Raw genomic sequence first — 144,179 nt, forward strand, 5'->3', positions numbered from 1 at the left:
TTGATCAGTTCGAAGTAACTTGATACTCCCGAGTTGCTCAAACTACAAACCATCCGAATGAGATGGCTCCATTCTCACCTGTTCAAGACCACCGCGAATTGGATTTCCTTAGGTGGTTCATGAGTTCTGCCGTAATAAATCGGGCTTTCCAAAGAATAGTGTGCAATCTTAGACGCGATTTTTCGGAGAATCAAGTGCTCATGCTGAGGCTGCATTGTCGCGGCAGCAGCCTTAGCTTTCTTCTGTATTTGTACATGTACTTCTTCTTCAGAGAGATTCTCGGGTAGAGGCTCTAGGATGGACGGCGAGTCTTCGAAGTTGTAGTCGATTTGCTTCTTCGTATAGAAGATACCTGCATCGAAAGCTCGCGCGGCTTCCTCCGGCGTCTTGTACGTGCCCAACCAAATCTTGCGCTTACGGGGCTGCACGGGGCGTATCTCTGAGATATAACGATTCAACTCGGGACGGTATCTAATGCCTTTGTATTTTTCGTGTGGGACGGCACGCGGATTCGCAGGTCGAGAGGACAAGGATCTTTGACAACCCATGCCGCGCCCAACTACACTAGAAGATAAATTTGACTGCACCACCTGCGTATCACAAGCCATTAACCAACCAGTCGCTCCTGCTATCGAACTCAAAATTGTCCAAATCCGCAACCTGAATTACCTCCCCAAATCCTCGCACACTCAGAACTTATACATCAACTTAAATACCGACGACCTCACGAACTCAGCGCGAAGTTTGTCTCCACCTCCTGTAGAACACGCACATAGCGAGCTGGATACGACCACTTGGAAGAAATGACACGGAACAACATATATACAATGTATACAATGTCTACCGACCGCAGTTGCAGACTTATCCGACGAATCAGATGCTTCAGGACCACGTCGACGGAGCCCACCAATATTCACCGAGATGATTGTTCTCTCTCAGTGGGGGAGATGTACAGTCTGAAGAATGCATCTCTGCAATTTCCAGTATTACCGACAAAATATGTGCAGACTTAGTCCACGCGGCTTTCGAGACAATCGAAACTTTCAAGGTTTCCGTCGACCAGAAGATAGATGCACATGGACCACCGCCATGCGCGGCAGTTTCAGGGCTCCGACACTGCCGCAGTTTCAACAGCAGGTCCCTTCCTCGTCACGCCGCGGCGAGTCCCCCGTTCACCTGCAGACCCCAAATTGGATTAGGCTGCTTACTTACAGACACGGACCGCGGTATGAACAGATCCCAGGTCGCCGCGGTTACGGCGCAGAACTCGTGGTGACAGGAAGTTGTCGAGGCGGCGGCGGCGGTGTCGTCGTCGTCGTACAGTCGCCTCGGGGCTCAAACTACTCGGGCATCGCCGCATCATCATCGGACGGGTCCGCATTCTCATCCATGAATGGATGGATGGATGGATGAATGAATGAATGGATGGATGGATGGATGGATGGATGGATGATCCCTATTAATGAGTGCTATGAATTCATAACGTTAAGTGTGAGTCAAGATAGTTGATTGATGAAAAGAAAATAAAAGAACAATAGATGGAACTATTTATATATATATATATATAATTTAATTGCAAATAAAATTTACTTGGTGGTTAGTAAAATTCAAGAGATTTTGGAGAGATTATCATGTGCAACTTGAACATTGAATAGGAATACACATTGTTCAAAATTAGAAAGAATAGTGATATTATTTTATATATTTAGAATGACAATGGTAAGGAATACATTGGCTGTAAAGACATAAGAAAAATTTGTAATAATTGAATACATGTAGAATAAAATAGATATTAGGGTGCAAGTGGAAGATCTCAATACAAACAAATATATATATATATATATATATATATATACATATATTGGATACCAATTACTTTACACACATGTTTTTATGTTTCAAAAATACCAGTAATTCTCTGTAATAAATTTTTCTGATAAGTATATTTCACTAAAAGAAAAACTTCTTGAAGGATTTTAAATCAAATCTGGAAATATATATTGATTAAAAAAAACATCAATTAATAAAAATAAACAAGTAGATTTTGAAACATTAAACCTAGATTTTATTTATTTATTTATTTTTAAAAGGAGGTTTTAATACAATCACCTAACGTGGATTTCTAATCTTCTAATTACAATTCTATGTTTATTATAATAATAAGAATATATATATTCTATAACAAAGAAGGTGATTTTTTTCAATTATACTTATTTAGAGTGGATATTCTCTACTACTTTCACTTCTTAGCTAATTAATTCACTGCCATCTCTCTATTCTTGGTCTAACATTAATTAGTTTATATTTAATTTTTAATTTTTAATTATATATTAGAAGCTAAGCCAATAATTGGTATTATAATAGATTTAATGTTTTGAAACCTTTATTTAGTATTCTCCAAATATTTTTAGAAGGTTAAAACATACTTAATTAGATCATATGGTTGTTTATTCAAAAAATACTTGTTTAGATATTTGATCTAGTAAGAGAGATTTGCTTCAACTACCTCCACTTCAATGTATAATTTTGTAAGTTTGATAAAAATTTATTCTTATTCTTTAATACAACACACCCCCTTTTAAATATAACATATATATATATATATATATATATATATATTATTTGTAGAATTTAATTAATATTCCAACTTCATAATGCAATCATAAACTTGATCATGTTATGTATCATAGTGAGCCACTTGTCTTCCAAATCCTTAACTTGATTGTAATCTTTCAATTAAGTTTCTTCTTTGTTAAAAAATTTCACTTCTATTTATTTACTTATTTATTTTTCTCATTTCTATTTGTAAATTTCTTTATATATATATATATATATATATATATATATAAAATATGTTGTTACTTCATTATGAATATGTGTAATAAAATTATGCTACTTCATTGATTAAGATAAGAATAAATGTCTTTTCTTAACTTCTATGATATTTTAGAACCTTCTTTGATCTCAATCACTAGTTGTGACTCCTACCACATGATAGCTTTTTATATTTTTTTAAATAGTATGGTTGGTTTTGGTTTTGAAGCTAGAGGCTTTCTTATTCTAAAGAACTTGATCATCGACATCCAAATCATCAATTTCTAATTTATTCGCACTTACAATTGGTGGTATAAATTATGGTGAGCTATCATTATAGGTCTCTAATCAAATTTAATACAAGTTTGATATTCTCTACAATAGATTGGATGAATGTCTTAATGATATTTAGGAATTTTATTTAAACACACCACCTCTGTTAAAACTATAAGTTGCATCTTATAATCTTTTGTATTATTGTTCAGTTTGATACTTTTAGGATCTTGACTTCTTTTATCTACTTTTTGATGATATTCTTCTTTTCTTCTTATAAGTTGATTATTAGAACTTAAGTGTCCATTTCTTTAAATTCTAATACCATACTAATTATCTCGTAGGTGATAATCATGGTTGTGTTTCTTGCATATAATAAAATAGTATATCTTAGTTAGGATTTTTTTCTTCCAAATCTCTCCATATTTTCTTATCAAAATCCTTTTACAAAATCTTGCATCGACTTTAAATGCACTAATAAGTTCTCTAATATATAAAATAATTCTAATTAAATGATTTTTCTTTTGCTCTTTGTTTTTCAATTTTTGTAATTTGTAAAAAAAATAAAGATTAAAAATATTTTGAGCTTCATTATCTTGCTCATGTTTCTATAAGAGTCTTTATACTTTTTTTGAGAAGATGTGATATTAATTCCTTCAAATGTTGTGATAAATATTTGGTGATGGTGTAAGACTACCTAATAATGGCTTATACATCTAGACCACTACTTTGAAAAGGCTCTTTTTTTCTTATTTTTGGATAAATTCTTAATTACTTAAAAGCATTAATAAATTAAAATGTTAGTGTTTATGCAACCTCAAATTAATTAAGTAGATCTTGATTTTTAGGTCTTTAATCTTATCTTTTACTTTTAACTTTTATAATGGAGAATGATGTGTTTATTTCAACAACAAATTGCATTGTAATTCTCAAACTAAAATGACAATTGAAGAAACCATTTACAATGGGTAATTCATAACTTAATGTTTTTATCTAGTATAACAATGCAAGAATAAATTTTTCATATGACAATCACTACTTTATTTATTTCTTTATTCATTTTAATACAGAGAACACAACCATTTTATTGCTTTCCACCTACCTATGCAAGGCCACATGCATGTGCTCTTCTTACACATAACATGTGCTTGGAGAAGCTTCTGTTTGTTCCTGCAGCATGTCTTAAATTTCCCAGCTGGGTAGAGTCAATGCAGGTGGATTCAGAACATTCCGTAGAAGTCAAGATCCATGCAGATCATCGTCACCTTCATAGCTGCATACTGGGTCTGGCATTAACAGGAGTTACAGGTGTTACCTGGGCTGAGACATGGGGTCAACAGCCCCATATTCAATTCATGAAAAAATAGTTGTTCAACCTTCGGATTGTTCAGCTAGCGACAAGAGATGGGTTATTGATTTACCTTGATTCCTCGGTCGACTAGTCACAGGGAATCCTGGTATGGTTCGTCACGAAAGAGTAGTAGTAGTAATCGTAGTTGTACACTGTCCGTGCAACGGTGGAGAGTTGCCATGTCCACCTGGTTCACCCCTGCAACTGTGAGAGGATATGGGCTTTGAGAACAAATGCTGTCAGACGGACAGCTGAATCCTAGCAGTCGTTCTTGAACAGAAAACCACTGAGCTTGTGGGTTTGTGCCACTTTTGTACCACTTGTCGAAAAATACTGAAGGGTTGAAGAAAGCTTACGTCCCTTTGGATTAACATGTGTACAAGGATCGCAGGAGCTTCCCTATCAGCAAATTTGAGTCATGCGTCGTAATGATTCTCACTGTATGGTTTAGTGTTCTCTGCAATCACTCGGTGTAGAGCTTTCGACAAGTGAGATGATCCTCAGATTGAATAAGGCACTGTTTCACCACTTCTACAGAGTTGACGATCCACAGCTAATCATCCCTCAGCTTTGTATTGCACTCGAGAAACTTCATGTTTGGTTCTGCAAAGTAATGGTGGTGGTATCAGGTTTGTGATATGTCAGCGCAACTATAATAATCCCTGCTTCGGATAGCAGACTTGTGCTCTCGTCATGAAACATCCCGTGATCCCGTGCATCTAGCCCTATCCCCCCCCCCCCCACCTCGGCCTGTAGGGTAATGTCAACCTAGATCCGCGGATTTCTTCTATCAATGTAAGATCTGTGGCTACGACGACCATAGAACATGAGACTACCACAGAGTTCGTGCCTTGTAATCGATTCCTCTCATTGATTCGTAATGAAACCTTGGAGAAGGGGTTTAATATTGATAGAAGCAATGTACTCTCAAAGTAATCAAAATAAAAACACTGCACAAAATGGGGAGAATACATGTGTGCTTCAACTTCTTATCTAGTAAAATATTTTACTAGATAACATCTCTAAAATAGAACAATGAACTCGGCAAGCATTATTCCATTCTCTAAGAGCTACTGCGATAGAACTGTTTTTCTTACTCCCTAACGGTCAGTAGGGATTGACTAATATATATACACCAGCTCTCAGTAACGTGATTACGTTCATTTTCAATACTAAGGTCACGAAAAAGAATCCAGGATGCATAAAACTGTACACCACTCTTCGCCTGATAAACAACTGCTCTAGACAACCATTGATGCCAAGCATGCATGTGAAACAGAAAAAATAGTGCAGAAACTTGAGTCACACGTTAGAGGAATTTTACAATGGATCAAGTACTGGAAAAATGGGGGAAAAAAATGGGGATTTTTTTTTATGACAAAGATTAACTGGCTAGTGTTACAAGAGATCATAAGCAAAACTTCCTTGCACCTCAAAAGGAGCACAAAGCAAGTTTCTGGGGATAAGAATGTACAGAGGAGCCCGTAACTCGAGGGGCAGAAACGTGCAAATGATTTTCGAACAATACACGTTGGGAAGAAAAAGCCAAGAGCCCACATAAGGTTGTAGGATTCAAACTTCCCGCTTGAATATTCAACACCTGCTGTGATTACAGGCGGCAATGTGCATGTAGATTAATTCAAAGCTACACATACAAAGCGCAGAGAGCCATGGGCTAGAAAGATGAAGCTGGAGTTGCCTCCGTATTGGGAGGACCTGGACCAGAAGTAGTAGAAGACACCGTGCTCCCAGAAGAGATGCCATCACTAGCAGCTGTCGCTGCAGACACAGCAGGTTTTCGAGGAACCGAAGTTTTAGGTGATGACAAAATCACCCCTCCAGACTGGCGTGCCTGTGAGACGTCACATCATAAGATAATCAATTCAAAATATAAATGCATCGCAAAAAGCTACTTGACGAACCAGAGGTCAATATGAAAGTTCAGAAAAACTCGAGCTTTTAGACAACAAATAATCCAGTATTTAGTGAACCCAACGAAAAACGAACCTGCCCATTGTCTATCAACATAGGACTGGATGCAGAATGACTTGAACCAGGTGCTGAGTCTCTCGTGTCTGGTACAAGCAGGCCTTCTCCTTGAGGAGGGACACCTGCTCCTGAAGTCGGCGAGCCACCAGTGGATGCTGAAGAGCCAGGTGCTGTCATTTGTGAGTTTCCCGAAGGTAAAGAAATTACCACTGAACCATTTTGCTGACTACGCTGCCCAGACAAGGTTGGCTGTTGTGCGCCTGAAAGGACCCTCCCATTCACCCCTGGGTTTACGCCAATCTTCTGATTTAGTACTATGTTAGAAAGGCATTGCTTACCAGCAAGATTCTGTGGTACACTCCCTGTGGGTACACCATGAATTCCAGAGGTAGAAAGAGTTGGCACAGCGGCGGTTCCAGCAAAAGTCGGCAACTGCGGACCAGAGATCACCATTGTTGAGACTTGGCTTGACCCTGGACTATTCGCCCTCGTCAAATTGTATAGTCCACCAGTGAGAGGATTATTGGATTGACTAGATTTCCACTGCGTAGAATGTGCTCCAATCGTACTTGAATTAAGTGTAGATGGAAGGGACACAACATGTGAATTAGGGCTGCTCATGCTCATAGGATTTCCAATCATAGCTGTTCCACCCAGTTGATAAGGGTTGTGGTTGACCATCTGCGGAGAAACATCTTGGTTCGTCTGCTGCATTCCTGTCTTTCCCAATTGCCCTGGCATGGGCATAACCAAAGGAGTCGCACTAAGATGTCGACTTTGTAACCTGTATCCATACAACCTACTGTTTAACGGAAGAAAGTATCCTGAGTTGAAATGTTGCGAACGTACAAAATGTAGCTCCATCTAGATCAACAAGGTCATCAAGATTTTCGGTTTGAAAATATTTGAGTCTAGAGAAAAAAGCTTTGTCAGTTTCCTGACTGCACTCTAATCCACTCTGAAAGAACAGTACTGTGCAGGTTGCCTCGGGTATACTGTGACAACAGCTGACAAGAGAACGACGAGCAATTTATTTCTCCATCCTCACATGAAAAGCACTGACCTTCTTTGTGGTTGTTGGGGCTGAGGCATCTGACGTCGCTGCATTTGCTGCGTTTGTTGCGCCGAAGGCGTAGCTAAGGGCTCTTGTGATTGTTCGCTGGAAGTTGGTAACGAGCCTGACTGCGGGAGAGAAACTTGGGTAGCTATCTGAATTGAACTCCCCTGCTGTTGATCAGGAACACCACCCTGCATGATTTGAGGGAATGAATTTATTAGTTAAAAAAAAAATATACAAAATACAAAATACAAAATACAGAAGAAAAAAAAGAAAAAAGAAGAAGACATTACCGATGAGTAAGAAGGAAAGCATGATCTCACACAAGACTTAGAACATGTGCCTTCTAACTTTAATTTTCTGGAAAAAAAAGCCAATGACAAAGAAACTTCAAAACAATATTGATATATCTGGATAAAGGTATATTTGAGCTATCACCTGCTGCGGCTGTGTTTGAGATTGGTGAAGTCCCTTAATTTGAGAGACTCCAGAACATGATGGGGTGCCTCCTTGTGCCAAACTTCCATGAGATTGAGATGAACCAGAGGGATGAGACCCTGAAGATGCCTTCCCAGCCTGCACCTGTCCCAATTGTGGCTGAATTAGCATGTGCCCAGGAGTCTCATTTAATGGCTGATTACTTCCACCACTCAAGTTATTAGGACTTTGTTGTCCAGTCTGTGAAGGGAGATTCTGCATTATGGCTCCTCGCATAGGCCCCTTAGAATTTCTTACAGTATGCTGCTGGTGTTGCTGATGATGCTGCATAATTTGTGAGGTCTGCGTCGGGTACTTCTGTGGCTGCTTTCCTTGTGGAGGTTTGGCTGACCCAGTAGCCTCTCCCGGCTGCACAACAGATTGGTTCTGCTGTGGTAGAGGCATCTGCTGTGCAGAAGAGTTAGACTGCCCTGTTGCAGTTGGTGAAGCTGAGGAAGACTGCAGATTTAATGTACTCAAAGCTGGCTGAGACGACTGGGACGAAAGACCAGACCCCTGATGCTGCTGACCTAAATGGGTGCGTTGCGGTTGTTGGGACAACATATGGGACTTAGAGCCCAACTGCTGAGCAGGAAGGTTTTGCACATGGGGTGACACCAGCATATATTGGGCTTGAGTAGGTGGAAGGGTTCCCATGAGCCGCTGCTTCTGCTGATGCTGCTGCCGATATTGTTGTTCTTTCATACGGACAGCAGCTGCTGCTGAGTAATAAGCCTGGGTAGGGTTTCCTTGCAACTGCATCTGTTGTTGCTCACAAGAGAGACACGCAAACAATAAGTTTGTAACTTCGGGTCCCAACATACATTTACAAATTTACAAGAACAAGCATATAATCAAGAAGGAATGGAGGACAATACTAAATACCCAGATGCAACAGTTTTAATCAATGGAACGGTGGTCAAAGACATGCATGAATAAAACAAGAGAAATATTAGATTGTAATGGGAAAATAGACACACTCAATATAACGCATCATTAGAACGTGAAGCTTGTTAATTAGTACTGCAAAAAGAAATAAGTAAACAAATAAAAAGACATGCATTTAAGTGATTTTACCTGTTGATTTCGTTGCTGATTTTGAACTTGCTGCTGTTGCTGTTGTTGCTGAGCTTGTTGTTGTTGATGATGTTGCTGGTGGTGCTGCTGTTGTTGCTGCTGCTGATCTTGCTGCTGTTGATGCTGTTGCAACTGAATCGAATGATGTTGAGGGGAGAATGACTGCAGCAGAGAAAAAATTGACGTCCATATGAGTCGCGGTGGCACATGAGAACGAATCCATTAGCATTGCTACGATTTATTTCTAAGCATGGCTTTCTAAAATGTTTGAGTACTAATTGCTTCATCTGGACGCAGAGTAACAGTTGGTGGTCCAGCGAATTTTCCTTCGACCTTTGTAGACTTGCAAACCTTTCCAACGTGTGTAATCAGTTACAACAACAGATGGCTAACAGAAGATGCAAATGATGAGTTGACTAATATAGATGTTCTTGGAGATAAAATCAAAAGAATACTGTCAGAAAGGGGACTAAACAACCACCTGGGGCGAGGAAGGTATCATAGTAGCCATGTCGCCGCCCAAATTTGAGAAAGCAGCTGCAGCTTGATTATCACCTTGTTGCGCAAGTAATTGTAATTGTTGTAAGATCAGTACTCGCTGATCTTCTGTGCACCCACCCACCTGAAACAACCGATGCTCTTTTATGCAAAGGTAATATTTGCACCAAACCTCCAGATTCCCAGGCACTCCACAAACGTGGATGACCTACTCAGAAAATTATGATTGTTCCAGAAAATACACACACACACATTCATATATATATATATATATATATATATATTGACAAACCGTCGGCAGTTCATAATGTATTTGATGTTCCGAATAAAAAATTAATGATACGGTAAACCCTAAAGATGAAAAGGAAAGTCATTATATCATACTGAAAGTAGATATTATCAACGTATTAAAAGCTAAGTGATGTAGTTAAGCGTAATCTCCATCAAACTAATTGAAAAAACTTAATACACACCCGCAGCATGTTCAGCAGATTGGCAGTTCTCCTCGACATACTAGGTGAAGAGAGGGTTCCTGGTGGAGGCACCATGCCACCAAGACCAGCTGGAACGATATTAGAAATCACTGGCGATCCCATACTGGACAAACCAGGTCTCGGCATTGACAAGCCACGGCTTAGAGCACCCATCATTGCCCCAGTGCTTGTGGGAAGCATGGGAAGATCATTTGGGTTTGGCAAACCAGTAAGAATAGGTAATCCTGCAGTAACAGAAGCAGCCTGCTGCTGTAAACGGCGCGCGTTGTAGGCTGACATGTTGTTTGCAGCCATTCGCAAACGTGTGGCTTCTCCAGGGGATAACCTCGTGGTGAATCGCTGTGCATCTCTGCACAAAACAACCACATCCATTTTAACTCGCTAATGATAAAAAAGAGGGGAAAGAAATGCGCTTATAATCTTGAGGAGCAGCAAGGATTACAAGATCTACAAGAGGAATCTAATTCTTCTTCAGTACGAAGAGTAAGGTGAAGAAAAAGAAAAAGTTAAGATAGTTCAGTCAAATCGATAAATACAGCATTTGCAATTAACTCAACATACTGTGGCAAAATAGATCAGTTCAATGAAGGCTTTCTTGAACTTCTGATTCCTTAGTCGATGGAATTATGAGCATGGTAAACATCTTCTCATCACTTAATCCTTAGAAGGGTCCAGATGTACTCAGTGTAAGATGTAATTGTGTCAACTATATGAATATCATCACATTACCGTGCAGCTGCAGCACTCATGGCAGCAGAGGAAGAAACTGGAGATTGACCCAAATGTAAACCAGCAGAGCCTGGTAACACAGAAGGTAACCCTGCTGATGGTGGTCTCATCGCAGAGCCAGGCATCAACGAAGGTCCTAACCCACTGCCCTGTACAGGCTGGATGGGGTATGAGTGTGAGTTCGCATCCCCATTATTTGCAACCCGATCACATAACTCCAAAGGACTGGCACCCAGAATTTGCCACCCATAGAAAAAGAACATGTTAATTAGAGTGAAACACGTAAATATGTTTGCATGCACGTAGTGGAAAAGAGAATCACTAAAAGCGAAGTATACATCTACAGGCATAATAAAAATCTACCAGCACTAATATTCAATAAGAAGGATAAGATTAGGGCCAACAAACCTGTGATGTCAAACAAACAACTATTGAAACCCTTCAGAATCCTATAACACACAGTTGCCGAACATCACCATGCACTACGACGGTATAATATTTCCACCCAAACCTTGAATATTTGAAGCAAAAACACTCTCCAAATGACTTACTTGAGGGGGCCACCAGCGCAAAACTGAGAAATAGCGATTCCATGAGATGGATGCTGGGCAGCTGAAGTTTTTTGATCTTCATTTTCACTCTGCTCAATAAAGTATACCCAACTTGCTGTCACCACAAAGAAAATAAGCCAACCAGGCGAACCGCAAACAGACTCTAAGGTGTACTAATGAAGTTCAAAAAGCGGGTTTAATCTTCGAAAGCTGAACCTACGCATCTGAGGGGTATAGCACGCACGAACACTTGGGTGGTGTTTTATTCCTATCCAAAAATTACACGAAATTAATGAGAAGAGAAAAGTCACAGATGATGCCGAAGTTCCTACCGAGCTCTTTCGGGCACGATACTTCAGGACGAGTTGAACAATGCACTCCAGATGTTTTAGACTATCCTCCTCTGGTGTTCCATGAACACGTGTACCTCCATGAACACTCCCCTGTTCCACACATATTCATAAGAAGTAATTTCAGTTTTTACAAAATCGCCTAGGGACTGACGACAAAATACTGTTTCAAGATGCATAACCTCATAAAACTTGTTTAAAAGCGCAAAGATGTTTCCGAAATGCAAAAAAATTGATTTCAAGACAAAAAAAGAAAAGAGGGGGGGGGGGGGGGGGGGGGGGATAACACACGATGCAAACCACTATCTTATTATGCAAACTCCTCGGATCATGATTATTACCACCTCAAAGTCGCTGAAAACTGAGACGATGCATTTTTTACGATTTAAGCACAACTTACTTTCAAACTCTGTAGCTGAGAAGAATTTGAATCCTCTGGACTTTCCATCCCATCTAAATTGGATCTCTCCGTCAAAGATTTGTGTCGCTCCTTACATTGATTGGGTCTTCGGTAAATACCCTGCGCAAAGTTCCATATCAAGATTTTCAAGCTCCGAGAAATTGGATAAGAATTACCCTCAGACTAAGACAATATAGTAGACTTGTAACGAGAGAAGTCTTTGCAGAAACCTGAATATCTCTGAATGTTATCCTGCTGCATTATCAACACCGAAAATGTTATCATCTACAATACCAGTAGTGAAAGATTGTAACATACCTTTATTTGAGAATTTGAGCTCAACACATCACTCACTAATTCCCAATTGGGACCGAGATCATGCACTAGGGCAAGAATTGCCTGCACAAGATTACAGTAGCAATAACATGTGAGATATAGAAAGACGTAGTGTACCAATATAACTCATGTAGGTATCTCGCCAAAAAGAAAAGCTCTTACAAACAAGAGGCTCATGTGCTAAGTTCAAATTGAATCTTGAGAGTTCGAACTCACTTGATCTTCACTAGCTGACCAAGGCGTGCCAACACCAATCGGTGTACTCGGAGGAACCTGCAAAGAACAGGATTTAGAAAGCTATACACGAGACCAGCACAAGAAGAACAATCAAAACACACACCCTGAACAAATGGATCATTAACCACAAAGTTGAAAAAAGACTGACGACTTGATCTGCGTACTCTGCAATTGGAGAGAGAAAGTCATTATGTAAAAAGAAGAGACACAGATGATCATCACAAGGCCCTCACTTTGTTTAACCGAAGCCTTCTATTACGGTCCCGCATACTGCTTTGCTTCGATAATTTGTTCGCACTTGGTAAAGAAGGCGGTTGCTGCAGGGTGGGTGGATTAGGTGCTGGGGCAGGGGTAGCTGTCTCAGCATCGGTCTCACTCTGCTTCGATGACTTTTGTTTCTTCACATTCTGTTGCCCTGAAAGACTTTGTGATCCTGGCGTTTCTGGTGTATCTGTCGGTGTTCCTGCTATGCGTAACAGCTTCAGACAAAATGCTATCCAGTAACATTAAGGAAAATAAAAACAACATACAAAAATGACGAATACTATATGTAATGCACCTTTCTTATACAGCAGCAGTTTAGCGCCCTTAGAAACAGAAAATGTTAACAAGTGGGATCTGATAGAAAAGACTCGTAGAACTTACCTAGGCTCGCATCTGATGAAGTTACAACAAATGACCAATTTGTTTCTCCTTTACGTTTTATCTGTTCCTATTAATAGTCATAAACAACTTCAGCGCATTAATAGTTAATCCAAAAAGTGCTGGAGTCTTAGAACTACCAAACAAAAAACTATTAAAAAATTTGAGAGTTTCAGGTGATTTACATTCCACAAAAGATACACATATGTTTAAACAGATTTCTTTTTACCAACCATTGTAAGAAGAAAATTTTCAAATCATTCTGAAGGTAAAGTAGATAATATTCATTCAATCCATTCGTTTTACAACCCAATCCGTGAAAAAGACGTAGAAAAACTCAATCTTAGATACCTGCTCATGATATAGAAGTTCATGAGAATCTTCATCGGCACTCTGCAAAACCAGGCATAGCCTTACATATTACAGTTGGCAAGATTTCAACTTCATGTCATCCATACAATCCACTATAGCAAAATCAACGGGACATAATATTGTACAAGGAATTCGAGCTCCAGAGCAATGTCACGTCAATACTCAAATGTTGAATACCTTTTCAGGTGGTCCTGCAGGAAATCCCCCTTCAAAAGATCTTGAATTAGACAATTCTGGAAAAGTCTTCGGATTCTGCTTTTTGTTCCACTTGTTTGTAATAAAACCACCCACATCACCAATCCTGTGCGTTTTGCTATTGGAAGTATCATTGGCAGAGTCTGATCTATTGGAACCATCCAACATGCCAAAACTTTCACCTTCTTGCTGATTCTGTGAGCCTGGTCCCGTGCGAGATAACACCCCTGTCGTACCTGAAGAAAATAGTCACGCCAAGGATGTCAAACAACCATTACAAAGATGACTGCCAGAATATCCAACCTAATGCAACTACATCTCAGTAAATGTAAAGTCTATCCAGAAATCATTTGTGGCTATCGCAGGTTGGGAGGCCAACGTACACAGAAAAATGAAACAATCTGTTAACTCAATACAGGTGGACCAGCAAATCCGAAGATGAATAAGAAAAGACTGCTGCCACTTTTTATCACGTCGTCGCATGAAGACGGGTAAAAAAAAACAGTTGAGGTCACAAAAGCGAATGCTATAGCGTTTGTTGTAAGCATAGTAAGGATTTCATTCGGAATTTCATAGAGAAGCCAATATCTTAACATCCAATATCCACGATGACCGGTAACTATACCTGGTGAGATGCTCAAGTGACTGGCACGTGGTCGGAGGTTGATGGCTGATGAACGTTGCCGCTTAACTGGAATGCTTCCAGGAGCATTGTTGGGTCCCGATTCTCCGGGTAATGACCGCTTTCCGGTGACAACATTCCGGTCAGGAGTAGACATATCTGAGGATTGGTAAGCAAGTCCTGCGAACCCCAGAAAATGGCTTATAAGTATAAATCTGCTAATCAACTGTAAGTGATTAATCTAGAGGAGCACCTTGACGTTGACTCAAGAGACTCATGAGCGAGTAATGATATGTACTCACGGCATTGCAATACCATACCTTGTAGTTCAATCCCTTCAATCTTTGATCCGGTATTGCTTTTGAGAATCTTCTTCCGTTTCTTTTTGTAAATGCGCGCATGACCTCCTTCACCCATATAATTTGTCTGAAATTCGTCTTCTTGAGAGCCTCCATCCACAAGAAAGTCCGAAAACCCAAAATCAATTCCCAGGGAAACTTCTCCAGATGCTTCACCAGCGGCCGGCGCCTCTGCTTCAGCAACCGCTACTACACGCTTCGCTTCATACTCCTACAAACGTTGAAAAAAGTCAATACATTTTTCAAACCCCTCTCCTGTCATACATGTTGTCAAGGAGACGCAACTGATTCAATCTCACAAAAGCTCAAAACATGAATATCAGATTTCAGATTACTCATGTTAATCCAACAATACTTGAATACAAGCAGTAACGTCACATTCAGTCATCACAGAAAAAATCTCAATACATACCACTTCAGCCCTTGTTCTCTCCATTTCAATAGAAACTCTACAAGCTTCCGCAGCCCCAGATGGTACATTGTAGTACAACGGCTCCTGCTTAAATTTATGACAGTTATATTAGTCCCGTCCAACAGAATCAACATAAAACAAAGCACAAAAAACTATCAGCAAACGTAATGAACTAAATTTAGGACACAATCCAGTCGACCATTATTACAGCACCCACAATGATGGACCCCCTCAGATGGAATACGGCCAAACCATACCAAGATGCATGACAACCAAATATGCTTCCATATTATATTATCACAAGAATCAAACTTCATAAAAATCAAATGAGGGAGGACCATGACTTCAAGAATGAACAAAGAGGTATACACAAGAGTTAACAAAGGGTACCTTGGAAAATCGTTCCTGATCATTAAAATATAGAATGCCATTGCATTCCCAATATAGCTTGTGAGAAACAGAAGCTACAGCTTGTGCCATTCGACCACAACCGCTGGCTTTCAAATAATCTACGGCATATCTCTCAACACCGTACAGATTCTTTTTCTTCAACTTCTCGGACTTGTCCAGAGCCTAACGAAGGAAAACAGGAATGCTCAAAAATACGATAACGGCCACAAGACCATAGATGTTGAATACAGACACAGCGGAATAAATCCTCAATAAGAACACTACCGCGAGAATACAAGACGTAATGCATACTAACAAGGAAAAGTAATACCTCTCTCAAGGCGGGATCAGGAATGTCAACGTCTATTGGAACAGCTTCGCCCTCGTTTTTGCCATTCCTGCAAAATTCTATTTTCCCACTTTTGTCATGAACCCATCCACCTTTCCTTTTCGTCAACGATGCCTCAGCCATGCGCCAGAATTTATTCACAGCAAGCGCTAAAAAGCTTGCTCGATTACGCTGTCTATTCACGGAGTCCAACGCCAGATACTCATTTTTGTTCCTCTCATAAGCAACACTGTGACAGATGCGAGCAGCATTCGCAATCTTCCACCTTCGTTCCTGGAAACATAACCAGCAGCAGCTTACGCACAGTACTTACAAGTACAAAGTTATCACCTCATAATAGACATTCTGTAAGTATTGAAAACGATTATAAAGCTGAAGTCAAGTAGCTGCAAGCAAGTCATCCGTAAGTTCCCACACAACCAAATCTGCCTTCTAAAAGTATAGAGGCACGATTTCAGGCAGAAAGTCACTTGTTGAACATTTTGTACTTCATCTTAAGTATAGAATGTTCCCCATAATAAGTGTGGAAATCAAGATAGTGTCCCCTTTCAATTCTTCCAAATTTCAAAAAGACGCATGTGTAGATGGAACTTACAACGATGTATCATTAAATGCATATCAAACAAATAATTTGCATGCAAATAAGAATTCTAAAAATAAATCTTTAGGCGAGATCAATACGAACAGATTCAACGACGATAAATAAATAAAATAATTTTGATCGAAATATATATATATATATATGCTCAATTTGATCACATACACAAAATCAATCATCATTTTTAAGATTTTGGAAATATGACATGTATGCATTCCACATGTTTGGAAGATACATGTCCCCCCCCCATCATCAAAAGACAGACACTGCTCCTATGTCCCGACACAAAACTAGCTGATCCATTGTCTTGAGATGAACTATTACTCATATCACACGTATGCAATGACAGCGATTGAAAAGACTTTTGATACCACTTATAATGCTAATAAATAGATCAAAGCACATACCTGGAAAAAGTCCTTTGCCAACCAGCACATTTCCTCCAGCACAAAGTCCCAATGGGTTTTTCGTCTTGCGGGCTCAGAAGACTTTTCCATAGAATGCCAGTCCCCAATGAATTTCTTCTTGACCTGTAAGCAGCATGTATGAGATTAAACTGAATACCACCCCACGGATTCTACAATTCACAACTTGCATCCGCACGTTTTATGAGACAACTATCAAGAAGAAGAATCGCAACATCGAAGAAACGTTCAGCACCTTGAGGTTCTGGGCCTCCGCTAGAATGAAGTCTGCACGCGCCTCGTTAGCTTTTACTTGCACTCCTGTCTTACGTCCCTCCGATCCCATTTGTGATAACGGACCTTGTCCTTTATTCCAAGGGATTCTTACTCCAGGATATATGCAATTTGATGAGGCAGAGACTCCGGATAACCGCGAAAGTGCTCTTGGAACACCACCGACGACAGCACCAGCTTGTCCTTCCGCCCGAAGTTCTTCTTGAGAACTTGGAGCACCACTAGTGTGCTGACAACCTAGTTCCGCATCTGTAGCAAAAGGCCTTGCCCTATTCTCACCGACTCCGTCTTCATATTTGATTCTTACGTGATAAACACCAGCCCTTTTCTCCTCTTGTCCTAACCTATCTCTGGTTGCTGATCTGATATGATTTCCTGCCCTCGAGACAGCATTCTTTTTGACCAACCCGGCACGCATAAGTAAAGTAGCGCCACCGGGAACATCTGTGCTGGTGTTAGCATGCAAAACATTGACTCCGCCAACAGCTCTTGATAGACCATCTAGGTTAGCTCCCACTTTGTACCTGCTGTTATCCTTTTCCATGGAGACAAGCCTTTCTTTATTTTCTATTCGATGAGATTGGTTTCCAGTTATCCCTTCTTCCACCCTAGTTCTGAAGGAATTACCCACAGATGCTTCTATAATTGATACATCCTCTACATTATGCCGAGCAGGTAGAGCATCAGCGTCTCCAAGCTCGCCAATTTTTTGTACATGAGCAATTGAACCTTCAACTTGCTCGACGCGACCTTCACTAGCTACGGATTGCCATATTCGTTCTTCCCCATCACTATCAACATGTGGATCGACCCACAAATTAGTCGACTGTACAGACATATAAGACGAAATTGGATCTTCACAGCTGGCTTCTGCTGCATGCTGGTTCAACGATAATCCACACCTTGCTATGGGTTCATTCTCGTGCTCAAATTCCACACTACTTGTCAAAGCACTCCCAGCTACACATTCACCATCTTTTTCAGATATTGAGCCATTTCTATAGGCGATCCAATTCGGGTCCTGATTGATCTTGTCTTGCAATCAAGTTCGGATTGTCTAAATAATTCCTCAAACCAAGTGGTATTTCACAATCATCTTCATCTGGATCTCCTCCTAGCACAATTAGTTGACTTGAAGCAGAAGCATCCCCATTAGCAGTCAAATTCTGCCTCAAGCCTATCCCACCCTCTCTGTAAGAAATATACAATATCATAGTAAGAATAAGAGAGGAAGGAAAATAGAAGACATTAAAGCACATTGATATGAACTCTTTCGTGCTACTTTTTCTTTCTGATACTACTGAACTGCTTTCTAAAATACAAATGATCAAATAAGGAATAAACACCGGAGAGTATTACCACTTACGGCATAATCAGTTTTACCCCCACACATACATCCAATTCTATTAGTTTTCTAGCGTGATTTCGTCCACTACTTAGATTGAATTACAAAATCGTAAAAAACAGATTTTCTGACCAAGTCACTCATTACATCCACAGAAGCATAAGAAATCACATTTCAATACATCCATGATCGCAACAGAGGTTGCCAGGACAAACGACAAACGATCTTGAGAACATAAATGTATGCCTTCCAAAGGGCAGACAATCAACTCGCTGCAGATTTCTAACAACAGACGAAATTTTTCAAACCAACGAAAAGGAGGAAACAAGCCCCAAAGCATCCCAAAACTCTTAACCCCACCCCAAACACTTCAAGTACTGATCAGCCAGTAATATTGTTAATGAGAAAGATGAAAATTGAGCTGGTGAAGCTTCCCCTAACTTGAAATCCAAAGGCTCTCCGCCCTAGATGCAGAATGGAGAGATAAATTCAGGAGACAGCACACTAACACCCCTTAAAATAGCATTCCCAAAGTAACAAGTAACAGCTGAACCTTCACCAAAGTTCAGAGCAATTAGAACTTTCAAACAATCAAAGAACTGAATAAAAGAAGAATCATTACCTTTTCCAAGACCTCCAGCTCCCTCTTGCGCTCCTCTCGAACAGCAAGATCTCGCCTGAGTTGAAGGTGGTAAAAGAACTTTTTTCATTGATCTACACTTATTCTCGACAGACCGCTTATGAAGGAGGGCACGCATAGTACGCGAAGGCATGGTTGAAAGAATGGACCAGCGTTATGAAAAGAGGTGAAATATCGCACCTCAATTCAGCTTGAGCTATTTCAATTGCGGAGCCACGCGGTGAAGGCTCGTTATTATTTATGGCAGCTGCAGTGCCAGCCACAGCGCCCATGGGATCTGGCTCTGCACTGACCAAGCGCTCAGGACCTTGTTGCCCATCCAGGATCTCCTCAATCCTTTTTTCTCTTATTCAGTCTTTCTTCTTCTAATCTATTCCTATCTTTTGCTACATTAGTCCAGCCCCTATAGTAAACTACCGAACAAATCTCAACCTGCGAACAATAAATCGTGTCGTAAATCCCTTCTCTTGACAAGTTCAGCTTCAAAGACAAATCAATGGGAAGCCTTCCACTAAAACAAACAAGGAGTCTTTAGAGATATATATATATATATATATATATATATATATATATATATATATATGGAACATTTATGCAGGCACGAAACAACGCAGAATTTATATCGACATAAATTTGTTTAGTTGTATTATTCTTTATAAATAACACAAGAATCACTAGCTACAAGAAACCTCAACAAGCAAGTTTGCAACACCCACACCCAACTCCTAAGCTCCTGAGATCCAACAGGTGACGTAGCTGGTTCAGAATAGCAAGATGACGAAACAAATGCCATCTGAGATAGCAAGAGCATAAACTCTTCAACTCGAAGTAAGCTCAAGTAAACAGCTCTTGCAAATACGACAAGATATGTGCAAATCAAATGAAGGAATCACAGAAACTAGATATCGAGGCTGAACAAGAACTATCAAAAGTGCACTTGGATAGTGATCATTCGAGCGAACCCCACAGATATTAGACATGATCTTGGTAGCATAAAAAGTTTCGAAAATCTATCCAGTAACCAGACCACCTCGTCCAAATTGACCCGAATACAACCTCAACTTAATGTACTAAGGTACTAAAAGTTAGCGATTTCTTGTCGGTTGCAAGATGCATCGGGTCCGCTTCGAAAAACTAAACTGTGGGATTTTAACAATCATTATTGCATGCGAGCACTTGAAACTGCAGCATTCATGAAAGTAAAAGCAGGCTTCAGAAGGAAATAAATCAGCAAGGTTCACAGAAACAGACGTAGGGACCACATTCAAACATTCATACTCACATAAAGCGGGAAACCAAGGAGTGGTCAGTGCAATTCAAAGGCTCGAAAAGGCGCCAAAGTACCACATTACATTCCTAGTCGACAACTTCATTTTATTGAGCGATTACAAGATATCTAGGATCATTTGTTGATTGTAAACCTCCAGGGCAAGAAGACCACATTGCACAACGATAGCTAAATTCCACATTCGCTCGGAAGTACAACTCACAATCCAAAACGTAAAACAGCAAAACTTAATCGGACAACGCCCAGTGTCACGTTGAAATGCAAGAAGATAACGTCTAGAACAAAATACAACTCCCCCGCACACAAAAAACCCTACCCTGCCTACTTTAGACCTAGACATCATGTCCACCATTTCCACCCCAATCACATTTCCATGAAATTCATCACCAGGAAAATTGTAACAGAAATCCTACACACAATGCAAATTTTTCTAAAACCGAAAAATACAACATATAATAACCCCAACGTCGTAATCAAAATTATAATCACTACCACAGACACAGAAAAAGAAATCCATGATCAAACTCCTTCACTGTCACGTCAATACCCATAATACAACCCGACACCTCAAAATCCAAACCGTATAGATTATCGTCCATCCTCGAACGCCTGGAATTGTACCCAAAACAAATTATAATTCCTTGCGCCGCTTACAGACCTCACAACACGAGCGAGGAACCCTAGAAACCAAAAAAATAAAACAGAAAACAGAAAGAAGAAGAGAATGGAAAAAAAAAAAAAAAAAAAAAAAAAAAAAAAATCCACCACATTAATCCCAGCATCCCGTGCGCATACCTGCAGCATGGAGGTTGGTGACACCGGACCAGGGCGGGGGAGGCGCAATCACGCAAACTGCAGGCGGCCCCCCATGCGAGGGAATTGGGCCCCTGCGTCCAATGGGGGGCGATGCAATTGACGGAGCAGGGCAGAGAGGGCGGGGTTTTGCCTTGCGGGGTCGCGAATTGGCGGGGCGGACGGACTTGGGCTCATGGGCGGAGGGTATTTTTCAGCGGTCGGGGCGATGGGGAAGTCGAGATTCCAGCTGCCGCGCTGTGATGATGGTGGGTTGGGCCATCGCCAAGGCCGATTTCGGGCATTCCCTTCTCCCTCCCCCCCCCCCCCCCCCCCGCCTACTACCCTCTTCCCTTCCCCTTCCCTTAAGATTATTCTTCTACTCTTCGCTTCAGAATGTTGCTGTGTATGTGCGTGTACGTGTGTATGTGTAAGAGAGAGAGAGGTGTATTCTGGGGATGATGATGATGTCGTTGTTGTTGCTGCTGATGCCTGATTCTCCTCCTCCACCTCTTCTTACGCCCCCCTCCCCCTTCTCTCTCTCTGTCTCCGACGAGCTCCCTCGGCCTCCCTCCCCTAGCCTTGCACACACCCCCCCCCCCTCCCCCCCGGTTGCCCTCGCTGTCCGTTTATACCCGGAATCTGTGAAGTCATGATTCCTATCAAATGCCCGTTTGATACCTATCCTGTCATACCTCTCTCTCTCTCTCTCTCTCTCGATACACGCGAAGAACAATACTAATGTCCGTCTTATGATATCCGGATGATACTTTCCTCGGTTTTTCGCGCATTCTGCTCATACCCTGTATCCGCCCTAGTATGAGTTTTGGGAATGATGTCCGGTTTGCGCCACTCTCGATTGATGCCTGGATGATGTCCCGGTCAGGGAGTGAGTGCCATGGACGCTGGTTTATGTTTGTGTTTGTTCAACTTTTTGAAAACGTATGCTAAACCATCTGAAGAAAAAAAGAATCAGAACTTTGCTCCAAATATTTTAACTTTTGAAGAGCTTCTTGAATTAAAAATATTATGTAAATAGTACAAATATACAACACGTAATACTAAAGGTTAAATTGCATTTCTATTATGTTTAATCTAAGGCTTAAGCTTTTCAGACGAGTGAATTTTCAAAAGTCATACAAATTCAAAAACATGTACCTTTATTATTGCATTTTTCGGTAAATACACATGCCTAATAATAAAAACAAAGAGGCTGTACAATAAAATAAAATAAAAATCACAAATTTTCTATCCGAATAGAATGTGTTTGAAACTTTGATTGTATGAGTTTAATTATGTTGTATATATTGACTTGATTTGGTTGTAAAAAGTTTACAGTATTGAAAATATCTAGTTTTATCAATATACTTGTATTTTAGACGTGCCCCCATCTTTCCCTGTTGTTTAATGGAGTAACACCTTTGAATTTAACATGCTTAAGTTTAGAATGACTTACTTTTGTCTTTTTTGTAACCGAAACAAATTTATAAAATACATACACATGATATTGCATGTAGCATGACAGTCTTAATATTATGCTTGTGAAACGAATGCACATACTGCTTTCACTAAACACGTGCTAATTATATTGATTTATGATTTACTAAGAAAATGTTGCAATAGGTTGTTATCCAATGTAAATCATCGTGTTTTTGAACGAGTTATCTCCAATTAAAAACTTATTTTATCTTCAAAAAAAATCTCTTCCATCCTTTTCTTTCATATTGTTTCATATACTTTGTCATTATTTTATAAGCAAGATGATTAAGGTTTTATAAAAAAAAACACATGTGCTGAACAACAAGATACTAATTGCCAAAAATTTTTTTCCAAATTTTTTTCATAACTGCATTCACTATTATTGTTGTTGAAAATTTTAACGTTTGCAGTATAATCACAGAAAAACAAAAACTAAAACTAACAAACAAACAATATATATATATATATATATATATATATATATATATAATCTAATTTGAAATATGAAAATGAAAGTTAAGATGATCCTTAGTAAATGTATACATTACATAATAAATGTTCATAATATTTTTTTGGTTGTGAATTTCTTTTATATTTAGCATTTTTATATACAAAGCAATATCAATATACATTATTATTTTATTTGAAAGTAACTTTTATGAAATTATTATTAATGTTTTCATATTAAACTTAGTCACTTTGTTTTACAGTACTTACCATGTTTATGCTTTATCAATGAATACTATAATTTGCAATATAAGTTTTTTAAATGTAATGTGTTATAAAATTTTCATTTTAACATTATTTATCTCCACTATTTATTTTCTATTTTAAGGAATCAGAAGTTACATTTTAGGATAGTTGTGTATATAATGGCGATAAAACACTGTCATATTTTTTAGCATGTATGAACCTTGTATTTACATACCATTTGGATGCAGTTGTATCACTTTTAAAATTAAAATTAAAACTGTAGATTGAAATATGTAATTTTTTATAGTGTATATGTTAGCAACACTATTTAGAAGGGGTGTGCTCATCTTCCTGCTTAAATATAAAAAGGCAATTTGGCTTCAACTTGTATTACCAAGGCAATATCCCAAAGTGAAATTGTAAATGTACACCCTTTGCATTAAGAATGAAATGAAGACCTACTGGGTTGTTGTCAAAAAGTTTTCAACACTACATACGTATTACAAGTTTAACAGATCAACACAAAGCAATACTTAGCAGCAAGGTGTGCCCAACAGTATTGCCAAAAGTTGTATATCGCATGTTCAGATCGTCACCAAGAAGTCCCACAACACTAATCGCGATCTTGTGGGAACTGTGAATGTTCGCTTACAAATAAACAACCTACCTACCGTGTATGCGTGTACATATATTGTGGCATTTGAATAAACATAATGGGTTTATCCCATGTGCTGGGCCGAACTTTTGTTCTCAGCTTGACCACAGTTTTCAAATCTAGCCTGTTCGCCCAGGTCTTCAACACAATCAACAACGTACCTCATCTTAGAAACAACCTCAATCAGCAGAGAGGCAAACTTGACCAAGGACAGAGCCGATATTCTCTCCAGTGTGCCATCAAGGTATGGTCCTAAGCTGGACTTCCTATGTGAAAATGTCTGTTGCCATGCAACGGTTGAACGCTTGGTGCCACCTCTACCGGGAGTGGTTACTTCGTCTTGTTCTTGAAATGGTTGGTCAGGGCTTGTTGCAATTCCAGGTGACCCGCTATTAGGAATCGAGACATTGATAGCAGGGACGCCCTCAGACAGAGTCTCTAATGTGGTTTTCTTCAATGTTCCAGATCTTGTCCGCATGCTACTCTTTTGTGGTGAGCCAAGAGCAGGCAACCTTCCTGGTGAGCCAACCTTCGACATATTTTCCTTATGTTCAAAACCCACATGAGTATATCGATTACCTTCAGGGGCTGGTATATTGATTGCCGGGCTGGTACCTTTTGACGAATCAGTTGTGAAAATGTTTTCTTCTGTGTTTTGGTTGCGACTATAGTTAGGGTTGCAATTTGTCTCTGAGCTGTTTCCAGATCCGATGTCTTTGCTTGCTGAAGGATTCGACGCTGACCACTGGACAGGACAGACGTGTGAATCAGATTCTATACTGCCCAGAAGTTTATGTGTGTTTTTATATATTTTGAACTGGAGTGCAACAGCTGCTTCCTCGGCTCGTTTCATAATGTCTTCTGATGAAAACTTTTTCATATTTTTGATACTGTCCCCTAACATGCGAAGTACGGTTGCACACTCTGTCGCAATTGTCGCCATCTCCTGTACAAGAAGTTTTGTCTTAAACAAAACTGTGCATAAATCCCAAAAGCCTAACATTCAAACTATATGCTAACCGATGAGGAAATCAGGACATCAACAAGGAGAATACATGAAATGATAAGAAGATGAAAGAAATGTTAGAAGATAAAACCTCAGCAAAGAGTTCTCTGAGTTCCTTGGGTGCTTGAATATTTGCCCGAAGACACAAATCAAGAGCTATGACATCATACAAAGTGTAACGGAGGTAGTCTGTAATGTCGTCGTACATGTGCCAAGGATAACCCATGAAAAATTTCCCGTGCGATGGCTCCCAATGCACTGCACTCAACTAATGCAATGTCACAAGAGGTATCAGTTTCTAATAGAGGCTATTATAAATCTTGCAGAGGAGTTCTATAAAGTCTGCAAGATTTCCATAAATTGTTACCTTGACTTCGAAAATATAATACCAGCAACAGTCTCACATGTATCAGATAGCGGCTGGAAATCGAATTGGACTCACCAATTTGTCAATGTCTGAATCTGACATGACTATTTCATGATAACTTTGGTGAATTTTGTCATCTACGGAGCGCCCACTCAGGATGTCCGGAACATGATCCAACTTCGTGTCTTTGTTATACTCCTCAACACATCTGTAAATATGGTGCAACACTCTTAGAACCTGCGGACCAGGAAATATTTCAGGCCGCATACAACTTGATTCGTTTGCAAACTGTTTTTTTTTTTTTTTTTTTTTTTTTTTTCATGAATGAAAAACAACAGAAATCCACTATGACTTCAGTACAGCTAAAGGAATAATCTACATAGAAAATGTGAGATATTACTCCAAATAGCATATATTAATTAGAACTCATACCTCTCAAAGACAATGGCAGCTGTATCGAAGTTTTTCGCCACAAGCCTGTGCAGCGCATCTCCAGCATAGATAGGCTGAATAGCTATATTGACAATCGATGACATAGCAAACCCCAACAAGATCATGGAGAATCGAAGCATCGGCAATGTCCACCTTTCAGGATCCAAGTACGCCGTAATTATAAAGATATGAAATGCAATAGTTGCTACAGTGAAAGCATAACCCCATTGGTCTTTCAACGGGGGTATTCCTTTCAGAAATCTACAGATTGCACTTCCAGCCATTACACAGAAGACCTGCACAACGGAGACTTCAATTAGACTACTAAAGAATGGTCCAACTCAGTCACTTAAGCACCTTCCTGGTTGACTAATGCACCTTCATCGATAGAAATTGTCACTCAATACATTGTAACGTACATGACATTGTCAAACACCAAAGAAAGTCTTAATCAAATCATGGAGAAGTGAGGTTTTCGTTTACCACAAAATAAGGATATAATGATCCAAGCTCTGGCCCGATTTGAATGAGGCCGAACCCTAGGAAACCAGCAGCTAAAGTTCCAAGAACACGATTGAAGCCTTTGCTAATAGAGAGCCCAATGTTTCCCTCATACAGAAGGTCAGTAGTGACAACGGCCCACAACGCGATTGCCGAAATCTGTGTGAAGGGCTGCGGAAAATGGACAACACAAAGTATTGAAGCCAAACCGGAACAGACTCCTGCAAACCACAACATTACTGCGTGAGTCCATATGGAATCTCTTTCGGTGAGAAATCGAGTATGAAGGCACAGTAAGGATCGTCACAATTTATGATGTGAGGTTTCAAACAGCCCTACATTTAGATTCATGTCTGCCTAAAAAACTATAAGCTGATTAATAAATTTCGGATGTGAAAGAATCGAGGCTGAAAAGGGCAAGGTGATCGGACTCCAAACCGGACGATGGTGGGTTAATAAAGAGTTTGCGTTTCACAACAAGAAAATACGAACCTTGTTTGACGGATAGAATCGTAAGTTTGGAATTGTCTTTCATGGCGTCCCAGCTCCATTTCGGCCACATGTACAGCCCAATCATCGCATTATACAAGAAATTCCATGTGTCGGTCTTGGCACTGTAAGCCGCTCTTCTCACAAGCGACTTCTTTTCTATGGGATTCCGGATAGAGTGTCCTGAGTGATAAGGTCGTCCTCTTGATCTGTCGCTGGAGCGGGACCTACTTAATTCATGAATTTGCTGAAACGTGTTCCTGCTCTGGGTTGCAAGATCTGGAGTGTCCAATTTCGATTCCAATTGCTCGTCTTGAGCTCTCCACTGAGACAAGCTTCCTGTGGCGCTCTGTCCAGATGCTGATCTCTCATAAACATGCTGGAATTCATCCGGAACTGCCACAACCACATCGTCATATTGTGAATCGTTTGAACCCGAGCTTAGAGTCCTCTCTACGTAATTCTCCAGAAATGGGGTGCGAAGAAAGGCGTTGCTCGCTTCTCTTCTCTCCACCATCGTCTCCCTCCTCTTCTCTCCCCTAGAATTTCTTTCACCGCCTTTGTGACGTGGACTGTCTTCTGTCTGCATCAGGTGGAACACAAATCCCCCGCCTCATTGTACTTGATTACAGCAGCACAAACAAAACCTCGAAAAAACACTTCACAACCAACAAAAGACACGAAGAGTCGCTACCGGACATTTGAGACCCCAACATTTAGAGAACTCAGTGGAAGAGGTCGGCAAAGCTCAGCCCACACCTCTCGAAAACAAGGTTCACATTTGTCTAGGCCGAGATAAAGAGCGATGCCAGCAAATCTCTGCTGTTCAACCATTGGAAAGGCCAGTTCCTATGGAATGTATCAAACATAAATCAAACAATAATGCACCCTTACACGACGTGCAATTAATTCCAATTTGTAATTACGGCTTCCAACACAATACAAAAGATGTGCGATCAAACATCATCTCAAGCGCACAGTATTTCAATCCCCGAGAATATGCAGAGAGAAAGAAAAAACATCACATTGCGTGAAAGAGAATATGAGCACGATTCTCAATCAGAACAGAGAACGGCCACAATAAAAAGACCATGGCTCAGTGGACAAGCCGGATTTGATCCTAAAAGAAAAATTTCAAAGTTCAAGTTGATTTCCCCACATTTCAATCAACCCTAACTCAATCCAATCACCCGCTCCCAAACGGAGATCGCAGAATACCTCCCACCCCTCCAATCATCCTTGGGAAACTTCGACACCATGCAATACTCTGCTTACTCCAAATTCTCGCAAGAACGAGAGGTACGAATCGAAGAATCTGAAAGCCAGACAAACCTACTAAAGTGCAGCTTGCAAAGATGAATCAGAACATAACAGGAGGAAGAAGAAAAACTACCGAACTACAGAGATTGACCTGAAGAATCAGCCTCTGAAAAAGCAGTCAGCACACTAATTACAAACGCAACACCGTCAGTTCATCATCAATTCCACGAACTGATTGTAAACGCCATAGCCCTCGCTACTGAACCCCAGAATCTGCCGAGGTTATCGAAGATGAGCACATGGCTAGATCGATCGAGTTGGTGAGCTTCAGAAATAAGGTTACTTGTGGCTCTGGATTGCGACTAATAATAGCTATGAAATCTTAAACAATCTTAACATGTTTGTAGATTCCTCAAAAAGTACATCAATCTCAGCAGAATGTCCACGTCAAGTGCCACGTCGTTGTTGTGGATACTATATAAAAATCCGAGCTGGCAACAATTTTAAAGCAGTGATGCCAGCATTATACTTAGTTTACTTGCACAATTTTCTGAGCTCTCTCACCTGTAGCTATGGCAGCGCTCTCGTTTTCGAAGCTGCTGTAAGGGCGAGGGGGATGGCAGAACCTTGCATCGGTTTTCTGCCGAATTAATTTTACTTGTTGTACAATGGATGTTGTGCGGTTTTCTGTCGCGACGCCTTCCGAGTGTTACAATGCGGCTGTCGTTCGGGTCCTGGTGAGACTACAAAGATGAGGAAAGGTTCACGGGTGTCGGTGTGGGATTAGAGTGGTGAGGGATGATTATTGTGGAAGCTGTCGATAAAGGTGCCGTTGACTCGACGCTTGTGACGATGTGAGAACCGCCGTGCAAATTAGGTTTCTGCTTTCTTTTAGTGGAGGTTGCGAGTGGTGCATTCGAGTCAGGAGTGACATTTTCCGTATGAGGTTGGATTGAAGCGTGTAGCATCCTACGTGATGATTTATCTTGTCCTGTAAGTTGTTTATTGAAGCATCATTGAGCAATGTATTTCTACTGCTTGTCTGGATCTTTTGATGAATCCCGTTCAGTTGTTTTTGTATTCACTGCGTTACTTGATTTCTACGGTTTGTCAAATCGAGGATACTCTAGAAGCAGTGTAGGTTTCAGGAATGGATGCTTTTGATGATGGTCGTCATGTCAGGTGAATTTATTCAGTAGAATATGGAGCTCTTTGCAATACCCCGATCTATCTTTCCAAAACGCTGGTATTAACTTACTGAAGTATTGTTTGCTCCATCTGCGCACATTCTATTATATTCTCATTTTGAATTCCAGGGTGTTTAGAATGTCTTAAGTCTCGTTTGAGATGACAAGACAAAAAACTTATGTGACTGTCAGCTCGATTTAATGGTCCTGAACACGAAACGCATTGTTTCTTTGGCAATTCTTCATATGTGTTTATTTCTTTGATAGGCATTGATCAGCGAAGCTCTCAGTCTTATTTGCGACGGTATGGGCAGACCTGCTTGTACTTGCGCTTTTGCTGATAGCGACAAAATTATTTAAGAACGGATTGTGATCTATAAAATATAGTGTTGCTGATGCATGCTTCATTAGTCGGCATTTAAAATTGATAATCTTGATAGTATCAATTTTAGTGGTATTTATATAATTAGAAATAAATCATCTAATATAAGCTTGTTATTGGTTAAAATCAAGACTTTTCTTTTAATTGACATGATTTTTTTTTTTTTTTTTTTTTTTTTTTTTGCATCGTGAATACTATATTCTATTAGACTTTACATTGGGTACATTTTTTAAAGGTGGCTTTTACAAATATTTAAAAAGCTATATCAAAAATTTTAAAAATGCTTACTAAAATAGATTTTATAATTATATATTATTTATAGTTGTTAGAATTAGGATGTAAGTTTTTATATTGACAATTGAAATTATTTTTAATATGTTCTATTACATAGCCTCTACTCTTTTATATTGTCTTTAAAAGATGATGTTTGCAATAGGCAATCTTTCTTTATTGAACAAAAGAACTTTGTAAGGCTTATTGACCACAAACTTTTAAAGTAAGCTACTAGATATAAAGATCTTTTTATTTCACAATATTTTTATATCCAAAATAAAATATATCTAATGCTTTATTTTTTAAAATAAAGGTAATATAATGAAATAAAAATTTAAATTTTTAAAAATAAAAATCTATATACTTTGATGTTTAGTTATTTATTATTTATCTTTTAAAGAATTATTTATTTATTTATTTTGTATGAATATCTAAAAATATTTCTCTATTTGATATGTCATACATATAGAGTTGTTAAAGCCACATTATCATCTCATGATCAATTTCATCCATTCTTGTCACTATTTTTGTTTCATGTCCCTTATTCCCCATTTCCAATCTCTATGCTTTTGTTCTCTATCCTTGTCTCTTGTTTCCTATTCCTGTCCCTTGTTCCCGTCCCTTGTTCCTATCCATTGTGGCTTTAACAACTCCTTATATATATATATATATATATATATATTTATCAAATATTATAATTAAGATGATAAAAAAATAAAAACAAAATATTAATAGTGTTCTTTTGAGTAAAATTTTATGTTATGGATTAAAGTTCTATTTTGTTGAATACCATAACAAAATTTATGGTTTATCTACTTAGAACCAAAACTTTGATAGACCTATATGGTATGTACAAGATGTCAGAAAAATATAACTTAAACAATTATTTTAAAACAACATGATACATAAAAGTGATTGTCTGGTTTACTATGTCACTAATAATGTTGAAAAATTAAAAAATAAAAAAAAATAAAAATATAGGAATGCAATGAAGAGGTTGACTTGTTTAACTTGAAATGAAGTTATATTTTATGGAATTAAAATTGAATTATGATCTTTTATTTAAGCTACTTATGGTGGAAAACCTAAAGATTTTATGATCATTACTTGTTTGAATAATCATCTACTCATTAAGCATACTTAAGTTATATAATACACATTTCAAATCAACATTTCATTTTTGTCACTTATTTACATCTATATATATATAACTTATGGTTACAACATGCTGAAAGGTGGAGATCCAAAATCCCGATTGCTTCAAAACACAAAGGAATGTCAAATTTGGAATGCAAATGTTTTACTTCCACACACCATTCGACAGAGCAACAGCTCGCCGTAGAAGTTTTGAGACCAGGTAGAGAGGCTATTGCAAGAAGTGCAAGAAGAAGCAGGAAGTGCATAATATTGATTGATTACAGTGAAATTGAAGACAAGATCGTTGTGCAACAGTTGCCGTAATTACATGTCTCTAAGCTGTCGGCACAGACGATTTGATAATGTGAGCACAGCAGCCATGTATTCGTAACAAACAAACCACGTGACTTTGTACAGGTTATCGAGATCTAAATTCGACCCAATGGCTAACTGTAACATAGAATATGTGAATTATAGAACTAGGGGATGAGTGTATCTCTTCGGCCGACAACAATCCAGGTCTGAACCGATCAATTGGGTACATAGCGTTGGTGGTTGATTCTCCTGGTGGTGTGATTCTCTCAATACGCCACCCTTCGTCGAAGTTTGTGAAGAGCGATGGCAGCCAAGATGGTGGAAAGGATCAGGAAAATCCACGCTATGTAGGTGGCGATGAGCGACCCACCGATTCTCGTGCAAAACCTGTGGAACGCACCGCAATTTGGGGCCCAGCGCGCGGCAGATTCACCTCGGTTGCCAATCCATGATAGGGCTGTGGAAGCAGCCGCCGCTGCCATCAGCGCGTTCGCCAAAAGCTGGATTCCCACGAGATGGCTCAATGATTAGCATTATAAATTAAGAACCAGTGTAAGATTGCGAAAGAGTAAGACAGTGCATGATTTTTTGGGGTTGTCGCAGAATGTAGACCATTTCGCATCGATGCAATAGTCAATAGAATATGCTTAATCCTCACTGAAGAGCTAGCAACGTTTATTTGTGGGGGTGATGGGACGTACTAAGTCGACCAGGAAGGTCAGCCACGCGATGGGAGTGGAGCTCAAAGGGCCTCTTCGGGTGCATACTCCAATCAACGAGGCAAGAGCAGCCAGGATTGTATACGCGCATACAACGGCATTCGCGACCATCAGATATCTGCATACAACACAGCCCGTGTTACAATCTACGAAAGTTCGTTTCTATGAAAAAGCGGGCGCCCACCACACAAATTAAAGAAGTTTCCCATTGGGTACAAAACATCTTGTCAATGTGAAACCCAATTCAATTGAGTGTAGCTTGATGAGCTTTGTGTCGAAATATCTTACTTGAACGCACCGAAGTCGATCCATCTAACTCTCACACCCCTGACAGTCTGAACCGAAAACAAGAGGGTAACGATGGCTGCAGCTGTTGCCATGGCAGTCAGCACACGCAGAATGAAATCCAGACAGTGGAGTTTCCGGTGAGCTCGTCGAGGAGCCTCATCGTAAGGCTCTGGGTTAGTAGCTGGATAACCAGTCTTCGTACCATACGGCGTTGCCATGTCGGACGGGTCTTCACCAGCAGATCCTCTCGCTTCCAATACAGACGGCAGCTTCTTGCCTGCTTACCAACGCCAAATCACGTTACTAACATAGAAGTCAATGGGTATCCCAAATGCTGCAACACAGACATGAAAAACTGGCTGGCAAATGTTGATATGGGCAAAAACTATTCCGCTTCTACACCCAAAAACCAAGTAAACGGCATCACGGCATCACGGCGTCACTTGAACAATTACCAGCAAGAGTTGAACCGCGTTGACACGATCTAGAGCGCTTCAGAGATGTGAAATGAACATGTAGGCATTACTATGTATACAAAGGTCTGGAGTGGAGCTCAATCGTTGAGCTGATATTAGGTGAAGGTTCATCGACGAAGCCCAAACTGACGGCCAGCATTGAAGACGTGGAGCTTGGTTTGAGGCATAAACAGATGAAAATCCACACTAGACATGAATTTTAAGAAATAGTGCAGATTCGGCGAGTTTCCTTTCAGCGAAGGAGGAGGACGTCGGTGGAGTAGCGTAGCTCAAAGATCTGTCAAGAACGGTGCCCAGTTGTCAAATAACGGATGGGTACTCATAGGAAAGCTGGAGGGAGACGTGTCTGTGTCTGTGTCGCCGCACAATGTGGCCATCTGGCTGGGACGGGGTTTGGCAGATTGTCCAGTCACAACCACAAATAGCTACCTCCGCCGTGAATCAGCTGCCACCTCAGCTCTAGCACAGTCAATGCGCAACAACGTGGTAATGCCGATACCACAAATCGCCAGTTGTTCCTGCGTTGAGGCCCCCATGTGTAGCTGTTTCCGGAGTGCGTCAATGGAGGAAGTAGACAGGAGTCTAACCGCTGCAACTGTAATCTATGCAGCCATGAAAAACCTGACACAGCACAATATTGTCTGTAAACTGTTTAAAATGAAAATATAACTTATGTAGAGCGATTGTATGAAGAAAAAAAGGTAGGTGTCTTCCATCGTTTTTTCGCGGAACCCTGCTAAATTTAGGGCCCGTCATGCCTTTAGTCTTTGAAGGGTGTGGATGTTAGCATCATGTAGTTGAAGAAAATCTGCTGCCACACCTTCAAATTTCTCCTTACTCTGCAACAAGGTTCACTGTGCCAGCACAATACATCATGCAGATCGCCCATGCAGACATTCACCACAGAAACATCCCACTGAGCAGCCTCAACACAAGGCGTTGTCGATGATACATGCTTCCTTTTTAGACGATTCTCGACTACGCAGTACACTTTCAGGTACTGAAGCGAATCGCCTTCGTTTCATCACCTTTCAAATGAAAAGGATTTATGCAGGATGAAATACTGCAAACTTTACTTGACCTCGTCCGGAAGCACTATTTTGATGATGCAATTTCTAACCAATGGCATCGACAATGCTAGAGAGACTTGGGTTCAAACATAGACCAATCCAAAGCATGTCAGTTTACTGGAGTCTCATCGGTCTCTACTATGGCCTCAACACTGACAACAGGGTTCGTGCAGGTGACTGTTTGATTGGACTTTAATGCAGTGCTTGGCAACCTTGACAGCTCCTGAAATGCTCACATTCCTTTCTGAGTTTCCCTTTACCATCTCTAAAGCCCAGAACCCAACCACGAGTGTGTATCACAAATTCCTACCTAGTAGAGGAGTACTAGCACAATATGAAGTACTTGTGCCATTTCAGAGCTCAGCTACTGACTGAGTTTTAGTCACCAACTCTATTGAACGTCAAGTACTGCGTTCAAGTGTCAGAACCATTCTCCGTTCCGGTGTCGGCATTCAACCATTCCTTCGGATCTGATTTCCAGGCAGGAAAGGGGAAAATGGGTTGGAAACCAGACTCTGAAACATTTCATAATATTTGTCGTGAAGAAGAGAATCCTTCGTAATCAAATTTTTAATAGAGTTTTTTAAAAAGGTGGAAGTTGATTTTAAGAAAATTCTTTGGACTTCTGTTTTAAAGGTGTTTCATGTTGAAATTGTGTTGTAGAATGGTTGGTCCACTGAGTGGTTGGATTATTAATATTCTAAAAACTACACAATGTCAGGAGGACAAAACTAGAGGTCCGTTAAATTGAAAAGGAACTGGGTCATCTGTATTTTTTAAAAGAGTATTTCTTGTCAACCCGTTCTCCGATTTGAAGCTTTTTATAACATTAATTTGATGATTAATAAATAAAAACTATAGTGATAAATGTGAATTTTCAATTTTTAATTTTTCAGTAACTGATTAAATTATACGAAATATTCTCATCCCTAATATTAACAAAATTAAAATTAAAAACTTAAAAAAATACTCTGAAACAACTATGTATTGTTTTTTCAAACTTTATTTCATCTGGTTCATTCAAGCCCCGAGAATAACTCACAAAAGATATTGAACTTAGTAGTTATAGTAGTTTTTGTGGAAGTAGGAACTACAATCTTGAGTTAACGGCCAAATGAAACAATGCTCAATCATGTCATGTAATGGATTAAGACAGTGAACTGCATCAAAAGTAAGATTACCAGCATAACTTTGCTGTCGACGTTACAGAACCACCCATGATACCTTGTAAGCCAAGTCAAGCAGACCCTAAACCTTGGTGTACACACATCATAAGACCAAAAAAACCAGGCTGAAAAACTGGCAAAAATTACATCAGTTTTATATTACATCAAGGGAAACAATCTTCTTACAGCCCCTTCACTTGGAACTCAAAGACGACTCATCCACTTCCAACTCCAGACAAAGCCTGCAACAATTCACTTGATCGTGCTCATTAGCATTTGCCCAACGTTAGGTTTCTACCTTCCCACTAGCAATAACTGAGTTCTATCTCCAGATTGTTAATCCTAATGAAAAGCAGTTGAAGGCAGAGTAAGCAACTGTATTCCTGGGCACTGTGATCACGGTGTTGTTATGCTTTACGGCTTGCAATCACTTGCGTAACTACAACAATTTACAAGGACTCTCCAACATAGATGTGAAGTCTAGACTAAGCCTAAATAGGATTGCTAAGTGCTCAACTTAAGAAGAATGAAGTCGATTGCGATACTCATATGCATCCCAACGAAATACTGTTATCTAGACGAGGTCATATCTAACGTGTTGACAATTTCCTCCCAACTGCAATCACATCAATACGAAACACGAGATAAGTGATTTGTCCAAGTGGGTCTCCGCCATGACAGAAGTGAAACTCTCAACAGCAAACAAAGTTACGAATGTGAATCTGTTGAGTCCCTAAACCTGCAACCTTTATAAACTGAAGAAGATGAAGAGATAGGAACGTACATGAGGAGTTCTGCCGGACGACGACAACGGGCAGAGGAGCTTTGTTCGAAGGCAGAGCAAGGCGCATTTTGAAGAGGGTGCCTTTTTGATTATTCCGCATGCACAGAATGATGTCGTCAATTTTCGTCTTGCGCCGCAATTCCTCAATCAATTCATCTACAGTACTTCCTTCAAACATGAAGGTGCCAAAAGTGCCGTCCTCAAGAGCCAGTACTTCGCCATCGTCTTCCGCAACCTCATAGTTGATTCTCCGGGCATTTGCAGATTTCGGTTCCGCAGTCTTGAAAGATGCTCTTCCCCTGCTGCTGCTTTCGTTCTCTTCGTCGTTGTCAGGCGGTTTGAATCTAGACCGACGTACAGATGACTCTGAAGATTCACGTCGCGGGGGGTTTCTGCTAGATTCCAAAGTCGTTGGTGGACGTATGCGTGGTGAAGGGCTGTCGGAGTCGTCAGTAGATGGTATCTTCATGTGAGGGGGGGGACTATTGTTAGCTTCAAGAAATCGTGGATTGGGGCTACGTGGCCGAGGACTGTCACCATCTTCACGAGCTAGTGGAGTACGAATGTGTGGCAGAGGAGGACTGTCGTCTTGACGAGCTGGTGGAGTCCGTCTTCGTGGCGGAAGAGGACTACCATCTTCACGAACTGGTGGATTCCATCTTGGTGGCGGAGAACTATCAGCATCTACACGAACTGCTCGAGTCCGTCTTATTGAAACAGGCGATAATGACTCCGAAGATGAACTGGGCTCAGCCGAAGGGGGAATTTCCGTGGGTTTTAATTTATGGCGTGACGTGGAGCCACGAGCAGGCGTGAAGTGCGGGGCCTCATCGTCGGAACTATCCTCTTTTTGATTATGCTGTGATGATGACTTAGACGATGTCGCGTCAGACTGCACAAGACTAGATAGAGTGAAACTGACTTTGAAAACGCGAAGGATGGTCTGGAAGCATTCTTACACAGAAAAATACCATACAAATTTGAAAGATACAAGCACAAGAGGAAGAAAACTCGTACATGTCTTGGTGTAAGCAACCTACTGGGCTGCAAAGATGGCGCATCCTTTGTCCTCACGACTTCGACCGTCCAGAGCACTACATGTTGGTTGCCCTGGAGCACTGGCAAATCATGCGTCACAGAGTTTCTATACGGAGGCACTCCCCTGTTGGCTCGAAGATACTTATTGCTCCTAGCTTTAAGCTTCACATAAGGTGTGTACTTTTCAGGCACCCATTCAAGCGACGAATCGGCTTTGGATGCATAACTCTGCGTAACCTTCTTCCCCGTCGCTCCCAACAGAAATGCATAATCAGAAGCATGCAAGTAAAGATCGTGTACACTTTTGAGCCGAATAGCACCGCGTTCTGGAACAAGCTCAACGCGCCAAATCACCCCTTTAGTATCCTTGCCCTTCTTTTGAGAGACACTCTTGAGATCGGGGTCCGCCCACAGATATCTGCCCGTGTGCGCTAAGAGCCGCACAGAATAAGCTTCTGCGAATTCTTCCATACTCGCTCAATGCTGCCTGCTCAACAAAATGAAGCACGAATTCCTGAGTTATAACAGGACTATTTGAAAATACCGACCCCAAAACTGTCCAAAAGCATGAGATTCGAGTGATAACGCCACCAATTCATTTGAACAGAAACAAAATTTCTAATTGCAGCGCCGCGGCATACTTCTCCCTGAATAGAGCAACTCTGCAAATGATTAAAATATGTTCTATGGTCAGTGCAGCAATTACTTGACTGGTAAACGGAACGGTCAATTCTTTCTCTGTAAACATCACTGGAACTCTCACTAAAGAGGAACTCGCAGCCAAGGAACTCGCACGGCACAATTGTCCTAAAGGGGAAAAGCTGGTATGCTGAAATTCTATCAGGAGATTTATGAGAAACGGAGTGGAACAGTACAACCCTGGAAATTTCTAGAGCTGGTTTTATGAGCATATTCACCAACCAAAAATTTATCCACAGTTTATAAGAACTTAAGTTGACAACAGTCTCCACATCCCGCCTAGATGATGTGCCGGTACTGCACATCGCACGCTCTCTACAACCCATATTCATAATAGTAATGAATCGCATCGCCTCGTCTCACCTCAAAACATCCACGAATCAAAAGACCAGAAACCTTTGCGGGCAGCTTGCACATCCGTGATCCAAAATCTTAAGTTATATGGAAGACTAATTACTGGGTCCTAAGGTAGCGAAACGTCGCTATAGGAGCTGGTCCCAAGAGGATCCGCGTTTTCGACCAACACGATGGCCACGGGTCATATGAGCAGACACACCAACAGGAGGGACTCGGTAGCAGGTTTTAGCAAAAGTTCTCCTTGCGAGTTTGGATCCACACCACGGTTATCGATCCAGTAAGGAAGAGAAATCTGGACCTAGTGAATTCTACCGCCGCTGCCACACGCGGCGAACATGTCCCACTGGGGTGCCAGTAGATGGGGCTAACTGTGCTAAAAGAAGCACGCCCCCCTCACAAACGACACGGCAGTGCGCTTGCAAAACTTTACCTACATCTCTTTGCGTTTCCAGCTTTCCTCGACCGGGACTTGACCATCCTACATCACTGCCGACAAACATTTTCCGGATATATTCTTTGCAGACACAAAAACGGGCTCTTTACTCCACTGCACGCGACTCGCACAGCTCTCTTAACGGCGAAGCACTTCACCTTACTTTAGTCGAATAGTCCTGGGTGATCTCGGGCAGCTCGCGGCAGCTCCGACCGTGCGTGCAACAAACCACTAGCATCTTACACATCGGCTTCGTCGCAAGCTCCCAAGTTTTCTAGCAGAGTGAGTGGTCGGAGAGGACCTGAGACTGTAAGACTCCGGCAATCCGGATCATCGCGTGGAATCTAGAATCTGCAGCGAAAGTTAGGGATGCGCTGAACATCTAGACACACTCCGAGAAAGGACCATGAGCATCTGAGGAAGTATGAGTTTTACCGTATCCTGCCCAGCGATGGTGGATCCAAATTGTGGTAATGGTGGGTGCAGCCCGCCGAGCTCTACTTTCCCGTCCACCAGCCTCGACGAATGACAAAAACCACGAACCCCGGCGCAAAAACGTGCACCCACTTCGGCTCCTACAGTTTCTAAAAATCATTGCAGTGCTTTCAAGCCCTGCTTTACTGTTTTTGTGTCCTACTTGTTTGATTTTATGACTATGTTTACTGTTCTCTTCCTCTGCCAGGACCATATAATTTCATTGCTATTGTGAACACCACTTGCTGCATGAGTCGGAAAATGTCAGGTGCACTTATCGACATGCGTGTTTTGGAACATGAATCAGTTGGTTTGGTCAATAGCTTTGTAATCGGTGGAAACACTTGCTGATTACGTTTTGGTTTGCTTGGACTTTTATGTCGTATAGTGAAAATTCAATGTGTGCACAGCGTTTTATAGATCTGATAATAGAATAAGTGATCGATTGCTTTATTTCATATTATTTTATTTTTTAATATTGGTGATTCGGAAATGGTAACATTGAGAGATTAGCATCGAGCTGTAAAAACATTTTTCTTGATTAGACTGATGACATTATCTTAACAATAAATGTGGCATGAATGCAAAAAAACAAAAACAAAACAAAAAAAAGAACAAAAATCAAGAGATAAAATGTATATTGTTTCTTCTTATTACTGTAATTTTTGAAATCCTTGATAACTAAAGAACTTATTATCACATTGCAATAAATCTGTTTAAGATGATATATATTGACAAAATAATACTAACATTATACAGTGAGAATATAATTCTAACATCATTATTATTATTATTATTATTATTTTAATGCTACTATTATTTTTATGTTTTTATGTGACCAATACAATCCGTGTAGACAAGATTAAAGTATCTACATCTTAGGCGGAATTTATTTACTTACAAATAAAATACAAGCAATAAAGTCAGATTTTCTTTATCTTCTTTTAATTATATTTGCATCAATTTATTCATTAATTTTGTTCTCTAGTATGCATAAAAACTCATGTTATTAGTACAAGAAGATATTTTTCAAATAATAGTAAGATTTTAGAAAATTGCATTAAAAAAATATTTTTGTAATAACATTCTTATTATAGATCAAATAACCAATAATTTGTAACTTAAAATACACTGAGTGTCATCTACATTTAGTTGTAATTGCAACCACCAATAAAACACATAAATAGTAAAAATATTAGAAAATCATTTCAATTAATATAGTCATATAAAAAAACTCAATTTTTATATGGACTATTATCATAAAATTTACAATAGCTTATTTTTATATATAAATAGATATAATATGCCACAAGATTCTTTAATTGTGTATATATATATATATATATATATATATATCCTAAATAGATTAATAATGAAAAAAATTAAGATTTGTTTCTTATTGTATATGTTTTTTTTTTTTAATAAAAATAAAATCCTGAAAATCTTTGTTAAATTTCTTAAAAAATATAAATACCTTTTATGGTCTTCTTAACTATTCTATAGCACTCTATAATCACATAGTATATTCTTTAGTCTTCTAAATATGTTTTGTAGAAAATCCAAGTATTGCATTGTATTGGTCTTGAATCTAGTTTTGTTTCGAATCTTGTAATTTGATTATCTTTTATTTCTCAATTTGCTATTCCTTATTCTTTGTATTGTTTGAAAATTTAAAAAATTATTTATATTGTAAAGACATTGCATAGGCCAATGTAATTTCTTATTGTATTTAAGACAATTTATATATTAATGACAATTGCATCATAGTGGTTGCAAATCATCTACCTTTGAGCCAATAGTTGTTTCTTACAATCATGTTTTATTTTAAAATAAATAATAATAATAAAACTAACTGCCAATCTTCTTTTAGAAAATATCATTTTGTTATAGATGTTGTATGCCACTTCTCCTTTAAAACATAGTTAAAATACTTTCTTAAAATAAGGTTGATTATCTATTTCTAAAATAATACATGAATATTATAAAATAAGTTGATTGTCATTCTTTTCAATTGTTACTAACTATTTATTTTATACTTAGACCAAATCATCTTTGTTTCATTTTAAAATATATTTTTTAATTTCTTTTGTGGATGTATACAATTTACAAGTTATAATAGAAAAAAATTATGTTGTTTAATTTTTTAATATCCCAAAAGAATTTCTTATAAAAGTTTTGAATAAGTTACAACAATAACAAGAAAAACTGTGATTGCCAAACAAAAGAAACAGACCAACCACTTATATCTCGTTTGCAAAACATTATCACTTGATATTGAAAGAACCAAAGACTAATTTAAAAGAAATTTTCTTCATTTAAATAATTTAATAATTAAAAACGCATTCATACTTTTTATCTGTTAAGCTATCATAATAAATTCATCAAAATAGTTCTTTTTAGAAAATTTATTACAAACATTGAATTGGCTTAAGATGCATATTAATCATATAAAATATTTAAAACTTTTACCAACTTTGAAATATTTGAGATAAAATTTGAGGACAAACTCAGAAAAAGTCCAACAAAGAAGGGTTTAGAAATAGTATTTTAAAATATAAAAGATATTATATTTCAATATATACTGATTTCAAAAAAAAATCATACAATATTAATATAGTTGAAAATTTAAAAATAATAGTAAATTTTCATTTTTTTTTTAGAATTATGAAAAAAATTAGTTATTTAATATTTCAAACAACAGTATCCTAAGTAAATTCATTACTCAGTCCTTTACCAGTGAAAAATAACAATTTGAAAGAAAATAAAACCAAAAAATGATGTAAATGAAGTGGTACATATCAAATGGTTATATTACCGGTGTCAAAAATTTCAATTAATGAAAAATAAATTTAGATGTTCTAACATAAAATGATATGTATTACTTTAGAATCATTTTTAATTAAAAATTAATAATAGTTATACATTCAAGGTTTAAGTTATACATTTTTTCACTAAGTCAATTAATGCAAACATATCAATTGATGAAGGTAAACAAGGTAATTAGAAAGGTAGGTTTAAGAAAAAATTAAGAATATACGGATAAAATAATATTTTGGTATAAATTTAGAAGTAAAAAATTTTATAAAATTATATTTGGATCATTGCTACAATCAAAGTTTGATTCAAATAAAAAAAACTTATTATTACAAATTAATTTCATTCTTTCATGTTTTCCTATCAACTTCTAAAAATAACAATATGGCTTTTCTTGACATTTCATATGGCGCTTACAGAATAAAATCCAATATTAATTCAACAAAAAATTATTCATTTTAATTTAAATCCATTCAAATTTTTATATCATAAAATATGAGAGCCATTTATAAATTCTCATCATATAACTTAAAACAAAACTTTCCTTTAGTTCTTATGTAAAATAAAGTATCGATAGTTTTTAATGATTTTATAAAAAAATTATTAAAAATTAATATAGATTCGGAAATTTTTCATCTTCTACCACCTCTCACAAAATTTAATTAAAATCAATTTAAATTTTAAATTAGATGCCAAATTTTAGAATATATGATAGATTGGAAAAAATATGACATTGAAAAAAATACATGCAAGCCATCATCTAATCCGAAGGTATGTAAAGTATGTTATTAATATTCATATAAATAAAGAAATAAATAAATATTTATTAAAGATTAATGATAACATGATGCAAATGGCATTAATAAAAAATCTCTGTACATTGCTATCTATTAAGTTTTACAAATTAAGAAAAAAAGTTATGACTTGAGAGAATATAAAAAGTGGGTCTAATACATGACTTTTGTACTTTATAAGTCAAATCTTATCTTTGCAACTTCATAATGCTAAAATAAAAGATATTTATGTAATCTGAAAAAAAAATGAAATTAATAAATCTTTTATTTATTTACTTTTTATAGTATTTATATTAATTATAATAGTTATTATATCTTTTACAATTATATAGATGCCTTTGGAATAAAGCATGACCTTTAAAGCATCAAATATACTTTTAATGTGAAAAACTTTGGCATATGAAATTTTGACATGGTCTTTGAGCTTGAAGTATATTATTATAAGTTAGTAGCATTGAACATAATGGTGAAGAATTTATTTTTTGAAGTCTTATAGAAGCTTTACTAACTTTCTATAACCATATACAACCTTTTAATTTTTTAAATATTGATATAAAAGATTATTGAGACTTTTGATGTAATAGGATATAGATAAAATTGTATGGATAGTAAGAACCATGGATGTTTCTAGAATTGGAGTTAGGTTAGTGGACTAGATAGAACCTACTATGGAACATTCTAGAAAGAATTTAGGGCGGTCATTTAGATAGGGCCTACCGTGGAACCTTTTAGAAAAGGAGTTTAAGGCGGTTATTTAGGTGGGATCCACCACCTAAGAACATTTTAGAAAGTTTAGGGTGGTAGGACAAGGTATAAATATGGCTTTGGATCATTTCTTTTAGTAATGTTTGGTTTTGTATTTTTTTGTTTAGATTTATTTTGTTTTGTTTCTATTTGCTCAATTTTGTCTTTCATGTCCTATTCTGATTAATTTCGTTCAATTTTGTTTTAGTCCATTTTGTCCTATTTTGTGATGAGGCTTTATGTTGCTATAGATTAGAAGGATCTTGGATTTTTGAGATAGTCTAGTCCAGTTTCATTTGAGATGTTTTGCATGTATTATAACATCCAATAGAAAATTCTTCATGATAAAGATGCTATAGCACAATCCAAAAACAAAAAAAAATTAAAACAACCTTCTTGCTAGTATGAGTTTAAGACTAATCTGAGTGTTGTCTTATTCATTGTCTCATATCTAGTTTTATTTTAATACTAATATTTTATTTTTATTGTATTATATATTAAAGATGTCTTTAATTTATTAAAAATTACTCATAAATTTATATTTAATATAATTATTCATAAAATTTACACAAAAATATTTTATTTTCTTAACATCTAAATAATTTCTACTTAAAAATAAATATCGATTTATTTTTATTTTTCTTCATTTAATGTATGAACATCATGATCATTATTATTATAATCATCTATCAATATTTCCATTAAATATATGTACTACATTAGATACAAATATAAATCTAATCTAAAAACATTTAATCATGCTCATGCCTAAAAATTACTAAATTTGTCTTAACTACACCTTTTTGGCTTAAAGCATTGTAATATCTTTACTAAGTGGGAGACATTATTATGATCTTAGAATAAAACATGTATTTTTTTTTGATAAAATATATTATATAATTATATTAAGTTAGTTGATATTTATTTCATAAAAATATTAAATTCTTATTCTATTTATAAATAAAGTAATAAAAATTAAAATACTATAAATATAAATTTATAATAATAGTATTTTAATTTTTAATACTACTATTTTCTATTGATATTTTTTTCAAAATATTTCATATGTAACAAAAAAATTATCTTTCAAATAAAAAAATTAAATAAAAGCATATAGACTTGAATTGAATCGAAGTAGATAAAAAAATCTAATTATTTAAGATATTTCTAAAGAAACATTAAAGATTTCTTTAAAAAATGACTTGCATACACAAGTATTTTTAGCTTTATTATGCCACTATCAAAATTCATATTGAAATATTCTAAAATATATAACACCAATATAGAAGCATTTTAAAAATTTTGATGCTTCATTTTATATAATATGATTTACAAAAAAAATCCATAATATATATATACATATATATATATATATACATATATGAATAGCACAAGGACTATCTCCAATCTTTTCAATGCCTTGCTTATGCTCTAGTCTTTGTTTTAAATTATATATTTTTTATTGCAATAAATTAGAATTGTGTACACAAATAGTACATATAATCTAGTGGACAAGACATGCAATGGAAGTGATTCATTTTTGTTGTGTAGAAACTATGTCTACTATAGAACACACATATTGGTATTTGATTTTACTAGAGAATAAACACTTTGCACTATACAGTGATATCTATATGAGGTTCGAACAAGGTCCTAAAATTTCTAATGCTAACTCCTGCACATGGACTAAATTAGCTCTAAATTAGACTTAGATTGATCAACGCGAGCTATTAAAAAACTGACAAGCCTCTTAGATGCAACTATTAGTGACACAATTTAAGACACATATCAATACTTTTTCGTACTTTGTACTAACTATTTTATTTTAAATTTATTTTAAAGTTATGCAAATAAGATTTTTTTAGATCCATTAACAAGTCACATTTTAATAAATTCATATACCTTCATGTTTTTTATTTCATTAATCAATTTAGATAATTATTTATAAATTTAGATTATATCTACATATATATACTTATATACACACACAAAAAAATTATCAAATAATTGATTAATGAAGTTACTATATATATATATATATATATATTGAAATTACTTTTTTGATATTATATTATACTTTATTTTTATTTCTTGAACTTCTTATGTCCTTTTAAATTTTTTTTGAAGAAGAAAGTTCATTTATTTTGGATGATTTCAGAATCAGTATAAAAAATCTTGCATGAACCCAAATCATCATAAATTTTAGCTTTAGCATGCAATTTCCTACATATACTAATTCTCTTCTACTAAATATTTGACTTTTTTATACAATTTCTGCAATATTTTTCTTATAAGTTTTATTCTATAACAAAATCTTGTTGCTTATAATCATTTATGTGTATAATATTTATGTACATGTATTTGTAATATTTTGCATCAATTTTGAAATGTATATACTAATTTTCATGCATAGTCTACCAAAATTTAATTTTTTTTAATTTTTTTTTTATTATTGTATGTATTATTTAAAAGGAAATGTAAGACATGATTTATAGTGTAGGTTATTTTTATTTATTATTATTATTTTTTTAATGAATGAATGAATTATTTAATTAAATTTGAAGTAAATAAAACTTATTAATTCCAACAAGAAAATGAATGTGAAATGTCTAATTTAAAAACATTTTGAAAACATTAATTTTATACAATAATTATCAATTTGATCAACTCACAATGATAAAAATTCAAACACGTAAAGGTATGTTTTAGAATACATGCCCTAATAACTACACTCATCATGTTTAAATACAAATGAAATGTCGAGAGAAAGCCAACGTCGCACAACTTGTGTCGATGACAACCAGTTTCGATCCCGTGATTGATTACGGGTCTGGAGAATGTGAAGGGCTTGTGAAGACAAGAAAGTGGGAGCCCGAGGAGCCCGGACCCCCCCCCCCCTTCATCACCAATGACGGGGCCAAGTTTAGGGTTTTGTCTCCACAAAGCTTCGGAGCAAGAAACGTAGTTGCGAACGGGAAAACTAGACGAGGTGAGGAGGACAAGCTTCGCAGGAGGACGGAGGACGAGGGCTCGCTCGCAGGACCCGTAGGAGCATTGACGAGACTCGATTGCCGCAATTGCTGGCTGTCATCGGAGCTGTTAGCGATCGCTGAGGGGGAAGGAGTGGGAGGAGCATTCAAGATGATGCAAGCGGATACGCCGCCGAATCAGACTATTTACATCAACAACCTCAATGAGAAAGTTAAGAAAGAAGGTGCGCCGTCGACATCGTTTTGCTCGGTGGTGGTGGTTTTTGCTCTTGCTCGCTATGAGAAGTTTTCTGTGTCTTTCTGGTTTCTGGATGGATTGAGTGAGGAGGAGTGGGAGTGTTGGCTAATCTTGCTTTCCTTGTTCTCGCGGTCTGTCACCGGGTGCGGGTTTCTGGACGGAGCAAGGGTTTTGCCTGTTCACCAATTTGGAAATGCGGCTCATCATTTCGTGGCTATTGTCACGAGTTTTTTTTTTTTTTTTTTTTTTCTTCTTCTTCTGTGTTCGTGTTCCGTGTTTATGTTATTCATTCGTTGAGAACGTCGAAGGTTTTTCCGTCTACGGCATCTACAGTATGCAACAAGTGTACGGAAATTGTGGAGTCACCTTCGAAAGTGTAGGATAATCTTCGGAACCAATGTGTGTTTTTCATTGTGATGCTGATTGCTTCGTCGCGCGGAAATTTATCTTTTCTGTTAGCTATTGTCAAGAAAGAGTGTGTCATTCGAGAACCTGCTCAATACTGGGAGTAAGATAGAGTGTCCGTAAAGGTGTAAACTCGGCAACTGTGGCTGTCGCTCATCACTTAAAAGGGTTGGACAGGTCAAGCTTGTTAGATGAATGTACATGAAATGAAACTGCCATGATCAGAATTTTGATAGGGTTGACATATAGCTTAGTCTTTGGGCTTTCTGAGAAAACATTTTCATGAATACAATACCCACTTTAGCTACTCAGCATATCATGCAATGCCTAACTTCGAGGATGAAATATTTTAAATTTTCGGAAGGCTTATGGTTCCAAGGTTCCGTTTTCCCTACTTCTCGATCAATTGCAGTAGAAGCAATCGGTTGATACAACACTTGTTCGAGCGGAGGTACGAACTTCGCGAAGACTTGGTATTTCGAATCCGAGTTCCTGTTGAGCCTAGATAACCATATTCAGGCTGCAGCATGATCATTTCGACTGCATCTCCGTTTTCCTAATTCTTAACTGTGTGAATTTTTGAGATTTTGCAGAATTGAAGAAGTCACTTTATGCAGTTTTCTCCCAGTTTGGCAAAATAATGGACATTGTTGCCTGCAAGACGTTGAAATTGCGGGGCCAAGCTTGGGTTGTCTTCGATGATGTAACTGCGGCTACAAGTGCCCTGCGGCAAATGCAGGGATTCCCATTCTATGACAAACCGATGGTGCGTACTTCGCAGTTTGGTGGAAGTCACTGAGCATCCATTGTATTATTGTTTAAACTCTCATCACTTGCATTTTTTTTTTGAAGCGATAATGTGATTGCCTTATAGGGATACCTCCCGAGTGCTTTTGTTGACCTGATTTGTATAATGAGGTTAGTTGGCGTGCTTTAGTGGCAGCTTACTTCCATGGAACTTTCTGTATCCTTGTCTTTGCATCATGATCAGGTTTCTGTGTCATTCACCACGTTTGTGTATATTCAAATTTCAAACAGAGAATACAATATGCCAAGACTACTTCTGACGCAATTTCAAAGGCTAATGGAACGTATGTGCCTAAAGAAAAGAGGAAGAAACAAGAAGAAAAGGGTACGCTCCTCTCATTTCCATGCTGCCGATTTATTGTGTATGTTTTATTAAAAGTTAACCTCTCTCGTAGATGGTTTTCGATGTATCCGTATGCATCCATGGTTACGAGGAATTTTCTAAGTGGAATGTTATTTATGCTGGTGTTGTCTGGCACAGCTGAAAGGAAGCGCCGTGAGCAACAAGTAGAGGCACCAACGGCACCACCTCCTGCTGCTTATCCACCTCCTTATGGTGTACCTCCTCATGTGAGTTTGTTTACTCTTTCTAAGATTTGGTGATGCCAATCTTTTTATGCATGATCCCTTCTTGGAATAAGTGACTTAAAACTGAACGCAGTCTCCTTCCTTCTTCTTTTTGCTTTTCTTGTTTTTGTTTTGTGGTATCTGATTAGTTCGATATTCAAATATCCAGAGCTGACGTTCGATACATTTTCAGCTTCTGATCACGCTCTGTTTCTCTTTCTGCACATCAGGCTTCACAGCAGTACCAGCCTCCCAGGCCTGTGGTTCCTGAGGCACCTGCTCCGCCAAACAACATCCTCTTTGTGCAGAACTTGCCCCATGAGGCTACTAGCTTGGCTATTCAGGTCTTGTTCCAACAGTTCCCGGGCTTTAAGGAGGTTCGCATGATTGAGGCAAAGCCAGGAATTGCCTTTGTTGAGTTTGGGGATGAATTGCAAGCAACTGTTGCCCTTCAAGGACTTCATAACTTTAAGATCACACCCAATCAAGCCATGCAGGTCTCTTACGCGAAGAAGTAGGTTTAGTTGAGATTTAGTCTACTTCCTCTGTTTCTCTGCACATCTGGTACCTTTGTCCAAGTTGTCTTAGAATTTCTGGATCTTCATAGGGTTTTGCTTTTGCCGCATATGAAGCACAGAGAGAAACCAGATGCACGAACCTTTCTGAATTGTCCAGTGTAATTTGTTGCACAGCCTGGTAGGTTTGTTCAACTCAACTTCCCATCTTTCCTTGTCAAAATTACTGCCCTGCAACCTTCATGTGTACATGAGCTTTTTGGTTTCTTTGTGTTAAGTTGTTTTATAGTTTTCAGTAATGTTGCATTTTTATATTTACAGAATGTTCCGGAGTCAGTGTCGACTTGCCTTTTCATTCAAGTGTCCAAAAGATTACATCCCAAGATTTATCTCTAGGTGTCCATGAACTTGACTTAACTTCTTAATTACCGCATCATCTTAGATAGTCTGCAATAATCTTTAATAGTGTGCCAAATCTTAGTTTTCCAAGTCTTCTCTGAACAATGAATTTCTTGTTAAATTGTCTAAGTGTTTGAAGTCCTATTCTTTGGTTTGTTTTTCTGTCTTTGGGAAGTGGTATATTCAATATGCAACTGCATGTTTTTGTGAGCACACGTTACTTACTAATAATGTGATACATGACGTAATCGATTTTATTCATTAACAGCTTTTAGTATGTTGTTAACATCATTTACTATCGTTAAAGGGTTGGTTAAATAGGTGAACTAATAAAAACGCTATTCGAAAGTTATTCCCACATATTCCTTTAATCGTAATGGAGTTATTTTAGACCTTCTGATTGAATCGTTGAAAATTAGCAAAATACGATGTCGTTAAGCATTTATGCTGTATTCTAGTAATGATTTTCTTATCAAAAGCGATACTCAGTTTTCACTTCACATGTAATGAACTAGGTATTGAGGTATAACATGCACGACTGAACGTTACAAAATGGTACCAAAATAATGCACTTTAGATCACATGGGAACAATTAAATTCGAAATGAATTACGAATTGCCAACCATATTTTCTTGATTTGACCTGATTTGACGATGGATTCAGTGAACAATAAACCAATTTTGTTAATTTTGTGATTGATTAACATCGGGTTCTTGATTAGTTGTCAACTTACTAAGTTTAAATTATCAAGACCCTTGAGACTTTGTTATCATACAACCTCATTGTTTTCTCTTTGATAGATAGACTTCGGTACAGAGCGCCTGTAGAAGGATTTAGCCCTCCAAATTCCAAAACAAGCTTTGCATACGGAAGATTTTACCAGCATCCTACAAGGAGTAATGATATTAACATTCGTAGACAAGGAATTTACCGTATTCGAGGATACAATGCCCAAAATACACTATGTTAACCTCCAAGATAGCATAAAAATTGACAAAGAGGAATGGCCATTGATGCAGAGTCCTGTTCCAAATGTTCATGGAACAATGCTCCTTGAGGAGGCTGCAGATACAAAATTACAGTTAATTCTGAGTTAAGCATTCCACTCCAACTGGCCATCTAGTAACGTTGCTTCTCTCTTCAATGAATTTTCATTCCCACATCAGCAAACAATCAGTCATGAAGATTCCAGCCAATTAGAGATGTCGTACATAGTTAAACATAACGCCTACGGGAGAGTTATGAGTTCTTCTATTTGTCAACCTCTCTTCACTTAGTGAAAAAACCTTTTCATATTGACAAAATGAAGGACTCGTCCACGGGATCAGTCACACTGTTCCGCAGTAGCTTCACCTGCCACATTTGGCCACACGTACTTGCAATATTACTTCTGAGTTATCTGATTATTTAGTAATTTGACTTGATTTCTCCTCATTCATGGCAGCTACAAGTGAAACAGACAATAGTTTGACGAATATCAGATTATAACTGCTTACTACTGCTTTCTGTCGTCCTATTCTGTAGGATCCTATGACAACCACGTAGTTCTAGACTTGGCTAAGCTCTTTACCATTGCTCTATTATTTATGATGCTTGTAGCCTCCCACAAACACAACTTCGAACATCCAGTCTAAGTTTCTTGTACCATGCTATGCGATGCCCTTGATCCTGGGAAACTCATTCGGCTTTCTGTTTCTGATTTTTTGAAGTCTCTGGTCACTAGTGCTACCTACTTCATATCGCAAATGACTTCACATGTGCTTCACCAAGTAATATCTTTAGACAAGTCATGTAATCAGGGTAACAGTTATATGCAAATCATTTACCTCATAAGTGTACCATTCTAATCCCACTTGTGGACAAGGATAAGTTAAAATCACGACACGATTACCAGATACATTAGTTGTGGACACACCAAGGCATCAGACACCACCCCGAAACACAGACTACAACTCCTTTTAAAAAACAGACATGCCAAAACTACACATCACAAGCTTCCTGTAGATTGGAAGAGTAGATCTGTCGGTTCATACCTGAAGACATGAAGGAGATAATTACTATCCTGGACATAAACAACTAGTTAGGAATGTTATAAGGCATTGGAAGACATGAATCAAAACCTTCAAAGACATGAGGGCCACTCGAGGTTCCATCAAACTAATAATATAAGTTCCGCAGTTGTTACGTCATTCAGCATGAAACAATCTTAACTTAACCCAGCTTGATATTCACAAAGAGGATGCCAGCACCACGTTAAGCATGAAAGTTAGTATCACACGATAAACATGTGAAAAACATGTAACTTCTGAAATAACATCGGTATGAACTTATTGTCAACAGGACAACCTAGTGCTATAGCTTGAGTCACTCTGAGCTCCTATCAACACTAAACGTCAGCCCTGCGATAGAAATTCCGTCAGCACAGCTGCCATAAACATTCTCAACACTACATATAACAAATTGCCGCAACCTACATCGTTATGCACTTCAAATAACAAGGCAGGTGTAATGTAAAAATTAGCAGGAACAGACATTCCAATAAAGATCTGCCCACATTCAGCATCAATATTCCACAGAACCACCACGTTAGGATCCACGCCAATGTACCGAGTTAGAACATCTCTGCAGCAAGTCTTCTATATCTTCCTGTCATAAAAAGGTTCCGGAAGGTTCCGTTTGCAGCACAAATCCGTGCACCTGTTTTAAAGCAATCTTCCAGAAGTTGAGGCAATTGCGTTTCTACCAGTCTGAGGTCGTCCAGTCAAGTCCCACAACCTGATAGGGAAGTTGTGATACAGTCCCAGGCAACACTATAAAGCCCATCTCCTCTTGTTGGTCACTCTGATAAAGACCACGTTTTTGATGCAACTCTACACAGCCTCCAACGTAGTAGATTGGTTCCATAGTTCTCCACATAAGGTCGAATGGAGGAACGACGCTCCGACACACAGAGCACTTCACGAACCATCCTGTGCATTTGACAGGTGCTAAGTGCAGCAAAGACCACTAGCTTGACAAAGTTCACGTTAACCCCAACCCAACCTTCAACCTAGTGTCCAATTCTCTTGTAGGCTCACAATGATACATGAGAGACATGTTAATACCCCAAGTTGTTCACATCAACGAGGAGTAACCACATTGTTAGATCAAATCATAGGATCAGCGGCCCATCTCCGACATAAACCTTTCATACTCTGATTCAACTGCATTGCTCTGTCCGCTTGAAACCGGAGGTACACCCACATTCCCACCCCAACTGGGGGCTGGTGCAGCTCCACTAGATGACACAGGAGGTGGAGGAACAGGCGGAGCCGTATTTGGTGGAGGAGGAGCGTAATAACCATGGTATTGAGTAGTAGCACCGTAACCTCCTGGCATTCCTCCACCTATGGGTCCTGTGCTCACTGGTCTTGGGCCAATCCTCCCTTGCCCACCTGGTGGCATACTGCCCATCCCAGGCCCATGAGGTGGCATTCCATGCACTCCTACATCCATACCACCTTGCTGCCCCTGAGGTCCACCTTGAGGAGGTGGTCCACCAGCGTAACTGTTATATGGCCCTCCATAGTGACTGGAAGGAGGTCCGTGATGACCTTGCCCTTGGGGAGGAGGACCGTAACCTTGATTGATCGGAGGACCGTACGAATTAGAACCAGGTGGAGGAGGACCATATGAATTGTATTGAGGCATAGGACCTGGTGAAGTAGCCCATGGAGGTGGGGCCATATGACCACTACCTGGAGGTCCTCGAGGAGGCCCACCACTTTGCATAGGTGGTGGGTATCCACCTCCTCCCATGGGATCACCACCTTGAGGAGGCCCTCCACTTCCTCCACCAAGACCTCTGGGAGGTGGCGCAGGTCCTGCCACTCTCACAGCGAGAACCCTACCTTCCAACCGGTAGCCGTTCCTGTGAGTCACCGCAGCAGTTGCAGAAGACGGATCAGAAAATTTCACAAACCCATAGCCCTTAGTGACACCAGTGAGACGGTCCCTAATGACCTTTGCGTGTTCCACAGCACCAAAAGGTGCAAACAGGCGCGCCAATCCTTCATCGTCAACTGTGCTGGGCAAGTATCCCACATAAAGATTAGCATCATCGTCCTTGTTAAATTTTCCACTCCCACCTTTCGAAACTCCTGGATAAGTACTTCCAAGGCCTGGCGGTCCCCCAAAACTAGAAGGACCCATTCCATTCCCTCCATTGAAGCCTCCAGCAGGAGAAGCTCCTGGTGCACCAAGACCTGGTCCGCCTGGACCAATACGCCCTCCTTGAGTCATCATAGCACCAGGTACACTAGTAACACCTGTGGTTCCTCCGGTCCATGAAAGGCTAGGACTTCCTTGAGGGCCAGTCAATGCCAACGTGGGACCTGATTGACGAGTGGAGCCAACCTCCCCACCACTACCCCCAGTTCCAGCAGGTGAGGCGCTTCCATCAGGACCACCACCACCAAGTTCAGCAAGGAAGTTCTTGTATTCATCATCCATCTTATTACCCTGCGCAGAACCTTTCAAAGGACAATCGATAGTTGGATGGCCACCGTCTCCACAAATGCGGCACGAAACATCACTTTTGAAAGTAGAGTGCCGAGCAGGGCAAGCGTACTGCCTGTGCCCAGGCTCACCACAGAGGCGGCAATACTCATCGTCCCGTATAGTTCCATTTAGAGCTGCTAGCTCCCGTAGCTGTGCTCGTTTGTGTTCATTTCTCCCTTCTTCGACCGGCACCAATAACTTTTCAACCATGCCTGCGGCCTTCTCCAAAGCATCCTCTGTGTCGGCCTCCACCAAAACATGTAGATCCTCATTTTCAGAAGGATCGGGCTTTAAGTCCCTCTTTTGAGCTGACCGTCCCTCCTTAACTGACCCCTTTCCCCTTATAACAATCTTTGCTCCTGTCTCTTTTTCCATCCGCTTCTGAGTGTTGCCACGAGGACCAATGACTAAGCCGATGAAATTGTACCCTGGATACTCTTTCACTGGTATGTAGAGCTTTTTGTAATGCTTCAACGGTTTGTAATCAGCCGGAGGCTTAAAGGCAGGGTTCTTTTTAATCAGCATGGCAATCACTTCTTGTCTCTCACGAGTCAGCTTTTCTCTGGCTCTATATTCACGCGTGTTAATCCTTATGCCCATGTTGTCATAGATAGGCTCAGGAGAAGGCGAGCGATTTCCATCACCAACGGGATCAAGCACCATACCAGTTTGCAACTTCCGGTTGATATCAAGGAGTTTAATATTGAGTGCTTGCAATTCTGGATCCAGGTCAACTCCACCAGTAAGCTCTTTCACAAAATCAGGCAGCTGAATTTGACCAAGCAATGGAAGTTTCGGTTCTTCTGCAGCCCATCGGGACTTCCGCTTCTTGCCCCCTGACCCTTCATTATCATTCGCTTCACCATCACCTTCTTGAGGGCCCCAACGACTCCTCCTTTTCTTACCAGAACTCGTATCTCCACCTGAGACAGCATTTTGATCGTCTTTCGCATCGCTAACAGCTCCCTCTCCTTGAAGCCCTCGCCCACCTTCTTTTTGTGCTTCGTCAGCACCACCGTGCTCCCCAGGAACTGCTCCGTGATTACAGTGTTTATGCTCCTCACTTCTGCTAATTCCTGTACCGCCTTCATCAGCCCCGTTACTCTGACCGTAGCTCGGACCTACACGCCCAATCATGTCACTGTAGCCATCATAAGCAGCAATGTTCCCTTCCCCGGCTTTACCACCACTGACTTCGGCAGAACCATGATGGAAGTACTCTTGCGCCTGATTTGAGTGATGTTGTTCATATGCTCCTGGTTGACCATATGACTGTTGCTGTAACCATGGGGCTGGAGCTGCACCCTGACCGTAGGTGCCATAGCCCATGTCATGCCCGTTGTGAGAGCCGTAATCCCCAGAAACGTATTCATTGGATGCGAAAGTGTTCATTTCTTGTTGTTTCAACTGTTCGGCAGCTGCTTGTTTCTCAAGCCCCGCCAAAAATGCATCGGCTGCTGCTGCTGCTGCATTTCCTCTATCCATTTTCACGTAACTCCCGAACTCCGCTTCACAACTAAAAGTTGGTCAATTCTGCAGTCACATCTAACAAAGATATGGTTGTGGAAGCATAGAATAGCAGCGACGAAGTCAGCACAAATTCAATCACCCGCCGGCAACCGCACAGCCGTCCCCACGCTTACACCTAAATCGAGACCGCAACTCCACGCGTACACTGTCGTAAATGACTTGTTCCAGCAGGTGATGAACTTGCCCGCCCTACAATAGGAAACAAACGTTAGATCCGGTGAACAAGCCTACAACATACTCACTCACTAATACCGCCCTCCCTCACTTCACCCTAAACCAACTAACCTCACAAATTGATATTCATGCACTAACAAATAACTACAACACTAATAAGCCCTAACGAAATATGAATGGACATATCCACTTACAACCCCTCCGCTGCAAGACCAAAAGGGGGGAAAGATGTGTGCAGGTGAAGAGGCAGTCACTGGAGATGGAGCAAAACTACGAAAGCTGAAAAATCTTTCAGGAGAGCAATGGAGGGACAAATAACCTGGAACGAACACCATCCTAAGGAAACAATAAAACTCACCTGTAGAACTCAAATTCTTGTAAAAGTGTTCTCTCTCGACTACGCGATAGCATCAAGGGATATCGTGGTAATTAGTAGGCTCAAACCCTACAAGTGAGTAATAGCTGCAGGAAATTTTGGAACTGGAACTTCAGATTCCCACTTATCTACGACCTGTTATTAGGCGTTCTCAGAATAACGCAACGAGGCCACTTCCTTCACGGACTATCACAAGGTAAACGAGGTGTACTCAAACCAATAAAACCCCAGAGATAGATCCACGCCAGATATCCACCAAGTGCTATGAAGCCGCACTATAAGATCCTCGACTCGTTCCTCAGCATTCAGCACAGCTGCAGGATAGCATAAAACACTACGCAAGAGACCAAAAACCCTAATCCATCACTGCCACTCCCAGCAACACTAGATTCCTTGAAAAAAAATAAAAAAATAAAAAAGTCTAAACTCGCCGTGGAAGACGTCCCTCTCGTTGCACCGGCAGATGAATTAGACACTCGATAGACTCAGAAAACCCCTCGAAGACAACGAAAACAGAAAAAGAGCAAAAACGTACTACCTCTAACACTCAAGAGAGGAGAAGAAGAAGAAGAAGAAGAAGAAGAAAGAGGCAGCAGGGGCAGCGAGAAGCACCACAAAGCAACGACGACGTTGGAAACTGGTGGAAGCGCTGCGGTGAGAAAGATGTAGAGAAAAGGCTCCTCACTCCAACGTGGCCATACAAACCCCGTCCCTGGGAACGTTGGGGGAACACTCGCTCGAATGAATACGAGCGTCCCCACCCTGCCACGGGCTGCGTTGTTTCCACGGTATGTAAACTAGTACCCACGGCCGTGTAGACTTGATGGGCATGTTGTAGTGTGAACGCATCAGCTGTTCTTTCTTTGCACAAATCTATTTCTTTCTGGACTTGGCTTGTCTCTATTAAAGACACCCTTCTTTTTCTCTTCTTCTCCGTCTTTCTTTTTCTTTCTTTTGAATTTCCGATGGTCCCTTTGGATAATTCTTGCATCATGCATCCTCAAACTCTACATAATGGCCATATTCTATTTACTTTACCATTTATTCAATAATAAAAATAAAAATAATATGTTGTTTAATTATAAAGAATATTCTTTCACTGAAGCTAGATAAACAAATAAATAAGCATATTACTTGTTTGCCCCATCTAATTTTGTCCATTTGATAGCTATATTTAGAAATGAATAAAATTGTTTCACTCTTTACAACAAAAAGGCACATGTTCACATGATATGTGGGCGGCACCAAAACCCACTTCGATGCCTCAAGAATTGAAGCATGCAAAAAAATGACAGTGCATCATTGTAAAGGTTCTTAAGATAGAATACTGAATAAATGAATTGTACAATTTTTAAAAATTACATCTAATACTTTCAAAAATATAAAAAATAATTGATTAACTATATTTGTTTCAAATTATTTTAAACTTTGTAAATAAACCATAACAAGGAACCTCTATTTCTTAGAATCATCTACATGTTGTGGAAGTTAAAAAGTGTGGAGGGATTGTTTGTAGGAGATGAATTGTGTAAAGTTTGTCAAACTTTCATTTTACAATTACCACCTAAGCCCAAAGCACAACTTAATGGTTTGATTGGATGGCTCCAATTGATCAATCCCTTGACAAAAATATTGATTATATATATATATATATATATATATATATATATATTACACATTGTTTAACCAACTTATGAATATACAGATCATTCTTATTTGTTGATATATTTTTAGCCTTCAATATTTTGACAAACACTCATTTTCTACTTGTGTTGAGTGGAATATGTATTCAGCAATAAATAATGCATGTGCCACAGTATTTTACAAACACAACAATTTTATATCTAGAAATGGTTACGATTTTTTAATACATTAATAAGTACAATTAAGTTGAAAAATTAAACAAGACGTGTTACAAAATTTGTTTATTTCAATTTAAATTATGTAAACCAAGTTTGTTCAAATTTGCTCAAAATATATTCACAATATTTTTTAGGCGTTACATTAAATAGTAGTAAGTATAATTTGGAATTTTTTTAAGACTTTGCATAACAAAATAAAAGAATCATGCACTAATATGTAAAAAACAAATAACCACCCCACAATCACTGATTTTTAAAATATTGTAATTTAATTTTGTACATATTATAAAATTACTACTACTGGCGTTTTAAACACATGATAAATGACTCTAACTATGTGTGATTTATTGAAAGCTAGAAGCAGTTTCAAAAAGTATATCACAAGTTTAATAATTAGACTCTAATTGTCTATTTCTTAGTTTTTTTTAATTTTTTTATCTTCAATATTTATGTAAAGTCAGTATTTTTTTTAAAATAGCATTTATAAAATTTTCTAATAATAACCTTTGTAATTAAAATGTATTGATAATTAGATAAGATCATCCTAGTGGTACAATTCTATTAGTTATTTGAAAGTAATATCATTCAAGCAAAGTTGTTTTTAAGCTGTATTATATATAATAATAATAATAATAATAATAATATTGGAGAATATATATCTATATATATATATATATATTTGTTTAAATTTCTAAGAACTAAAAAAGACACCAACTAAAAGAAAATTGATTTTTCAAAATAGACAATTGTTGAAAACCATGTGTGATAAAGAATGTTGTGAATCATGTAACTGTTGTTGGAAAATATTTGAAAGAAATCCTATGTAATATTGTATTAAAAAAAAAGAAAAAGTGAACAAGAACGACCATGACTAATATTACAATAGGTTTTCTATTGTGTTCCAACAATCAATGTTGTAAAACCATACAATATTATTAAAAATAATCCAACTGTCATCAATACTAAACTAAAACAATGGGAGACTTGACAAACTAACTTTTCTTTAGCCAAAAAATTCTAATTAAAGCAAGTGTGTTTTTGAGTTAGTGTAAGCTTCCAATTAACTTGCAATTTAATTAATGAGCAATTGATTCTTTTGAGAATGCTATTGGTATAGCAATGGAGGCTTTAAACATTAACTATATGAAACCAGAAATAGGGTTACTTAAATAAATACGAATTGGATTTGATCCGCCAGGCTTTTCGTTACAATTGATAACCCCTATTTGGCGGTTGAAAGCCATGCACAGAGAGTATTGGATTCAGAAGAAAATAATCCGACGTTTCGGCCGACACGTCAATGAAGATCATGCATGCCGACACAGTCCGTAAGCAATCGTGACATGCTTTCAACGCTGGATGCAATTCTGAGCACGGTGCAAATTTGAGTCGGTATGGGCACTCGACATGCGGCGCTGTTCAGGGGGAGGGAGAGATCAGTGTTTCGAGATTGAGCGATGTTGCTTTTTTCAGCTCGAATGCCGCTCAGAATTTGACCAACATAGCAAGGTCATAGCATCGTGAATTCGCCAAGGTGCTGTTGCGTTACACAGTCACACTGTGTCTTTCGCGACTGCACAATTCCCTTGAACCTAAGACAAATAGAAGCGAGGTTGAAACGAGTGATTTCGAGGACAGCGCGTTGATGAGCTGCAAGTGCTCATGAAGGACATTGACAAGTAGTCATGCGGCAAGTAGTCTCGAACTTCCTTTTGCGTCACTAGGCCAAGCTTCTTAACAAATCTTTGAATGGTTTTGCTCGTGTACATGACCACAGCGGGGCTGACGGTCATCAGCTCCAGTGGCGCCAACAGGTGGCTGCGTCGCATCCCCTAAACTGATCGAGAACCTAGTCTTCTCAACGATCCTGTTCGGCACCTTCAAGCTAAGGCTTCATTCTTTGCTGCAATCGTCAGCACATCAAGCTCTCTTGTCTTCTCGCGATGGTTTCGTTCCTGCTATTTGTGTTTCATTCAGCTTGTGAAGCTAAAGTTTCCAACCAACGTTGCTTCTGTCATCATGCTCTGCAAGCCCCCGTACATAAATACGAGAGTGAACAACACATGTTTCAAGTTCCATATACTTAGGATTCTGGAACCAGATTTCATGCTGTCTTGCTATAGTTTCCAAGTGTTAATTATAAGTGGCTAGAGGATTCAGTCACAGTTACACCATAATAGAGCCCAAAACTACCGGCTGTGTAACAGGGATGCCAGGTCCTTCTATCTCCTAGCAACTGATGCTTTGCAGCATGTTTTCTTGAGCAAGTGTGCATTGTATTTGAACTATTTCAGAGAGTCGATTTTTAAGAAACTTTGAGTCAATTTATAACATCGAATAACGATACTAATATACAGTAAACAAATTGGTATATCCGCGATTGCAATAGGACACTCCCAGTTCAGCATTCACAATCAAAAGTCGAGTAAATTTTCATACAATCAGCCTCGTGGTGTAAGTGGGGGCAGGTAGAGAAGCTTCATGAATTCATCAGCATCACCAGAACAATCCCACCATATGAAAAGATGTGGCATCAACGTCATTTGACGATAAACTGTCACAAATCCATTGCTCCTACAGTGTACAGATGGGTGCATAGGTAAAATAATTGGCTGAGCCACTTGGGGAGCCCGGTATTGATACAGAATAGCCTGTGACCAATTACTAGTTCAGGTTCTCAATCTCATTCTGAAAGGCATTCACGGCATCAAAACTCCACTAATGTGCGCAAAGTTGCAAAGTCAGGATACGATGAAAGGTAAGACCATCATCATAAATGCCTGATAGTCAATTCTAGCAGCTCCTGTGTATTGGGGATCGTGTAAAATGAATTTTTCTGTCAAGCCTTTTACGATCAACCCACACTCAATAAAGTCGCCAAATGCTATGCTGGAGTTCATGCCACTGCGATCATAGTTAAAAACAAGAAGCTGTAGCACCTGTGGAGTGACCCCGATGCCCAGGCTTAGCATAGCTTCCCTTAGCTCAGGCAGATCAATACTACCACTGTTGTCGTGATCAAAGGTTTTAAAGACTCGCTGCCATTTTCTTAGTTCTTTCCACAGCTTCGCAAATGCTTCTGGTCCAAGTCTAAAAAACACGACACAAAGGCAGTAGTAATTAAAGGTACTTAAAAAGGTAAAAAATGTGGTCCAGATTGTCACTGAAGACTCAACTGAGTATGGATGTGCTTGTTGAAGTAGAAAATATGCAGAAAATTTGCAGGAAAGGGCAACTAATTCTTACTTGGAACTTGAAGTAGTGTCATCTGCAAAAAGATGAAGCATGAGGCGCACAGTTTTGCGACTAAAATTGAAGAACTTTAACGACAGAATCCTTTGCAGCTCCAAAGTATCAATAGCTCCACTTCCGTCAACATCCGCTCTTCTGAACAAATCTATTACATCGGGTTCTGTACCTGGGGGGAACCGCGCATCATACTCATAGCGGGAATTGCCTGGTTTATCCGCAATCAACACAACAACATACTGAGATAGGATTGAGCTAAGAAGAATAATCAAAACAATAGTGCCACTAAACAAGCACTTGTAAAAGAGAGAAGCGAATCCCAGCAATCACGGAACAATGCACCTGAATTATGGACCTCGCAAATCTCACCTGCAGTAGGGTAAAAATTCTCTGATTGCCCAGAGTACTGAGTTGGAGGAGGTATGGGACCGGGATATGCGGTCTTAGGAGGTACTGAACCGACTGGTTGCGTGCGGCCTGAACCCGTTGAAACATATGGTACATGACTCTGAGGATTATATCCCTGTGGCCACTGACTATATGATACATTCGTTGGAGAATAAGAAGGTGGATTTGCTGTAGGATATGACTGTTGACCATAAACAGGTACACTCTGTGGCGGTGCCTGACCAGCATTGTGGATATACGGCATGTGCGGTTTAGCAGGTGGTACCGGAGGTGCAGCACCATGTTTTGCTTGATCTCTAGCACCGAAACCTGCTTTACCCGTAGAGTCAAGATACTCTTGGTACGAAATAACTTCTTTAGTCAGAGTCTTTCGGTTGTCACGAACCACGGGGTGCACTCCTTGCATGGAGTCCAGCTGCAACAGGAGAGCCATGGCTCCCTCGCTCCATTTCAGTCTCTCTGCGGGGTCTTTACGCAGCGATTCGAGCAGTCGAGGGTCAGATGCAAGCTGGTACTCAAGTCTCTGGAGTTCAGTCCGCACACTCTTAATAATTCGTAGATGCTTTAGAGGTTTAGTGCGACGCACAGCATAGCCACGATAGGCTGCTTGAATTGCTGTGGCGGCTGCATGCTGTCTGGTCCGAGCATACTTCATTGTAACACCAGCTCAAAAGTCAATGTCCTGAGTCAGTCCACAACATCATCAATACTTACATACTGTGAAACCAGGGTTACTGTTCTGTACAATAATTAGTAAACAAAAGAACCAACAAGGAATACATTACCTACGATATACAGGTATCCAGATTACAGCAACAAGAATTTGATCAACAGGGGCAGATTTGTTCGGTATGAGAACCGCCGCTTTGCCCGTGATCCAATATGTTCGGAAGCGCAACGGGAAGCTTTTGCACCGACCAAAATAGTTTCATGGAAACTCTAGTACTTGAAGCTGTATTACTGAATTAAAAAAATTTAAACGATTCTGGAAGCGTTGAAAACATACTACCTCTATTTGTCTAATCCTGCGCCTCTTCATGAATTGACACGCTTTCCACGTATGAGCACGTGTAGCTTCGAAGCAATTAAAGACGAATTCAAACTAATGGATGAGATATCACAGCTGGGAAACAGATAGACAGTCTGACCGCAGGTGCAAGTTTAGGAAACAAACTACACGGAGTTTGGAAAGTATTAAACACAACTGACTGCACACTACAAGTACAATTCAAGCAGGTGCTTTGAAGGTGCGGTCTATATTGTTCCAATCCGCTCTGACTGATTATCAGCTTCAGAGCAAGAAATCTATGAATCACAAAATTATGCACACCCATTAATCAACAAGCAAGCATCTCTGACCGTAAGCACGATTCTCAACTCGATCAAAATCGACTACACACATTTGAATCTTTTCAGCTCGGAGAATTCACTACAAATTGATGAAGTTACTGTTCAAAAAAAATTCCCTTATATAGTACTGACGAGAACAACTGACTACTTGAAAATTTTCAGGGCATAGAACGATGAATTAACTTGATCGGTAGAATTGCATAGTAAATCAACGGACAAGTTGTTTTGAAGAAGCAAAGTAAGTTCAAGCTAAGAAACGCATCAACATTTCGGCGATTACTTTAATACATATAAACTATGTTTTCCTGCAGCGGCAGTATCATCGAACATGTGTTCGCGAGACTTGACACCAACAACCTTTCACTGATTTAATAGTAGCAGCTCGACTGCAAAACCACATACCTCCGCAAAAGCTCAGTGCAGCACGTTCAAGTAACATCTAACACTACAACTACAATCCAAAACCGTCCGATTTCCTCCCTTCAATCTGCATTAGGTTACACATAATCTTAGTAAATCCAGAGCTGTGCTATCTGAGGACATTGACATTGTGAAGTACCAATGACACTAATATTGCACTATAAACAAATGAGTCCAGAATGGTAAGAAGAGACAAGGATGATTCGAACGACAATTGTTGACATACTGATAAGAGAGTTGTGGCAGAACAAAAATGAATAAGAGATCACCTATGCGAACGCGTCTCACACAGAAGCATGACTACACATCTAAATTTATTTTGTTTGATAGATTTTCATACCAATAAGCGGTTATAGAGATGCAACTTGAAATTTGTCAAACCAAATGACAAATTCAATCCGACTACGCCTGAAATTCACATGGAATGAGGATCAATCCAAGATAACAAAGAAGTCGGTGAAATTCAAAGCGCCGAACCTTGCTATCACCTCACCTCCTCTACCAAACAAGCTGATTTTCGGATTACGAAACCAAAAAACAAACCAAGAAAAAAAAAAACCAAAAACAAAAACAAAAAAAGCAAGGCGATCGAGGAGTTATCTAGAGAAACACGACACACTAGATCGCTGAAGCAGAGCACGAAATTTAGCGACCTAATCCGCCTCGAAAATGAGATCTACCACCAATGCACGACAAAACCACCTTCTCCTCCGACCTTCAAAACAGGAGCATGAACTCTCTCTCTCTCTCTCTCTCTCTCTCTCTCTCTCAGTGTGACTAGCCGACGATGCCCTCCCTCCCTCAGCGATGCACTCTGATGATAGGTCTAACATGGCGGAATATCTCTAACCCCCAAAGCTTTGTGAGAAATCGAAACGTACCCGTCGGAGAGCGATGAGCGGCAAGTGCATCGCGAGAGCAGCAAAAAGCAGGTTTGGAGCATCAAGGCCAACAGAAATTTGCTCCTCCTCCGACAGTCAGTCAAGTCAATGCAGTGCAATCTCTCTCTCTCGCAATCGGAATTTCTCCCTCCCGGTAGATCGATCTGGTAGATCCGCCGGCCAATCAGTCGTGAGGAGAGAGGGCCATGGTGGTGCCGGCTTACAACATTTTCACATCATTTTTACAATTTCAATACAAATAAGAGTTTTGGCGGCCTATCACCGCGTTGAGGGCAGCAGAAAAACATTAATATATAATCATTATTTTAAAAATTAAATTAAATTTAAAAAATCGAAATTTACTGTGGTGTACAAATTTTCTCTTCAGGACATGTCCTGACTCTGCTATAGTTTTCTTTTTCTTTTTCTTTTCTTCTGTTATTTGTATAATTAAGGCAGATGATCCATTTCTGATAACTTAAGCATTTTAGAATATTTGCAATGAGTGTAAAAATAGATATAAAATACCCTCATGTAGAGAAATAGAAATGAGGAGGATTCCAAGTGTTTTCACACGATTTGGCCCAAAAATAGAATTTATACAAATGTTTAGCTGAAGATTCTCTTTAATCCATTTTCAACATGTAGGCCAATCTAATTCCAATCAATGGTGGGTTACAAAACCAAAAATTCAATTTTTACAAAATCAAGAAGTATGACACCTAATTATACTATTATTTCACCCCAACCAATCAAAATCTGCCACCTATTGATATTTCATGCATGCCTATTCCAAGTATAGTGAATTTTATTTATTGCTCACAGCTCAACATCATTTTAGTCAACCCCCGACCTACTTCAAAAATTCCAAAGATTTAAAAAAATTATTGTTATTACTAAAAATTTGATATTTTTAACTTTAAAAAGTTGAAACCTAATTTATAAAAAACTTGTTAGGTAGAATAGTAGAACTTCTAATTATAATAAAGATATAGCTAAAGAAGTTTCAAAAAGAACAAAAAGAAATTTGGATGTTTTTAATAAATAACTTTTATTTAAAGTTGGTAATAAAATGTGCTAACTTTACTATAATATCAATAGCAATTAACCTACTGGCATGTATATGATATTAGTAGATTCTTGAAAATATGTTAATTTTTAATTTTATTATGAGTAACATTTAAAAAATTAAAGACCAGCCATTATCAATAAGATGGTATAAACAAGTTTTTTTTTTTTTTTTTTTTTTTTTTAAAGATTAATGCTTAATTGTTTTTGTTCCATCAAAAAGAATATAGCTGGAATTTTTTTTCTTAAGTGTTGTCATTTGTAAAATTGGCAAGTAAAGAGCTTAGATTGTATCAACCATTACAATATATAAATAAAAATATAAATCTTAAAAAGACATGTTGTTCTTTGGATAAAAGGTGAGATATGACATATATATAGTAATATACTTTTAAAAGTGACTTACAATACTTAGTAATATTATTACAGGCATGGAATAAATTTAATAAAAAAAAAATCTTAATCTCAAACAATCTTAAACTAAAAAGAAAAAAATTATTCAAAAAATGATAAAAGACCCTTATAAGACAATAATGTATAAAAACTTAGTTGCATAGTCTATATTGTAGGTAAACAAATTTTTTTATTTTTGATTAATTTTTTATTTTATTTAAAAAAATACTAAATTCTTTGCTTTGTGATTATCTTTATTTTTTAGAAAAAATCAAAGAATTTGTTTCAATTCTCTATAATATAAGAATAATTTTTTAAAATTATATATATATATATATATATAAACTATCAAACATCTATTTGTATTTCATCTAAGTTTGATTACATATCTTAAGTTTTTTAAAAGATATAGTTTCTACTAAAATACAAAGACATTGAAGTATTATCATATAAGTTTTTATTTACAATTTAAAATAGTCAACTATTGTAATTGACAATAAAATCAAAATTTTGATCTAGATTTTGAGAATTATAAAAAAATAAAAAATAATTTAGATTATATTATAAGTTACAAAATAATTGACCAATTTGAGCAATTTTATTTAGCTTAATGAATAAGATCTTCAAGAGATGTATTGTTGAGACTAAGGATCTTCTCATCTTTGATTCCAATATATATTAGGTATTAGGAAGCTTCTTGAGAAGTTTCCATATTGCTTGAAGATGAAGCAACCTTAGGAAGCTTCTCAAATAACTTCCTTAATCATCTTCAAACTTTTAAAAATCTACTAGAATATTCAAAGAACATTTTAGAATCTTTTAAAATATTTAGAAATTTATTTAAAATATTTCATTAAAAAAATTTGAAAATCTTCTAGATCTTCATATAAAAATATTTTAAAAATCTTTTGGAACTATCAAGAATTTGATCAAATATTTAAAAAATATTCATAAGGTCTTCTTGTTGGATGTTTGTAATATTACTTCTCTTTCTAACTTTGAGTTTTATAAGGAGAATCAATTTCATATGTGCTCTCTTTATTATATACAATATCCTAACAATAACTTTATAAAAAAATCATCTTGAAATAGATTTAGGTTTTTGAGGATAGTATCAATGAAACTCTTGTATCTTTATTATATTGCAATAATTAGATTTTCTATTAGTTCTCACATATGCTCATTGATATCATAGCTACACAAATGAATAAAATATTTTTACTTATCTTTTCTACCTCATATTCCACATGATTATCTTTTTCAATACAAAGCAATGATGGTTGCATTTTTTTCTGAAATAATTAATTTTGAATAAGCTCCTAAGAAAGAAACAAAAAAGACTCAATGTATCTTCATGAATATGGATAGTTTCAACCAATAAGCCACTGAATTGATTTGCTTTTGAATACAAAATGGCCACAGTCTTTGATAGTTCAACTTATCACAAGGCCAATAGGTTTTGATATTTCATCAGAAAAGCTATACTTTATTTCTAACTTAAAAAGTAAGAGATTTATTTCTAAATTTATCTAAAGATACTTTGTAAGAATCTTGATTTGCTTATAAATGAAGCTTCAAAGTTGTTTAGAGCTATGACAATTGTTTTGCAAGATCTTCTATTGTTGGATTTTCATCTTTTGATGTACCTAACAAATGAAGCTTCGCATGATAACCATAATTGGAGTGAAATGGTATTTGCTGAGTCAAAGCATGAAGAATATTATTATAAATAAACTTTGCTAAAGATAAATATAAGTTCTAATTATCTTATTAATAATTCATGATACATTGCAAATATTCCTATAAAACTTGATTGACTTGTTTTTTTTTACAATCAATTTAAAGGTAGAAGATAATTTTTTTTTTGATATCCACCTTCAATATCTTAAAAAATAATTTCCAAAACTTTGATATAAATTAATTTTCTTAGTTATAAATAATGTCATTAAGTAGGCCATGATATCAATATATATTATGAAAAAAGAGCATTGTTGTTTTTTTTTCCAAAAATTATCTTTTGCACTAGATAAAATATACTATCTTTGTAAGTCAATCCACAACAATGTAGATAGCATCAAATGTAGCTGATGATATTAGATAAGTGATAAAATCTATTGATACTAAAAACTATGGATGCTTCAATATTGGCAAGATTTGTATAATCCAATAAAAATATTGTCAAGAATTCTTGAATCTTGAACAAATGTTACACAAGAAGAAAATATCCTTTATAGTCTTTTATATTTGAAATCACCAAAAATCTCAAGAAATAAGTTCTAATATTTTGTTATATCCAAAATATCATATAGTTGGAAAATCATGACAAGATTATAGAACACAAAGTCATATTGGTCTTTCTAGAATATATAAACAATCTTCAAAATACAAAAGATCTTTTATAAACTTGAACTTGTTATTAAGACATTGCTTCATATTAAAAACTAATGAATTATGGACTAACATTGTACAAATTTGTTCAAGAAAACTTGAATCAATGGATGAAACTATAAAAGTAGCTTAAAGACAAAATTGTTTTGGCTTCAAGACGAAGTTATATTGCTAATTAAATACTACTTCTCCAACCTTTGGAGCAAGATATGATCTCTTTAATAAAGCATCTGATAGTCTTTATAGCTTCTTTATTTGATATTTAATCACAAAATCAAAATAAGATAATGACATATTCTAATGTGCTTAGCAGCAATTCAAAATCCAAATTGACATGAAATATTCCAAATTTTTGTGATTTGTATATACAATCATATGATGTATAGTACCTTCCAATAAGAGATGCCATTCACGAAAATACTCTACAATCATGAGAAGTTCTTTATTGTGGATTTCATAATTGATCTCTATAACTAAAACTTTCTAAAATAGAATGTAATTGGATAGAACTTTTCATCCTTTTTCATCTATAATAATACAGTTCTTAATGTAAAGTTCAAAGTATCAGTTTCTAAATAGAAGGTCTTTGTGAAATATGGATGTAGTAAGATTGGAGTTGTAATAAAATCTACCTTTAAATCTTAAAAAATCTTTTAGGCTTGAGGTTTTGATTCAAATTTGTCTTTGAATATCAATCAAGTGAAAGGAGCAACAACTTAGAAGTAATTTTTAATAAATATCTAATAGAAATTAACAAATCTTAGGAAACATTATACATCTTATATTGTCTTTGGAGTTGCCTGCTTTGTTATACCTAGAATTTTCTTTGGGTCCATCAACATACCTTTATTGGATATAATACATTCAAAAAATTCTACTTTTGATTAATAGAATATATATTTTTTCAAATTTGCATATAATCTTACATCTCCTATTTTTTGTAAGACTAATTTTATATGTTTTTTTTATATTCTTTAGGAATCTTAGAATAAATTAAGATATCATCAATATAATAGATAATTATCAAGGATATGAATCTTGAAGAAAGGAAATCCTCAATACACTCTTCTATCATTGAAGAGAACTAGAAAGTCACTCAAAAGGTGATGTAATATTAACTAGAATGGCTATTGCCAAAAACAAAAAGATTAGAAAGTCTTGAAACAAGACTAAGATTAGAAAGGCATTGACAAGAGTGAAGAAGGCTTCATTCTTGCCTCCATATATACTTTCTAACTAAGAGCCACGTGACAATGTCATATAGGACCTCCAACATGTGTTGACTTTGCTAGCCACATGTTTTATCTTGTAAGGCAAGTTATCTATGTATGCATCACATAGTTGGCTTGTTCCACAAGCTACTACACAGAGGTAATTTGTTCCACAAGCTACCATTACATGGTTAGCTTTTTGGCCAAGTTTCTAACCTACGAACACATCTAAAGTCAAAACCGTGTCTATGAAGCTTTTAGGAAGCTTCTCTAGAAGACTTTATGAAATTATTCTATTTTATCTACTTCTACTTAATCATATAAGTAACTATTGAGGTAAATATATATGTCCATGATATTATCCCCTGTCATGGATATACTCATGTAAGCTAGTAATTACATATATAAATAAATAGAAGTAAGTAAAAGTAGATAAAAGTAAGTTAATTCTTTAGTATTTGGTATGGAAGCTTCATAGATGCTACTTTGACTTCATAGGTATCTTTAATTGACTTTTTGGATTAGAAACGTGGTCAACAAGTTGGCCATGTGCCACACATGTTGTTAGCTTGAAGACCAAGCTAACTATGTGGCCTACACGTAGAAAAACTTGCCTTACAAGTCAAAGCAAGTATCCTACAAAGTCAATATATATTGGAGGTCCTATAGAACATCGCCACATAATCCCTCGTTAGATAGTATATATAGAGATAAGAGTGAAGCCTTCTTCACTCTTGTCAACTCCTTTCTTATTTTCAATCTAGTTTTAAGAGTCGTCATATTTTCTAGACTTTGACAATAGCCATTCTAGTTCAATATATTATCACCTTTGAGTGATTTCTAAGTATTTTCGAGTGACACAAGAGTGTATTGAGATTATCTTTCTTTGGAGTTCATGTCCTTGATAGTTTGACAAGAATGATAACATATTGTTTCTGTCTTGTTCTAGAAGTGAATGAATTACACCACTTCTATTATTGTGTTTTGAAGGTTGCGGACTACCTACCTTTAAACAAAAAATCTTGTTTTCTAACATTGATCTTTTCCTTAAAGAGAGTGGATTACCCCTCTTTGTAGAATTTATTTTTAGAGGTTGCAGATTACCGTCCTCTAATTTAACTTTTGAATTCTTTTGAGTTGTCTATGGAAGAAAAAATCATAGATGCTACACTTAATGGAAGTAAAAATAGATTTGCAACTATTGCAAATCTTCATGAGCTTGTCAACACTCTTAAGATCAAAATTTCATACATCACCAACACCAACCATGGAAGCACTATTCCTACTACTATGGAAGAAGTTCAAAGTCTACGCCAAGAAGTTGTGCAGTTGAAGGAAACAAGTCGATTAGCCTCACAACCAAATTCCGAGAGTTTTGCTTCTACAAGCTCGAGGGAGGCAAAGATTAGAATGCATGAAAAGTTTGATGGAACAAGATCAAGATTTTGAGGGTTTTTGCAACAAGTTAAACTCTACTTAAGGTTGCATCCTTTCCAATACCTTGATGGATTTACTCAAGTTGGATTTATAGGCGCACTTCTATCCAGAAGTGCTCTCTCTTGGTTCGCACCTTTGATGGAAAAAGATTCACGACTACTCTATAATTTGAACTCATTCTTGGAAGTATTTACGGCTATATTTAGAAAAAGTGATCCAGAAAGGGTAGCAAAGACCAAGCTTATATCACTACAACAAGGATCACGTTCAGCCACTATATATGCCGCTAAATTCCAAAGTCTTGCTTGTGATGTGGACTGGAATGATAAAGCCCTTATCAATCAATTTTGCTATGGATTAAAAGATAATGTCAAAGATTTGTTATTGACAATGATAAAAATAAATTCTTTAAAACAATTCATTGCTCAAGCTATTGTATGTGATAATCGTTTATTTGAAAGACGTCAAGAACAAAGATATGGCTGAAGAGGAACAAGTCAAGTCATGGCAACACATTCTAAGTTTTTGGAAATCTTTATATCAAGACCAAAGCCAATGCAAATTAATACAATACGTTTTAAACCCCTCACGAAGCAAAAAAAGACTCGACGACGTCAAGAGGGTTTATGTCTATATTACAGAGAAGCTAAACACACTACTCAATATTATCCAAGGAAGCAACACAATCACAAAATGAGGTGTACGATTGCAAAAGAAGACAATGTGTCACAAAACGAGTTCCTCCAACTACAATAGGGACCATGTGGTTGGAACCATGTACAACATCTAGTCAAAGTCATATTCTCTCTTAAAATCCCTCACCTTGTTTTACAATAGATGTGTGTTTAAGACCCAAAAATCATAAAGTCTTTACATTATTAGATTTAGGAGCCTCAACTTGTTTCATAGATGAAAACTTTGTCAAAAAATAAGAAATATCGTTAGTCAAGAAAATCAAACCCGTACATATGGAAGTCATAGATGGTCGTTCATTGTCTTCTGGTGATGTTACCCATGAGACTGTTCTTTTAGATGTAATAATTAAAGATCATAATAGTGTAGTAATATTTAATGTGATACAATTTCCTTTGAATCTAGTCATTTTAGGACTATCTTGGTTAGAAAAGTACAATCCTCAGATAGATTGGATTTTCTATAACCTTAATTTTTCTAGTAGTTTATTTTGAAATTCTATTAATCAAGAGAAAATATATAAGTCTAGTGCATCTAAGCCCTTATTAGTAGGGGCAAGAGCTTTCATGCATGAAGCCAAAGAGGGGTCATCTTTTGCTATATATGCCACATCCATTTTAGATAGTGAAAAGATGTCAAGTAGTATTTCTAGTCAATATCAAGAATTCCAAGATGTTTTTGAGAAGAAGAATGCAGATATTCTTCGAGAACATTGACCTTATGATTGTTCAATTGATCTTCAAGAAGGAACTCAATTGCCATTTGGACCAATCTATAGCTTATCACAAAATGAGTTAGCTGTACTAAAGGAATATATTGATGAGAACTTAGGTAAAAACTTCATATGCCATTCAAAATCTCCAGCAGGAGTGCGGATCTTATTTGTGAAGAAAAAAGATAGATCTCTATGGATGTACATAGACTATCGGGGCTTTAACAAGATCACCATCAAAAACATGTATCCTTTACCTTTGATTTCAGGACTTCTTAATTAATTCAATCAAACAAAGATCTACACAAAAATAGATCTACGAGGAGCATACAACTTGGTCGGCATCAAAGAAGGAGATGAATGGAAGACTGCTTTTCAAACTAGGTATGGACATTTTGAATATAATGTCATGCCTTTTGGACTCACAAAAGCATCAACTACTTTTCAACATCTTATGAATGATGTTTTTTGTGAGTTTTTAGATGATTTTGTCATTTATTATTTAGACGACATTCTAATCTACTCTAAGAACATAGAAAAACATGAACTCTATGTTTGTCACGTGTTACAAAAACTAAGAGATGCAGGATTATATGCCAAGTTAGAAAAGTATGTATTCCACACTACTCAAGTTGACTTTTTAGGATACATCATTTCCAACAAAGGCCTGATGATGGATCCTTAGAAGATCCACACTATCATAGATTAAAAGATTCCAAGAATAATAAGAGACGTGCAATGCTTTTTGGGCTTTACAAATTACTATCGAATCTTCATCAAGAACTTTTTTCAAGTTGCAACTCCACTTACGTATTTAACTTATAAAGACAAATTTTAGCGGAGTAAAGAAACTGAAGTAGCGTTTGATTCTTTAAAGAAGGAATTTACTTCTGCACCAATCTTGTATCATGTTGACTTCTTTAAGGCATTTTTTATGAAAACAGATGCATCAGACTTTGGCTTGGGTCCATTTTGTCACAAATGGGAGCAGATGATAAGCTCCATCCAGTAGCTTTCCATTCCAAGAAATTTTCAGTAGCCGAGATTAAGTATGAAATCTACAATAAAGAGCTTCTTGCAATTGTGGATTCATTTCAAGAATGGCGTCATTATCTAGAAGGCACCTCAAGTCCAATCACCTTATATACGGATCATAAGAACCTCAAGTATTTCATGTCAGCACGCATATTAAATCATTGTCAAGCTTGTTGGAGCATATTTTTATCAAGATTCAAGTTCATCATCACTTATGAGCCAGAAAAACAACAAGGTTTATCTGATGCCTTGTTTAGACATTCTTATCTTGGACCAAAAGAAGGAAATGCAGCTTTTGAGCAATAAAAAATGGTTCTCTTGAAGCCGGAGCAATTTCATCTTCAAGCAATAAAATCAACATTGACTATTGATTTAACTTTTCTCAAGCAAGTCTAGTTAAGTATGTCTTCAGACCTTCTTGTTCACAACATCAAAAATAATTCTTCTACATTTCATGATCCCTCTAAATTCGAGTTCAAGAACAACCTACTCTATTTCAAAGGATGCCTATATGTTCCAGAAGGGGAAGCACGTTTACGTGTTCTTCAAGCTCGTCACGACTTTCCAACAGTAGGACATTTTGGATACAATAAGACTTTGGAGCTGATATCTAGGGATTTTGGTGGCCTCAAATATCGAAGTTTTGTACAATCATGTGATATTTGCTCAAGATCAAAAATTCCTCATCATCGACCTTTTGGACTTCTTCAGCCATTATCCATTCCAAAACAACCATAGTCTTCTGTTTCTATGGACTTCATCACAAATCTTCTAAACTCAGGTTCTTATGACTCTCTATTTGTGATAGTAGATCGCTTCACTAGCATGGCACATTTTGTGCCATGTACAAAATCCATCACGGGTGAAGAAATAACTAAGCTTTTTATTGACAATATCTATCGCTATCATGGATTACCAAAAGATATTATATCGGATAGGAGAACTCAGTTTGTATCAAGATTTTGGAGAATCCTTTTTAAGATTTTACAAGTGAATATAAAACTATCTTCAGCTTTTCATCCTCAAACTGACGGACAGACATAGCGCGTAAACTAAGTCTTGGAACAATACTTAAGATGTACCATCAATTATCAAGAAGATGATTGGATAATTCTTGTGCCATTGGCAGAGTTTACTTATAATAATACTGTATATTCTTCTATGCAACAAACACCTTTCTTTGCGAATTATGGTTATCATCCATGACTTGACACGTTTGATTTCTCAAAAGTTGATAATCCTGCGGCAGAAGATATGGCAAATCGGTTGTCAGAGTTACATGTAATAATGAAGGCACAATTAAAAGAAGCTCAAGAATGATAAAAGGTAAATGCGGATGTCTATCGAAAGGAACAACCACCATTCCAAATGGACGATAACGAATGGTTACTTCATCGCAATATCAAGACTCTCGTCTTTGTGATAAGTTGGACTATCAAAGACTTGGACCATTTACTATTTCTGCACAAATCAATCCAGTTGCATATCATTTACATCTACCGGTGTCGTATTACGTGCTTTCCTGCTCGAGAATGTGTCGGGCGTCTAGCTGTAGAAGGTAGTATGGAGATTCGCCAATAATCAAGCAGTCTATCAGTTTTTGACTGCTGGAATATAAACGACTGCAAGAATATACCGTAAATCTATACGGATGTCCTTCGACTGCTTGTTGAAGTCCTTTTTTGCCCCTGCCGGTAGGTCTTTAGACGTTACAGAGAACCCCGAACAACCCAATCTGCTAATCTCCGATACCGCTTTGTACTTACGATCTTGTATCCACTGACTATCTTGTTAGATTAATCCAATAAATTTCATTCACTCCGCATACTCAATCCTATAGATACCCTTTTAATTCTTCACTCATAGACGTAACTCGATTTCACAAAACAGTCAAGAGTAATCAAATCCACTTCATTAAAAAATCCCGATTCACCATTACAACACTGACTTCAGCAATGATTGCCTCAATCTTCCCAAAACTCTATGAAGAAGAAAAATCCAATTCTCCGTCTTTTCTTCTCCGACCCGAAGCATGAAGCTCCTCTCCAATTCCCTTGATCTTCAAAAATCTCCAATGAAACCGAACTAGTCACCTTGCAAAGAGCTTGAAGCTAGCTCTTCGATCCAAAAAAAACCCCCCCCCTCCCGATGTGAAAAAAACCCCCCCCCGTCCCCCGATGTGAAAAAAAAACCCCCCCCGATCTGAGAAAAAAAAACCTCTCAAAAACTTATTCTCCCCCTAACCTTATCCTCTGAATTTCTTCAATCTTCCGTCTTGGATCCGGAATTGGCTCCCATCGTCAGAGCTTAGATCCGAAATTGGCTCCCGTCATCAGAGCTTCCTCCTCCGTTTTTACCTTTAAAAAATCCATTTACCGAAAACAACGTTCCCTGAAACGACACAGAAAATAGGACAGCCTGAAACAGAATCAAAACCCCGTACTCGGGTCCACATTGAGTCGCCCGACCAATTCAGGTCTCATATTGGATAAGATGCTCGTAGTAACCTGGATGTTTCCGTAATTAGATTGCATTGGATTGCCCGACCAATTCAGGTCTCATATTGGGTAAGAGGACTCGGATTGGATTCTTGAAATTGGATCCAATTGGCTCTTCGCGTCAGACTGGCTGAGGCCCGTAGTAAGACCTGGATTTTTTTGTAATTAGACTGCATTGGGTTGCCCGACCAATGCAAGTCTCATATTGGGTAAGAGGACCCGGATTGGATTCTTGAAATTGGATCCAATTGGCTCTTCGAACCAGCTCACCTGTCGTGTGAATTGGTCCTTTCTCTTCCTGCTGACTCCCATTATTGGAATCGAATGGAGCATTTCAGTATGCCCGACTGACTGTAACGGGGTGACTGAACCTGGCCACTCAGTATTTGCACTAGAGTTGGTCGTTGCTCCCAATATTCGAGGTAACTGAACATTAATAAAAGTCCCTTTTCTTTATATTTTCACGGTATACTCGTGTTACAACACGACATCCACTCCCTCTGAACCTGTGCATCCTCCGGTATGCACCAATTTATCCAATTGCTGTTTGATTCAGAATATATCTTCTACGTCTTTGTCCTGTTTGTCTTCATCACCTTCATTATCCAAATCACTTTCCTCTTCTTGCTGCTGAATCTCTATACCTTCATTAAGGTCTTCCATATTCATCTCTACGTGTCTTCGTTTAAATATTTTTACTCGCTTCCCTGCAATTGGTATTTTCAATTTTGTACCATCTAACTCCCGTAACGAGTAAGTCGCATTATCATGAACTGTTGTTACCACATATGGTCCAAACCAATGTTTTGAAAATTTTCGCAAAGTACTATGTTGATTATTCAGACTATTGTCATAAACAAGTACCCAGTCACCTTCCTCGATTGCTTTTGGTCTCAATCGATGTTGCTTATCGAATCGCGCCTTATTTTGTAACCTTGCTCTTTTTAACCTTTCCAATGCTATCTGGACATCTTCCGTTCTTTGCTCCAATTGTCGAATTTTAATAGCCAGAAGTTCTTCTCTTGTCAATCCATCTTCCCATGGTAGCATACTCCAAGTAAGTACCTTTTCTTCAATCGGCATAATTGATTTTTGACCTGTCATAAGTTCTACTGGCATATATCATGTCACCGAGCTATGTGTTGTTCGATCAGCCCATAATGCAAATGACAAAAGCCGTGGCCACTCTTTAACTTTCCCATTACAAGCTTTAACTAATGCTTTCACAATCGGTGGGTGACCGCGTTCGCTTTTTGCATTCCCTTCCGGATTATAAGCAGTAGTTAGTGATAGTTTAACTCCACATCTTTCAAAGAACTTACGAGCTTCTTGTGCATTTAATTCTCTACGATCTGCAGTGATTTTTCCTACGCATCCGTAGCGGCAAATGACATCTTCAAGCAAAAACCTACAAATTCCCTCTATAGATTTTGTCCTCAATGCTCTTCCTTCTACTTGATTTGATAAATCTTCACGAGCTAAAACCAAATATCTCATCTGCCATAACCCAACCGGCATAATAACCAAATCAACAACCCATTTAAAATGAATAGCCAGAGGATATGTAGGATGAAGACCATCTCGATGTCAGATATTAGAATACGATTGACAAATTTTACATGACTTTACAAATGAGAGCACATCTCGATAATTATTTTTCCACCAATATCGTTCCTTGAGTTTAGCAAAAGTAGCCCAGATTCCTCTATGCCATGCCCATAAACTATCATGAAACTCCTTTAATAATTTTAGTTTTTCTTCCCTTTTGCCTATCACTCGTCGTGGCATCCCAATTCCTTTCTTTGGTCTCTTCCATAAGAATCCATCTCGAAGTAAAAATCCATATGCTTATTTTCTTATTTGTTTGAATTTTTCTGTAGGCCAATTTCCCTGCTTAGTCAAGGTATTCAAGTAATGACCAATATCCAATAATTCTCCTTCATAAGATTCTTCAAGAAATAGCTTGTCTTCTCTGTTGAGATTTGATATTGAATAGAATTTCAACCTGACGTCATCAATGTCTTCAACCATTTCATCCTCCCTCTCGTAGCTTGCTCGAGATAGCATGTCTGCTACTAAATTGTCCTTCCCAGTAATATACTTAAATTCTGGATTTAGTGACTTAATATAAGCAATCCATCTCAACATTGCAATATCTGGCGTTGAACAGTTAATAATCATTCCAAGCAATGGCAAGCAATCTGTTTCAATTACTACTACTGCCCCAATCAAATAGTCCCTTTCAGCTTTCATAGGCGAAACGACTCCCCAAAGTTCTCTTTTGACTTGCGAATATGCACGCTGACGAATACTTAAAACTTTAGCCCCAAATCGAACTGCAAATCTACTCCCATTTGAATCATCTTGATCCACAGCCCATCCAATGGCAATTGGACTAGCGTCCATAGTAAGAATCATTGGTCTATTGTACTTATAATCAACCTTCCTCAATATTGGAGGTGACATCAATAATTTCTTCAATCTTTGCATTGCATGAATATGCCTTTCTTCCCATTTAAATCGGTAACCCTTGCATAACAGTTCATATAATGGATCCGCTATGTGAGCAAAATGAGGGATCTAGATTCAAAAGAATACACATGCACCCAAAAACCTGCGAACCTCTGTTAAAGAATCACAATCTTCTTTCATCCTTCCAATTGCATCAACTTTAGTCGGATCTGGTTTTCTTCCGTAAGATCCACATAAATGTCCAACAATTACAACCTCTCGTACTCCAAATATGGACTTCATACCCGATAATGTAAGATGAACTTCTCCAAGCCGAGTTAAAATCTTTTCACAATCTTGTATATGATCAACAACATATTTGCGACACCCCCTCGTATCTAAAGTTTCATCCTTGTCTCCTTCTCCACACCCTTTTATAGGAACATCATCCAGAAAAGGCATAGTCTTTTCCGGAATAAAATCTCTCAATACCTTATTCATCCCATTCATTATATGCGCAACTGAGTTGGTCGCACCTTGAGGAAGAGTGCACATTCTAACCAATCCAAGTGGTGTCCTCATTGTTGTCATATCTCTACTTCCTTCGGCAAGTTGAAATTGATCATAACCTGAATACAAGTCACCCATTGAATAGATCGCCCTTCCAGCAAACGCCTCAGCAAATTCATCCACAATAGGTCCAATTCTTGCATTTCTGACAGTTACTGCATTCACCGGTTGCATATCTTGAATAAACCGTAGTGACCCATTCTTCTTAGGTACCGTAAACCATCGACTAGAATACGGCGCAAATGAAGGTTTCGATATTTTCATCTTTATCTTTTCTTTTAATAGTTCAACCAATTTAGGTAAATGTGCCCTCGGTACTGGAATCGGTCTTAGATTCCAAGGTACATGAGGTACAGTGAAGATAACCATAGGTGTTATAATATTTGGATCCACACACCCAATTTCATGAGATTCGAAGGCAAACAATCTACCTTGTTTAGCCAACATCTTTTTGAAGCGAGTAATTTCCTCCGGTAATAAAGAACCATCAGAACCAATCTTCAATTCTTCAAAAGTCTCTTTAGTAAACTGATGTCCAATACTCATTGGATCTCTTAAACTTGCTTCTTTTGATGCTTCTCCCATTTGTTCTTTAGAATCTTCTGGTAATGGTCCGGCAACAGGCTTTACCTTCTTATCTGCCGTTTTATATCTCGTCTCTACAGTGACTTCTGGTGCTTGAAAAGATTCAAGTATGGTATAAACCTCTCTTGAATGAATCTCAACAATCTTATCATTATCCCCTAATCCAATAGATGTAATCAATTCCAATGAATCTTCTAGTCCATTTTCTTCATAAACACCTAAAATCTTCTCATCATCTTGCAATGTACCTAACTTGCATAATTGTCCTTCAATATCATATAATCTTTTTTTTTCTTTTCTTTTAAAATCATCAACTTTCTTATACATAATATTTCCATTCTCCAATATACCAATAAAACTCGCATCAAAGGCACCTTCATCTCGCGAGAGTACCTCCTCTTTTGTACCTCCATAATCTCGCTTTACAGTGGTACCTCCCCAAAATCCTTAAATCCTTCAACAATCTTTGGCAATGGTTTCTCCCTCAACCTATCTCGATTCCGTTCATGGTTAGGAGGTACTGTTAGAAATTGTACAGCTTTCCTCCCATCCTCGCTACGTACCCTTGCATAAGCAGAATCATCGTCAAGTACTTTTGTTTCCATCCATGTTGCCGTAATATAAGGTTGTCCTAAAATCAACGGATAAGACATTGTATCTTGAACAAAGAAATGTTGCTCCGTCGCAACATCCCCAATCCGAATTTTGACATCTGGACAAGCTCTATATAATTCGCCCTGTGTGTTATTAGCTGCTCGAATTGTCCATCCATGTTCCATATCAATTGGCCATTTTTGCTTCTTATAAAGATCTTTAGACATGAGATTTATTTCAGAACCATAGTCGACTAAAGCAACTATTGGTTCTTCTATATCTCTTACTTTCACCAATACCTCAGTAGTTGCCCTTGCCCAATGTTTCTGAGTATAATGGCTCAAAGTTTCCATTTCCTTGTTACTAGAATCTTTGAAACGTACTCGTTGATTATATCCATTCTTTTCATTTGTTGGTTGCTTGTAACCAATATCAACCTCTTCTTCATCTTTATATATTCTTGCATCAATAGCATGACTCATTCTAGTTTCGCCCATTAATTACCTCTTTTGCTTAATGCTGTCAATGATAACATCATGAAATTCCTTCTTTGCAATTCCCAAGACTTCTTTCAATGTGAATTCTACCTTAGCATTTAATATACGTTCTTCCAACACCCCTTTCAAATTTGTTGCCGCTTCAATGTCAGAAAGTAGCTTATAAGCAATTGATTTGCTCATATCTTTTGTCTCCGTTGTTTTTTCTCCCAATGATGTTGAGGTATCTTTTACAGGCAATTCTTGTGAAGCTGCCTCCCGAGCCTTGTCTCCTCGAGTTTGCCTCTTAGAAGAATTTCCTTCTCTAGTATCATCAAAATTTCCTCGTCTCTTTTCTTCCATCAAAGCTTCATGTTGGCTCTTAGCAATATATGCGTGAACTGAAAGAGACTCAACAGGATCCTCCCAACCTGTTCTATCTCGTATTATAGCTGCAGTCCTCAATAACGCTTCTCGAGGTAATTTCCCTTCTTACATTGTAGAAACGGCAGAAGTCCAAAACTCACTAGTTTCCGTACTTCCACCAATTTCATCATCTACTCTAGCACCATAACTTGCACTTTCTCGTGTTGCTGTTTCATGCTCTTTTAGGTAATCTTGAACCAATGCTCTCATTCCTCCCTTGCCAAAATTGGTTTGAAGAAGATCCTCTCTATTTTTCAATGCTATCTTCCCATCTTTCCAGCAAATAATTCCTTGCCGTATCATATTATTAAATTCATTGCAATCTTTTCTAGTGTGTGAAGCATCATCACATCAAATGCATCTTTGTACATATCCTTGTTTTGAAACGTTCTTCGCATTGTTTATAGAAGTATTCTCTTCAAGTCTTGCCAATTTGTTTTGAAGATCTCGCATTCCTCGTATAATTTCTTCCATCTCCATATTTGCTTTCTTTGATAAGGATGTCGAAGGTTGAACTGTAGGCATTGTTGGTGGTGTTGTACGTACTTGAGCTTTGGGTGCTTGTACTGTTTTCGGAATATTGCTCCTATCCTTCTTCCTTTCTTTTTTCGTAAGCAACCCCACCGCATCTTCAACGTTCTTCCACTTCGTTGTCAATCCTTCATCTTCTTCTTTGTCTTCAAGAAAGAGTTCTAATTTCTCTTGCAATTTTCCATCAACAGCTTGAAGAAATAGATCAACTTTGTTCGGCTCCAATGTCAATTTTTCTACCTTCGACAATTGAGAGTACTGCCTCTCAAATTCTCTTAGTAGCTTTGTTGCTAGCAAATTCTTATTGGGCCGTTCAATCCATTCCAGAAATAGCTTCTTAGTAACGCGATCAGCATCTTCCAAGAAATATTCGTCTTTCAATGCATGTGAAAAAACCTCCCATGAATTCCCATAACGATCCGTAATTGATGTAATGTGGTCTCTTATTTTTGGTATCATGGCAAGTCCAAAAAGTTCAACCATTTTCTTCTCAGAAACCCGATTTAATTCCATTTCACAAACATAACATCTTAAATACCTTGAAATATTCCTCCCATCAAATTGATCAATTTTATTGACCACTGCTTGTAATGCTTTGGTTGCCAAAGCTTCCTTTCGATCATTGCTTTGTTGTTACTGCATTCATAATGAGAAGGCTTGAAACATACTAGCAATAGACGGATCAATGTGCATACTTTGTCCTTTTGAAGAATCCCCACCAGAAACTCATCCCAAAAATCCTTCAAAATTTTTATTTTCGTTTTCCATAAAATAAAGATAAAATCAACCGAAATCCAATACCTTCCACCTCAAGCTTTCACGTCGGGTTCACCACTTTTGTCGTATTACGTGCTTTCCTGCTCGAGAATGTGCCGGGCGTCTGGCTGTAGAAGGTAGTATGGAGATTCGCCAATAGTCAAGAAGTCTATCAGTTTTTGACTGCTGGAATATAAACGACTGCAAGAATATACCATAAATCTATACGGATGTCCTTCGACTGCTTGTTGAAGTCCTTTTTTGCCCCAGCCGGTAGGTCTCTAGACGTTACAGAGAACCCCGAACAACCCAATCTGCTAATCTCCGATACCGCTTTGTACTTACGATCTTGTATCCACTGACTATCTTGTTAGATTAATCCAATAAATTTCATTCACTCCGCATACTCAATCCTATAGATACCCTTTTAATTCTTCAATCATAGACGTAACTCGATTTCACAAAACAGTCAAGAGTAATCAAATCCACTTCATTAAAAAATCCCGATTCACCATTACAACACTGACTTCAGCAACGATTGCCTCAGTCTTCCCAAAACTCTATGAAGAAGAAAAATCCAATTCTCCGTCTTTTCTTCCCCGACCCGAAGCATGAAGCTCCTCTCCAATTCCCTTGATCTTCAAAAACCTCCAATGAAACCGAACTAGTCACCTTGCAAAGAGCTTGAAGCTAGCTCTTCGATCCAAAAAAAACCCCCCCCCTCCCGATGTGAAAAAACCCCCCCCCCCGTCCCCCGATGTGAAAAAAAAAAACCCCCCCCGATCTGAGAAAAAAAAACCTCTCAAAAACTTATTCTTTCCCTAACCTTATCCTCTGAATTTCTTCAATCTTCCGTCTTGGATCCGGAATTGGCTCCCATCGTCAGAGCTTAGATCCAAAATTGGCTCCCGTTATCAGAGCTTCCTCCTCCGTTTTTACCTTTAAAAAATCCATTTACCGAAAACAACGTTCCCTGAAACGACACAGAAAATAGGACAGCCTGAAACAGAATCAAAACCCCGTACTCGGGTCCACATTGAGTCGCCCGACCAATTCAGGTCTCATATTGGATAAGATACCCGTAGTAACCTGGATGTTCCCGTAATTAGATTGCATTGGATTGCCCGACCAATTCAGGTCTCATATTGGATAAGAGGACTCGGATTGGATTCTTGAAATTGGATCCAATTGGCTCTTCGCGTCAGACTGGCTGAGGCCCGTAGTAAGACCTGGATTTTTTTGTAATTAGACTGCATTGGGTTGCCCGACCAATGCAAGTCTCATATTGGGTAAGAGGACCCGGATTGGATTCTTGAAATTGGATCCAATTGGCTCTTCGAACCAGCTCACCTGTCGTGTGAATTGGTCCTTTCTCTTCCTGCTGACTCCCGTTATTGGAATCGAATGGAGCATTTCAGTATGCCCGACTGACTGTAACGGGGTGACTGAACCTGGCCACTCAGTATTTGCACTGGAGTTGGTCGTTGCTCCCAATATTCGAGGTAACTGAACATTAATAAAAGTCCTTTTTCTTTATATTTTCACGGTATACTCGTGTTACAACACGACATCCACTCCCTCTGAACCTGTGCATCTTCCGGTATGCACCAATTTATCCAATTGCTGTTTGATTCAGAATATATCCTCTACGTCTTTGTCCTGTTTGTCTTCATCACCTTCATTATCCAAATCACTTTCCTCTTCTTGCTGCTGAATCTCTATACCTTCATTAAGGTCTTCCATATTCATCTCTACGTGTCTTCGTTTAAATATTTTTACTCGCTTCCCTGCAATTGGTATTTTCAATTTTGTACCATCTAACTCCCGTAACGAGTAAGTCGCATTATCATGAACTGTTGTTACCACATATGGTCCAAACCAATGTTTTGAAAATTTTCGCAAAGTACTATGTTGATTATTCAGACTATTGTCATAAACAAGTACCCAGTCACCTTCCTCGATTGCTTTTGGTCTCAATCGATGTTGCTTATCGAATCGCGCCTTGTTTTGTAACCTTGCTCTTTTTAACCTTTCCAATGCTATCTGGACATCTTCCGTTCTTTGCTCCAATTGTCGAATTCTAATAGCCAGAAGTTCTTCTCTTGTCAATCCATCTTCCCATGGTAGCATACTCCAAGTAAGTACCTTTTCTTCAATCGGCATAATTGATTTTTGACCTGTCATAAGTTCTACTGGCATATATCATGTCACTGAGCTATGTGTTGTTCGATCAGCCCATAATGCAAATGACAAAAGCCGTGGCCACTCTTTAACTTTCCCATTACAAGCTTTAACTAATGCTTTCACAATCGGTGGGTGACCGCGTTCGCTTTTTGCATTCCCTTCCGGATTATAAGCAGTAGTTAGTGATAGTTTAACTCCACATCTTTCAAAGAACTTACGAACTTCTTGTGCATTTTATTCTCTACGATCTGCAGTGATTTTTCCTACGCATCCGTAGCGGCAAATGACATCTTCAAGCAAAAACCTACAAATTCCCTCTATAGATTTTGTCCTCAATGCTCTTCCTTCTACTTGATTTGATAAATCTTCACGAGCTAAAACCAAATATCTCATCTGCCATAACCCAACCGGCATAATAACCAAATCAACAACCCATTTAAAATGAATAGCCAGAGGATATGTAGGATGAAGACCATCTCGATGTCAGATATTAGAATACGATTGACAAATTTTACATGACTTTACAAATGAGAGCACATCTTGATACATATTTTTCCACCAATATCGTTCCTTGAGTTTAGCAAAAGTAGCCCAGATTCCTCTATGCCATGCCCATAAACTATCATGAAACTCCTTTAATAATTTTAGTTTTTCTTCCTTTTTGCCTATCACTCGTCGTGGCATTCCAATTCCTTTCTTTGGTCTCTTCCATAAGAATCCATCTCGAAGTAAAAATCCATATGCTTATTTTCTTATTTGTTTGAATTTTTCTGTAGGCCAATTTCCCTGCTTAGTTAAGGTATTCAAGTAATGACCAATATCCAATAATTCTCCTTCATAAGATTCTTCAAGAAATAGCTTGTCTTCTCTGTTGAGATTTGATATTGAATAGAATTTCAACCTGACGTCATCAATGTCTTCAACCATTTCATCCTCCCTCTCGTAGCTTGCTCGAGATAGCATGTCTGCTACTAAATTGTCCTTCCCAGTAATATACTTAAATTCTGGATTTAGTGACTTAATATAAGCAATCCATCTCAACATTGCAATATCTGGCGTTGAACAGTTAATAATCATTCCAAGCAATGGCAAGCAATCTGTTTCAATTACTACTACTGCCCCAATCAAATAGTCCCTTTCAGCTTTCATAGGCGAAACGACTCCCCAAAGTTCTCTTTTGACTTGCGAATATGCACGCTGACGAATACTTAAAACTTTAGCCCCAAATCGAACTGCAAATCTACTCCCATTTGAATCATCTTGATCCACAGCCCATCCAATGGCAATTGGACTAGCGTCCATAGTAAGAATCATTGGTCTATTGTACTTATAATCAACCTTCCTCAATATTGGAGGTGACATCAATAATTTCTTCAATCTTTGCATTGCATGAATATGCCTTTCTTCCCATTTAAATCGGTAACCCTTGCATAACAGTTCATATAATGGATCCGCTATGTGAGCAAAATGAGGGATCTAGATTCAAAAGAATACACATGCACCCAAAAACCTGCGAACCTCTGTTAAAGAATCACAATCTTCTTTCATCCTTCCAATTGCATCAACTTTAGTCGGATCTGGTTTTCTTCCGTAAGATCCACATAAATGTCCAACAATTACAACCTCTCGTACTCCAAATATGGACTTCATACCCGATAATGTAAGATGAACTTCTCCAAGCCGAGTTAAAATCTTTTCACAATCTTGTATATGATCAACAACATATTTGCGACACCCCCTCGTATCTAAAGTTTCATCCTTGTCTCCTTCTCCACACCCTTTTATAGGAACATCATCCAGAAAAGGCATAGTCTTTTCCGGAATAAAATCTCTCAATACCTTATTCATCCCATTCATTATATGCGCAACTGAGTTGGTCGCACCTTGAGGAAGAGTGCACATTCTAACCAATCCAAGTGGTGTCCTCATTGTTGTCATATCTCTACTTCCTTCGGCAAGTTGAAATTGATCATAACCTGAATACAAGTCACCCATTGAATAGATCGCCCTTCCAGCAAACGCCTCAGCAAATTCATCCACAATAGGTCCAATTCTTGCATTTCTGACAGTTACTGCATTCACCGGTTGCATATCTTGAATAAACCGTAGTGACCCATTCTTCTTAGGTACCGTAAACCATCGACTAGAATACGGCGCAAATGAAGGTTTCGATATTTTCATCTTTATCTTTTCTTTTAATAGTTCAACCAATTTAGGTAAATGTGCCCTCGGTACTGGAATCGGTCTTAGATTCCAAGGTACATGAGGTACAGTGAAGATAACCATAGGTGTTATAATATTTGGATCCACACACCCAATTTCATGAGATTCGAAGGCAAACAATCTACCTTGTTTAGCCAACATCTTTTTGAAGCGAGTAATTTCCTCCGGTAATAAAGAACCATCAGAACCAATCTTCAATTCTTCAAAAGTCTCTTTAGTAAACTGATGTCCAATACTCATTGGATCTCTTAAACTTGCTTCTTTTGATGCTTCTCCCATTTGTTCTTTAGAATCTTCTGGTAATGGTCCGGCAACAGGCTTTACCTTCTTATCTGCCGTTTTATATCTCGTCTCTACAGTGACTTCTGGTGCTTGAAAAGATTCAAGTATGGTATAAACCTCTCTTGAATGAATCTCAACAATCTTATCATTATCCCCTAATCCAATAGATGTAATCAATTCCAATGAATCTTCTAGTCCATTTTCTTCATAAACACCTAAAATCTTCTCATCATCTTGCAATGTACCTAACTTGCATAATTGTCCTTCAATATCATATAATCTTTTTTTTTCTTTTCTTTTAAAATCATCAACTTTCTTATACATAATATTTCCATTCTCCAATATACCAATAAAACTCGCATCAAAGGCACCTTCATCTCGCGAGAGTACCTCCTCTTTTGTACCTCCATAATCTCGCTTTACAGTGGTACCTCCCCAAAATCCTTAAATCCTTCAACAATCTTTGGCAATGGTTTCTCCCTCAACCTATCTCGATTCCGTTCATGGTTAGGAGGTACTGTTAGAAATTGTACAGCTTTCCTCCCATCTTCGCTACGTACCCTTGCATAAGCAGAATCATCGTCAAGTACTTTTGTTTCCATCCATGTTGCCGTAATATAAGGTTGTCCTAAAATCAACGGATAAGACATTGTATCTTGAACAAAGAAATGTTGCTCCGTCGCAACATCCCCAATCCGAATTTTGACATCTGGACAAGCTCTATATAATTCGCCCTGTGTGTTATTAGCTGCTCGAATTGTCCATCCATGTTCCATATCAATTGGCCATTTTTGCTTCTTATAAAGATCTTTAGACATGAGATTTATTTCAGAACCATAGTCGACTAAAGCAACTATTGGTTCTTCTATATCTCTTACTTTCACCAATACCTCAGTAGTTGCCCTTGCCCAATGTTTCTGAGTATAATGGCTCAAAGTTTCCATTTCCTTGTTACTAGAATCTTTGAAACGTACTCGTTGATTATATCCATTCTTTTCATTTGTTGGTTGCTTGTAACCAATATCAACCTCTTCTTCATCTTTATATATTCTTGCATCAATAGCATGACTCATTCTAGTTTCGCCCATTAATTACCTCTTTCGCTAAATGCTGTCAATGATAACATCATGAAATTCCTTCTTTGCAATTCTCAAGACTTCTTTCAATGTGAATTCTACCTTAGCATTTAATATACGTTCTTCCAACACCCCTTTCAAATTTGTTGCCGCTTCAATGTCAGAAAGTAGCTTATAAGCAATTGATTTGCTCATATCTTTTGTCTCCGTTGTTTTTTCTCCCAATGATGTTGAGGTATCTTTTACAGGCAATTCTTGTGAAGCTGCCTCCCGAGCCTTGTCTCCTCGAGTTTGCCTCTTAGAAGAATTTCCTTCTCTAGTATCATCAAAATTTCCTCGTCTCTTTTCTTCCATCAAAGCTTCATGTTGGCTCTTAGCAATATATGCGTGAACTGAAAGAGACTCAACAGGATCCTCCCAACCTGTTCTATCTCGTATTATAGCTGCAGTCCTCAATAACGCTTCTCGAGGTAATTTCCCTTCTTACATTGTAGAAACGGCAGAAGTCCAAAACTCACTAGTTTCCGTACTTCCACCAATTTCATCATCTACTCTAGCACCATAACTTGCACTTTCTCGTGTTGCTGTTTCATGCTCTTTTAGGTAATCTTGAACCAATGCTCTCATTCCTCCCTTGCCAAAATTGGTTTGAAGAAGATCCTCTCTATTTTTCAATGCTATCTTCCCATCTTTCCAGCAAATAATTCCTTGCCGTATCATATTATTAAATTCATTGCAATCTTTTCTAGTGTGTGAAGCATCATCACATCAAATGCATCTTTGTACATATCCTTGTTTTGAAACGTTCTTCGCATTGTTTATAGAAGTATTCTCTTCAAGTCTTGCCAATTTGTTTTGAAGATCTCGCATTCCTCGTATAATTTCTTCCATCTCCATATTTGCTTTCTTTGATAAGGATGTCGAAGGTTGAACTGTAGGCATTGTTGGTGGTATTGTACGTACTGGAGCTTTGAGTGCTTGTACTGTTTTCGGAATATTGCTCCTATCCTTCCTCCTTTCTTTTTTCGTAAGCAACCCCACCGCATCTTCAACGTTCTTCCACTTCGTTGTCAATCCTTCATCTTCTTCTTTGTCTTCAAGAAAGAGTTCTAATTTCTCTTGCAATTTTCCATCAACAGCTTGAAGAAATAGATCAACTTTGTTCGGCTCCAATGTCAATTTTTCTACCTTCGACAATTGAGAGTACTGCCTCTCAAATTCTCTTAGTAGCTTTGTTGCTAGCAAATTCTTATTGGGCCGTTCAATCCATTCCAGAAATAGCTTCTTAGTAACGCGATCAGCATCTTCCAAGAAATATTCGTCTTTCAATGCATGTGAAAAAACCTCCCATGAATTCCCATAACGATCCGTAATTGATGTAATGTGGTCTCTTATTTTTGGTATCATGGCAAGTCCAAAAAGTTCAACCATTTTCTTCTCAGAAACCCGATTTAATTCCATTTCACAAACATAACATCTTAAATACCTTGAAATATTCCTCCCATCAAATTGATCAATTTTATTGACCACTGCTTGTAATGCTTTGGTTGCCAAAGCTTCCTTTCGATCATTGCTTTGTTGTTACTGCATTCATAATGAGAAGGCTTGAAACATACTAGCAATAGACGGATCAATGTGCATACTTTGTCCTTTTGAAGAATCCCCACCAGAAACTCCTCCCAAAAATCCTTCAAAATTTTTATTTTCGTTTTCCATAAAATAAAGATAAAATCAACCGAAATCCAATACCTTCCACCTTAAGCTTTCACGTCGGGTTCACCACTTTTGTCGTATTACGTGCTTTCCTGCTCGAGAATGTGCCGGGCGTCTGGCTGTAGAAGGTAGTATGGAGATTCACCAATAGTCAAGAAGTCTATCAGTTTTTGACTGCTGGAATATAAACGACTGCAAGAATATACCATAAATCTATACGGATGTCCTTCGACTGCTTGTTGAAGTCCTTTTTTGCCCCAGCCGGTAGGTCTCTAGACGTTACAGAGAACCCCGAACAACCCAATCTGCTAATCTCCGATACCGCTTTGTACTTACGATCTTGTATCCACTGACTATCTTGTTAGATTAATCCAATAAATTTCATTCACTCCGCATACTCAATCCTATAGATACCCTTTTAATTCTTCAATCATAGACGTAACTCGATTTCACAAAACAGTCAAGAGTAATCAAATCCACTTCATTAAAAAATCCCGATTCACCATTACAACACTGACTTCAGCAATGATTGCCTCAATCTTCCCAAAACTCTATGAAGAAGAAAAATCCAATTCTCCGTCTTTTCTTCCCCGACCCGAAGCATGAAGCTCCTCTCCAATTCCCTTGATCTTCAAAAACCTCCAATGAAACCGAACTAGTCACCTTGCAAAGAGCTTGAAGCTAGCTCTTCGATCCAAAAAAAACCCCCCCCCTCCCGATGTGAAAAAAACCCCCCCCCGTCCCCCGATGTGAAAAAAAAAAACCCCCCCCGATCTGAGAAAAAAAAACCTCTCAAAAACTTATTCTCCCCCTAACCTTATCCTCTGAATTTCTTCAATCTTCCGTCTTGGATCCGGAATTGGCTCCCATCGTCAGAGCTTAGATCCAAAATTGGCTCCCGTTATCAGAGCTTCCTCCTCCGTTTTTACCTTTAAAAAATCCATTTACCGAAAACAACGTTCCCTGAAACGACACAGAAAATAGGACAGCCTGAAACAGAATCAAAACCCCGTACTCGGGTCCACATTGAGTCGCCCGACCAATTCAGGTCTCATATTGGATAAGATACCCGTAGTAACCTGGATGTTCCCGTAATTAGATTGCATTGGATTGCCCGACCAATTCAGGTCTCATATTGGGTAAGAGGACTCGGATTGGATTCTTGAAATTGGATCCAATTGGCTCTTCGCGTCAGACTGGCTGAGGCCCGTAGTAAGACCTGGATTTTTTTGTAATTAGACTGCATTGGGTTGCCCGACCAATGCAAGTCTCATATTGGGTAAGAGGACCCGGATTGGATTCTTGAAATTGGATCCAATTGGCTCTTCGAACCAGCTCACCTGTCGTGTGAATTGGTCCTTTCTCTTCCTGCTGACTCCCGTTATTGGAATCGAATGGAGCATTTCAGTATGCCCGACTGACTGTAACGGGGTGACTGAACCTGGCCACTCAGTATTTGCACTGGAGTTGGTCGTTGCTCCCAATATTCGAGGTAACTGAACATTAATAAAAGTCCCTTTTCTTTATATTTTCACGGTATACTCGTGTTACAACACGACATCCACTCCCTCTGAACCTGTGCATCTTCCGGTATGCACCAATTTATCCAATTGCTGTTTGATTCAGAATATATCCTCTACGTCTTTGTCCTGTTTGTCTTCATCACCTTCATTATCCAAATCACTTTCCTCTTCTTGCTGCTGAATCTCTATACCTTCATTAAGGTCTTCCATATTCATCTCTACGTGTCTTCGTTTAAATATTTTTACTCGCTTCCCTGCAATTGGTATTTTCAATTTTGTACCATCTAACTCCCGTAACGAGTAAGTCGCATTATCATGAACTGTTGTTACCACATATGGTCCAAACCAATGTTTTGAAAATTTTCGCAAAGTACTATGTTGATTATTCAGACTATTGTCATAAACAAGTACCCAGTCACCTTCCTCGATTGCTTTTGGTCTCAATCGATGTTGCTTATCGAATCGCGCCTTGTTTTGTAACCTTGCTCTTTTTAACCTTTCCAATGCTATCTGGACATCTTCCGTTCTTTGCTCCAATTGTCGAATTCTAATAGCCAGAAGTTCTTCTCTTGTCAATCCATCTTCCCATGGTAGCATACTCCAAGTAAGTACCTTTTCTTCAATCGGCATAATTGATTTTTGACCTGTCATAAGTTCTACTGGCATATATCATGTCACTGAGCTATGTGTTGTTCGATCAGCCCATAATGCAAATGACAAAAGCCGTGGCCACTCTTTAACTTTCCCATTACAAGCTTTAACTAATGCTTTCACAATCGGTGGGTGACCGCGTTCGCTTTTTGCATTCCCTTCCGGATTATAAGCAGTAGTTAGTGATAGTTTAACTCCACATCTTTCAAAGAACTTACGAACTTCTTGTGCATTTTATTCTCTACGATCTGCAGTGATTTTTCCTACGCATCCGTAGCGGCAAATGACATCTTCAAGCAAAAACCTACAAATTCCCTCTATAGATTTTGTCCTCAATGCTCTTCCTTCTACTTGATTTGATAAATCTTCACGAGCTAAAACCAAATATCTCATCTGCCATAACCCAACCGGCATAATAACCAAATCAACAACCCATTTAAAATGAATAGCCAGAGGATATGTAGGATGAAGACCATCTCGATGTCAGATATTAGAATACGATTGACAAATTTTACATGACTTTACAAATGAGAGCACATCTTGATACATATTTTTCCACCAATATCGTTCCTTGAGTTTAGCAAAAGTAGCCCAGATTCCTCTATGCCATGCCCATAAACTATCATGAAACTCCTTTAATAATTTTAGTTTTTCTTCCTTTTTGCCTATCACTCGTCGTGGCATCCCAATTCCTTTCTTTGGTCTCTTCCATAAGAATCCATCTCGAAGTAAAAATCCATATGCTTATTTTCTTATTTGTTTGAATTTTTCTGTAGGCCAATTTCCCTGCTTAGTCAAGGTATTCAAGTAATGACCAATATCCAATAATTCTCCTTCATAAGATTCTTCAAGAAATAGCTTGTCTTCTCTGTTGAGATTTGATATTGAATAGAATTTCAACCTGACGTCATCAATGTCTTCAACCATTTCATCCTCCCTCTCGTAGCTTGCTCGAGATAGCATGTCTGCTACTAAATTGTCCTTCCCAGTAATATACTTAAATTCTGGATTTAGTGACTTAATATAAGCAATCCATCTCAACATTGCAATATCTGGCGTTGAACAGTTAATAATCATTCCAAGCAATGGCAAGCAATCTGTTTCAATTACTACTACTGCCCCAATCAAATAGTCCCTTTCAGCTTTCATAGGCGAAACGACTCCCCAAAGTTCTCTTTTGACTTGCGAATATGCACGCTGACGAATACTTAAAACTTTAGCCCCAAATCGAACTGCAAATCTACTCCCATTTGAATCATCTTGATCCACAGCCCATCCAATGGCAATTGGACTAGCGTCCATAGTAAGAATCATTGGTCTATTGTACTTATAATCAACCTTCCTCAATATTGGAGGTGACATCAATAATTTCTTCAATCTTTGCATTGCATGAATATGCCTTTCTTCCCATTTAAATCGGTAACCCTTGCATAACAGTTCATATAATGGATCCGCTATGTGAGCAAAATGAGGGATCTAGATTCAAAAGAATACACATGCACCCAAAAACCTGCGAACCTCTGTTAAAGAATCACAATCTTCTTTCATCCTTCCAATTGCATCAACTTTAGTCGGATCTGGTTTTCTTCCGTAAGATCCACATAAATGTCCAACAATTACAACCTCTCGTACTCCAAATATGGACTTCATACCCGATAATGTAAGATGAACTTCTCCAAGCCGAGTTAAAATCTTTTCACAATCTTGTATATGATCAACAACATATTTGCGACACCCCCTCGTATCTAAAGTTTCATCCTTGTCTCCTTCTCCACACCCTTTTATAGGAACATCATCCAGAAAAGGCATAGTCTTTTCCGGAATAAAATCTCTCAATACCTTATTCATCCCATTCATTATATGCGCAACTGAGTTGGTCGCACCTTGAGGAAGAGTGCACATTCTAACCAATCCAAGTGGTGTCCTCATTGTTGTCATATCTCTACTTCCTTCGGCAAGTTGAAATTGATCATAACCTGAATACAAGTCACCCATTGAATAGATCGCCCTTCCAGCAAACGCCTCAGCAAATTCATCCACAATAGGTCCAATTCTTGCATTTCTGACAGTTACTGCATTCACCGGTTGCATATCTTGAATAAACCGTAGTGACCCATTCTTCTTAGGTACCGTAAACCATCGACTAGAATACGGCGCAAATGAAGGTTTCGATATTTTCATCTTTATCTTTTCTTTTAATAGTTCAACCAATTTAGGTAAATGTGCCCTCGGTACTGGAATCGGTCTTAGATTCCAAGGTACATGAGGTACAGTGAAGATAACCATAGGTGTTATAATATTTGGATCCACACACCCAATTTCATGAGATTCGAAGGCAAACAATCTACCTTGTTTAGCCAACATCTTTTTGAAGCGAGTAATTTCCTCCGGTAATAAAGAACCATCAGAACCAATCTTCAATTCTTCAAAAGTCTCTTTAGTAAACTGATGTCCAATACTCATTGGATCTCTTAAACTTGCTTCTTTTGATGCTTCTCCCATTTGTTCTTTAGAATCTTCTGGTAATGGTCCGGCAACAGGCTTTACCTTCTTATCTGCTGTTTTATATCTCGTCTCTACAGTGACTTCTGGTGCTTGAAAAGATTCAAGTATGGTATAAACCTCTCTTGAATAAATCTCAACAATCTTATCATTATCCCCTAATCCAATAGATGTAATCAATTCCAATGAATCTTCTAGTCCATTTTCTTCATAAACACCTAAAATCTTCTCATCATCTTGCAATGTACCTAACTTGCATAATTGTCCTTCAATATCATATAATCTTTTTTTTTCTTTTCTTTTAAAATCATCAACTTTCTTATACATAATATTTCCATTCTCCAATATACCAATAAAACTCGCATCAAAGGCACCTTCATCTCGCGAGAGTACCTCCTCTTTTGTACCTCCATAATCTCGCTTTACAGTGGTACCTCCCCAAAATCCTTAAATCCTTCAACAATCTTTGGCAATGGTTTCTCCCTCAACCTATCTCGATTCCGTTCATGGTTAGGAGGTACTGTTAGAAATTGTACAGCTTTCCTCCCATCTTCGCTACGTACCCTTGCATAAGCAGAATCATCGTCAAGTACTTTTGTTTCCATCCATGTTGCCGTAATATAAGGTTGTCCTAAAATCAACGGATAAGACATTGTATCTTGAACAAAGAAATGTTGCTCCGTCGCAACATCCCCAATCCGAATTTTGACATCTGGACAAGCTCTATATAATTCGCCCTGTGTGTTATTAGCTGCTCGAATTGTCCATCCATGTTCCATATCAATTGGCCATTTTTGCTTCTTATAAAGATCTTTAGACATGAGATTTATTTCAGAACCATAGTCGACTAAAGCAACTATTGGTTCTTCTATATCTCTTACTTTCACCAATACCTCAGTAGTTGCCCTTGCCCAATGTTTCTGAGTATAATGGCTCAAAGTTTCCATTTCCTTGTTACTAGAATCTTTGAAACGTACTCGTTGATTATATCCATTCTTTTCATTTGTTGGTTGCTTGTAACCAATATCAACCTCTTCTTCATCTTTATATATTCTTGCATCAATAGCATGACTCATTCTAGTTTCGCCCATTAATTACCTCTTTCGCTAAATGCTGTCAATGATAACATCATGAAATTCCTTCTTTGCAATTCTCAAGACTTCTTTCAATGTGAATTCTACCTTAGCATTTAATATACGTTCTTCCAACACCCCTTTCAAATTTGTTGCCGCTTCAATGTCAGAAAGTAGCTTATAAGCAATTGATTTGCTCATATCTTTTGTCTCCGTTGTTTTTTCTCCCAATGATGTTGAGGTATCTTTTACAGGCAATTCTTGTGAAGCTGCCTCCCGAGCCTTGTCTCCTCGAGTTTGCCTCTTAGAAGAATTTCCTTCTCTAGTATCATCAAAATTTCCTCGTCTCTTTTCTTCCATCAAAGCTTCATGTTGGCTCTTAGCAATATATGCGTGAACTGAAAGAGACTCAACAGGATCCTCCCAACCTGTTCTATCTCGTATTATAGCTGCAGTCCTCAATAACGCTTCTCGAGGTAATTTCCCTTCTTACATTGTAGAAACGGCAGAAGTCCAAAACTCACTAGTTTCCGTACTTCCACCAATTTCATCATCTACTCTAGCACCATAACTTGCACTTTCTCGTGCTGCTGTTTCATGCTCTTTTAGGTAATCTTGAACCAATGCTCTCATTCCTCCCTTGCCAAAATTGGTTTGAAGAAGATCCTCTCTATTTTTCAATGCTATCTTCCCATCTTTCCAGCAAATAATTCCTTGCCGTATCATATTATTAAATTCATTGCAATCTTTTCTAGTATGTGAAGCATCATCACACCAAATGCATCTTTGTACATATCCTTGTTTTGAAACGTTCTTCGCATTGTTTATAGAAGTATTCTCTTCAAGTCTTGCCAATTTGTTTTGAAGATCTCGCATTCCTCGTATAATTTCTTCCATCTCCATATTTGCTTTCTTTGATAAGGATGTCGAAGGTTGAACTGTAGGCATTGTTGGTGGTGTTGTACGTACTTGAGCTTTGGGTGCTTGTACTGTTTTCGGAATATTGCTCCTATCCTTCCTCCTTTCTTTTTTTGTAAGCAACCCCACCGCATCTTCAACGTTCTTCCACTTCGTTGTCAATCCTTCATCTTCTTCTTTGTCTTCAAGAAGGAGTTCTAATTTTTCTTACAATTTTCCATCAACAGCTTGAAGAAATAGATCAACTTTATTCGGCTCCAATGTCAATTTTTCTACCTTCGACAATTGAGAGTACTGCCTCTCAAATTCCCTTAGTAGCTTTGTTGCTAGCAAATTCTTATTGGGCCGTTCAATCCATTCCAGAAACAGCTTCTTAGTAACGCGATCAGCATCTTCCAAGAAATATTCGTCTTTCAATGCATGTGAAAAAACCTCCCATGAATTCCCATAACGATCCGTAATTGATGTAATGTGGTCTCTTATTTTTGGTATCATGGCAAGTCCAAAAAGTTCAACCATTTTCTTCTCAGAAACCCGATTTAATTCCATTTCACAAACATAACATCTTAAATACCTTGAAATATTCCTCCCATCAAATTGATCAATTTTATTGACCACTGCTTGCAATGCTTTGGTTGCCAAAGCTTCCTTTCGATCATTGCTTTGTTGTTACTGCATTCATAATGAGAAGGCTTGAAACATACTAGCAATAGACGGATCAATGTGCATACTTTGTCCTTTTGAAGAATCCCCACCAGAAACTCCTCCCAAAAATCCTTCAAAATTTTTATTTTCGTTTTCCATAAAATAAAGATAAAATCAACCGAAATCCAATACCTTCCACCTCAAGCTTTCACGTCGGGTTCACCACTTTTGTCGTATTACGTGCTTTCCTGCTCGAGAATGTGCCGGGCGTCTGGCTGTAGAAGGTAGTATGGAGATTCGCCAATAGTCAAGAAGTCTATCAGTTTTTGACTGCTGGAATATAAACAACTGTAAGAATATACCGTAAATCTATACGGATGTCCTTCGACTGCTTATTGAAGTCCTTTTTTGCCCCAGCCGGTAGGTCTCTAGACGTTACAAAGAACCCCGAACAACCCAATCTGCTAATCTCCGATACCGCTTTGTACTTACGATCTTGTATCCACTGACTATCTTGTTAGATTAATCCAATAAATTTCATTCACTCCGCATACTCAATCCTATAGATACCCTTTTAATTCTTCACTCATAGACGTAACTCGATTTCACAAAACAGTCAAGAGTAATCAAATCCACTTCATTAAAAAATCCCGATTCACCATTACAACACTGACTTCAGCAACGATTGCCTCAGTCTTCCCAAAACTCTATGAAGAAGAAAAATCCAATTCTCCGTCTTTTCTTCCCCGACCCGAAGCATGAAGCTCCTCTCCAATTCCCTTGATCTTCAAAAACCTCCAATGAAACCGAACTAGTCACCTTGCAAAGAGCTTGAAGCTAGCTCTTCGATCCAAAAAAACCCCCCCCCTCCCGATGTGAAAAAAAAAACCTCTCAAAAACTTATTCTCCCCCTAACCTTATTCTCTGAATTTCTTCAATCTTCCATCTTGGATCCGGAATTGGCTCCCATCGTCAGAGCTTAGATCCGAAATTGGCTCCCGTTATCAGAGCTTCCTCCTCCGTTTTTACCTTTAAAAAATCCATTTACCGAAAACAACGTTCCCTGAAACGACACAGAAAATAGGACAGCCTGAAACAGAATCAAAACCCCGTACTCGGGTCCACATTGAGTCGCCCGACCAATTCAGGTCTCATATTGGATAAGATGCCCGTAGTAACCTGGATGTTTCCGTAATTAGATTGCATTGGATTGCCCGACCAATTCAGGTCTCATATTGGGTAAGAGGACTCGGATTGGATTCTTGAAATTGGATCCAATTGGCTCTTCGCGTCAGACTGGCTGAGGCCCGTAGTAAGACCTGGATTTTTTTGTAATTAGACTGCATTGGATTGCCCGACCAATGCAAGTCTCATATTGGGTAAGAGGACCCGGATTGGATTCTTGAAATTGGATCCAATTGGCTCTTCGAACCAGCTCACCTGTCGTGTGAATTGGTCCTTTCTCTTCCTGCTGACTCCCGTTATTGGAATCGAATGGAGCATTTCAGTATGCCCGACTGACTGTAACGGGGTGACTGAACCTGGCCACTCAGTATTTGCACTGGAGTTGGTCGTTGCTCCCAATATTCGAGGTAACTGAACATTAATAAAAGTCCCTTTTCTTTATATTTTCACGGTATAGTCGTGTTACAACACGACATCCACTCCCTCTGAACCTGTGCATCCTCCGGTATGCACCAATTTATCCAATTGCTGTTTGATTCAGAATATATCCTCTACGTCTTTGTCCTGTTTGTCTTCATCACCTTCATTATCCAAATCACTTTCCTCTTCTTGCTGCTGAATCTCTATACCTTCATTAAGGTCTTCCATATTCATCTCTACGTGTCTTCGTTTAAATATTTTTACTCGCTTCCCTGCAATTGGTATTTTCAATTTTGTACCATCTAACTCCCGTAACGAGTAAGTCGCATTATCATGAACTGTTGTTACCACATATGGTCCAAACCAATGTTTTGAAAATTTTCGCAAAGTACTATGTTGATTATTCAGACTATTGTCATAAACAAGTACCCAGTCACCTTCCTCGATTGCTTTTGGTCTCAATCGATGTTGCTTATCGAATCGCGCCTTGTTTTGTAACCTTGCTCTTTTTAACCTTTCCAATGCTATCTGGACATCTTCCGTTCTTTGCTCCAATTGTCGAATTCTAATAGCCAGAAGTTCTTCTCTTGTCAATCCATCTTCCCATGGTAGCATACTCCAAGTAAGTACCTTTTCTTCAATCGGCATAATTAATTTTTGACCTGTCATAAGTTCTACTGGCATATATCATGTCACTGAGCTATGTGTTGTTCGATCAGCCCATAATGCAAATGACAAAAGCCGTGGCCACTCTTTAACTTTCCCATTACAAGCTTTAACTAATGCTTTCACAATCGGTGGGTGACCGCGTTCGCTTTTTGCATTCCCTTCCGGATTATAAGCAGTAGTTAGTGATAGTTTAACTCCACATCTTTCAAAGAACTTACGAACTTCTTGTGCATTTTATTCTCTACGATCTGCAGTGATTTTTCCTACGCATCCGTAGCGGCAAATGACATCTTCAAGCAAAAACCTACAAATTCCCTCTATAGATTTTGTCCTCAATGCTCTTCCTTCTACTTGATTTGATAAATCTTCACGAGCTAAAACCAAATATCTCATCTGCCATAACCCAACCGGCATAATAACCAAATCAACAACCCATTTAAAATGAATAGCCAGAGGATATGTAGGATGAAGACCATCTCGATGTCAGATATTAGAATACGATTGACAAATTTTACATGACTTTACAAATGAGAGCACATCTTGATACATATTTTTCCACCAATATCGTTCCTTGAGTTTAGCAAAAGTAGCCCAGATTCCTCTATGCCATGCCCATAAACTATCATGAAACTCCTTTAATAATTTTAGTTTTTCTTCCTTTTTGCCTATCACTCGTCGTGGCATCCCAATTCCTTTCTTTGGTCTCTTCCATAAGAATCCATCTCGAAGTAAAAATCCATATGCTTATTTTCTTATTTGTTTGAATTTTTCTGTAGGCCAATTTCCCTGCTTAGTCAAGGTATTCAAGTAATGACCAATATCCAATAATTCTCCTTCATAAGATTCTTCAAGAAATAGCTTGTCTTCTCTGTTGAGATTTGATATTGAATAGAATTTCAACCTGACGTCATCAATGTCTTCAACCATTTCATCCTCCCTCTCGTAGCTTGCTCGAGATAGCATGTCTGCTACTAAATTGTCCTTCCCAGTAATATACTTAAATTCTGGATTTAGTGACTTAATATAAGCAATCCATCTCAACATTGCAATATCTGGCGTTGAACAGTTAATAATCATTCCAAGCAATGGCAAGCAATCTGTTTCAATTACTACTACTGCCCCAATCAAATAGTCCCTTTCAGCTTTCATAGGCGAAACGACTCCCCAAAGTTCTCTTTTGACTTGCGAATATGCACGCTGACGAATACTTAAAACTTTAGCCCCAAATCGAACTGCAAATCGACTCCCATTTGAATCATCTTGACCCACAACCCATCCAATGGCAATTGGACTAGCGTCCACAGTAAGAATCACTGGTCTATTGTACTTATAATCAACCTTCCTCAATATTGGAGGTGACATCAATAATTTCTTCAATCTTTGCATTGCATGAATATGCCTTTCTTCCCATTTAAATCGGTAACCCTTGCATAACAGTTCATATAATGGATCCGCTATGTGAGCAAAATGAGGGATCTAGATTCAATAGAATACACATGCACCCAAAAACCTGTGAACCTCTGTTAAAGAATCACAATCTTCTTTCATCCTTCCAATTGCATCAACTTTAGTCGGATCTGGTTTTCTTCCGTAAGATCCACATAAATGTCCAACAATTACAACCTCTCGTACTCCAAATACGGACTTCATACCTGATAATGTAAGATGAACTTCTCCAAGCCGAGTTAAAATCTTTTCACAATCTTGTATATGATCAACAACATATTTGCGACACCCCCTCGTATCTAAAGTTTCATCCTTGTCTCCTTCTCCACACCCTTTTATAGGAACATCATCCAGAAAAGGCATAGTCTTTTCCGGAATAAAATCTCTCAATACCTTATTCATCCCATTCATTATATGCGCAACTGAGTTGGTCGCACCTTGAGGAAGAGTGCACATTCTAACCAATCCAAGTGGTGTCCTCATTGTTGTCATATCTCTACTTCCTTCGGCAAGTTGAAATTGATCATAACCTGAATACAAGTCACCCATTGAATAGATCGCCCTTCCAGCAAACGCCTCAGCAAATTCATCCACAATAGGTCCAATTCTTGCATTTCTGACAGTTACTGCATTCACCGGTTGCATATCTTGAATAAACCGTAGTGACCCATTCTTCTTAGGTACCGTAAACCATCGACTAGAATACGGCGCAAATGAAGGTTTCGATATTTTCATCTTTATCTTTTCTTTTAATAGTTCAACCAATTTAGGTAAATGTGCCCTCGGTACTGGAATCGGTCTTAGATTCCAAGGTACATGAGGTACAGTGAAGATAACCATAGGTGTTATAATATTTGGATCCACACACCCAATTTCATGAGATTCGAAGGCAAACAATCTACCTTGTTTAGCCAACATCTTTTTGAAGCGAGTAATTTCCTCCGGTAATAAAGAACCATCAGAACCAATCTTCAATTCTTCAAAAGTCTCTTTAGTAAACTGATGTCCAATACTCATTGGATCTCTTAAACTTGCTTCTTTTGATGCTTCTCCCATTTGTTCTTTAGAATCTTCTGGTAATGGTCCGGCAACAGGCTTTACCTTCTTATCTGCCGTTTTATATCTCGTCTCTACAGTGACTTCTGGTGCTTGAAAAGATTCAAGTATGGTATAAACCTCTCTTGAATGAATCTCAACAATCTTATCATTATCCCCTAATCCAATAGATGTAATCAATTCCAATGAATCTTCTAGTCCATTTTCTTCATAAACACCTAAAATCTTCTCATCATCTTGCAATGTACCTAACTTGCATAATTGTCCTTCAATATCATATAATCTTTTTTTTTCTTTTCTTTTAAAATCATCAACTTTCTTATACATAATATTTCCATTCTCCAATATACCAATAAAACTCGCATCAAAGGCACCTTCATCTCGCGAGAGTACCTCCTCTTTTGTACCTCCATAATCTCGCTTTACAGTGGTACCTCCCCAAAATCCTTAAATCCTTCAACAATCTTTGGCAATGGTTTCTCCCTCAACCTATCTCGATTCCGTTCATGGTTAGGAGGTACTGTTAGAAATTGTACAGCTTTCCTCCCATCTTCGCTACGTACCCTTGCATAAGCAGAATCATCGTCAAGTACTTTTGTTTCCATCCATGTTGCCGTAATATAAGGTTGTCCTAAAATCAACGGATAAGACATTGTATCTTGAACAAAGAAATGTTGCTCCGTCGCAACATCCCCAATCCGAATTTTGACATCTGGACAAGCTCTATATAATTCGCCCTGTGTGTTATTAGCTGCTCGAATTGTCCATCCATGTTCCATATCAATTGGCCATTTTTGCTTCTTATAAAGATCTTTAGACATGAGATTTATTTCAGAACCATAGTCGACTAAAGCAACTATTGGTTCTTCTATATCTCTTACTTTCACCAATACCTCAGTAGTTGCCCTTGCCCAATGTTTCTGAGTATAATGGCTCAAAGTTTCCATTTCCTTGTTACTAGAATCTTTGAAACGTACTCGTTGATTATATCCATTCTTTTCATTTGTTGGTTGCTTGTAACCAATATCAACCTCTTCTTCATCTTTATATATTCTTGCATCAATAGCATGACTCATTCTAGTTTCGCCCATTAATTACCTCTTTTGCTTAATGCTGTCAATGATAACATCATGAAATTCCTTCTTTGCAATTCCCAAGACTTCTTTCAATGTGAATTCTATCTTAGCATTTAATATACGTTCTTCCAACACCCCTTTCAAATTTGTTGCCGCTTCAATGTCAGAAAGTAGCTTATAAGCAATTGATTTGCTCATATCTTTTGTCTCCGTTGTTTTTTCTCCCAATGATGTTGAGGTATCTTTTACAGGCAATTCTTGTGAAGCTGCCTCCCGAGCCTTGTCTCCTCGAGTTTGCCTCTTAGAAGAATTTCCTTCTCTAGTATCATCAAAATTTCCTCGTCTCTTTTCTTCCATCAAAGCTTCATGTTGGCTCTTAGCAATATATGCGTGAACTGAAAGAGACTCAACAGGATCCTCCCAACCTGTTCTATCTCGTATTATAGCTGCAGTCCTCAATAACGCTTCTCGAGGTAATTTCCCTTCTTACATTGTAGAAACGGCAGAAGTCCAAAACTCACTAGTTTCCGTACTTCCACCAATTTCATCATCTACTCTAGCACCATAACTTGCACTTTCTCGTGTTGCTGTTTCATGCTCTTTTAGGTAATCTTGAACCAATGCTCTCATTCCTCCCTTGCCAAAATTGGTTTGAAGAAGATCCTCTCTATTTTTCAATGCTATCTTCCCATCTTTCCAGCAAATAATTCCTTGCCGTATCATATTATTAAATTCATTGCAATCTTTTCTAGTGTGTGAAGCATCATCACACCAAATGCATCTTTGTACATATCCTTGTTTTGAAACGTTCTTCGCATTGTTTATAGAAGTATTCTCTTCAAGTCTTGCCAATTTGTTTTGAAGATCTCGCATTCCTCGTATAATTTCTTCCATCTCCATATTTGCTTTCTTTGATAAGGATGTCGAAGGTTGAACTGTAGGCATTGTTGGTGGTATTGTACGTACTGGAGCTTTGGGTGCTTGTACTGTTTTCGGAATATTGCTCCTATCCTTCCTCCTTTCTTTTTTTGTAAGCAACCCCACCGCATCTTCAACGTTCTTCCACTTCGTTGTCAATCCTTCATCTTCTTCTTTGTCTTCAAGAAAGAGTTCTAATTTCTCTTACAATTTTCCATCAACAGCTTGAAGAAATAGATCAACTTTATTCGGCTCCAATGTCAATTTTTCTACCTTCGACAATTGAGAGTACTGCCTCTCAAATTTCCTTAGTAGCTTTGTTGCTAGCAAATTCTTATTGGGCCATTCAATCCATTCCAGAAACAGCTTCTTAGTAACGCGATCAGCATCTTCCAAGAAATATTCGTCTTTCAATGCATGTGAAAAAACCTCCCATGAATTCCCATAACGATCCGTAATTGATGTAATGTGGTCTCTTATCTTTGGTATCGTGGCAAGTCCAAATAGTTCAACCATTTTCTTCTCAGAAACCCGATTTAATTCCATTTCACAAACATAACATCTTAAATACCTTGAAATATTCCTCCCATCAAATTGATCAATTTTATTGACCACTGCTTGCAATGCTTTGGTTGCCAAAGCTTCCTTTCGATCATTGCTTTGTTGTTACTGCATTCATAATGAGAAGGCTTGAAACATACTAGCAATAGACGGATCAATGTGCATACTTTGTCCTTTTGAAGAATCCCCACCAGAAACTCCTCCCAAAAATCCTTCAAAATTTTTATTTTCGTTTTCCATAAAATAAAGATAAAATCAACCGAAATCCAATACCTTCTACCTCAAGCTTTCACGTCGGGTTCACCACTTTTGTCGTATTACGTGCTTTCCTGCTCGAGAATGTGCCGGGCGTCTGGCTGTAGAAGGTAGTATGGAGATTCGCCAATAGTCAAGAAGTCTATCAGTTTTTGACTGCTGGAATATAAACAACTACAAGAATATACCGTAAATCTATACGGATGTCCTTCGACTGCTTGTTGAAGTCCTTTTTTGCCCCAGCCGGTAGGTCTCTAGACGTTACAGAGAACCCCGAACAACCCAATCTGCTAATCTCCGATACCGCTTTGTACTTACGATCTTGTATCCACTGACTATCTTGTTAGATTAATCCAATAAATTTCATTCACTCCGCATACTCAATCCTATAGATACCCTTTTAATTCTTCAATCATAGACGTAACTCGATTTCACAAAACAGTCAAGAGTAATCAAATCCACTTCATTTAAAAATCCCGATTCACCATTACAACACTGACTTCAGCAGCGATTGCCTCAGTCTTCCCCAAAACTCTACGAAGAAGAAAAATCCAAATCCTATGTCTTTCCTTCCCCGACCCGAAGCATGAAGCTCCTCTCTCTAATTCCCTTGATCTTCAAAAATCTGCCATCCAAAATAAAAACCCACACCACTCCAAAACTATATCCCCCCTAACCTTATCCTCTGAATTTCTTTAATCTTCCGTCTTAGATCCAGAATTGGCTCCCACCTCAAGCTTGGATCCGAAATTGGCTCCGACCTCAAGCTTTCTCCTCCGTTTTTACCTTTAAGAAATCCATTTACCGAAAACAACGTTCCCTGAGACGGCACAGAGAACAGGACAGCCTGAAACAGAATCAAATCCCGTAATCGGGACCACATTGAGTCGCCCGACCAATTCAGGTCCTATATTGGGAAAGATGCCCGTAGTAACCTGGATGTTCCCGTAATTGGGTCAAATTGGTCTTCGCGTCAGATTGGCTAAGACCCGTAGTAAGACCTGGATTTCTCGTAACTAGACTGCATTGGGTTGCTCCACCAATACAGGTCTCATATTGGGTAAGAGGACCCGGATTGGATTCTCGAAATTGGATCCAATTGGCTCCTCGAACCCGTCGTGTGAATTGGTCCTTCTCTTCCTGCTGACTCCCGTTATTGGAATCGAACGGGGCATTCCAGTATGCCCCGGCTGACTGTAACGGAGTCACTGAACCTGACTACTCAGTATTTGTACTGGAGTTGGTCGATGCTCCCAATATTCGAGGTAACTGAATATTAATAAAATTCCCCTTTCTTTTTATTTTCACTGTATACTCGTGTTATAACACGACACCGTCATCAGAGCTTCCTCCTCCGTTTTTACCTTTAAAAAATCCATTTACAGAAAACAACGTTCCCTGAAACGGCACAGAGAATAGGACAGCCTGAAACAGAATCAAAACCCCGTACTCGGGTCCACATTGAGTCGCCCGACCATTTCAGGTCTCATATTGGATAAGATGCCCGTAGTAACCTGGATGTTTCCGTAATTAGATTGCATTGGATTGCCCGACCAATTCAGGTCTCATATTGGGTAAGAGGACTCGGATTGGATTCTTGAAATTGGATCCAATTGGCTCTTCGCGTCAGACTGGCTGAGGCCCGTAGTAAGACCTGGATTTTTTTGTAATTAGACTGCATTGGGTTGCCCGACCAATGCAAGTCTCATATTGGGTAAGAGGACCCGGATTGGATTCTTGAAATTGGATCCAATTGGCTCTTCGAACCAGCTCACCTATCGTGTGAATTGGTCCTTTCTCTTCCTGCTGACTCCCGTTATTGGAATCGAATGGAGCATTTCAGTATGCCCGACTGACTGTAACGGGGTGACTGAACCTGGCCACTCAGTATTTGCACTGGAGTTGGTCGTTGCTCCCAATATTCGAGGTAACTGGACATTAATAAAAGTCCCCTTTCTTTATATTTTCACGATATACTCGTGTTACAACACGACACCGGAGTCAATCAAAATCCATCCAGTATTCCATGTGTCTCTTCTTAAATCATACAAGAAAGTGGACATACCAAGAAGAAGACAAGCTCCACCTCCTCCTATAGAAGTGGACAATAATGAAGAGTTTGAAGTGGAAGAAGTCTTAGATTCAAGGCGACGTCAAAATAAATTGAAATATCTTATCCATTGGCACGGATATGATATTAGTGAACGCACATGGGAGCCAGTAAAGAATCTTGTAAATGCAACAAAGGCGGTGGAGGCTTTTCATCGACGACATCCATTAAAATCAAAATAAAAATCTTCTTTATAAAAGAAATAAAATCTAGACAAGATAACATTCTACTTTCAATCCTTGTTTGTAGCTTCTTTGTAGTTGTGACGCTAAGGAGATAGAGAACCAACAACCAGCGGATTCGATTCAAGAGCCTTCATTTGCTGACCTACTGGACGAGACATTACGATTGGCACAACCTTCAAGAGAATATAATCGAGATGAAGATCTTCAAGAATGACATGTTCTTCCTCGAATAGATGGCAAGATACAATGTATTTGGTATCACGACCTTGGAAGGGACTTCCGATGTTTGGTGATTTTACTAGAGGTAGGAACAACTTGTGATGGTGTTCCAAATATTTTATTCGAAGGAAGTTATGAAGGCCTCAACAACGACCAAATAATTGGGTGGTCTTCTTGCCCTGGTAGGGGACACCACCGATGGTTGAGAGGCCCTATCAATCATCTTTGAAGAGAACAAAGATCAGAGTATGCGACGAATATAATTCATCGTATCATAGATTTTCTCAACATATGATGACCGCTCTTCATGGAACTAGTCTCTAGAAGGCGGGATAATGTCATGGACATACTCATGTAAGCTAATAATTATATATATAAATAAGTAGAAGTAAGTAAAAATAGATAAAAGTAAGTTAATTCTATAGTATTTGGTATGGAAGCTTTCTAAAAGCTTCATAGACGTTGCTTTGAGTTCATAGGTGTCTTTAATTGACTTTTTGGATTTGAAACATAGTCAACAAGTTTGCCATGTGTCATACATGTTGTTATCTTGAAGACTAAGCTAACTATGTGGCCTACACGTAGAAAAACTTACCTTATAAGTCAAGGCAAGTATTCTACAAAGTCAATACATATTGGAGGTCCTATAGAACATCGCCATGTAGTGCCTTGTTAGATAGTATATATAGAGATAAGAGTGAAGCCTTCTTCATTCTTATCAACTCTTTTCTTATTTTCAGTCTAGTTTCAAGAGTTGTCATGTTTTCTAGTCTTTGGCAATAGCCATTCCAATTCAATATATTATCACCTTTGAGTGATATTTAAGTATTTTTGAGTGACACAAGAGTGTATTGAGATTATCTTTCTTTGGAGTTTATGTCCTTGATACCGCCCCTTCTAGGGACGAGTTCCACGAGGAGCGGTCTTTATATGTTGAGGAAGTTCAAGATGCAGCAAATTATATTTGCTATATACTCTGATCTTTGCTCGCTTTGAAGATGGTTGATAGGTCCTCTCAACCATCTATAGTGTCCCATACGAGGGCGAGAAGACCACCCTGTTATTTGGTCATTGTTAAGGCCTTCATAACTTCCTTCAAATAAAATATTTGGAACATCGTCAGGAGTAGTTCCTACCTCTAATAAAATCACTAAACATCGGGATTCTCTTCCAAGGTCGTGATACCAAATATGTTGTATCTTGCCATCTATTCGAGGAAGGATATATCATTCTTAAAGATCTTCATCTCAATTCTGTCGTCTTGAAGGTTGTGACAATCATAATGTCTTGTCTAGTAAGTCCGCAAATGAAAGCTCTTGACTTGAATGTGCTGGTTGTTGGTACTCCATCTCATCACAAATACACAAAAGCTACAATGAAAGATAGAAGGTAGAATGTTATTTTCCTTTGATCTTGTTTCTTTTATAGCAAAGGTTTATTATTCTTCATCTTGATTTTGATGGATGTCGTTGATGAAAGACTTCAACTTTCTTTGCTGCATTTGTAAGATTCTTTGATGGCTCCCATGTGCATTTACTAATATCATATCCGTGCCAATGAACAAGATATTCCAACCTATTTCGGTGCCACCTTGAGTCTAAGACTTCTTCCACCTCAAACTCTTGGTTATTATCCACTTCTATTGGAAGAGGTGGCATTTGTCTTCTTTCCAAAATATTCACTGTCTTATATGGCTCCAGAAGAGATACGTGAAATACACGGTGGATCTTCATAGACTCTGGTAGATATAATTGATAGACAACAGAATTGATTTGTTCATAAATAAGAAAAGGTCCGAGCCTACTATAATCTAATTTATCATAATGACGAGTAGTCTTGATATTATGACGAAGTAACCATACCTTTTCGCCCATATTATATTGTAGTTGCTCCTTACAATAGGCATCTGTGTTGGTCTTTTGTCGTTCTTGAGCTTCCTTTAATTATATCTTCATTGTTGTATGTAGCTCTGATAAACAATTTGTTAAATCTTTTGCTGTAGGATTATCAACTTGTATTAAGACATGGATGATGACCATAATTGGAAAAGAAAGGTGTTTGTTGAGTGGAAGAATGTACCAAATTATTATATGAAAATCCTGCCAATGGTAAAAGAGTTGTCTAATCATCTTGATGATAGTTGATGGTACATCTCAAATACTGCTCTAAAACTTGAGTTACCTATTTTGTTTGTCCATCAGTTTGAGGATCAAAAGTTTAAGAAATCTTTATATCCACCTTTAGAATCTTGAATAGGATTTTCTAAAATCTTGATACAAATTGAGTCCCCTTATCTGATATAATATCCTTTGGCAATCCATGATAGCGATAGATATTGTCAATGAAAAGCTTAGCTGTTTCTTCACATGTGATAGATTTTGTACATGGTACAAAATGTGCCATCTTGATAAAATGATCTACTATCACAAATATAGAATCATAAGAACTTGAGATTGGAAGATCGGTGATGAAATCCATAGAAACATAAGACCAAGGTTGTTTTGAAATAGGTAACGGCTGAAGAAGTTTGTAAGGTCGATGACATGGAGTTTTTGATCTTGAGCAACCATCACAAGATTATACAAAATCTTTGACTGCCTTCTTTATTTGCGGCCACCAAAAATCCATGGATATTAGTTCCAAAGTTTTATTGTATCCAAAGTGCCATGCTATTGGAAAGTCATAACGAGCTTGAAGAACATGTAATCAAGCTTCACCTTTTGGAACATAAAGGTGTCTTTCGAAATATAATAGATTATTCTTGAATTCAAACTTGGAAGTATCATAGGACTTAGAGGAAGTATCCTTGATATCTCGAACAAGAGAATCAGAGGACATGCTTGATTGAATTTGCTTCACAAATATTGAATCAACAATCAATGTTGATTTTATAGCTCGAAAATGAAAATGCTCGGGCTTTAAGAAAATTGATCTTTGTTGATCAAAAGATGCATCTCTTTTTTTTGGTATAAGATAAGAACATCTAAAAAGAGCATCTGATAGACCTTGTTATTTTCCAGGTGGATAAGTGATCTTGAAATTGAATCTAGATAAAGACATGCTCCAACGGGCTTGACGACGATTCAAGATACGTGCTGACATGAAGTACTTGAGGTTCTTATGGTCTGTATACACGATAACTGGACTCGAGGTGCCTTCTAGATAATGATGCCATTCTTGAAATGAATCCACAATTACAAGGAGCTCTTTATTATGGATTTCATAATTAATCTCGGCTGCTGAAAATTTTGTTGAATGGAAAGCTATTAGATGGAATTTGTCATCTGTTTCCATTTGTAACAACACGGCACTTATAGCAAAATGTAACGCATCTGTTCCCATAAAAAATACCTTGGAGAAGTCAACGGAATATAAGATTGGTGTAGAAATAAATTCTTTCTTTAAAGCATCAAATGATGCTTTTGCTTCTTTATTCCACTAAAGTTTGTGTTTACAAGTCAAACATGTAAGTGGAGCTATAACTTGAGAAAAATTCTTGATGAAGATTCGATAGTAATTAGCAAAGCCTAAAAAATATTGCACATCTCGAATTGTTCTTGGAATCTCCCAATATATAATAGTTTGAACCTTCTTGGGATCTATCGTAAGGCCTTTGTTGGAAATGATGTATCCTAAGAAGTCAACTTGAGTAGTGTGGAATACACACTTTTCCAATTTGGCATATAATCCTACAATTCTAAGTTTCTGTAACACGCAATGAACATGAAGCTCATATTTTTCTGTGTTCTTAGAGTAGATTAGAGTGTCGTGTAAATAACAAACAATAAAATCATCTAAAAACTCATGAAAAATATCATTCATAAGATGTTGAAAAGTGGCAGGTGCATTCGTGAGTCCAAAAGACATGACATTATATTCAAAATGTCCATATCTAGTTCGAAAAGAAGTCTTTTATTCATCTCTTTCTTTGATACGAACTAAGTTGTATGCTCCTCGTAGATCTATTTTGGTATAGATCTTTGCTTCATTGAGTTGGTCAAGTAGTCTTGAAATTAAAGGCAAAGGTTACCTATTTTTGATGGTGATCTTGTTGAGTCCTCAAAAATCCACACATTTGTAGAGATCAGTCTTTCTTCTTCACAAATAAGATAGGAGCCCCGGCTGGAGATTTAGAATGGCGTATGAAGTTCTTTGCCAAATTTTCATCAACGTAATCCTTTAATGCAGCCAACTCATTCTACAATAAGCTATAGATTGGCCTGAATGGTAGTTGAGCTCCTTCTTATAGATCAATTGAACAATCATAAGGTCGATGCTTGAAAAGAATATGTGCATTCTTCTTTTAAAAAACGTCTTAGAATTCTTCATATTGCTTAAGAATACCACTCGATATTATTTCACCATTAGAAATGGATGAAGTATATATAACAAAAGATGATCTTTCTTTTGTAGCATGCATGAAAGCTTTTGCACCTACTAGTAAAGGTTTGGATGTATTGGACTTACATACTTCTACTTTGCTAACATAAACTTAGATTATACTATCAAGAAAGTTAAGGTTACGAGAACTCCAATCTATTTGAGGGTTATATTTTTCTAGCCATGATAATCTTAAAATAACCGGATTAGAGGAAGATTTTATTACATCAAATACTACTATGCTATTATGATCTTTAATTGTTATATCTAAAGGAATAGTTTCATGGATAACATTTCCAAAAGATAACGAATGACTATCTATAACTTCTACATGTATGGATTTAACTTTCTTCACTAAAGGTATTTTTTGATTTTTGGCAAAATCTTCATCTATAAAACATTCTAAGGCTCCTGAATCTAATAAGGCAAAGATTTTGTGATTATTAGGTCTTAAATATACTTCTATTATAAAATAAGGTGAAGGGTCTGAGGAGAGGATAGGACCTTTACTAGGTGTTGCACATGATTCCAACCACACGTTCCCTATTGTAGCTGGAGAAACTCGTTTTTCAACACACTATCTTCTTTGGCAATTTTGCTCCTCATTTTGTAATCATGTTGCTTCTTTGGACAATATTGAGAAGTGTGCTTAGCTTCTCCACAGTATAAACACAATCCCTCTTGGCGACGTCAAGGCTTTTCCTGCTTTGTGAGAGGTTTAAAATGTATCATATCAATTTGCATTAGTTCCGGCTTTGACGAATATGTTTTGAAAAAACTTAGGAGCTACCATCATTACTTGACTTGTTCCTCTCCAACTAAATCTTTGTTCTTGATGCCTTTCAAATAAACGATTGTCGCATGCAATGACTTGAGTAATAAATTGTTCTAAAGATTCTACTTTTGACATTGTTAATAACAAATCTTTGACGCTATCCTTCAATCCATATCAAAATTGGTTGATAAGTGCTTTGTCGTTCAGTCCACGTCACAAGAAAGATTTTGGAATTTGGTAGCATATGTAGTGGCTAATCATGATCTTTGCAGTAAAAATAGAAGCTTGATTTGTGCTACTCGTTCTTGATCACCTTCTCTGAATGTGGCCGTAAACACTTCTAGAAATGAATTCAAATCATAAAAGAGTCGTGAATCTTTTTCCATTAAAGGTGCAAATCAAGAGAGAGCACTTCCTGATAGTAGTACGCCTATAAATCTGACTTAGATAAATCCATCAAGATATTGGAAAGGGTGCAACCTTAGATAGAGCTTGACTTGTTGCAAAAATCCTCAAAATTTTGATCTTGTTCCATCAAACTTCTCAAGCATACCAATCCTTGTCATTGTCATATTTGTAGAGCAAAACTCCTTGGATTTGGTTGTGACATTGATCTACTTGCTTCTTTCAATTGCACAACTTCTTGTCGCAGACTCTGAACTTCTTCCATAGGTGTAGGCATAATACTTCTATGATTCACATTGAAAATACGTAAGATTTCCACTCTTAGAGCGTTGACAAGTTCATGAAGATGTGTTATAGTTGCAAATCTATTCTCACTTCCCTTGAGAGTAGCATCCATAATCTTTCCTTTCATAGACAACTCAAATAAATTCAAAAGTTAAATTAGAGGACAGTAATCTGCAACTTCTAAAAACAAATCCCACAAAGAAGGATAATCCACTCTCTTTAAGGAAAAGATCAATGTTAGAAAGCAAGACTTTTTGTTTAAAGATAGGTAGTCCGCAACCTTCAAAATACAATAATAGAAGTGGGATAATCCACTCACTTCTAGAACAAGATAGAAACAATATGTTAGCACTCTTGTCAAACTATCAAGGACATGAATCTTGAAGGAAGGGAATCCTCAATACACTCTTCTATCACTGAAGAGAACTAGAAAGTCACTCAAAAGGTGATGTAATATTAACTAGAATGGCTATTGCCAAAAACAAGAAGACTAGAAAGGCTTGAAACAAGACTAAGACTAGAAAGGCGATGACAAGAGTGAAGAAGGCTTCACTCTTGTCTCCATATATACTATCTAACTAAGAGCCACATAGCAATGTCTTATAAGACCTCCAACATGTGTTGACTTTGCTAGCCACATGTTTTATCTTGTAAGGTAAGTTATCTATGTATGCGCCACGTAGTTGGCTTGTTCCAAAAGCTATTACACAGAAGTAACTTGTTCCACAAGCTACCAATACATAGTTAGCTTTTTGGCCAAGTTTCTAATCTACGAACACATCTAAAGTCATAACCGCATCTATGAGGCTTCTAGGAAGCTTCTCTAGAAGACTTTATGAAATTATTCTATTTTATCTACTTCTACTTAATCATATAAGTAACTATTGAGGTAAATATCTATGTTCGTGACAATAATAAATTTCTTTAAGAATTTTAAAAAAATATCATTCATCAAATGCTAGAATATAGCTGAAGTATTTATTAATCCAACATGTATGATATTATATTCAAAATATCCGTACTTTTTCCAAAATACTATCTTTCATTCATCTTCTTATTTAATCCACACAAAATTGTATGCTTTATGAAGATCTATTTTCATGTAGATCTTGGCTTAACTAAATTGCTCTAAAAATCATAATATTAATGATATTAGGTAATAATTCTTCACTATTATTTTGTTGAAGCAACAATAATCATCACTTATTTACAAAGATCCATCTTTTTTTTGCACAAAAAATATTAGTACATTTATTGGAGATTTAGAATGTAAAATAAAATTCTTTGCAAGATTTTTGTCAATGTAATCTTTCAATATTGAAATTTGGTTTTATGATAGGTTATACATTAGACCAAATGGTGGTTGAGCCCTTTCTTGAAGTTCAATATCACAATCATATTGTTGATGCTTTGACAATATATCAACAACCTTCTTTTCAAAGACATCTTAAAATTTCTTATATTGCTTTAAAATAGCTACTAATAAGCTTATTTCTTCATAAGGTGGAGTTGCATAAATAATATATGGCATTTTCTTCTTAGCCAATATTGTATTGCATGAAGTTTATTTAAAAAATACTAAACACTTGGCTATGGAACAAAAATAGCACTTGTAATAAGATGATCCTAACAACTCTAATAAAATATCAAATGAGCTCTAATTAAATTATAACAATGCTAATAATTTTTTAATTAAATCCAAAAGAAGTATCAAAAACTTATATAAGAAACTTTAAAAAATAATAAATTAACCTTAATAAAATATATATAATATAAAAATATTTAAAAAATATGAAAAAAATATTTTAATTGAATTCTAATCAAATCTTAATGTATCCTTCAAAAAATCCGAATAAAATCTTAAATCAATTCTCATCAAATCTTAAACCAAAGTTTATATCAAACCTTAATTAAAATCCTAATTAAAATTATAATAAATTTTAATCAAATCCTAGGTTAAATCTTAATTAAATTCTAATAAAATCTATATAAAATCGTAAATTTTAACTAAATTTTAGAAAAATCCTAAATCCTAATCAAATTCTAAAAAAACCTTAATCAAATCATGGATCTTAAATCAATCCTAATTAATTCTTAATTAATTTTTTAATCTTAAATAATTTTTAACAATTTTATAGCATATTAAAAATTAAATAATTAATAATTAAATTATTGATTTTGATTCAAAATTTTTATATCTCATAAAAACTACATAAGCCATGAATACAAGAAATTTTAAGATTGTATAAGTTAATTGCAAGAAAACCTCTAAAAAACCTCTTGATTTTTGGCTGCTTTCTTTCTCCAATTTCAAAATTCATCTTTCAATAAAGATTTCTCCTTGTTGAATTATTTTATTTTTAAAATTTTTGAATTATATTTAAATTTAAATTACTTTTATTAATTTTTACTTCTATCAAACTAGCAGATATTGCCTCATTGAAAATCCTTCATTGACCTTAAATTTCAATTATCTGATACTATAATCCATAAAAACCTTCATGTGCTTTAATTTAGTTGCTTGATTGATTTCAAATTTTTTACACATATATATAATAAGCAACATCAAACTTTTCAATTTTTAATTATAAATATACTAAAAAACTCACAAAATCTTAAAATTTATAAAATTGTTTTTATTTCTTAAAATATAAACCTATCAAATACATCATTAACTTTAAAAATTCTTCAAAAAATCTCAATATTAATTCACATGATATGAAATCAATACTAAAAAATCTCTCCTTAAGTCTGCTCTCAAATCCTTTTTCTAATTGACAAATAAATCTCAGAGTTGCTATTTGTATATAATTTTATTCCTTAGAGTGTGATTTCAATCCCAATTGATAATCAATCCTCTCTGGATATTATTTTTTTTTTTTAATTTGAAGTAAGTTTTGCTTTAATCTATTATTATTTTTTAAAAAAACTTACTTATATTAATTTTATATCTTATTTATTTTAATTTAGCTTATTTATATTTTTACAATATAATTAAAAGTTTTTTTTTTATAAAAAGTAATATTAAGACCAAATCTTTTACTATCTTTTTATAATTTATTGTTATTTTTTTATTACATCTTTCAACTAGGTTCTTCTATAATAACATCAATATTTTTATTTTTCACCATATAATTATGTTACCATACAATACCATCTTTATAAAAGTTTTTTAAAAAATGAAGACTTTGTTTAAAGGAATTTTATAGAAAATTAAATCTTATGAAACCTCTAATCTATATATAGATTATATCCTTTCAGTCATGAAATTCCTAAAATAATAAAATTAGATGGAGTTTTAATAATATTGAATATTATTTTACTATTATGATTCTCAAATGATATTTCTAGTCATAAGGTTTTATGAGTAATATTGCTTAAAAATAAAGATCAACCATCTATTATTTCTACATGTACAAATTTTGAGTTCTATATTAAAATTTCATGAGGTTTGAAAAACTCCTTATCCAAAAAGCAAATAGATGCTTTTGAATTTAATATGCTATTATTTAAAGGTTTTGTAGGCCAAGAAATAAAGATATAATAAAATAATGAATAAGTTGGATAGAGAGAGAAGGACCTTCATAAATTTAAGGTGTTAAAATATTTAGATGTACGGTTCTTATTATAGCTAGGCCTCTTTGATTTCTTAAATGATTACACTCTTAGTCCTAGTTATATGTTGTTTTTTAGGCAGTTTTTAGATTTATGACCTTCTTTACAATAATACAAGCATAGACCTTTTTAAAATTGGTATTTTTTTCTTCTATTGTAAGAAGTTTGAAGTATATCACATCAATTTGCATATATACAACTTTAGAATATAAAAATAATATATTTAATGAAGTAGTAGAGTATAAATTTCTAGTGCATTGGAATATAGGTACCATTGCCTTTTCAAATGTAGAAGGTTGAGATATAGGTGTCACTACCTCTTTAGATGTAGAAACTTGAGAAAGTAATTGCATCATAGATTGAACTGCTCTAGGTCTTGTATCGTTATAAGATTTTGCAAAACATCCTTCAATTTTAATAGTTCTTTGAAATAAAGCATTCAGCGTATTCATAATAATATCTAACTTAGAATTTGGAAACTCATCCATATTAATAACTTCACTTCTAGCCACCTTGAAAGAAAAAAAAAATTCTAAACAATACAAGTTTAGAGGAAGATATTGTGTAATTTCTTAAGTGCTTAGATGCCTTTAAGGAGAGGGATAATTTACTCTCTATCAAAAATGATTAAGTTCTAGTATTAATAAGAGTACAATTTTAACAAATTATTACAGATACACTATACAAGATACCAAATAAGAAGTTGAATAGAAGAATTTTAACAAGAAAGCTAACAAAAACTTGATTAAATGACATGAGTACAAGATCAACACGAAGAAAAATAAATTAAAACTCCAAGAGATATATTGTGAAGACTAAAGATTCTCTTAGCTTTGATTCTAATATATATTAGGTATTAGAAAGCTTCTTAAAAAGTTGTCATATTGCTAGAAGATGAAGCAATCTTAAGAAGCTTATCAAGAAATTCTCATGTTGCTTAAAGATAAAGCAATTTTGAGAAGTTTCTTGGATAACTTTTTTAATCATCTTAGAACTTTTTAAAATCTATTATAATATTCTAAGAACCTTCTAAAACCATCTAAAATATGTTCGAAATATTTTAAGAATATTTTATTAGAATATTTTAATAATCTTCTATTATTTTTTTAAAAAATCTTCTAAAATTTATATTGAAATATCTCTAGAATTTTCTAGAGTATTTTAGAAATTTTTTTAGAATCTTCTATCAAAATTTTTTAAAATCTTCTAAAACTTCATATTAGAATATTTTAAGAATCTTCTAAAACCTTCTAAAATATTTTAAAAGCTTTTTTAAAATCTTCTAATAAAATAATTTAAAAATCTTCTAAAATCTCATATAAGAATATTTTTAGAATCTTTTTGAATATTCTAACACTTACTAGAATATTCTAAGAATATTACTAAAATATTTTTTTAGATGTCTATAATAAATTTTTAGTTTTAAAAATTATAATGAATGTGCATATATAAATAAAAATTTATTTTTAAGTATAAATTGCATCATATTTTTTAAAATTAATTAAATTTGTACTACAAATATAAATAAATTTTAATATTTAATTAATAATAATAAATGAATTTAAAAAAATCCATTTAATAAGATTATAATGATATTAATTTACAATACTAGGATCAAATAACTTAGAGATTTGACATTAATTATAAATATTTTTTAGTTGACTATTCCTCAATCTTTTTTAGTGGACTATTCCTCAAATCTTAAATCTAAGATCATTAAATTGTCACAGACATATCTATAATTATCTAGATAACATTAATAGGTAGAAGTAGATAAAAGTAGTTTAATTTGATAATATCTTATTGAAAAGCTTTCTAAAAGCTTCATCAATGTAATTTCAACTTTATATATGTCTATAGATGATTCAAAGGTTAGAAACTTGGCCAACAAGTTAGGCACATGTTATACGTATTAATAGCTTGTAGTATAAGCTAATAATGTGGTACACATATAAAAAAACTTATTTTGCAAGCTAAAACATGTGTCTTACAAATTGGACATATATTGGAGATCTTATAGAACATTGCCACATAGCTCTTAGGTAGATAATATATGTAAAGACAAGAGTAAATCCTTCTTCTCTCTTGTCATTTTTTTTTTTTATTTCTACTCTAATTTCAAGAATTTTTAGATTTCTAGCCTTTGGCAATAGCCATTCTAATTTCTTATTAAATATATTTATTTTTTTATTTCTAGTTTTTCATCTCTTTTTGATTCATTTCTCACTTATTTACATATCTTCTTTGAATTCTTGTTTTTCACACAAATTCTTCTAGAAGAATAACATTTGATTTTTTAATAGATAAAAATTATCTTTCTATGAGCTATTTGACGACATATAATTATTTAAAAACTATTCTTGTCATCTCTATGTCTTTACAATCATTCTTAATATAGATAGAAATTACAACCAAGTTTAAAAAAATATAAATATCAACTCTTTAAGTTTTTACTTGGATTTTTTTTGTTTTGTTTTTTTTTCTTTATATTCTTTATCTTTAATAATTAAATTATAAATCTAATAGTTTGAAAATTTATATACAAGTAAGTAAAGAAAAATAAAAAGTTTTATTGTAGAAATAATATTTAAAATATGAAAATCTATAATTTTAAAAATATATAATAAAATATCTAATACTTGTAAAAAAAATAATTAAATATTTATCAAAATATATTAATATATATATATATATATATATATATATATATATATCAATTAAAAGAATATAAAGACAATAAATAAGAAATTTAAGTATTAGATAGAAATAAAATTATAAAACCTTAAAATAATATCAAAATATAAGACTTTAATTATTATATTATGTAAAAAATAGCTTCAAAATACATTGGATATTTAATTGTAGAAGAAATTTAAATAATCTTGAAGTTGTTTTTTATTATCTAAAAAATATTTAAAGTATTTAATAACATTTTTTTTGATAAGCTTTATTTTCTGATAATCTTCAATTAAATTAAACCTAACTAAAATCACTTCTAAATTATAACTCCATGTAATTATAAATAAGCTAAATGAAGTCCTAAGTGATTTTTAAGATATCTTAAATATATTCTTACAATCTTATAAGAATCTTAGTATTATAGACATTCAAAAAGAAGATTTTAGAAATATTATTAGAATATTCTATTAGATTCTATAAGGTTCTTAAAAATTCTAAAAATATTCTTAAAAGATTTATGAAGGTTTTTAAATTATTCCAACAAGTTTTAGAAAGTTTTAAGAGGATGAAGGAAGTTATTTGAGAAGCTTCTTAATGTTGCTTTATCTTTAAGCAACATAGAACTTCTTAAGTATCTTCTTAACATTGCTTCATCTTCAACCAACATGAAAACTTCTCAAAGAACTTCTTAAGATTGATTCATCTTTAAGCAATATAGAAACTTCTTAAAAAGCTTTTTAATACCTAGCATATATTGGAAATGAGGCTAAGATAATTTTTAGTCTTGATAACACATTTTTTGGAGTTTTAGCTCATTTCTTTAGTGTTGATTTTATATTCATCTGGTTAATCAAATTTTTATTAGCTTTTTTGTTCAACTTCTTATTTCATCTCCTTTATAGTATATATGTGATAATTCATAGAGTTTTTTCTTTTGAAAACTAGAGTGGATTGCTTCTCTTTTAAAAGATATCTAAGTACTTTAGAAGTTGTAAAATATCCTCTTTTAAATTATTATTATTATTATTATTATTATTATTATTATTTATTTTTAAAATAATTGGAGGTAAAAATATTAGTATGGTTGAATCTTCCAAGTCAAAGTTAGATGTTATTATGAATACATTAAATACTTTAATTCTTTAATACTTTAATACTTTAATACTTTAATACTTTAATTTAATTCTTTAAATACTTTAATACTTTACATAGAATTGTTAAAATTGAGAATTGTTTTATAAGATTTTATGGTCATGCAAGACTTGGAGCAGGTCAGCTTATAATACAATCACTTTTTTAAGCTTTTATATTTAGGAAGGTGGTGGTACCTATAACTTAATAAAAAAAATTACCTTTTCAACGATATAAAGATCCTTGAATTATTCTTTTAAATTTTTTTGATGATACATGCTTAAAATTCAAAAGATTTAATAACTAAATTCCATTGGTAACTTTTCTACAAGATAAATGCTTTCTAATAGAAAAATTGAGAGTTGATTTAGTTGGAATCTTGTTTACAAGATAAGCCTTATCTTGATTTGTTTATTTATTTGATAAGAGATCTTCAAACTTGAGTAATTTTGAAGCTTTTTTAGAAGCATTCATAGAATCATTTGGAGAATATGACAATGCTCAATGAACGACAATAAAGATTTGCTCATTACATCAAGGGTCACGCTTTGCATCAATTTATGCATATGATTTTAGAAAATTTACTTGTAATATCAATCGGCATAAATAATCTATTATTAGCTAATTCTATTAAAAATTAAGAGATGATTTAAAAGATCTATTACTATTATTATCTGATTTTCAAACACTCAATGAAGATTTTAACCAAATTATGAAGTACAATAATCAATTATTTCAATGTTGTTAAGATCAACACTCATGAACTTTGACAAAGCAATGCATTCAAAATTTGTACTCTAAAGCTTCAACAAATACATTACTTCTATACTTTGGAGCTAAGAATATGCAAATTGATGTAGTACAATTCAAAATTTTTATAGCAAAGTAGAAGAAACATTAATTTCAATAAGGCTTATGCTTATATTATGGTAAAGAAGATCATAAATCTACAAATTATTCAAAGAAACAACATACAATCAAATTAGGAGTATAATCATTCACAAAAATAAAGAAGCTTAGCCACAATAAGGACCATGTGGCTAGACATTTCAACACCTCAAATTCATTAAGGTCCTTCTTTCATTACCAAAACTTCTTATTTTTTATTATATTTTTATTTCTTGGCTTAAAAAAACTTCAAATAAATGCATTATTAGATTCAGGAGCATTTGCTTCTTTTTTAGATGAGAAATTTTTCAAACTTTATGAAATTCTTCTAGTACAAAAGTCAAAATTTATATATATAGAAGTTATAGATAGTCAATCTTTATCTTCAAGTAAAGTTATTTATAATAACATATTTCTAGAAATATTATTTAAAGATCATAGTAGCAAAATAATATTTAATATTATTAAAATTCTATCTAATCTTATTATTCTAGGACTTTTGTAGTTAAAAGGATATAATCCATCTATAGATTGGAAGTTTCTTGAAATTGGAATTCCTATAGAATGCCTTTGAGCAAAACCCATCAAAAAATTATCAACAAAAAAATCCTTATTTTTTGGAGCAAGGGCTTTTAAGAAGATGGCTAAAAAAGAAATATCATTTGTTATTTATGCAACTATAGCTTGTAAAGAAATGAGTTGACTAGTAGCTATCTCAAAGCAATATAAGGAATTTCAAGATGTCTTTGAAAAGAAGAATGTTGACATATTACCAAAGCATCAACCATATGATTGTATCATTGATCTTCAAAAATGGGTGTGAGTCATCAAATTGATTCACTAGTTGTTTTAGGTTAAAAAGATGTATGTAGAGTACTTAGAACTATAATATATGGTGAATAGTATAGAAATATTTAGACAAATAAAAAATTAGAGAATTAGTTTTAGAATTGGAATCTTGATAAGTCTTAGAGGCAATTATTTTAATTAGTTTAGGATTTTTATTTATTGTTGAGTAGTAAGTATTATTTATTAAAATAAATATCTATATTTATCTTTTATTTATATTTATTAATTATAAAAAACTATAAATATAAATTAGTATTTAAAAGAAGCATTAAAAAGAATCTCATGTCTTTTAATTATTTATATAGAAAGTAGAATTTATAGTGGAATTAAATTAATTTTATTACTATAAAAATCATAAAGATAATAAAATATAGTTTAAAATAGATTTTAATATTATAAAAATATTATAAGAATTTTTAGAATTTATTTGGAATTTTTTAAGAATTTTTAGAGCAATTTCTAAGTTTTTGGTAAAAATGAGTTTTACTACTTCGGGAGCCATTATGAAGAAATGGAGTAAGATTTGAAGGCCGGAGAAAGCTTCTAGGCTAATTGGATATTTTTGAAGACCATAGTAAAGTCAAAAATGAAAAATTGTGGATTTTACTAGTAGAAAATAAAAGGACCAGCAGCTAGTGTAGTTCTTATAAGAATAGAGGTGCACTAGTCCCATATGAGTTGTGGCACCTTGATGGTAGTTAGGAAGATAAGACTTAGGCCTCGTGGTCTTTCTTAGGAATCCATATACATTACTTGTGAGCCTTGGTGAGGTTCAAACTCTTGATCTCTTAAGCAAATTATCTTTGAGATAAAAATTATCTACTTAATTTTTTATTTATGTCTTTTTATTTTTTAAACCTTCATAACTTATTCATAGTAACTCAAATTTACATGTTTCTTATATCATTGAAAAGATTAAAAAAATAACTTTTTAAAAAAAAAAAATTATTTTTTATTGGATAAAAACTTAGTGAACAGACTATGACTAGTTTTGTAGTGTGTAATTACTTGATTGCAATTGTTCTACTTGTTTTGTATATTGCTTCTTTTATTTTTATTCTTACTACTTCTACTTTACAAAACCCATTACAAGAAACTCTTAATTGAGGCCATCTTGTAATTGGATTGAAGAGTGAATTTTATACTCACAAGGACCTCAACCACTATTTGGCCCAATTTATAATCTATCACAAAACCAAATTTTATCATAAAGGGATTACATCAAGAAAAATCTTGCAAAGAATTTTATTTGTCATTCAAAATTTCTAATAGATACTTTTATACTTTGTACAAAAAAAGATGGATCTTTGTGAATATGTGATCATTATTGTTGCTTCAATAAAATAATAATAAAAAATTATTATATATTATTATTGATATTAAGGATTTTAGAATAATTTAATCAGGCCAAGATCTATATCAAAATAGATCTTTATAGAGCATACAATTTAATGTGGATTAAATAAAGAGATGAATGAAAGACAATATTTTGGACAAAGTATGGACATTTTGAATATAATGTCATGTCTATTGGATTAATAAATACTCTAGCTATATTCCAATATTTGATGAATGATGTTTTTTAAGAATTCTCAAACAAATTTATTATCTATTATCTTGATAATATCTTAATCTACTCCAAGATTTGTGAAGAATATAAAAAAATATGTGAGATTAGTCTTGCAAAAGATAAGAGATATAGGATTATATGCCAAATTAGAAAAATATATATTCTATTAATCAAAAGTAGAATTTTTTGAATATATTATATCTAATAAAAACATGTTGATGGATCCAAAGAAAATTTAAGATATAACAAAGTGGACAATTCTAAAGACAATATAAAATGTATAATGTTTCCTTGAATATAGTAATTTCTATTGAATATTTATTAAGAATTACTCCCAAGTTGTTGCTTTTGTCACTTGATTGACATCCAAAGATAAATTGGAATGAGAATCTTAAGCACAAAAGGATTTTTAAGATTTGAAGGCAACTTTTATTACAGCTCCAATCTTATTATATTTAGATTTTACAAAGGCTTTTTATTTGGAGATTGATGCTTTTGACTTTGCATTAGAAGTTATATTATCAAAGATGGAAAATGTTAAAAAAATCTATTCAATTGCATTTTATTCTAAAAAATTTTTAATCGTAGAAATCAATCATGAGACTTATAATAATGAGCTTCTTACAATTACACACTATTTCCATGATTGATGTCACTTGTTGGAAGGTGCTACACATCATGTGATTGTATATACAGATTATAAAAATTTGGAGTATTTCATATCAATTTGAGTTTTGAGTTGATGCCAAATACATTTGAATATGTCATTATCTTATTTTAATTTTGTGATTATATATCTAGTAATGAAGTTGTAAAGACTATCAAACTATCACGGACACAAAATACAGACTTGAAATCTAACAAGAAGTTCAAGAAGAAGTGGCAGAACTAGATTAAACAGATGAATACAAGAACAACACCAGAAAGGTGAGCTAGAACTCCAAGAGATGTGTTGTCGGGACTGAAGAACTCTTCAGCCTCGACTCCTATATATACTACTGGCCTATGGTTCTAAGGAAGCGCATCAAGAAGCTTCCCAAGAACTATGAAGCTTCTCGAGCAACTACTCAAGAGTTAGGAAGCTTCTCAAGTAACTTCTTAGAATCTACTAGAATATTCTAAGAATCTTCTAGAGCCTTCTAATAGAATCTTTAGGAAATCTTCAAAGAATCTTTAGGAAATCTTTGAAGAATATTCTAAAAGAATATTCAAAGAATCTTCTGGAAGTTTCTAGAGACTTCTTTCTAGAAGGTTCTAGAAACTTGTCTCTAGAAAGGTCTAGGGACTATGTCCCTAACATCACCTCCTCTTTTAGCTTCGAGGTCTCCGAGAAGCAATGTTATCGTCAGTCAATACCAACGCAAGAAAATGAAGATCTGTCGCATAACCTCTGCTATGAACTCCAATTGTTGTTCACGAGGCAAGTGATTCAATGGTCCTTGAAGCCAACGGTAGTAGCCCACGCCTTCAAGTTCTGATCAAGCATGAACCTCCGTGTCTTCATTGTGAAATTGTCCTGCAAATACTCCTTCTGGCTGACCATTGTAGGCAGGCTCGACCTCAAATACAATCACCAGCGATCTGTTGCTCGGAATCCTTCGACGTCATCGTGGTGCAAGCGGTTCTTCATCTCGCGGTCGTCTTTGTGAGCTAGTTGCTTGAGATGACATGACAATTGTAGTATCTTGGCTATCCATATTCAAAGGCTAAAACAATAAGAACAAACTTGGGCTACTAACAAAGTTCTACGCTATCTTGGAGAGAATGACTACATCAACTATGGATTTTGGTCCTGCTCTCTCCTCTTTTCTGTTTTCTGGATGAGTAAGCTTCAGTAAGAAGCTATCGTCGAACCGGCTTGGGTTTCTCAGGATATCGTCGATGAAACTCCTGTACCTTTTGCGGTGCATTTGCGAGATTTTTGGCCGGCTCCCATGTTCGTTCACTAATATCGTAACCGCTCCAATGCACAAAGTATTCTAATTTACCCCGTCTTTGTCGTGAATCCAGGACCTTTTCCACCTCATATTCTTCGTGGTTCTCTATTTCTATGCTAGGTGGTAGACATTGTACTCTTCCAAAAAAAGACGATTCTCGATAAGGCTCCAACAAAGAAACATGAAAGACAGGATGTACCTTCATAGTAGCTGGTAACTCCAAACGATACGCTACAGGATTGATCTGCTTCTGGATAACAAATGGTCCCAATCTCCGATAGTCCAATTTGTCACATGGCCGCTTGGTCTTAATATTTCGTCGAAGCAGCCAAACTTTGTCTCCAATCGTGAATTTAGGTGCCTGATTCCGAAATTTGTCCGCGGACGCCTTGTAAGATTCTTGGGCAGTTTGCAATTGAAGCTTCAATGTAGTTTGAAGCTGCAAAAGCTCCTTCACCAATCTTTCAGCTGCCGGATTGTTAATCGTTGACGAACTCCATAAGTCAAGCTTCGGATGGTATCCATAATTGGAAAAGAATGGCGTTTGTTGAGTTGACGCATGAAGGGTGTTGTTATATGCGAACTCAGCTAGCGGTAGATATGCGACCCAATCATCTTGTTGATAGTTGATGGTGCAACGTAAATATTGCTCTAAAACTTGATTCACCCGTTCTGTTTGGCCGTCCGTTTGAGGATGAAATGTCGAAGAAAGCTTGATATCCACCTTCAATATCTCAAAAAGAGATTTCCAAAACTTTGACACAAATTGGGTTCCTCGATCCGATACGATATCATCTGGTAGACCATGATATCGATACACATTATCAAAAAAGAGTCTTGTTGTGTCTTCGCTTGACGATGTCTTCTTGCAAGGGACAAAATGTGCCATCTTTGTAAGCCGGTCTACAACAACAAAAATGCTGTCAAATAAATTTGATGGTGGTAGATCCGTAATAAAGTCCATGGAAACCGAAGACCATGGTCGGCGCGGAATAGGCAATGGTTGTAGAAGTCCACAAGGTCGATGTCGAGGGTTTTTGGATCTTGAACAAATGTCACAAGATACAACAAAATCTTTCACATCCTTCTACATTTGAGGCCACCAGAAATCGCGGGAAATAAGTTCCAAGGTCTTATTGAATCCAAAATGTCCCGCAGCTGGGAAGTCATGACGAGATTGAAGAACTCGGAGTCGTGCTGGCCCTTTTGGGATATACAACTGCTCTTTGAAATATACTAGATCTCCTTCCATCTTGAATTTATCATCACTAGTATGTTGCTTGATATCAAGGGCTAGAGAATCTTCAATGGTTGCGGCCCGTACCTGGTCGAGGAAGTCAGCATCAATTGGTACAATAGATGCGTTGAGCCGAAATTTCTCTGGCTTCAACAATGTCGTGCACTGTTGATCAAATGCTGCATCTCCAGCCTTTGGCGCGAGATATGATCTCCTTGATAATGCATCGGACAACCCTTGTTGCTTCCTAGGCCGATAAGTAATAACAAAGTCGAACCTGGATAGCGACATACTCCACCGAGCTTGACGCCGATTCAAAACCCGAGCCGACATAAAATACTCTAAATTCTTGTGATCCGTATATAATACCATATATACGGATTTGAAGATCGTATTTACAGCTCCAATCTTGGTACATCCGGACTTTACAAAGGCCTTTTATTTGGAGACAGATGCTTCGGATTTTGCTTTGGGAGCTGTACTTTCACAGATGGGCGTAGATGAGAAGCTCCATCCAGTTGCGTTCTATTCTCGAAAATTCTCTGCTGCTGAGATCAACTATGAGATCCACGATAAGGAACTCCTTGCTATAGTAGATTCTTTCCAAGAGTGGCGCCACTTTCTCGAAGGAATTGCACATCCAGTGACTGTATATACGGATCACAAGAATTTAGAGTATTTTATGTCGGCTCGAGTTTTGAATCCGTATATAATACCATATATTTCTGTAGTCACGATGAATCCCAAAAACTCCATCTCAGTTTGGTGAAATAAGCACTTCTCCAATTTGGCGTAGAGTCCTCGCTCCCGTAGTTTTTTGAGTACTAGACGAACGTGCTTCTCATGTTCTTCCTTGTTCTTAGAAAATATCAAAATATCATCTAGATAGATGATAACAAAATTGTCTAGATGCTCTCGAAAGATGTCATTCATCATGTGTTGAAAGACTGCTAGAGCATTAATAAGACCAAATGGCATGACATTGTATTCAAAATGGCCATACCTTGTTCGAAAAGCTGTCTTTCATTCATCTCCTTCCTTGATTCGCACAAGGTTGTAAGCTCCCCTTAGGTCAATCTTTGTAAAGATTCTTGCACGCCCAAGTTGTTCTAGAAGACCAGAGATCAAAGGCAGTGGGTAGCGATTCTTTTTTGTCACCTTGTTGAGACCTCGATAGTCCACGCACATCCGTAGTGAGCCATCTTTCTTCTTCACAAATAAGATTGGTGCCCCAACTAGCGACTTCGAATGACGGATGAAGTTCTTGGCTAGATTCTCGTCAATGTACTTCCGCAACTCAGTCAACTCCGTCTGCGACAAATTGTAGATTGGTCCAAAAGGTGGTTGTGCTCCTTCTTGCAATTCAATGGCACAATCATAGGGTCGATGCTCTGGCAGCATATCAGCATTCTTCTTTTCAAAGACATCTTTGAATTCTTCATACTGCTTTGGAATAACCAAAGTCGGAGTTGCATCTTCTCGAGTCGGAGTTGCGAAGATGACAAGAGGTGTATTTTGCTTGGCTTCCTTCATGAAAGCCCTTGCACCTATAAACAAGGATTTGTTTCTAGACATTGTCTTGGCAGATTCCACCTTCAAGGAGTTTGTTGGAAATGTCACTTTTCACAACTTCCAATCTATCAATGGATTATATCTATCAAGCCAAAATAGTCCCAAAATGATAGGACATGAAGCGGTCTTGATAACATTAAACACAATATTGCTCTCATGGTTTTCAAGACGTACCTTCAATGGTTTAGTTTCATGGATAACATTGCCCGAAGACAATGGTCGTCCGTCTATGACTTCTACATGGACAGGCTTAAGTTTCTTTACAAGAGAAATATTGTAAAGCTTGGCAAACTCTTCATCTATAAAGCAAGCGGATGCACCCGAGTCTAATAAAGCATCAACTTGTAGTTCTTGAATACCCAGATGTAATGGTACCATAAAACAATCTGAAGGTTGAGCTGAGAGAAAGGGACCTTGATTAATTTTGGATGTTGAGATGTCCAGCCGCACGGTCCCTATTGTGGCTGGGCGTCCTTGTTTTCCTGCATGCTTGTACTCCTGAGTCTTGTTGTTTGAGGCTTCTGTTTCTTCCGACAATCTACAGCTTTATGGCCCGCTTCTTCGCAATATAAACACAAGTTTTGTTCAAACCGTCGCTTCCTTTCCTCAGCTGTGAGGGGTTTGAAACGTACCGCATCAATTTGCATGGGTTCAGGATCTGTGGAGTGATTCTCTGAACCTTTTGAAAATGTAGCAAATGCTCCATCATTTCTCCAGCCTGATCGTCTTTCTTGTCGTAATTCAAAGAGGCGGTTGTCATAAATAATTGCCTGAGATATAAGTTCTTCTAAAGTATCCGCCTTAGGCATGGTGATCAATAAGTTCTTGACATCATCTCTCAGTCCATATTGAAATCGTGTCATGAACGCCTTATCATTCCAATCAAGATCACATGTAAGCTGTTGAAATTCTGCAGCATAGATTGCAGCAGAACGTGATTCTTGTCGCAGATTTTGTATCTTTCTTTCATCCACTCTTTCTCGATCGCTATCTCCAAACGCAGCACTAAGTCTCTCTATGAAAGCCTCTAGGTCGTACAATATTGGAGAATCCTTCTCCAATAGTGGAGCAAACCAAGAGCGAGCATTTCCTGATAGAAGAGTACCTATGAAAGCAACCTGGGTAAATCCATTCGGATAACGAGAAGGGTATAGGCGTAGGTAAAGCCGTACTTATTGCACAAAACCTCGGAAGTTGGCTCTTGTTCCGTCAAACTTGTCTGGCATACTCGCTTTTGGTTCTTTCGTACTAATCCTTGAAGTATCTATAGGGGTCATATGTGACACATGTCTTGCTTCTCTCAGTCGAATAATCTCTTGTTGTAGGCTATGAATTTTGCGTCTAGCTTCTTCGGTCACTACATCAATTCGAGGTTCTTTACTTGGATTGCGAAGAAATGCAATCTCCTTTCGTACACTATTCATAAGAGCTTGAAGATCTGCAAGAGTTGCCACTCTATTGTCTACTTGTGGAGATGCACTGTCTATGACCTGGTCTACTTCCATATTTAGAGAATAGATGGATTAAAATTTTGAGAGAAGAAGAAATTGCTAAGTCTCTTGGAGAAAATTGTAGCACTACCTGTCACTAAAACCTACTCGGAGAAAAGGAAAAAAAAAAAAAAACACTAAACGATTTCAGTTTTAGAGGAGGGTAATCCGCAACCTCTAAAAATGCCTCAATGCTTTCGAGAAGAGGGGTAATCCGCACTCTATCAAGAAGGCAAAGCTCTGAAATCGATGTTAACAATCTTTTCTACCAGCTATGCTAAACAAAAAGAAGGAATTAATATCAGTCCAAGAGAGGGTAATCCGCAACCCTTAGAACGCTCAAGTATCTCCAAGGAAAGGGGTAGTCCACTCTCTGCCTCAAAGAACTAAGCTCTGACATTGTGATTGAAAAAATATCAGTTTAGAGGAAGGTAATCCGCAACCCCTAAAGCGCTAGAATACCTTCAAGAAGAGGGGTAATCCGCTCTCAAACAAGAAGGATTCAGCTCTGATATTAAGATAAAGGTAGTCTCAACAAACTGTCACGGACACAAAATACAGACTTGAAATCTAACAAGAAGTTCAAGAAGAAGTGGCAGAACTAGATTAAACAGATGAGTACAAGAACAACACCAGAAAGGTGAGCTAGAACTCCAAGAGATGTGTTGTCGAGACTGAAGAACTCTTCAGCCTCGACTCCTATATATACTACTGGCCTATGGTTCTAAGGAAGCGCATCAAGAAGCTTCCTAAGAACTATGAAGCTTCTCGAGCAACTACCCAAGAGCTAGGAAGCTTCTCAAGTAACTTCCTAGAATCTACTAGAATATTCTAAAAATCTTCTAGAGCCTTCTAAGAGAATCTTTAGAGAATCTTCAAAGAATCTTTAGGAAATCTTTGAAGAATATTCAAGGAATCTTCTGGAAGTTTCTAGAGACTTCTTTCTAGAAGGTTCTAGAAACTTGTCTCTAGAAAGGTCTAAGGACTATGTCCCTAACACAAACGCTTTATCAAAGAGATCATATCTTGCTCCAAAGATTGGAAAAGTAGCATTTTATCAGAAATATATCACTGTCTTGAAGCCAAAATAATTTCATCTTTGAGCTACTTTTATGATTGTATCTATTGATTTATATTTTCTTGAATAAATTTGTATAGCGTTAACTAACAATTCATTAGTTTATAATATCAAGTACCATCTTAATAACAACAAGTTTAAGTTTGTGAAAAATCTTCTATATTCTGAAGACTTTTTTATATATTCTAGGATTACTAGTGCAACTTCATGTTCCTCATTCTTATCATGATTTTTCAATTGCATGACATTTTACTTTTAATAAAATATTAGAATTTATTTTTCAAGATTTTTTATGGTCTTAAATATAGATGATAATGAAGGACATATTTTTCTCCTATGACATTTGTTTAAGATCCAAAAATTCTTGACATTGTCCTTATAAATTTTTACACCTACTATTAATCTTAAAACATCCATAGTCTTCAATATCAATGAATTTATCCCTGATCTGCTTCCATTAGCTACATTTAATGCTATCTATATTGATGTAGAAAGACTTATAAAGATAGCATATTTTATCTCATATGAAAAGGTAATTTTTAGAGAAGAAAAAATAAGGCTCTTTCTTAGTAATATATATCGACATCATGGCCTACTTAATGACATCATTTTTGATTGAAGACCTCTACTTATATCAAAGTTTTGGAAATTATTTTTTAAAGTATTGAAGATAGATATTAAGCTTTTTTTGTCTACTACCTTAAGTAGATAGATAAACAAAAAAAATCATTTAAGTTTTGAAGTATTATTTACAATATACCATCAACTATCGATAAGATGATTGAATCTTATATTTATCTTTAAAAAAGTTTATTTATAACAATATTTTTTATATTTTGACTCAACAAACATCATTTTACTCTAATTATGGTTACCATCTGAAGTTTGATTTTTTAAATACATCAAAGGATGAAAATCAAGTAGAAGAAGATCTTGCAAAATAATTGTCACAACTCTAGACAACTTTGAAGCTTTATTTACAAGCAAATAAAGAATTTTATAAAACATCTTTAGTCAAATCTAGAAAAAAATCTCTTTTTTTTTAATTCAAGATAAAGCATGGTTCCTTTAAAAAAATACCAAGACCATATAGTTTTGTAATAAGTTAGACTATCAAAGACTATGGCTATTTTGTATTCAAAGGCAAATCAATCCAATGGGTTATTGGTTGGAATTACCTACAAACATAAAGGTACATCTAGTCTTTAATGTTTCTTTCTTAGAGGCTTATTCAAAATTTTCTATTCTAGAAAGAATACAACTATCACCGCCATGTATTGAAATAGATATTCAAGTAGAATATGAGGTAAAAAAGGTATTTAATTCTCAATGCAGAAGAAGTAAGTTGGAGTATTTCAATCATTTGCACGGCTATGATATCAATGACCATTGTCATATTGCATGTCATCTTGCTTAAAAATGTATTGGGCACCTAGCTATGGAAGGTAAGTAAAAATGCAACAACAATTCTATCAATTCTAATAAAGTCTTAATTAAAATTTAAGTAATTTCTAATAAATCTAATAAAATTTTAACCTATAAAAATAAATTTAAGATAAGTCACAAAATAAATTTAAAAAATTCATAATTTAATCACAAAAAATAATAATAATAATCTTTTGAAAATCTAAAAATTAAATTTTAAAGAAATAATAATAATCTTAAAGAAATATTAGAAATAAAAATCTTAAAGAAATACTAAAAATAAAAAATTAATATAACCTTAATTAAAATTCTAATTGAATTTTAAACAAATTCTATATCAAATCCTAATTGAAATCCTAATTGAAACTTAATCAAATCATAGATCAAATCCTAATCAAATCCTAATCAAATCCTAATCAAATCTTGAATCCTAAATAAACTTTAGATAATTCCTAGATAAATCGTAATCAAGTTCCAAACTAAATCTTAAGAAAATCATAATCAAATCCCAATCCTAAATAAATTCTAAACCAAATCCTAATTAAATCGTAGATCTTAATCAAATTCTTAACAAATCCTACAACAAAATGGAACCTCAATAATTAATGATGAAACCATTGATATCAACTCAAAATTTGCATACTTTTTAATATCTTAGTTAGAAACTAGCTCAAGAAAGATGAAATTGATTGCACTTATTAATTGAGAGAAATGTAAGATAATCCAATCAAGTGTTAGACAGCCTCCTACTCACATCTATATGCTAAACTTTTAGCACCAATATCTCCTCTTTGAAACATTGATTTTTTTTAAAATTTCATTCAAATATTGATAATCAAGTCTAGTATCTATATAAAAAAATCACTTTAATCCAATTGACATATTGCTAAAAAATTTAGAAATACTCACTAATCCTTAAATTCTAATTTTTGAGATCTCAACCTACAAAAACCTTCATATACTTCAATCTAACTATTTAATTGACCTCAAAATTTGCATACATATTTAAAGCTAGCACATCAATATATTGCCTAAATTTCACCTCTACACACACCACTAAATTCAAGAAATCCTCAAATTTGTAAATATATTTTTATTTTTCAAAGCCTAATTCCACTAAAAACATTATTAATTCTAAAAATCCCTCAAAATCTCAATATTAATCTTAATGATATAAAACAAATGCTTAAAAATCTCTTCTCAAGTCTTCCTTTAAACTCTACTCTTTGATCTCCAAAAAAAACCCTTGAATCATCTTAGGTGTGTAGTTTTGTATCTCAAGGTCTGATTTCAATCTAGAATGACAACCGGTCCTCTTTGGATATCAATTCTTAGCTTCTTAAGGTAAATTTTGCTGAAATCTACTCTTAATTTTTTCCTATACATGTCTATATCATTTAATTTTCTAATTTACTTTGTTTTATTTTATTTATGATCCTACAAAATAAGTAAAAGGTCATTTTGTAAAAAAGCAATATTAACATATTTTAGTTTTGTTATCTTTTTGACTATTATCTATATTTTTAAGATAATTTTTTATAATAGTTTAAAACAAGATATTTTATAATATAATTTTTTCTTCTCTTTTTCATTCATTAGTTGTATTACATCATGATAGTCTACATAAGAATCAACAAAAAATCTAGTTAATGCATTGGAAAAGATATAGAAGTTTCATCAATGTAATCTTCAAAAATTAAACCTATTTTAAGATGACTTCTCAATGAAGCTATTGCTAGGATATTGTATATAAAGAAAAAAGTGAATATAGAACCAATGCTCCTCATAGAACTTGGAGTTAAAAAAAGAAGTGATATTATAGATATTCAATAAGAATATTATAAAAATATTCCATTATATTTTAGAAGGTTTAAATAATTCTAAAAAAATTCTTTAAAGTTTCTATAAAAATTCTTATAATATTCTAATAGGTTTTAGAAAATTTTAAGAGAATTATAGAAGTTATTGGAGAAACTTCTTAGAGTTGCTTCATCTTCAAGCAACATAGAAACTTCTTAAGAAGCTTCTTAATGCCTAATATATATCGGAGTGAAGGTTGAGGGGGTCTTCAATCTCAATAACTCATCTCTTGGAGCTCTAACTCATCTCTTTGATGTTAATCTTATACTCATTTGGTTTAATTAAGTTCTTGTTAGCGTTCTTGTTGAAACTCTTCCATTCAACTTTTTATTTGGTCTATAATATAGTATATCCATGATACCTTGATAGATATAATTTAATCTTTATTAACCTCCAAATAATCTTTGAGTAAATCTTAAGCAATCTTAAATAAGTCATATTCAAATTCTAATAAATCTCAACTAATCTCTACATAAATTCTAAAAAATCTTATCCAAACTTTAAAGAAACTATGATTTGCTTCTAACCAAGTCTTAATCAAATTCTAAAAAACTTCTAAGGAATTCTTAACAAATCATAATCAAAATCTTAAAAAAATTTAACTTAATCTTCACTGATTTCTAACTAAAATTTAATTAAATATTAACCAAATTCTAAAAAATCTTAATGAATCTCAAATAGAACTAACAAAAGATTAAAATCCTTGTAACTTTAAAATCAATTATTTCTTTCATTTAAAAATTTGCACACTTTTTGCATTATAATTGAAAAAAATTAAAAATATTTAGAGAAATTATATTTACAAATTAAAAGAAAACAAGATTGAATTGTACATGTATACAGCAACTTCCATCTCTAATTTCATTGTCAAATTTTTAGCACCAAGATCTCTTTCTAATATCAATAATTTGGTCTCAAATATTTTGTAGATATTAGAACTTTCTAGATACTAGTCTAATAAATTCACTTTAAGTTATTTCGTAGATTATTGGAAATCTTTGAAATCCTCACTAATCCTTAAACTATGATCTATTAGTATCTTAATTTATTTGAAATTTTCATATATTTAAATCGAACCAACAAACTAAGCTCAAACTTATATTACAAACTCAATACAATCATTTATTTTTCTAAAAATAATAACATGAACACTAACTTACCTTTTTTTTTTATCTTTTATCTATAATTTTAAAAGGAATTTTCTAGTAAATCTTAAAATTAAGACTTTTGAAAAAAATATCTTTATTTGCTATTTTATTTGATTATTGTATTACAATTCAATAACATTGACAAGACTAAAGATAACCTCAATCTTACCTCTATATTTACTAGATAATAAGAATATAATTTAGAAGTTTTTAAATAACTACAAGGTTTGTGAATCAGATGTCCAATTTGTAAGTTTTTTTCTTAGCCACTTCTTAAATATAAGGAATTTCTAAAACATCATACTTAAAGCTGCATGATATATCTAAAAGAATATATTAATCTTATATATTTATTAAAAGCTTCTCTCTCTCTCTTTTTCTCTCTCTCTCTTTCTCTCTCTTTCTCTCTCTCTCTCTCTCTCTCTATATATATATATATATATATATATATATTATCAATATATTTTTACCAATTAATATTCTATACATAAAATAGACATTTATTACATACATCATATAATTAGAAGATAATGCAAAACTTTATTTAAAATAACTAGGTTTACAAAACAAATATTTGACTTGTATTTGTCAAATATTTGACTTGTATCATAATATTTGACTTGTATTTGACAAATACCTAATAAATCAAATAGTTTTTATAATTGAACTATCAGATTATAAGTGCATCTTGGTTTAATTTTAGTTTAATTTTAGTTTATTTATTTATTTATTTATTTTATTTTTTTGTAATCTTTAAGTGTTCTTAATTGGTCTTTAAAAAATCACATTTATTTATTGTAAATTTTTGTCTCCACATTAGATATCTTAAATGATATTTTTACATTATTATATTTTTTCCTTAATAATCAAATAATAGATATTTTCTTAGCACCTATATTAATATTTTAGTTGGTTACAAAAACCAAATAATGTGTAATATTTAGTATTTAATTATTTTTTCTTATTGTAATATATACTAAAATTTTATTTTTTAGTACAATGTTAAAACATGAAAAAAACATTACCTATGTTTAATTTTAGAATTTAGGTTTAGCATCCTATTCTATTTTCATTTTAACTTTTATACAAAAAAATGTATGTATATGTATGATATATTGTTTATAATTTCTTTTAGAAAGAAAAGTCAAATTATTTACTCTAATTAATACTTTATATATTTTTGGACATGGTGGGAGAAGAACCATATTCTAATTATACTAGTGTTAAACTAAGTTTGAAATTGTAACTATAGATTATCTAGTATATGTTGTAAACTCTATGTTGTCTTATCTTACATTAAACTACTATCTTTAATGTTTTTTAACATTTAGTTATTTAGCTTAAAATTATTTTTTATTCATAGATGTTTAGTTTTTTTAATACGTGTTTTTTGAAAATAAAATAAATATGAATAGCTTCACATATTTCTTTGTATTAGATTTTTTTTATTTTATTTTTAATTTTTAATTTTTCCTCTCTAGTGATGAAATTGTAACAATAACATGTTTTAGTTGGTGGATAAAAAAATTTAAGTAAATAAAAAAATAATTTATCATTTATATGATATGAAGAGAAGCGAACATTATTTTTATTTTATGGAGATTATGTTTTAGTATTAATTTTTCGACATCCGAAATGTATGCAATATTACTTTAACTTTGACTTCACATGTAGAAAAGACTTTTTCTCCTGTCCAAACAACATTTACTTGTGCAATATACATTCTTGCATCAATTGATCATTATGTATTTCAAATTTTGTCAACTATGTTGCTTATACACTTAAACTTGTAAGGTCATTACCACAAGGATATCAGTTTCAGAAGTTATAAATATACACTATTTAAAAAGCAGTCAATCTTACATAAGCAATTGCTCATACTTAGATGATGGATTTTAAGTAACGCTGCATAATAACAGAATTGATGACCTAGTGATGCCTGAGATAAAATAATCTACTACCATCATTGGTGCATTCGTGGCATGTTGATATGAAATTGAATTTGGTTATGTAAGTCGACACAGTTGTAGGCATGTTTTTGGCAATTTTGAAAAGTACAAATTCATGAATTCCAGAAAAAAAATAAAAAATCTTTAAGAGTATAGATTATATTTGATGGATCATGATTCACAAAATTCCAAAATACAGCATTTCGACATCCTTGTATTTTGTCAACTTATCAAACAGTAGAAGCTATTTTGATTGCTTTTAAGGAGGAAAAATAATTTGCTTAAGTGATACAATCTTGAATGGCATTAATGAAAAGAAAAGAAAACACTATTGGCACGAGTATTAGTAATGGAGACAGTATGCTATTTGAATGACTGAAAAAGTACACAAGCTACTTGGAATCTGCTGGACCCACAACTCCTTAAACTCACCATGCAAAATAATAGGAAACGGTTCCAGTTTAGAAACGAAATTATATCGTTTCAATCTATTACTGATAATTTTAATTTTTTCACATTCAGCATTGACTGAAAGGTTAATTATCAAAGTCCATGCAAAGAGTGATGTAGAACTCAGTTCATCTACTTATCACGGAGGGTAGCATTGCAGCATTTAATGAAACGCATTTTTATCTTAGATTTTTATTCTTACCCTCAGAGTGTTCATATTCTCTTCCTTTTCACGCTAAACCATTAAGAGACAAATTACATTCAACATTTTCAATAAAACATAATTCGGAAGATTTCACGTTATTTGCAGGACAGCAGAACTTCGAGAAAACTGTGCCAACTAGCATATGTTAATACATGTCTGTTCTGCTGTTACATATTTACTCTGTTCGACTTCACTTTTAAACAATAAGATCCTCCCAATGAGGTTCTAGCCAAGGCTGGAAAGTTACAACTACATCTCGTGTAAACTTATGGTGTGACTACGTAAGTTGGAACCACAGTAGACCGTTTTAATTTAAATGCAGTTCAGGGCAGGCGATCAAGGTTCTCGCAAAAGCTGAGAACAAAACTTGAGTGTCATCAAAACCGAAACCTACCCAAGCCTCTAATCTGAAAACTCATACACCTGAAGACTTCGTCGTTTTCAACCATCGGGATAAAACTAACTTTCGTATCAGAGGCACACGTAATGACGACCATCAAACAAAAAGAACTTGCAAATGTTCGAAACGTGCATAACACATCTAGAGAGTAGAGGAAAAGCCAGCAGATAATTTGTTCTGTTCAGTCAACTAAATACAGCTCCCAACGATGGCACAAACTCAACTCGATAAAAACATCCAGGCGATGGACAGGATGAAGAGTAAGAAAGAGTCCAGCAGCTTCATCAATCATTGGCAGAATGAAAAGTTCGGGAGACCTTACAGTTTGAGGAATACAAACTCCTCCACGGCGGGAATGTCGCCAAGTTTCTGGAGTGTAGCTTTCGAGGGCTCTTCGTCCACACCGATGGCCATCACAGCGTGCTCGCGGGGTGACTTACGACCCACACTCATGAACGAAATGTTCACATTCTCCTCTCCCAAGATAGAACCAACCTTCCCGATCATGCCTGGTTGATCTACCTGACGATAAAGGATAATGCTACCTTCTAAACTAACATCAACACTGAAGCTCCCCACCCTTGAAAGATATGGCACACCATCCTTCACCTTGCCTTCCAGAGTAATTGCTCCATTAGACTCTGAGCTAGCGAACTTTGATTCGACACCTGAGATCATCACCTGAAATAGAACAGAACACGTGAGAAACGACTATTTTCTACAAGACTAAAAGAAGCAGGGTACGATGAAAACAACACCAGATGAACAAAAGCGAAGAAAACGGGTTCAGAAGCTCACCGAAATAGACTGCAGGGGGACTTCAATAGCACCATCGGTAGGCTGCCTCTCCTCACTGATCTTCAAACCACGTTGTTTCGCCACATAGTCAGCGTTCACCAAGTTGATGAACGCACTCGACACTGGTTCAATCAAACCCTTCGTGATCATGGCTCTCAACAACCTAGTGTCCAAGTCATCATCAGCACGGGCGGATCTGTACACCACTTTCACCTGCTTGACACCGGCACCTCCTGACACCAATTGCACTGCGAGTCTTCCCAACCTCTCAGCCAACGACACGTAGGGAGCTAACTCTGTGATAACCTGTGAAAAATGTTAACACGAACTGTATCAGAAGCCTGTAAGACTGATATTGTCATGATAATAAATTGTGACTAACCCAAAAATTAAATGATTGGACATACACCACCAAGACATATCAGAGAATGTTGAAGAGACAAGGAATTGAGATTCGTTTGTATACTAAAATAACGCAAATAACAAGAGTTCATCAACTCAAACCTCTGCGGGAACCATAGGGGCATTTACTGCCGTTGCTGAGAGCTCTCCTGCCAGAGCCCCCGCTACGGCCTCCGCAATTTCCACAGCAACCCCTTCCTGCATAATGCAATAGAGCACGCATTAAAAAAACTACATCACTCCAGGTCGGCATTGTAAACTTGCTATGTCTGAAAACAAACGACGGTTAAACTGCATCCCCTTTCAGATTACCACAACCAATCCAGAGTATTGGCATGGTCGAATTACGATGAAAATCCAACGCAAAATCCCTGGCCTCGCCAAGCGACACATCGAGGAGCATTCCACAATGCACGTGGTACAGCACAGTATCTTGTGGAGGCAGTGGATCTAATCCGAGGCATCAACTGATTACCTGAGCTTCCATGGTGCTCGCACCAAGGTGAGGCGTGACGATCACGTTCTCATGATTCACCAGGGCATCACCTTCCGGAGGAGGCTCCACAGTGAACACGTCCAATGCAGCCTGTCATACAACGCACGCAACATCTTAACATCTTCCGACCACGTGACTTGCGATGAAATTGGGAGGATTGAACAGATCGCCTTCGCAGGAACCGATGCCATTTGTTAGATGGCACAATCTTAGTATAAACACAAACTCTTTGCCACCTTATCCACACGTAAGTCACTTCATCAATCTACCGAACATCCACCAACCTGAGCCACGATGCCTGCATCGAGGGCTCGAACAAGCGCAGGCTCGTCGATCACACCTCCTCGTGCGACGTTGATGATGCGCACACCCTTCTTGCACTTCCCAAAGCTCTCGTCGTTGAAAATCTTGTCCGTCGTAGGTGTCAACGGCATGTGAAGAGAAATAAAGTCTGCCGTAGCAAGTGCTTCCTCGAAGTTCACTAACTCCACTCCCACAGCCTTCGCGCGTTCAGCCGAAGCATAGGGGTCGTAGGCCACAACGTGCATTCCAAGACCTTTGGCTCTGCGCGCCACTTCAGAGCCCACCTTGCCGAACCCCATCACAGCCAGTGTCTTATCCACCAGGGAAACACCAACCCACTTGTTCCTTTGCCACTTTCCTGCAGGCATTAAATGATCACATCTACTGCTGACCAAACTTGCGATCCCACGAAATTCATCCATCTTGCAGCAGTCACAGTGCAATTGTCATAGATGCAACCGGAGTGTCAGGGAAAAATTGCACATACCGGCCTTCATAGACGCGCTGGCCTGAGCAACATTGCGGGCCATTGCGGTGAGAAGGGCAATGCCATGCTCAGCGGCCGCCACAGTGTTGGCAGTTGGTGCATTAACGACCAGGCAACCAACTTCAGTAGCAGCCTGCAGGTCGACGTTGTCAATTCCCACACCCGCTCTTCCAACAACCTGTATGGCAGAAGGACTTCAGTTCGAAAATATTGCAAATGTTCTCAGGTCACCAATAAAATCCATCAGTAGCTGAATACGCTCAGGAATCCTACTTCTACTAAGGACAGACTACTGAGGAACGAGAAAAACCACAGAAGAGACTGAGGGAGAGCATCACTCCAATCAGTACGCCGATATCTTGATATCAGTCCCAGTAAATTGTCCATTCCGAGAAAGACACAATGCCTTACTCACCTTCCCACTTCCAGAACGTTATTTGTTGTATTCTTTCAGGTGTGTATATATGTATTTACACGCACACATTTACGTACATACACCGAGAGAGAGAGAGGAAGCGAGAAGAAAAAATCCTTCGCGCAAATTACAACGCAGGATGTGTTGTGGTCCTACGAGGCAATTCGAGAATACTCCTGGAGTATAAGATAACGTAGATCAGAACCCTCAAATCTTTAGACGTTGTGAAAGTCGGCCTCGAGACTACCGATTGTCAGCATCTGGCACAAAATCACTATGTAATCACTTCCAAAGAATTATACTTAACAAATCCTTCCACAGCGTAAGAGAGGAGAGACCAATTAATTATATGGCGAAAAAATAGGTCTCTCACAGAAAATTACCTTGAGGCGACCCTTGGATGCCTCGAATACCTCGCGAGTAACCTTCGTACCACTGCGCACGATCAAAGCATCGCAGTCTGAAATCTTCGCACACAGATCCTCCTGAGACAGATTGTACGAGCAATCTACGACGGCCACCTTCTCTAGCAACTCGATACCCGCTGCGCCCAGCTTCTCAGCTACCAACACGGTGGGCTTCGCTACAGATTTCTCGTTCTTGGTAGCAGTTGGCGAGGCCGCGGCTGTGCTGGCAGAATTTACGGCCATCACCTTCACAGCTCCAACCCACCTAACACCTACATTCACTACTCTTCCGCTCACACCGGCCCTGCTCGCCAGCACCGAATTCCTCCCAAAACTCACTCGGGACGCCAGATGACACTCTTGCTTCTGCGCCACTCCAGACCTTACCGCCATCGTGGTGCCGATGCAGGTGGAACTTCTCGCCGTGGTAGCCATCGCAGCTGTCTTCACCTCCCGGCACTTGGCAGCGCACAATCTATAGTCACGCAAGTGTGCACGAACACTCCTGCAAATCCTCACGCCCACAGCTCCGCAACCAAGGCATGCAAGCACGAGATGTACTGCGGCATGCACAAATCAAAACTCCTAGTTAAACCCCGGCTTGGCTTTAAGTCCCCATCTTGGCTGGTTTCGGTGCTAGGGCTCCCCTGTCGCACTTTTCGTTACGTGTTCCCCGCCTCTTCCCCTGCAGGTCTTGTGCCACGGTCTTCAGGCCCTCCTCCTGTTTCGACGTCAATTTCCTCTAACCAGCCGACCATTCGCCGTCTGTGGCGACAATTGCGCCGCAAAGGGGTACCGGTATTCATCCCTGATGGCACGAGGGACCGAAGCTCAAACGTCTCCGTCCTAATTTAGCAGAATAAATATCCCGTTTGCTTTCTATTCAGGATTTGATGATGAGCTCCTACGACGCGAAAGCGATGATATCGGGCTTCACTGTTCGTTGTCAGGTTTTGCCGGGGGATTTGCCGTGGGCAAACCCTAAAACCGTTAGGCGGATTCGGATGATGTGCACCTCGTAACCACGATGTTAGGTTGTTACCCGTCACGATTCTCCAATCCCAAGTGCCGACAGATTCTTAGGGCTCGGAAAAACCCACCGATACATACATTTTTTTTTCTTTTGTTTATTTCACATAAGAAGATGTATCCTTCATTCAAAACACATACTCACACACACACACACACACATATATATATATATATTTACACATTTATACATTTTAATGTGCCTATGTCTCAAATCTCCAAAGTTAAAATTTAAAAATTTACATGTTTGAGGAGAATTGTAATTTATTTAAACTTCAAGCCTACATCTTAATTGACTAGCATATTATGCTCAATATATGCCCTGAAAAATTTGGTTTATATATATATATATATATATATACACACACCTTATTGTTATTATTATTATTATTATTATTATTATACTTTTGGATCATTTTGACATTTTGAATGATTATGCTTAATTATATTAAATAAATAAAATTATTTATTTATTTAATACTAATCTATAATTTATGTCTAAATATCTTATTACTATTTTTCCTCCAAACAGCCCCAACATACAATTCTTATAATTAATAGACCAAAAAAAATCAAATTTACTAAATTTTGTAGACCTTTATTAAATATGGCTTAATTGACATTGATAACTAGCTATAAATTTTAGAAAAAAGATCATTTAAAATTAAATATGTATAGAAAATTCCATTGCTTCTATATTTATTTAATGACTAAGAACTTTTAAAATTATTATAGTATAATTTCATCCATTTATAGATTGCATAATTCACAAATATTCATTCTCATTCAATGTTAAATTTCCACCTATTAATGCCAATTCTTTAACGTTGACTTAGCCAAATGAATGCACATTTTTTTTTTGTTATAGTATTATTCCAATCACTTTTTAATTTAATTTTTTTTTAAGAAGTATAGAATATAATTTTACTTAATTGATTGAATTAAGTTAGAATAAATTTCACCACTCAATCGAAATTATAAGATGGCCTTACTTAAAAATTGCTTGTAATTGGTGGTGTGAAGTGAAAGAAGCAAATAACAAGAACAAAACAAGTCAAAAGAATGTAATCAAGCAATTACATATTTTAAAATTAGTTATAATCACTAAATTTTTATGTAATTAAAAACAAAAAAATAAAAATATTTTTTAAAAAAATATTTCTTATAACATAAAAATATATTATTCAAAATTATTTTAAATAGATTATAATAACTTAAAAATTGAATCTAAATAATAAAAAGCTAAATAAATATATATTTTTTAAAAAATAAGTTGCTTAAGAGATTAAAAATTTGAGCCTCACCAAGGCTTACTAGTAGTGTATCAAGGTGTTCTAGAGAGGCTATAAGGTCTTGTCATCCTAACTACATCCAAGGTGCTACAACCCATGTAGGACATATACATCTTTTTTTTCATAAGGACTATTTATCTCTATTTTCTACTAGCAAATCTATTCATTTTTTATTTTTGACTTCACTACGGTAATAATAAAAACACCAAATTAGCCTAATAAAACAATAAGGCCTTCAAATCTTGCTCCATTTCTTTAAAATGGCCTCCCAAAGTGGTAAAAATTATTTTTATGAAAGTCTTGAAAATTGATATAATTTTTTTAAAAATAATATATTTTTTTTATAATAATTAGTATAAATTTAAATCTATTTTTTTCTACCTTAATAAAAAAAATTATAATAAAAAAATAACTTATATGAACTCAAAATC

At 36.4% G+C, this 144,179-nt stretch overlaps 9 protein-coding genes and 1 long non-coding RNA gene across 27 annotated transcripts; 1 reads left to right on the forward strand and 9 right to left on the reverse strand.

Annotated features, from left to right (window-relative positions):
• Positions 1-5,784: 5,784 nt before the first annotated feature.
• Positions 5,785-18,290, reverse strand: LOC112284602 (uncharacterized). Its single transcript, XM_090251839.1, has 26 exons — positions 17,233-18,290; positions 16,980-17,102; positions 15,957-16,247; positions 15,626-15,808; positions 15,236-15,319; positions 14,785-15,034; positions 14,468-14,644; positions 13,825-14,078; positions 13,627-13,668; positions 13,279-13,345; positions 12,867-13,096; positions 12,613-12,669; positions 12,379-12,459; positions 12,061-12,180; positions 11,643-11,753; positions 11,311-11,399; positions 10,760-10,984; positions 10,010-10,379; positions 9,520-9,660; positions 9,039-9,200; positions 8,220-8,723; positions 7,923-8,066; positions 7,491-7,675; positions 6,766-7,211; positions 6,446-6,582; positions 5,785-6,290 (listed from the first exon to the last, which is right to left on the reverse strand). Exons 1-26 carry the CDS (start codon positions 18,106-18,108, stop codon positions 6,114-6,116), a joined length of 5,526 nt encoding a protein of 1,841 aa, XP_090107965.1. The 5' UTR covers positions 18,109-18,290; the 3' UTR covers positions 5,785-6,113.
• Positions 18,277-19,673, reverse strand: LOC141045607 (chromatin modification-related protein EAF1 B-like). The gene is made up of 3 exons (XM_073535294.2): positions 19,436-19,673; positions 19,238-19,292; positions 18,277-18,461 (listed from the first exon to the last, which is right to left on the reverse strand). The coding sequence occupies exons 1-3, from the start codon at positions 19,525-19,527 to the stop codon at positions 18,423-18,425; spliced, it is 186 nt and encodes a 61-aa protein (XP_073391395.1). The 5' UTR covers positions 19,528-19,673; the 3' UTR covers positions 18,277-18,422.
• A 4,300-nt stretch (positions 19,674-23,973) lies between these two features.
• Positions 23,974-28,555, reverse strand: LOC112284786 (aluminum-activated malate transporter 9). 4 transcript variants are annotated; one of them, XM_024525019.3, is made up of 7 exons: positions 28,369-28,555; positions 26,961-27,540; positions 26,451-26,689; positions 25,968-26,263; positions 25,611-25,743; positions 25,260-25,436; positions 23,974-25,108 (listed from the first exon to the last, which is right to left on the reverse strand). In XM_024525019.3, exons 2-7 carry the CDS (start codon positions 27,472-27,474, stop codon positions 24,227-24,229), a joined length of 2,241 nt encoding a protein of 746 aa, XP_024380787.1. In that variant the 5' UTR covers positions 27,475-27,540; positions 28,369-28,555; the 3' UTR covers positions 23,974-24,226. The 4 variants fall into 4 exon arrangements, with proteins under 4 accessions (XP_024380787.1, XP_024380784.1, XP_024380785.1 ...); XM_024525016.3 differs by having other exon boundaries at positions 28,176-28,546; XM_024525017.3 differs by having other exon boundaries at positions 28,351-28,541.
• Positions 28,556-31,438: 2,883 nt separating this feature from the next.
• Positions 31,439-33,252, reverse strand: LOC112284857 (CASP-like protein 1U4). The gene is made up of 4 exons (XM_024525174.3): positions 32,974-33,252; positions 32,519-32,795; positions 32,213-32,348; positions 31,439-32,011 (listed from the first exon to the last, which is right to left on the reverse strand). The coding sequence occupies exons 2-4, from the start codon at positions 32,734-32,736 to the stop codon at positions 31,778-31,780; spliced, it is 588 nt and encodes a 195-aa protein (XP_024380942.1). The 5' UTR covers positions 32,737-32,795; positions 32,974-33,252; the 3' UTR covers positions 31,439-31,777.
• A 2,086-nt stretch (positions 33,253-35,338) lies between these two features.
• On the reverse strand, positions 35,339-39,118 carry LOC112284855 (uncharacterized). Of its 5 annotated transcripts, none has more exons than XM_024525170.3 (4): positions 38,977-39,118; positions 37,032-37,539; positions 36,015-36,906; positions 35,339-35,846 (listed from the first exon to the last, which is right to left on the reverse strand). In XM_024525170.3, the coding sequence occupies exons 2-4, from the start codon at positions 37,521-37,523 to the stop codon at positions 35,821-35,823; spliced, it is 1,410 nt and encodes a 469-aa protein (XP_024380938.1). In that variant the 5' UTR covers positions 37,524-37,539; positions 38,977-39,118; the 3' UTR covers positions 35,339-35,820. The 5 variants fall into 5 exon arrangements, with proteins under 5 accessions (XP_024380938.1, XP_024380936.1, XP_024380939.1 ...); XM_024525168.3 differs by having other exon boundaries at positions 38,700-39,004; XM_024525171.3 differs by having other exon boundaries at positions 38,115-39,004.
• A 7,189-nt stretch (positions 39,119-46,307) lies between these two features.
• LOC112284838 (U2 small nuclear ribonucleoprotein B'' 2) lies at positions 46,308-49,112 on the forward strand. The gene is made up of 5 exons (XM_024525135.3): positions 46,308-46,581; positions 47,594-47,766; positions 48,039-48,132; positions 48,289-48,377; positions 48,605-49,112. The coding sequence occupies exons 1-5, from the start codon at positions 46,509-46,511 to the stop codon at positions 48,890-48,892; spliced, it is 717 nt and encodes a 238-aa protein (XP_024380903.1). The 5' UTR covers positions 46,308-46,508; the 3' UTR covers positions 48,893-49,112.
• A 1,388-nt stretch (positions 49,113-50,500) lies between these two features.
• Positions 50,501-51,460, reverse strand: LOC141045621 (uncharacterized). Its single transcript, XR_012217916.2, has 2 exons — positions 51,322-51,460; positions 50,501-50,641 (listed from the first exon to the last, which is right to left on the reverse strand). It is a non-coding gene; the product is annotated as an uncharacterized LOC141045621 (long non-coding RNA).
• Positions 51,461-51,515: 55 nt separating this feature from the next.
• On the reverse strand, positions 51,516-56,562 carry LOC112284837 (uncharacterized). Its single transcript, XM_024525134.3, has 2 exons — positions 55,890-56,562; positions 51,516-55,546 (listed from the first exon to the last, which is right to left on the reverse strand). Exon 2 carries the CDS (start codon positions 55,310-55,312, stop codon positions 52,448-52,450), a length of 2,865 nt encoding a protein of 954 aa, XP_024380902.3. The 5' UTR covers positions 55,313-55,546; positions 55,890-56,562; the 3' UTR covers positions 51,516-52,447.
• A 3,725-nt stretch (positions 56,563-60,287) lies between these two features.
• Positions 60,288-64,251, reverse strand: LOC112284203 (uncharacterized). Of its 9 annotated transcripts, none has more exons than XM_024523788.3 (6): positions 64,078-64,251; positions 63,537-63,604; positions 63,179-63,263; positions 61,388-62,108; positions 61,016-61,226; positions 60,288-60,859 (listed from the first exon to the last, which is right to left on the reverse strand). In XM_024523788.3, exons 4-6 carry the CDS (start codon positions 62,079-62,081, stop codon positions 60,511-60,513), a joined length of 1,254 nt encoding a protein of 417 aa, XP_024379556.1. In that variant the 5' UTR covers positions 62,082-62,108; positions 63,179-63,263; positions 63,537-63,604; positions 64,078-64,251; the 3' UTR covers positions 60,288-60,510. The 9 variants fall into 9 exon arrangements, with proteins under 9 accessions (XP_024379556.1, XP_024379555.1, XP_024379561.1 ...); XM_024523787.3 differs by lacking the exon at positions 64,078-64,251 and adding an exon at positions 63,850-64,052; XM_024523793.3 differs by lacking the exon at positions 63,537-63,604 and having other exon boundaries at positions 64,078-64,231.
• Positions 64,252-138,375: 74,124 nt separating this feature from the next.
• On the reverse strand, positions 138,376-142,065 carry LOC112285164 (D-3-phosphoglycerate dehydrogenase 1, chloroplastic). 3 transcript variants are annotated; one of them, XM_024525772.3, is made up of 7 exons: positions 141,404-142,065; positions 140,606-140,783; positions 140,100-140,476; positions 139,795-139,905; positions 139,422-139,517; positions 138,918-139,223; positions 138,376-138,800 (listed from the first exon to the last, which is right to left on the reverse strand). In XM_024525772.3, exons 1-7 carry the CDS (start codon positions 141,860-141,862, stop codon positions 138,438-138,440), a joined length of 1,890 nt encoding a protein of 629 aa, XP_024381540.1. In that variant the 5' UTR covers positions 141,863-142,065; the 3' UTR covers positions 138,376-138,437. The 3 variants fall into 3 exon arrangements, with proteins under 3 accessions (XP_024381540.1, XP_090107970.1, XP_090107969.1); XM_090251844.1 differs by lacking the exon at positions 141,404-142,065 and adding an exon at positions 141,021-141,196; XM_090251843.1 differs by lacking the exons at positions 140,606-140,783; positions 141,404-142,065 and having other exon boundaries at positions 140,100-140,492.
• Between the last annotated feature and the right edge of the window lie 2,114 nt (positions 142,066-144,179).

The sequence above is a fragment of the Physcomitrium patens genome, chromosome 7 (assembly GCF_059467195.1).
Source record: "Physcomitrium patens ecotype Gransden chromosome 7, ASM5946719v1, whole genome shotgun sequence".
Classification (NCBI taxonomy): domain Eukaryota; kingdom Viridiplantae; phylum Streptophyta; class Bryopsida; order Funariales; family Funariaceae; genus Physcomitrium; species Physcomitrium patens.

Bases quoted from the DNA above. Each gene is read 5' to 3' on its own strand.
- LOC112284203 (XM_024523788.3), bottom strand. From the start codon at position 62,081: ATGAAGTATGCTCGGACCAGACAGCATGCAGCCGCCACAGCAATTCAA. The intron at 61,227-61,387 runs GTGAGATTTGCG...CGGATAAACCAG, and splicing joins GAATTTTTACCCTACTGCAG to GCAATTCCCGCTATGAGTAT. The intron at 60,860-61,015 runs GTAAGAATTAGT...CGTGTTTTTTAG, and splicing joins GACACTACTTCAAGTTCCAA to ACTTGGACCAGAAGCATTTG.
- LOC112284855 (XM_024525170.3), bottom strand. From the start codon at position 37,523: ATGGAAGAATTCGCAGAAGCTTATTCTGTGCGGCTCTTAGCGCACACG. The intron at 36,907-37,031 runs GTACGAGTTTTC...AGTCTTGTGCAG, and splicing joins GGTTGCTTACACCAAGACAT to TCTGACGCGACATCGTCTAA. The intron at 35,847-36,014 runs GTACGTTCCTAT...ATGTGATTGCAG, and splicing joins CGTCCGGCAGAACTCCTCAT to TTGGGAGGAAATTGTCAACA.
- LOC112284786 (XM_024525015.3), bottom strand. From the start codon at position 27,546: ATGCAGACAGAAGACAGTCCACGTCACAAAGGCGGTGAAAGAAATTCT. The intron at 25,744-25,967 runs GTATGAGTTCTA...CCATATTTACAG, and splicing joins GCTGCCATTGTCTTTGAGAG to ATGTGTTGAGGAGTATAACA. The intron at 25,437-25,610 runs GTGAGTCCAATT...ACATTGCATTAG, and splicing joins ATTCAGACATTGACAAATTG to TTGAGTGCAGTGCATTGGGA.
- LOC112284838 (XM_024525135.3), top strand. From the start codon at position 46,509: ATGATGCAAGCGGATACGCCGCCGAATCAGACTATTTACATCAACAAC. The intron at 46,582-47,593 runs GTGCGCCGTCGA...GAGATTTTGCAG, and splicing joins TGAGAAAGTTAAGAAAGAAG to AATTGAAGAAGTCACTTTAT. The intron at 48,133-48,288 runs GTACGCTCCTCT...TGTCTGGCACAG, and splicing joins GAAGAAACAAGAAGAAAAGG to CTGAAAGGAAGCGCCGTGAG.
- LOC112284837 (XM_024525134.3), bottom strand. From the start codon at position 55,312: ATGGATAGAGGAAATGCAGCAGCAGCAGCAGCCGATGCATTTTTGGCG.
- LOC112284857 (XM_024525174.3), bottom strand. From the start codon at position 32,736: ATGGCAACGCCGTATGGTACGAAGACTGGTTATCCAGCTACTAACCCA. The intron at 32,349-32,518 runs GTAAGATATTTC...TGTTGTATGCAG, and splicing joins ATCGACTTCGGTGCGTTCAA to ATATCTGATGGTCGCGAATG. The intron at 32,012-32,212 runs GTACGTCCCATC...GTGGGAATCCAG, and splicing joins TGACCTTCCTGGTCGACTTA to CTTTTGGCGAACGCGCTGAT.
- LOC141045607 (XM_073535294.2), bottom strand. From the start codon at position 19,527: ATGGGCGCTGTGGCTGGCACTGCAGCTGCCATAAATAATAACGAGCCT. The intron at 19,293-19,435 runs GTGCGATATTTC...CCTTCAACTCAG, and splicing joins ATAGCTCAAGCTGAATTGAG to GCGAGATCTTGCTGTTCGAG. The intron at 18,462-19,237 runs GTAATGATTCTT...TATTTCTTACAG, and splicing joins AGCTGGAGGTCTTGGAAAAG to AGAGGGTGGGATAGGCTTGA.
- LOC112285164 (XM_024525772.3), bottom strand. From the start codon at position 141,862: ATGGCTACCACGGCGAGAAGTTCCACCTGCATCGGCACCACGATGGCG. The intron at 140,477-140,605 runs GTATGTGCAATT...TAATGCCTGCAG, and splicing joins CAGCGCGTCTATGAAGGCCG to GAAAGTGGCAAAGGAACAAG. The intron at 139,906-140,099 runs GTTGGTGGATGT...GTTGTATGACAG, and splicing joins ATGCAGGCATCGTGGCTCAG to GCTGCATTGGACGTGTTCAC.
- LOC112284602 (XM_090251839.1), bottom strand. From the start codon at position 18,108: ATGTCTGTACAGTCGACTAATTTGTGGGTCGATCCACATGTTGATAGT. The intron at 17,103-17,232 runs GTGCTGAACGTT...TGCTGCTTACAG, and splicing joins CGGAGGCCCAGAACCTCAAG to GTCAAGAAGAAATTCATTGG. The intron at 9,661-10,009 runs GTGTGTATTAAG...CGGTTGTTTCAG, and splicing joins ATCTGCTGAACATGCTGCGG to GTGGGTGGGTGCACAGAAGA.